Consider the following 121,896-nt stretch of genomic DNA (forward strand, 5'->3'; position numbering starts at 1 on the left):
CTAGGAATTATTAGGTTGATAAAATAATTATAAAGACACATCAATCATATTCCATTAGGTTCCTGGACAAAAGACTTTCATAAACAGGCAGAGTATAAGCAGAGTTAGGAAGGTTTCAAGGACCTCGGGCTTGCCCCAGGGAGTGCCCCAGAACAGGACCAGGCACTAGGGAGCTCCCACCAGAGACTCACCACACCCTGTCCCTACCCTGCCACAGGGAAAGTCAAAGGATGCAGGAGACCCAGGCAGCTCAAAGCCTTCCAAGGGCACTGGTTCAACACAAGAATCAATAGCACAGAATATGGGCTCCACAAATAATAGATACGTATGCATAAATGTGCCAGTCAGGTTCCCTGGCTCCAATCACAGAACTTATTTTACATATTACACAATCACACTGGGTTCCTGAGGTCTCTTGGAAAAACCCCCCTTAGGTTTCTAAGGGAGTCCCTGGTATATCCCCAGACTGTGACTCCTGACATAGATGGGCCCTGTACCACTGAATCCCAGGAGCGTGGCCAAGTGGGTAGGACCACCATCAAGAATTTTAAGGGCTCAATTCATTCCCTCTCTCCACTGCCACATGAATGGTCTTCCACACTATTCCCTTTGCTAGGTTTTTTCAATCAGTGATTGAAGATGATGAGAAAGGAACTGAGGCGGTGGCAGGAACCCTGACAGAAATCACTGTATTCCCTGCCTCCCGTCACCAAGGTGCCCCGGCCATTCCATTTGAGGGTCTACAAGGAAACCTCGAGGGTGCTCCTATTTCTGCAGGGTGGTGAATCCAATTTCCTGTGACCCACCACCGGCATGAGCTCTCAGTGTGACAGCAGGTGCTCAATCAGGCATCTGAACCCACATGGGACATCAGCACTGGATGGCACAGTGTGTGTTCCCTCTGTCCTCAGCTTTTTCAGGCTGTTCTCAGATGAACACAAGGATTAAATTGATAACATTTTAAGATGTTGCTGCAATTTTTCCAGTGTTTTCAACCTGTGCTGGGTTGGAGAGCCGGGGCTATCTACCTTTCTCTGTTGCTCACACACTGAACTTTAAGAACAGTCGTTACAGTCACAACACTATTTTGAGATTAAAGCCTTAGGGGAAACACATGTACATAATCTCCTTGAGCCCTGTTTCTCTCTGGACTTCTTTCTGGTACAAATAAGTCAGCACAACACCTTCATTTCACAAAGAAACAGGTATCCACAAACACGGTCACATTGTCACTTTCATGGGCACCAGGCATTTTTGCCTTCATGGGCCCCTTGATAAGAAAGGGGGAAAAATAAGAATGTGTGTGTGTGTGTGTGTGTGTGTGTGTGTGTGTACATATATCTCCCCACACGTATTCATACATACATATTAAAATTATACTTTATAACTGCATTTGTATGAAGATGAACATATTCTGGATTATATTTACCATTTATCAAAGCATATATCTTGCTTATTGCTAGAAGTAAAGCATCTTTGTGGGCCCTTTCAGCATGGGGGCCTTTGGCCCAGTGCCTCTGCACCTAGTGAATAAGCCATACCTGTATCTCAGGAAGGGAAAGATCTGTCCCAGGCCACTGTGCAGCAACCGGCGAGCCAGAAGCCTCCTCTCCTGCATCCCGTCACAAGCCTTTCTACTCCTCCTTCCCTCTACCTAAAGCATCTGATGGGATCCTGCTAAATAGTCAGGGCGTGCTCAAATCAAAGTATTCCTCTAAATAAAAAAGAAAACAGAAAATATCCCTGTAGCTTCCTCCAGCAGTCATCTTCTGACATAGAAACAAGGAACTAGGAATGACCGCAGAGCTAACTAATTTTGGAATGTCAACTGTGTTGACAAATGCCTAATTAATTTCTATCTGTTGCTACATAATGTTGAAACATACCTAAAATTACTGGTTAGTTCTTTCAATTATTAATATAAATCAGAGTAAAGCTGAATAGGTGATAATATTAAGAGGCATTTTAAGGACTGACTTCATCATTCTCAAATATGAACATTAATTAATTCCTGGAGTCCAAGTCCTGACATTCCTTTAGGACCAGGAAATTCCAGGGCCTAGGAAGAAAGACAAAGAAAGATGGCTAACTAACTCCAAGAGCCACTCCTAAGCGACTTGTTTATGTTCAGTTAGGTTTATTTGTGTCAAAATATGATCTGTAAAAATAGCAGAGATTTCAGGAAAATTTCTCACTTTTAAGAGATGAAAATGAGAAAAGGTCTTTGAGAGCATAATGCTCTGAAATAAACAGGGCTGAGCCAGTACAGGAAGGGTCACTGTCAAGGGCCACAGGAGGAGAGAGTGCTTTCTTTACACCTGGTGATGGGATCTACCTAGTAAGTTGTTAAACATAACTTTTATAAGAATATTGGTCTTGTTTCTGGTGTCAGTGGAGATCTGTGTGGATATTCATAACTATCGACATTTTTTATTGTGTCTACAATCTGTGCTTTTAAGTATTAATGTGACAAAATTTCAAAAACTTTAGAAGTTATCATGTTAATGAAAAAAATTTTTTCCAAAAGTAATTGTGATTGACTGACTGTTTTTATTTATTTGGTACCAGGGATTGAACCCAGGGGCTCTTAACAATTGAGACACATCCCCAGCCCCATCCCAACTTTTTTTTTAAATTTTGAGACAGTGTCTTGCTAAGTTGCTTAGGGCCTCCCTAAGTTGTTGAAGCTGAATTTGAACTCACAATCCTCCTGCCTCAGCTTCCCAAGCCACTGGGATTACAGGTCTGTGCCACCACACCCTGCATGATTGACTGTTATAACTCAGAATTTAATGCCTAGGAGTAAGACTGCAATTAATTTCTCTACATTCTTAAACTTTACAAGTAGTGATGATTTTTCTCTTCACTTTCCCCTTTTCCCACATCCATGATGGGGAAAAAAAGCTAATAACTCACCTAAATTATTTTTTAACAAGTAAATTGAAATTATCCATTTTATTTAATGTAACCGAGTCAAGGTGACTGAATTGAAGTACTGGAAAAAGCAATGCAGCCTTGATATGTACCATTATGACCACAAAGTCTCTAGATCATAAATGTTCAATCCACATTATTGATGATAGTAGGAGACATAATTAAAATAGTTAAATGAAATCCACAAAAACCATACTGAATTCCTTTAATTAGTATTGTCAAATTTCTCACACTTACTGGAACTATGCTGATAAAATGAACAGTTAAACAGTTCTGTTTTATCCTCTGATGCAGGTCATAACACATCACTAAACATGGACAAAAAGAGGCTTTGTGGAAGGAAAGGAAACAAATGGCACGAAAAAGACTCACACTGAATGACTGTCCCCTGAGTAATTTACAGTTGACATGGATGTGCTTCTACTATTCATTACTTGAAAATGAACTGTCTTGCTCTTTAATGATAGAATAAAAATTGCAGGAAAGTATTCAAAACTTTTTTCACAAACACAGGTACCTCATTAACCTATGTTTTATTTTGAGTCAATTCATTATCCATTTCACATTATAAAAAGTAACCACACACGCATATGCATTCACAAATTAGATCATCTTTATCATACATCAATATATTTTAAAAAACAAATATTTTCTAATATAATATAGTTATATGCTGATTGCATTTGAAATAGAGAAGCTGACAATAGCTTCATACAGTATATCTCAAGAACTGACGTTTTAAACTTAAGAACGGTACACGTTCCACAGGCAACTCTGATGGAAATAATAGGACAAATAAATGCTGTTGACAAAGCTTAAGCATGATAGCTTGGAATAACAGCTGATTCAAACCAGATTCATCATTTTAAATTAAGTAAGGACTAATACAATCTAAAAAGTAAACAAAGTATGTATAAAAGAAATTCTAGGAAATAAAGGAAATCATCAATCTATTATTTTAAAGGTATCTGTAACTCAAAGTTATCAGAAGTCTTTATAGAATTTTCAATGCCAAATTGAAATTTGGGGATGTCCTGGAATCATGGAACTGATAAAACTATGGACAGCTGTTCAGTTTGTCCTTTCATCTTGGCTTGGAGAGCCGTAAGAGGGTGCAGTAACTTCCTTAATTCCCAAGCTCCTGTCCCTGTGATGACCCAGCAAGGGCAAGGTCCGATGACTTGCACTGTCTTATCCTATCTGAACACTATCCTCTAGGGCAATGGGAGAGCTGGGTTCCTGCACAAAGAAAGGCAGGCTTGTCTCACCGCAGCAGTCACTAACGCACACGCCTAGTTATGTTTCAATACATTGCACTATTACATTGGAATTCTATAACCACATTATTATTATTATTTAAGAAATATCTATTAATTATACCTCCTAGGGATCTAATTCCAAATATGGTAAGTTTAACATCAGCTGCCATTCTGTGTCTTTTCCCATTCATTAAAAACAGAAACAAACAAACAAAAAAAAAACACCTTAAAGAGGTCCCAGCCACTGCTTCCGCTTTTGCCCACTGATCATGTCACCTCTAGCGGGCTCTGTCTGCCTCCTTCATTATGCAGTTGATTTAAGGGTTGGATTTTCTAGATTTCCTGAAGGAAAGAAGGAGGGAAGGAGGGAAGGAAGGAATGGAGACAGGGAGAGGAGAAAAGAAAACACGAAAAATTTTATCCATATAATGCTTACTAAGTAAATAAAGAAAAGCTACTTTGGATAAACCTAATATATGAGAACCTGATTAAGGGAAAAGATAAAACACACCTTAAAAATTACTCAGAACTACCTTTAATGACCAAAAAACCAAGTATGCACTTAACATAGCATTCAATTTAGTTCATACAAGTTTTGCTTCTTTTTAAATTTCATATAACCACAGTGGAAATTACACAGAACTAAATATATAAACTGACCTTAAAAGACACAATGCACACCTTTACTTCAAGTCACCACTATTTCTGAATACCAGATATGTCATTTTATAAAGTGAGGGAATGTTCTGCACAGAATTTTCTTGAGAAATAAGAATTCAAATAATACTTTCTGAAATCACTTCATAGACTTATTTTAAATAAAAAGGACATATTTTCATTTGGATACGACATGGTTCTGAATTGTGAATAATACTTCACAGAAGTGAGAGCAGGGGAGACATCAGCCACCTGACCCAGGTAAGTGGTAGTACACACTTCTGAGAGTCCACCCAAGACCCTCATTATAGGAAGTGTGGCCAGGCACTTGGACATCCAGGCGTGTGGTCAGGAAACAGCTGTGGAGACCAGCATTCCTTTCTTCAGAACATTCAGAAAAGAAGAAACAAGCCTGATGTGATTTTTTATCAGTCGTTGTTTTTGGACTCATTTTTGTAACACCAATTAATTATATAAAAAGGAAAAATGAGCTGGAAAATGAAAGATCAGATATAGAAATCTGAAGTAAAGGAGGGCTGGCATGAATATATTAGGTATTAATGGTCTTTACTTTTAAAAAATGCTGATGACATTTAGAAAAATAAGTGGAGAAGGGAATGTGCCATTACTAAATAGGTCCACATAGGAGAAGTCCAGGGCAACCCTGTGAGAAGAAGAGAGCCTAGGGGGAGAGAGAGGCAGGATGTCAGGATACAGAACAGAAAGGCCCTCTCAAGACCAGGCGTGAGTCAGCACAGACAACAGTGAGGCCTGAGAAGCACAGGGCTGAACTGAGCCCTGCTGCTTGCTTGACAGGAGCTCACCGCCCGGTTCCACCTCTGCTTGCATGGCTTCTAAATGGAACTCCCACAGGTTCATCACCAGGGCAGTAACATATGGGTGGAGTATTTTCATTAGTCAGAGTGTTCTCCACATTAATAATGCTAATCTGTAATATCAATATCACTTTTTCCTATCTCTATTACTTTTTGTAGTACAGAGTCCTAACCCTTCTGTGAGCTCCATTGAATAAACAGATTTCTAAATTCTGAATGAAGTTGGGTATAGACCCACTGGCCAAATAAAATTTAAAATGAATTATAATATAATTTAAGTCCTAAAAAAGAACTCTGGCATGGAGTTTTTATAAAAGGATTTACATGAAAAACTTACTTTGAGACTGTTCATGAATTTAAAAGAAAGTCTGAATCTTGTCTAAGTTCTGTTCTAATCAGAAGGATTGGGAGTTCTATTTAAAAGAGCAAATCTGCAGCCTGGCTGAATCATGTGTACCTTGCTATGGTCTCTTATGATTATTTTTATGAGACTACGCTCTTGAATGTTTAAGCTAAAAGAAACACAGTCTTCAGCAATTCAAACAAGGTGCAATCAGCATGTAAAACAGCATGGGGCAAGGAGAATAGAGAGAGGCCCTTTATAACTTCAAGGCCCAGGTATAGTCTGCAAATATCATTTTTCTAAACTTGCAACTCTGGTTTGTGCTAGAATAGTATTTCTTATGTGGCATTTGTTATACCCATCTTTCTGAGCAATGAGGGATTAGATCCCACAGCTGGCTGTTTAAAGGGATACAACTATACCACCTAACACCTTCTCAAAGAGAATTCCCCAGAAAGTAAAACTTTTATAGAAGAAAAGCAGATTTCAGATGCTATCGGAGATCATTTAAATGGTCTTTGTTGATTTCCTAAGGTTACAAGGTATTTTCCATATACTGCTTACTCACCTAACACCCAAGTCTCCCACGATTATAATCCCCTTTGGCTTGAAACAATTCCTCATTATGGACATTTCCTATGCTCTGGAAAGTATGTAAGTAAGAAGGAAAATGAACTGAGAAAAGGGTGGGACAATAAACTCAGCATGTATCACTGACGACTTACGACATGGCCTTCCGGGGTTGTGGATCTTTACTCCCACTGTTCTTCGAATCAGCTGTGCTACTCGTCCCACGGGAGGTACTTGGTAAGGCAGGATTGGGAGAATAGGAAGGTGGAACATTACTGGCACTACGAGCCCGGAATGAATCATCTGAAAGTAACAAACAGAGTTAGACAGTGAACACACTAGAAAAATGCTCATTCAGAATTTAAAAAGGGGCCTTTTTCTATTTTTTAAAGAATAGCTGACTTTTTCTCTTATTAAAGAAATTTAGTGAATTTACATACAATAAATTTCACAAAGTTAATATTTTAGCATATATATCTCCCCGGGAAGCCATCACTACAATTAAGATGTGGAACACCCGAATGTCCCTTCCCGCCTCACTGCAATCCCTCCTTCTCTTCCTGCATCCTTCCTCTCTAAACCATTGATCTGCCTCCTGTCATTACAAATAAGCTTGCATTTTCTAGAATGTTATGTAAATGGAATCCTGCAATATGTAATTATCCGTTTTACCTGGCTTCTTTCATTCAGAACAATTATTCTAAGATTCCCCCATGTTGTGTATATTGATACTTAATTTTTATTTCTGACTATGTATTGTATGGGTATGTAAAATTTGTTTAAATATAATGTGTGTTGATAACACCAGGATTTTTTCCAGTTTTTAACTATTTCAAACAAAGCTGCTTGGAACATTCATGTACAAGTTGGTGTGTGTGCGTTTTAGTACTCTCTGGTAAATACCTAGGAGTAGAATTGCTGGATCATATAGAGAGTATGTATTTATCGTCAAAAGAAACTGCCAAAGTGTTGTCCAGAGTTTATTCTCTGCGTCTGTCACTTCCAGCAGTGATGTCTGAGAGTTCTGGAGAGGTGTTCCACATCCTCACACTTTGAATATTGGCAACCTTTTAAATTTTTGACATTCTAGTGAGTGTCAAGTGTTATCTTCTTGTGTGCTTAATATCCTCATTTGCATTTCCCTAATGATTAGTGATTTTAAGTATCTTTTCATGCACCTCTATGTATATTTTCTTTTGTAAAGTTCAGGTTCAAATCTTTTGCCCATTTTAGTAGTAGTTGCCTTATTAAAGACTTTTTTTTTGTATGTTATAAATGCAAGTCTTCTGTCAAGTATATATGATGTGAATATTTTCTCCTAATCCATGCCCTTTTACTCTTTTTTTTTTTTCAAAATCCAAAGGTAGAAAATTTTGATCAAGTCTAATATGCTGACAGGAGAAATATGTCTCAAAATTATAAAGGCTTTTTTCTATTATCTTCTTCAGAAAATACAATGTTAGCTTTTATGCTTAGATATACATTTTTAATTAATTTTCTATAAAATGTGGGATAAAAGCTGAGATTCAGTTTTGTTTAGTGGTGGCAGGGTTTCTTTTGTTTGTTTGCTTTTTGGCTTTGATCTTTTTAATGTGGATACCCAATAGTTCTGGCACCATTTTAAAAAATAGATTTACTTTTTTTAAACAGAGAGTGAGAGAGGAGGGAGAGAGAGAGAGAGAGAGAGACAGAGAGAGAGAGAGAGAGACAGAGAGAGAGAGAGAATTTTTAATGTTTATTTTTTAGTTCTCGGCAGACACAACATCTTTTGTTGGTATGTGGTGCTGAGGATCGAACCCGGGCCGCACGCATGCCAGGCGAGCGCTCTACCGCTTGAGCCACATCCCCAGCCCTAGATTTACTTTTTAAGAGAAGTTTTAGGTTAACCACAAAAGTAAGAGGAAGGTACAGATTTCCCATAACCCTGTACCACTCATACACAGCTCTTCATTTTCTACATCTCCCACCAGAGTTGTGTGTTGGTTGTAACTGAGGAAGCTTCATTGACATCTTATCATCAGCTGCTATAAATTCTGTGTGCAGGTTTTTGTATAGACATAAGTTTTCAACTCCTGTAGGTAATACCAAGGAGGATGACTGCTGAGTCATCTGATGAGTACATCTAGTATTTTAACAAACAACCAAATTGATGAAAGGGTTCCCATAAGCAAAGAATCAGAATTCCTGCTGACCCACATCCTCAACATTTGGCGTTGTCAATGTTTTGGATTTTTTTTTTTTTTTTGGTGGAGGCAATGATGTTTTTATTTTTTTACTTGTTCTTTTTAGATATACATAGTAGTAGAGTGTATTTGACATATTATTTGGATCTTGATCATTCTAGTAGGTGGGCAGTGAAATCTTGTGGCTTTAATTTATAGTTATCCAGTGACATACTGTTAGGGTTCGAATATGAGGTGTCCCCTGAAAGCTCCTGTGTTGATGCAGGAATATTCAGAGGTAAATGATCACATTAGGAGAACTATAACCTAATCAGCCCATCCTACTTTAAATGGACTAACTGGGTGGAACACTAGGCAGGTGGAGTGTGGCTGGAGGAGGTGGGTCACAGCAGATATGCCCTGGAAGGGTTCATCTTCCCTGTAGTCTCCACCCCACCCCCTGCCCTGCTTCCTGGATGCTATACAGTGAAAGTTTTCCTCCACCACACCCTTCTACCATGATATTCTTGTCTCACCTCAGGCCCACAGCAATGAAACTGTCTGACCATGAACTGAACCTCTGAAATCATGAGCCCAAATAAACTCTTCCTCCTCTAAGTTGATCTTGTCTAGTATTTTGGTCACAACAACAAAAACCTGCCTAACAAAGAAATTGGTACCAGGAGTGGAGATATTTCTGTAAGTAACCTAACTATGCCTTTGAAGCAGGTTTGCAGGAGGCATATGGAAAAGTTTAGAGATGCATACTAGAGAAGATTAAAAATGTTGTAAGTGGAGCTTAATGGGTAATTCTGGTGGGAGCTCAGAAGATGAGAAACCTGACAGATATGCAGACAGTCAAGCCTGTGCTCATGAGGTTTCTGAGGAGAATGGGATTCTATTGGGAATTGGATTAGAGGCTACTCATGTTATATTCTGGCAAAGAACTTACCTACATTTTGTCCATGTTCTAAGACTTTGTCTGAGGCCAAATTTAAGGGTGGTTAATCTGACAGAGAAAACTATAAAACAGCACAGCATCTATGGCATGGGTACATGGTTTAGCCAGGTTTACAGTGAGAATTGGGAGCAGAAGAGAAGGAGGATTCTTAAAACTTGCAGTTTGGCCAGAAAAGTGCTATAAAATTGGAGCCAACATGTGATTGTTGAAGATATAACCACCACTAAAGAGAAGTTAATGCTTTGTACAGAGATAACAAGAAAGATGTCTTAAGGGCATCCAAGAATTAGCAAGCCCAACCCCACTGCAAGCTCTAGAGTATAAAACTAAAAATTCATTTGAGAAGAAACTCTAGGGGCACCCTGCTTACAAGCCATGCCTAGAAAGCTCTTTCCTCAGGATTCAGTTCACTGTACTCAGCCACCCAGGTACTCAGAAGCTGCTACAACCAAGGTTCAAGGGGAGCCACCAACTGCTCAAGACAGCATCAGACCTTGGTGGAATCCACTTGGTACTGGTTCTGCAATAATGCTGGACACTGGAGTTAAGGGGTCATGGAGGCTTCCATTGAGATTTCAAAGGAAGGCAATATGTAACCGAGTCAGTATTCCTGTCAGTTGCCTCTGAGAACGTGATGTGTGAAGGTGAAGCCAAAGCTGGAAGGGAGACCCCAGGGATTAAGAGATGCTAGGAATGTGGAACATCTGCAAGGAAACTTGCAGGCTACCGACAGCCAGGCTAACAGAGAGGCCATATGGGCTGTGACTGGCAAGGCCAAACTTGACAAGATATCACATCTCACTGCCATTTGCCCCAGACACCAGATATGGAGCTACAGGGCTTATTTGCCCAGCTGGGGTTTTTGTCTTGTTGAAGTCCTTTCCTTTCTATGCCCCATTCCTCATTTTTGGAATAGGAATGTTTATTGTACACCATTATATATTTGATATTTATAATTTGCTTTTGACTTTTTTAAAGGGGCTCACAGCCAAGAATTTGCCTTGACTATATAGAGGAGAATTTGGACTTGGACTTTGGGGCAATGCTGAAACTGTTAAGACTATGGGGGTGCTGGGGTTGTGGCTCAGTGGTAGAGCACTTGCCTCACATGTGTGAGACACTGGGTTCAATTCTCAGCACCGCATATAAATAAATGAATAAAATAAAGATCCATTAACAACTAAAAGTATTTTAAAAATACTATGGGGACTCTTGGAGATGGACTAAATGCATTTTGCACTGTTACAAGCAGGAGTTTTAGGGGCCAGAGGTTGAATGTTATAGTTTAGATATGAGGTGTTCCCCCAAAAGCTCCTGGGTTGATGCAGGGATATTCAGAGGTAAAATGATTAGATTATGAGCACTGTAACCTACTCAGTACTTTGAATTTGGACTAACTGGGTGTTAACTGTATGTAGATGGATGTGGCTGGAAGAGATACATCATTGGAGATGCATCCTGGTGGGGTTCATCTTCCTGTGGCCCCTTCCCTCCCTCTGCCTCCCCCCCTCTCTCTCCTTCCAGGCTGTTACCCAATGAATAGCTTTCCTTCACTATATCTTTCTGTCTCACTGCAGACCCACAGCCCTGGAGTCAGCCAGCCATGGACTGAACTTGTAAAACTGTGAGCCCAAATAAACTTTTCCTCCTCTAAGTTGTTCTTTTCTGGTTATTTTGGTCACTGTAACAAAAAGCTAACACACATGATATTGAACATCTTTTTATATCCTTGTCATCTACATATCGTCTCTGGAGAGGTATCTGTTCAAGTCTTTGTCAACTTTTAAATCAGGTTTTTAGTTTTCTTTTTGATAAGTTTTAAGAGTTGTTATTGTTATTGTTGTTAATTTTGGATAATAGAACTTTACCAGACATATCTTTGCAAAAATCTTCTCCCGTTCTGTCTCTAATCACCTCACTCTCCTACTAGTTTTCATTTTAAGGAAATCTAACTTATCAATTGTTTCTTTCACAGGTCATGCCTTTGATGTTATTGCCAAAAAAAAGCACTGCTATACCTAAGGTCATCTTGATTTTTCTCCTATATTATCTTCTAGGAACTTCATAACTTTGCATTTCATATTTAGATCTGTAATTAACTTAATTTTTGTGAAGGGTATTAATCTATACTTATTTTTGAATATTGGTTTCTAGTTATTCTAGCACCATTTGTTGAAAAGACCATCTTTCCTCCATTGCATTGGCTTTGCTCCCTTGTCAAAGATCACTTGACTATATTTATGTGGACCTATTTCTGGATCCCTATTTGATTCCATTAATATGTCTTCTTTTGCAAATACCACACTGTCTTGGTTGCTGTGGTTTTACAATAAGTCTTGAAGTCAGGTATGTCTTTATATTTTTGTCACATATATCATAAGTGTTTCATTTATTTTGGTGCTAATATAAATAGTATTGTACCAAATTCCTCTTATTCATTGCTGAAATATAAGTAATTGACTTTTTTCTATTAACCTTGTATCCTGAAATCTTGCTATAATTATAAGTTGGGGGTTTTGTCAGGTTTTTTTTTTTTAGATATTTTACACAGATACTCATGTCATCTGTGAACAAAGACAGTTTTATTTCTTTCCTCCAAATCAGTATACTTTTTATTTCCTCTTCTAGGACTTCCAGTATGACGTTGAAAGGGGAGGTTAGAGGAGAAATCCTTGTCTTATCCTGATCTTAGTGGAAGGCTTCTAGTTTTTTTTTTTTTTTTTTTTTTTGCCATTGAGTAGATGTTAACTGTTGGTTTTTCCTTATTACTGAGAATTTTTGCCACGAATAAGTGATGGACTTTGCCAAATGCCTTCAATGCATCTATTGATAAGAATGTGTGACTTCTCTTCTTCCCATTGTCTATGTGATGGACTTCTTTGGTTAACATTTAATATTGAGTCAATCTTGCACACCCAGTGTGACATCCACTTGGTTGTGGTATATAATTATCTTAATGAATTGTTAGGTCTGATTTGGTAATGTTTTGTTGAGGATCTTTGAAACTATGTAGTTTTCTTATTAACATCTTTGTCTGGTTTTGGTATTAGGGTATACATAAGATATATTCTCAATTGTTTTAATGAAATAGAGAATTGGTATAATTTCTTCCTTAAACGTTTGGTAGACTGTAAACCAGTTTGGGTCTGGTGCTTTCTGTTTTGTAATGTTATTATTTATTGATTCAATTTCCTTAGCAGATAAAGTGTGTTCATATTGGCTATTTCTTTTTGTGTGTATTTTGGAAGATTGTGTCCTTCAAAGAATTGGGCCATCCAGCACCATTTTTTGAAAGGTAATAACTTATCACTGCTGATTTATCTTAGAGCCATTGTTGAAAACCAACTGACCACATATGGCAGCATAGGCCACAGTGTATTGATTTCCCCTACCCGCCCCCCCCCCCATTTACCAGCTTCCACAAGGCAAATAGTTTTTGCTTTTTGCTCTGCCATACCTTTCCATCATTATGTACCACCTCACCACAGGCCCATAGTGATGGGGACAACCAAACACAAACTAAACTTCTGAAACTATGGGTTTAGGTAAATCTTTTCTCCTTTTCTTTCGGTTGAGGGAAAGTACTGGAGACTGAACCCAGAGGTTTGCTACTATTACCAAGCTATACCCCAAGTCCTTTTTTATTTTTGTTTTTGAGACAGGGTCTCTCTAAAGTTGCTAAGGCTGGCCTCAAACTTGTGATCTTCCTACATCATCCCCCAAGTTACTGAGATTACAGGCACACACCAATGTAACCAGCTTCTTTCCTCCTTTTAAGTTGTTTTCTCAGGTATTCTGTCAAAAAGTTAACACTGACCTTGTCAGTTTTGAGAAGTACTGTGATGCCCCTCTATTAGTATTTGCCTGATGTTTTTCTTAAGATTAAACTAGGGTTTATGGTTTTAGAGGAGAATGACAAGTGAAGTGTCATTTGTATTACATCTTATCAAAGACTCATATAATAACATATTGACCACATTTTTATGTGCTTTATTGCTTCATGACATCATTAGAAATGAGATTTTTTTAGTCAGATTATATTTTTAAAAACTAGGATTCTTAATAAATTTTGATTCTTGATAAATTTTATCAAAACTGCTTTTCAAAGGGGTTTTATTGATTTTGACACCCACTAACAGTAGATATTGCGATTTGTTTTCCTGAATCTTCACTAGCATTCTTTTTTTTTTCTCCCACAGTCTGCTGTGTCCACATAATCTTGGGCAGAATGTTGCAACTAATGAAAGGAAAAGTCACCACACAATTAATGGTGAGTTCACATTAAGTAAAAAGTATCCAAGCCAACCTTCCAAATTTTGATTTCAACTTTTCCTTTTAGTTCTATCTTATAACACTCCTTCAACACACACTCCACATTCTAGCCAAACTGGCTGGCTGCTGCTTCCTGAAGACGTCAACAACCCAAGGATGTGGGAGGAAAGGTTTACTCATATATTGCTGGTAGGACTGCAAATTGATGCAACCACTCTGGAAAGCAGTATGGAGATTCCTTAGAAAACTTGGAATGGAACCACAATTTGACTCAGCTATCCCACTCCTCGGTTTATACCCAAAGGACTTAAAATCAGCATACTACACTGACACAGCCAATGTTCACAGCAGTTCAATTCACAATAGCTAAACTATGGAACCAACCTAAATGCCCTTCAATAGATGAATGGATAAAGAAAAGGTGGTATATATACACAATGAAATATTACTCGGTCTTAAAGAAGAAGGAAATTATGGATGGAGTTGGAGAATATCATGCTAAGCAAAATAAGCCAATCCAAAAAAAGACAAAGGTCAAAAGTTTTCTCTGATATGTGGATGCTGATCCATAATGGGGGGTGGGGGGGCTAGGGAAGAATGGAGGAACTTTGGATTGGGCAGAGGGGAGTGAAGGGAGGGGAGGGGAGGGGAGGGGAAGAAGTATGGAGGGTGGGAAGGATGATGAAATGAGACAGACATTGTGTACATGTATTATTGCATGAGTGGTGTGACTCTGCATCATGTACAGCCAGAGAAATAAGAAGTTATGCTCCATTTGTGTACAATGAGTTGAGATGCATTATGCTGTCATGTATAACCAACTAGAACAACAAAAAAAAGATGCCAACGACCAGCCTTTGTGTATGTCTGGTATTATGCCTGGGTGTTATTCCATAACCGCCTCTGTTTTGAAAATCTTAGCACACTTTAAGGGTTATCTCAACTGACATACTCATCAGAAAGCCCACTCTGAGTCCTGCAACTAACTACAATCCTCTCTGTGAACATCTCATATACTTGTTAAAAGACACTTGCTTCCATTTTCTCTTTACTGCTAAGATGTGTGATTATACACTGACTTTTTCTTCAATATGTATTTCATTAAGTAATACATATTGATAGATAATAAGCTCATTAACCTTACGAGATATTTCACTCAACTTATAGGCTCCCTTAAAAATACGTGAGTCCCTATGGAGTATTACTCTGCATTAAAAAATGACAAAATCATAGAATTTGGAGGGAAATGGATGGCATTAGAGCAGATTATGCTAAGTGAAGCTAGTCAATCTTTAAAAAACAAATACCAAATGACTCCTTTGATATAAGGGGAGTAATCAAGGACAGGGTAGGGACGAAGAGCTTGAGAAGAAGATTTACATTAAACAGGGATGAGAGGTGGGAGGGAAAGGGAGTGAGAAGGGGAATCGCATGGAAATGGAAGGCGATCCTCAGGGTTATACAAAATGACATATAAAAGGAAAGGAGGGGTAAGACAAGATAATACAAATGGAAGAAAGGATTTACAGTAGAAGGGGTAGAGAGAGAAAATGGGAGGGGAGGGGAGGGGAGGGGGGATAGTAGAGAATAGGACAGACAGCAGAATACATCAGACACTAGAAAGGCAATAGGTCAATCAATGGAAGGGTAACTGATGTGATTCAGCAATCTGTATACGGGGTAAAAGTGGGAGTTCATAACCCACTTGAATCAAACCGTGTAATATGATGTATTAAGAACTATGTAATATTTTGAAAGACCAATAATAAAAAAAAATTTAAAAAAAAATACGTGAGTCCTTAAGATAGAATTTTTCAAATATTTATAAGAGATTTACCCTTATAAAGTACATGCTTTTATTTAAGACATTGAAGGTAAGTTTTAGGATCTATAAACCATATCCACTTTCTTGATTCTCAGTGTACTTCAGAACTAGTAGAGTAAAAACTAAAGAAATTAACACACATAATTTTAAAAATCAGTTCTACATCAATATTCTTGGTGATTTGGGTAGAGATATTTATTGGGGAATATTGCTACAATTTATGGATAAAGATGCCTATTTGCAGCAGAATGAAGGAATCTCCAAAATATCTATGTCTGAAGAACCCTTAAAGACACCTGTAATCATTTGTACCATTAACTCTAAGTTGAGCTAATTTAAACTGGCTTTCATTTGCATCTAAAATTTTTAAAGGCATTCTGTATTGTAAATAAATTCTTGAACACTAAATGTTCCTTAGTACTTCCTAAGGACACTGCTTTGCTGAAATAAAAGGAATCAACAGTTTTATTACTTACAAGCCTGAGTTCAAGATATGATGATAACTGATTTGACAACTGTCTACTTTCAAAGTATTTCAGGTTTCCTAAGATAGCCACAGTCCACCTTGTGAAACCAAACTATATACTATATGTGGATGGCAATGATTTAATTTTAGAATGATGTTCTGTTCTAAAAATGAAAAACTGTTTATAAAACAGCCAATGAGTATACATATTCTTCATTAGAATAAAAAAACACAGTGAGAGGAAGACAGAATATTCAAAATGGAAACTAAAACGGAAATATAACGAGGCCCATAAAAATTTCAGAGCTTTGAGCAGGATCGGCATTATTTACACTAAAAAAACTATCACCAATCAGTATCACAACTTTCACCCAATATCACCAAGACAGAAAGTTAAAAATACACACAGCTTCAGTAATGTTTAGCATAATACTCCAGCGTGTTCATCACGTAACTCTACCTTCCTAGTATATAAGCCAGAGGTCAGCAACCACAGCCTTCAGGTAAATCTTCCCTGCTGCCTGTTTTTATAAGTTAAGTTTTACTGGAACACAGCCACACTAAATCATTAGGTGTCAACTGTGATTATTTTTATACTACAACATCAGAGTTGAGTAACTGTGACAGAGACCAATCTGAAATATTTGTGATCTGCCCTTTACAGAAGCCTGTCAACACTGGGAATAAACAGCTGCACATGAGTGACAGTGAATCCCTACTGCCTTCAACTCCCTTCAAATTATTGGAAAGCCTCTGGTCTGAGCCTCGGTAGGCCCTGAGACCACAGTGCAGCCATCCTATCCCATCGTACCTTTTTCAAGTATTAAACTCTGAGTCTTGACACGATAAAAACAAGAGATTACAGTCAAGTATTTTTCTTAATTGCTAGGGATTTTTTCTTGATTCTTTTTCAAGTACTTTTCTTAATTTCTCAGGGATTTAATAAATAAATAAATTTAGGGAAAACTATCTAGAAATAAAGCGCTAAGTCATTGAAAGAAAATAATATTTTATTAAGTTTAGGAAATTTTTTGAAGAGCTTAGATGGCTACTTACCACTTAGTGAAAGCACTGCAGTCTTTGCTAATCCTGAGACAGAGGGTGCATATGCTGCTGTGGAGCTCTTACTGGAAAAGAACACGATTCCGTTAAAATACAGGAATATGCTTCTCAGCCTTGGATCCCTACACTTCAGCTATTAATCTTGTTTTGTAAATTCTTTCCTCTACTACTTATAAAATATGCTTTCTTCTTTTATTTCTCATTTGTTTCAAATTCCATGCCTTAGGACACTTAGTCTATAAATTAAAGGCTTTTCCTTAAACTTTCATTTCATCAGAACCAGTTTTTCTTTTGATGTTCAGGAAACCCAGGTAAGATGGGTAAAATTTTCATAAAAATTACTTTTCTTTAGTCATAATCTCTCCTCTCCATGCATCCTAACATTGCCCTATTGACTAGGAACTCTAGTTGGATCTACTTCCCCAAACTACAGTTGAAACTCTGGAATGTTATCTTTAATAAAAGAAAAATATGTTTTTTCTGTAACATGTTATTTATCTTGAGACATGAATGCTTTTAAAGACATTTATATTTTCTTAAGATTACTATACTTAAAGCATGGCAATTTAATTTGTGCTACTTCTCTCCTAATCTTAACTGTAATTTTGTCTCTTCAACTGAAAAAAATAAAACCAGACATTTACCTATTGTCAGAATTCTCTTGTGACCACCTTCCTATAGCAACATTCCAGTGGCTTCTTTATATGTAGGAAAATAGCATTAACAGCAAATGGGTGTCCACACCCACTTAGCACTGAGGCTAAGTGGGCCATCCAAAATGGCTCATGAGATAGTGCCACCCTCTCATAAATACATGGATTCCATGATGTTCTTACTCAGTGTCCTGCCAATATTCTTCCTCAAATGTCAAGATACCTATGTTTATGCAAATTGGGACACTTCCTTTTTTTTTTTTTTTTTTTTTGGCAGTTCTAAGGATTGAACTCAGGGCCCCTGAGCATGACAGCCAAGTGCTCTGCTACTACGCTATATCCACAGCCCCAATTTTAAGTGTAATAATCTTTATAAATGAGAATATTTGACAGTCTTTTTAAAAAAACACACAAGATTAATTCTGAGTTTTATAATAATGTTAATGTTTCACAAAATATATACATGTGACTATAAAATCAAAAGTTAAAAATGAATAGCTAACAGGTCATACCTAGCACTTTTCTCTAAGTTGCCATATTTTGCATGAAAAGCTTGATTATTAAAAGACTGGCTTCGAATCAATTTGGATTTCTTGATTTCTTTGCCTAGAGTAATAAGCAGAAAAAAGGAAAATGCAATTGTTCAGTCCAGCCTAGTTGCCCCTCCCCCATTTCCTCCCCAAGCCCACCATTTTCAGTAAAACACAAATGGACTGAGTGTTCTTCCTAGTTTGATCTGAATGGAGAAGAATCTCTTACCCACACTACCACTATGAACCACCAAATGATTAACAGTAAAAGGCAAAAGATGTTTCAGGATAACATAGCTCATTTAGCAGTAAATTTTTCAAAAAAGACATAAAAAAGTCACTTCTTACTTGTTGATGGGGTGCTAGAAGAAGGTCCAGGAACAGAGATAGGGATGTTCTTGGGCAGACTTTGCGTCAGTGTCTTAGTGTCTCTGCCTAAAACAAACTCTGTTTTAAACTTTATAATATCCTCTAGTCCTTATGAATCTCCACAAATGTAAAATACAGAAAATAGGAATCACTAACCCTAGTTAAGCAGCACTCTTTTCCAAATATTTTATATATATATCCATGTTTTCTTTGCTATTTAGTGACTAATTTCACAATCTCACAGCTTTTAACCCCACCCCAAACTTTCCTCTGGAAGGATCTGAATCTTACACTGGCTGCTGCCATTTATTCATGTATCCCCAGTCTCTGTGCTACACCAAGCAAACGATTTTCACAAACAACTTACGTTTCTTATCAAAGATCTTGTCACTCAGGGGCCTTCCATCATTCTGTTGCTTCTCCTTCTCTAATTGCTCCTGTTAGGAGAACAGAATCTCCATGTTAAAGGAAAAGCTGAAACAGAGTTAGGAAGTCATTCTGGTAAGAATTAAGCTTCTGAAATACAATTAGTTTGGAAAACTATCTTTAAAAAGTGGGGTTTTTCCATATTTGTGTCTAAAGAATTTGCTGTCCTTTCAAATTTGTGCTCTTTTACAAATCTACAGTTTTGGGTTTACCCAGATTAAAAAAAAAAAAAACACTGAGTTTTGCATCACTGTTATAATGAGCCTTTATTTTCTAGAAGGTATTTACTGATGCTCATAAGCAAAACATGTTACCATTGGCTATTTCAATTTCTTCCTTTTTTTCCAAAACAAAAAGAACAATCTCCATTTAGCTATTTCAATTTCTAATTGGTAAATGGCAAAATAATATTCTTCTTTTAAGGTTGAGAGGAAAGAAAATGGTCTCTACAGAATTTTTCAGAAAATAGGAGGCAGGAATACTACCCATCTTGTTTTATAAGGCCAGAATAATTCTAATACCAAATATAACCCAAAAAGTTATTTAAAAATAAAATTATAAACCTATTTCACTAGGAAATCCATTAATACAGATGTAAAATTCCTTAATAAAAACATTAGCCAAAATAGAGAAAGGAAAGGATAACATGTCATCACCAAGTAGGTTTTGCCTCCAACACAAAATTGGTTTGCTATTTGAAAAATCAGTGTAATTCAATATATTAACAGAATAAAAGAGGAAAAAACTGATAAATTGGACTTTATAAAAATTTAAAATTTATGTTCTTCAAAAGAACATACTGTTAAGTAAATGAAAAGATAAACCACAGACTCCAAGAAAATATTTATAATATATATAATATGTAACTAACGAATTGTATTTATAAAGCACAAAGAAATATGACATCTCAATAATAATAAGAAACCATCCACTTTAAATTTTGAAATCAAATTTCATCAAGAGGCCAATAAATAAAAAGGATAGATGCTCAAAATCTTTAGGCACCAGGTATATACAATTTAAAACCATAATGAGATACCATTACATACCCACTAGTACAGCTACAGAAGCTTTACTGTAATATCCCCAAACTAGAAGTAACCCAAATACCTGTTAAAATGTAAATACACAAGCATATGCATAATATAGAATACTACCCCAAAATAAAGGGGGATGACTTATTGATACATATAATATGGATGAATCTGAAAAACCATTACACTGATAGAAAGAAGAATGACAAATGATTCAATTTATATAACTTCTAGAAAATGCAACTATATAGTGACAGAAACTAGATCAGTGGATTCTAGAGACTAGAAGAGATGATTTGAATTACCAAGAGGCATCTGAAAACATGGGAGAATGAAAATGCTTGGTACTTTGATGGTGGTAATAGGGTCAAGGTTAGGTCCACATGTTAAAACTCATCAAACTATGTATTTTAAATATACACAGTTAATTTTATGTCAGTTTTACTGCTATAAAGTAGTCTTTTTTTTAAGGCTCTCAAATGTAGTTTTTTTTTTGTTTTTTTTTTTTTTTTGCCAGTTCATGAAAGAATAGATTTCAGAAAACCAAGACCCTTCTTAAGACACTAGGAAGAAAAGAAGTAATATGATAAAAGAAATTATTTTTAAGTTTAATAAGAAAGCACAGTTAACACTTCTCAAAAAAGAACACATGTGTATGTTTGTTAAAAACAATAAAGCATACCATTTCCAAAAGAAGTAGTTCTTCTCTTTCCTTCTCTTGATCCAACAAATCTTTTTCATAAAACTTTTTCTGAAACTGTAACAACATGGCCAACATTCATGGTGACTTTGCGCCTGTGTTTAAACCTTTCTTTCCATATAAGGTAAAGAGAGTTCACTTACAGCATCCATAGACATTTCCATTCTGTCCAACTCTAGTACAGTCTGGAAAGGAAGTTTTTAGAATTATTCAATAGTAACTAAACTCAAGCAATCAACCATTCCTCAGAGACTTCTTTCCCAGGAGGTTCAATGGGAAGACTACCACACTGCAGGAGAGCTGAAGAGAAAACTCTGTAGTTCTACCCAGTTCTACAGTTTCAATCAACCTCTGTGTATTAGCACCAGGATCCACTTTAACTTTCTGAAGTGTTTAACATTAAGAGGAACAAGTCTAGAGGCTTTAAACACTAAATTCAATTTAATTAATTCCTAACTCCCAGTGCCAATCTTTTCTGAACTTTAAGAAATAGAACACAGTTTTTGAAATATTAAAAAGTTTCTTAGCTAAATATACATGGAGCAAGCTCTCAGTTGGATTAAAATCCTTAGGTCCTTTCCAAAGAGATTGTTTATCATTTCAGTAGTCTGACCAATAGAAAAGGCTTTGCTCTGAAAGTTCTTTCTTAAATAGAGATATCTTTCAGAATATACCAGTCTGAAAACATAATTCTAATCAAATAATGGTCAATCTAATCCATGGTTCTATTTCTGACAGAGAACAATTCTCCTAAAATTTATTCTACAAAAGTAACCCTACCTAATGACCAAAGTAAATTTATACATTCATAAACTTAAAGCTATCTATTGTCAACATATAAGATTTATTTGATACTCTATTTGATCAAATTTATAAAAAATGTATGTTTCATGACATGAAATATCCCTTTTTAGACAAAATTACTTTCCATATTAAAAACCTAGTTACAGTAAGCTATTCCATTTTTATCCCCAAGCTTGGTGCAGCTCCCTCAGTTTCCCAAATTAATAATACCTCAGTTTGATCAGTGTTAACTACAGAATTTCATGAGACAGATTAACCTCATTATGAAAAATATGCTTAAAATAAAAGCTTCACTCCAGAATAATCCATTGTGGATTAACAATCCACTAATTTAATTACATTATTATTGTACCTACTTTTGGAGGTAGCTTATACCTCTCTCTTTTTTTCCAGGTTCAAAATATTTTGTACATATTGATAGGATTTGTTGTTACATATTCACTCATGCATACAATATAGCAATATAATATGGCCAATATCACTCCCCAGCATTTCCTCCCTCCCTTCCTCCCTCCCTCCCTGCTTCCTATCATAGTCTCTTTCCTCTGCTGATCTCCCTTTGATTTTTAGGAGATCCACCCCACCTTATAATATCTCTTGAATTAATAACTTCTTTTGGAAAAGTAACTCTCTCACGTTTATTATTTTGACAAGTTAAAATAATTATACTTCAATAGTAAAGACAGACGTGTCTGGCAGAACCAAATGTGCATGCATGTGTGTGTTTAAATCTAGCTGCATCTCTAACTTCAGGTGTTTCTGGTTATTTCTATTGAGGAAAGAGGAATTCACATTTCAGTAAATTATTCTACTAATTAATAACTGAGTTATCAAATCACTTTATTAAAAAGTTCCTTATGACACCTGGCAACAATCTTTAGAATAAAAGGGGAAAAAATCATAGGATTTTCTTTTTTCTTATCAATGATGCTAATCTATTTAAAACATTAACAAATTAATTTCTCACACAAAAAATAAATGCACAAAAACCGTTCTAAATGTCACATTCAGCTTCATAAAAGTAACTACTTTAATTCAGTTTGATCTTATAACAGATAAAAGTCATAACTCACATTTCATGAGTTTCCAGTTATATATTCAGCAAAAAGGTTTTGAAAACTACAAAGTATTTTAAGGTTTGAGCTTACTAACCCAAATACTAATTGTTTTAGTTTTCCAACATTCCCAAACAATCCATATAATAAGACCTCATACTGAAACAAAACAACACAAAACAAAAATAATAAATGTCACACTATTTTAAAAGAAATATGGTTGAGGGGTCAATACCAGCCCTTGGTTCAAGTCTTGGCTCTGCCACTTACTAACACCATCTGCAGCAGATGCAGAATTTCCAGATCAAGGACTTTTGAAAAGTCAAGCTATCCACTGAAGTAATCCAGAGGCCCTTCCAAGTCTGTTTCTATAAGATGTGACTTTCTTAATTTTACCAAATTTTACTGGAATATAATCACTTATAAGAAAAATCTATAAGCTCCTCTGGAGATTATACACTATATATAAAAGCACAATATCTCACAGCCCTTCAGAAGGAACTTTCATATCCAGTTGTGTAGCACACACCAACCAAATCATTTACTAATTACTACTTTAGCAAGGGTATAAATATCATAACATACTGCTCTCCTGTCAAGCTAAAGTAGTAAAACTATGCTTAATACTATGTGAATGCAAGAAACAAAGACTGTGGCAAAAGGAACACTCACTCTCTTCACAATAGCCAGGACATCTTTGTCTTTTTCCTGGCACAGCAGTTTTCGCACACACATTTCTAGCTGCTGAAGTAGATGCTTATCTGCAGGAATCTTCAGAGTTGACTTGACTTTGGGTAACAGATAGCAAAGTTTCATTCTGTAATAAATTAATATTTATAATGAATGGTTCAATGAAGAATAATAGTAACACAGAACAAAGAAAATCCGAGTTTGAGATAGCCTGAGAATCATTTATTCATGCAATAAATGTTTATGAAGTATGTTTTATGTGTCTGAAATTCATTACTCTGATACTGAGATATGAAAAGGAATAAAACCAATAATATTCTTTCCTCTTGGGGAATTCACATCCCAGTATGGGGATACGAAAGAGAGAATAAACAAATGTGCACAATTTTTTCTGATAGTTGTTTAAGTGCTACAGAGAAACAAATGAGGGAAACAAGAGGAGGAGGGTGGTTCAACTTTAAAGCAGGTGGTGAGAGAGGGGATCAATGAGGATTTCACTGCAGATATAGCATTTAACCAAAGACTTAAAAAGTAGCAGAATATGAGCCATGTAAGTATCTGCAGAAGAGCATTACAGGGACCTTGCCTCTGGTGTTGCCCCAAATTAGTAAGCGGTCCACCTGAGCAAACTGGCTTTGTGTACAAACAGTCAAAAAGAGATTAGCAGGAGACCTCACAGCAGTGACAAGAGGCCAGCTTGTGGCCCTTCAGGTCACTGTAGGCAGACTACCTTCTATTTTGAGTGCAGTAAGAAATGTCATATCATCTGGCTGCTGTTTTGAGGTTAGACTGTAGGTGGTAAAGGAGAAAAGAGAAACGAGAGGCCTTTGTAAGAGCTACTGGTCTAATGCACCAGACAGGCAGCAGCAGAGGGGTTAGAAGTAGCTGGATTCTATATATATTTTTCAAGCAGCGGGATATGCTGAGATACTTCATGTATGAAAAAAAAAAAAGGAGTTAAAATGTTGACCTGAGCAAGTAAAAAGATGAACCAATTATTTACTGAGATGAAAAAGACTGCAGAAGGAGCAAAGCAAGTAAGGAAGATCAGGACTGAATTCTGGACAGATTCAATCTGAGAAGCCTATTAGATAAGCAATGGAAATGCCACATGGACTGTTGTCCAGGTAGATGTCCTTGCAGGAGATAAAGTCATACATCCTCAGCAGGTGATGGTCACACCCTGAGATCTGAGAGATTACCAAGGTGGTAAGTGCTGTGAGAGAAAAGAGAGATGAAAGGAAGCACACCTAGTCTAGACTAGATTTACGAGAAAGACCCAGGAGGCTGAAGAATGCTGAGGGGGAGGAGGTAACGTGGGAAGAACGCCTTTCCAGGAGGAGATGGCTCAGAGGAACCCTCTGCTTTGCAGAACTCCATCTCCTCAGCCAGAGCCCTTCTGGGGCAGGGATGCTGGGCCACTGTCTCTCTCACAGCTGCTGGATTCACTCATTCATCTGTGAATGAATTTATTTCTACTGCAAGCTTTGAGACAGCTAAATCTCATTTTGAGAGTTTCTAGGATGCTTTCTCAGCAGAATCTTCAGTTGAGAAGTCTTCAGATATAACAAAATTTTCTGTTCATGACTCAAAAAAGGTAAAGTAGGTCTTTCTCTAGAATGTTCAGCATGGCAGCAATACTAATCTGTGACAAGTTTATTTAAACCCATAATTTGTTTAGCAAATCCAAGAGATAAAAGAAAAAAATCACATTATATTCCCCATATTTGCAGACTCTAAAATTATTGACACCTCACTCAGCACTCACCACGGATGCTGGTGACACAACCAAGGAGTCCCAGGGCCCCAGGAGAAGGCATTTCATTTCTGGCAGCTGGGGAGAGGCTTCTTTGAATACCAACAGGGTTTTCCTAGCCTTAATATTATCTAAACTCAGTTAATTTAGGTAAACATTTAAACATTAACTTATGGAAGGATAAAAACACTCAATAGTCTATGCATGCTTTATTGTTTTTTTTCCCCAAGGAATGTCTAGAAACATATTCAGCAGAAGCTACAAAAGGCTCAGTAATGGTTATCTCTGTAAGAATCCTGGGCCCATAAGTTTATCAAATTCTTGAGATTAAGAACCACACATTTCTGGTAAGCAAAGTTCTTTGTGTAAATTATTAAAATTCCTAATTCCTTCCTATGGATTAGGTACTCAGAAAATCAATGCACAAAGATGTCTTCTAACTTGCCCAAAGACACCCAGCCAGTATAGAGGGGCAATCTCAGCTCAGGCATGTGGCTCCAGAAACAATCCTCCTAACCTACACAATCCTACCACTCTGGGCTGTGATAGCCTTCACTCTATCTGCACATCTCTACAGCACTGGGTAAAGGCTTTGGTACCCAAAAGCCAGGTAACTGGACCCATCTTTGGCTGACAGCTGCCCAGGCAGAAGAGTGAGGACCAAGACAAATTCCTATGCAATGATCTCCTACTTCCCCAAATTGATGGAGTGATATTTGATTAAGCACTTGATTTCTGAACTGGCAGATGGCTCTTAAGAGTCTGCACTGCTGTTAGTCATACTGACCAAAGTACAGATGATTCATTTTCTTTTGAATTATTTTTGTCAACTGCTTTTATAAGTGATGATTTATCACATGCAAAATTTATCTGTTGTTCTAACTCAAAAAACAGATATGAAATATTTAGAAATTAATCTAACAAAAGAGGTGATAGATCTACAATGAAAATTATAGAACACTGAAAAAAAATTGAAGATGACTTCAGAAGATGGAAAGACCCCCTAACATTCTTGGACAGGCAGAATTAATATTGTCAAATGGCTATGTTACCAAAAGCAATATATGGATTCAATGCAATTTCCATCAAAATACCAATGATATTCTTCACAGAACTAAAAAAGAGTCCTAAAATTTATTTGGAAGAATAAAAGACTCAAAATAGCCAAAGCAAAAAGAGCAATACAGGAGGCATCAAAATATCTGATCTCAAATTATACTACATAGCCATAGTAACAAAACCAGCATGGCATTGGCATCAAAACAGACACAAAGACCACTGAAATAGTACAGAAAACACAAAGGCAAACCCACACACATAGAGCCATCTGATACTTGACTAAGGTGCCAAAAACTATATGTTGGAGAAAAGATACCTTTTTAACTAATGGTGCTGGGAAAACTATATCCATATGTAGAAGAAGAACTTTGATCCTTATCTCTCTCACCTTGCACAAAAATCAACAAAATGGATTAAAGACTCACAATTGTTAGAAGAAAACATAAGGTCAATACTCCATTGCTTTGGTACAAGCATCAACTTCTTTAATAAGACCCCTAAGCTTAAGAAATAAAACCAAGGGCTGGGGATGTGGCTCAAGCGGTAGTGCGCTCGCCTGGCATGCGAGTGGCCCGGGTTCGATCCTCAGCACTACATACAAAACAAAGATGTTGTGTCCGCCGATAACTATAAAATAAATATCAAAATTCTCTCTCTCTCTCTCTCTCTCTCTCTCTCCCCCTCTCTCACTTTCTTTAAAAAAAAAAAAGAAAGAAAACCAAACATCAATAAGTAGGAAGGCAGTATATAAGAACGTGAAGAGAAAGCCTACAGAAAGAGAATGGCAACATACCTTACATTTGCTACTGGATCATGTGTCAGTTCAATAGCAGGCAGAAAGAAATATTTACAGAAAAATGATTTGGAAAAGAGTTCTATGATAAATTCACAGGTGTCCAAAAATCGAAGCCTATTCCAGTAACTTTTTCCTTGACCAAGTTCTAAAACAACAAAAAAAGTAAGTTAATTTTTCCTACATGAAATTATGCATGACAATGTTAAACACACAAAATCTGTGTCAAGTTTATTTAAACCCATAATTTGTTTAGCAAATCCAAGAGATAAAAGAAAAAAAATCACATTATATTCTCCAGATTTGTAGATTCCAAAATTATTGACACCTCAAAAATCAGCAAAATGTTTTATTCATATTGTATTAAATGCCACAAATATTAATTATTAAAAGACCAGGTCTACTATTTTTTGATCATTCACTATATCCTAAGTACTTAACACAAGATATCTCATCTAACCCTGAAAAACAATCCAATGGGATGCACATACTTAGCCCTCCTAAAATATAAGAATGTTAGTGCTAGCTAACATTCAGAGAGGCTAAAATCTGCTAGAATTAAATATAGGATTATATAACTTCAAATCTTTTAATAATCCATAACATATTCTTATTTCCTTAAACATGCTTTGAGAAGATGAAGTTCTACTTTTTGCATAAATGTTCAGAAGAAAAGTTCTTAATATTAAAACCAAATAGAATCTTCTTGCAAACTAAAACATTCTGAATGAAAACTGAGTTACAACAGGCCTCAAGAAGAAAGATTAAAGAGTACTGAAAATAATTTTTCTCAAATGGAATTTTATAAAAGTACTCTATTTTTTTTGAAAAATAGCAATGCTTAAAATGGCAAGTTCCAACAACTAGAAAATCCCATTACTGTTCAATAAGTAAGTCAAATATTCAATGAATAGCAAATTCACTAAGCATTTGTAGGTATGTGCCATTATTTTTAGAATTAACACTTTAACTAAAGGTTTATGCCTTCACTTTAGCCCTTAACAAATTAAAATGAATTTGCATTTGTTATATGACTTAGTTTTTTAAGACAGTAAAACCATCTAAACTCACTAGACTCATATTTATTCAAGGGGAAAAATATTTTCTACTAATTCTACTAATATTGAAAACAAATTACAAAATAAGTGATTAGGTTAATAAATATTCTATTCATATTTTAGTACCAAATAATGTTTCATCAAGGAAGGAACTAGGATTTCAACATAAATTTACATATTTTGACTTCTTAAATGTTGAAATTCACAAGAAGGCTCCAAGTAATTACTATTTTCATTCATCGCAGATCTGATCCTGCCATAAAGATTTCCAAAATAAACACAAATTAATCGACAAAACTAAAATGAATGCACACACTAGACAATTACCAACATTTGCCTATTGGTGAAACAATACTTAACACAATTCATATTTAATTAAAGCCCATTGATTTGGTTACTTTCTGGTTTTTGTTTTCAAAATGAGTGACAATCATCACTTACGTTCAATTAATTTTTGAATGACCTCATGTCTCTGTTCTTGTTTACGGTTATATCGTAGAAAAACACATAGAGTTCGTGAAGCTGCCTTTTGGACAGGTAAGACATTCTTAAAGAAATAAATAAGAAATATAATTACACTAAAACCTAATACATTTTCTAAATAATTTGCCCCCACCAAATCAATTTTAAGTTAGTAGCTAAAAGAGGAGTCTTCACTCGCTTTTCAAATCACTGAATTTACATCCTTCTAGAAGAGTCTTCCTAATTTAATGTTAAAATCACTCAGGTAAATCAACTAATACAACACAGTGCAAAGTTAATGTAACACAGTCATGTTCAATCATCTAAGTTTGACTCTCATTTCCTTGTTACATCATCTTAGATGACATGTTCCTCAGATATGGCTCAGTTCCCCATTTCCTGGATTCTGTCACTCATTCATTCAACAAACATTTGCTAAAACATTTGTCAGATATATCACCCCAAATGTCCCACTCATTCTAAAATAAAAAGGTAGAGACCCAATGGTCAGGTCCACTCTTCCATCTTTCTGTGCTGAGGGCCATTGCCAAGTAGGAATGACGCATCGAAATTTCCTTGTCAGCGTACCCCATGTTAAATGGACTTGCCTTGGAAATCCGCTGTGACCTTGCATGTGTGTTTGAGAAAGGTGACCCTGCTCAAGGACGAGGGTGGATCCAGGTTTAAGGTGTATCCTGCAGGTTTGAGGAAGGATCCCCCTCCTTGGGTTTAGGGCGTTCCCTGTTTAAGACAAGTTTAAGGCCTTCCAGGTTTAAGACAATGTGGTTTTAGGGAAGTTCCAGGTTTAAGTTCATTGCTGCTGGGAATAGGGCGTTCCTGCTGCCTTGAGTTCTCGTGGAATTGAGAAGAATTGTGAGGGCAATTTTTGAGATTTCCCCTGAACGTGTTTGTACAGGGCCGGTGTAAGTTCGGGAATAAAGAATTGCTGTTTGAATCTACAAGGTGTGTGGTGGCTCGTGATCTTGTGCCCAGCCAAGACATTGGCATTTCTGGTTCTTCAACCTCAGCATCATTCACTACAATCTCCAGCCCATGGGACAAAGCTTAAGATCCAAAGGGCCCATGTCAATCACTCTTACCAGTATTCCAACACCTCTGTCCTTTGAATTCCTCCTCACATCACTGAAGAGAACCTTAACTCTAAATGAATTCAATCACTTATTTAGTGGGTTTTATTCAAACCATGTATTAGAGAAAAATCTCTCAACCAGATATAAATTCAAAATCACCATCCTGAATTATACATAAAATATCACAATATTCAATGATTGAATATTAAGACAATTACAGTGGGAATCCTTGAAATTCAAGCAGAATCAAGTGCCCCACTGCTGAGACACCAATGCCTGCCAGTCCAATCCCCTTCACACATGCCATTCCACCCTACTAGGTACCATTTCATGCTGAATGTAAAAAGAAGATACCTGCTATGACTTAGAACAGAAATCTTGAAAAAGATAAATAATCAGAAACATAAGTGGCTTAAAATGAATTTTACATAAATAGGGAACTAAATAAAAGCACATTATTCTTTTGGGTATAATGAAATAATTTCAAGTGCATATACACTAGTCACATGAAAATATATACACTTTACAACTCATACATAATATATACCTTATAATATAAGGTAAATATCCTTAGGGCTCAGAAATCAAACACAAACATAATATCATGTCAAAAGAACATAAAAGCCATCTTGAAGTTGTGACAATTTAAACATGAAGAATAATGACTGCAACAAAGATATCATTTAATGTTTAAAAAAGAGTCTGAAGAGAGAAACTCAGAGAGAGAAAACCAAAATCAAAATTGACTTATCACCTTTATAAGTGGTCACTGCACCAAGTCTTAGTTCTGAAATTTGAAAATTAGATGGGAAGAATTCAGATTCCATCCTGATTTTACCTGTTTTCTCAGGGTAACCAAAAACCCATATGGATGAGGGAAAGCACTTCTTCACAGAAGAATACCATTAATGAGGCCTAAGAAACGATGGAATTTTTTTAAAAATCACTCATTTGCAAGTTCTAATAAATTCAAGCAAGGGTCATCAATGGGTGCTAAAACTATTGAGTCAAGACTGATGAGAAACTGGGTATTCAGAGGGTTGAGGAATCAGTTGCAGACTGCAGTACAGACCACAGCGGTGGAAAAACCTAGCTTTGCATAACCACTCTTAGCTCACCAACAGTGGAACAATCACCCAGACGTAATCTAATGTAAAATATACAATAGCACCTCTAAAGTTTCCTTGCCAAAAATGCTTAACCTGAATCACAGCAAGCCCTCAGGTCTAACTTGTGGTTTACAAGGAACACAGATAAGCAGCAATCCAACAGATAATAAGCTAGAATATTCTACAGCTCAACCACCCAGTCCCTTCTACAATCTATGTCATGAGCAAGTGGAGAGGGACAGGGAGACTCTTCTAGATGAAATGATAATTCAGAGGGCTGAGAATGTAGCTCTGCGGGAGAGCACTTGCATAGAATGGATAAGGATGTGGGTTCTATCCCAAGCACCACCACCACCACCCCCCAAAAAAAAAAGAGAGAGAGAAGGAAAATTGAGAGATATAACAATCAAAGGCAAGGTACAGATCTTAACTGAATCCTATATGAAATAAAATAATCATAAAGTTCACTTGGGAGATATTTGCTAAGCTATTAATATGCTGAGAGCCATAGCCCAGTCATTTTTGCCAGTGGTTGAGAGGTGACCAGCAAGCCATTGAGATGATAATGGTTATGTTAAGCTGTGTATTCAATTGTATATTAGACCCCTGCTGTCCACCTGCTACTTTGGAGTTCTCTCGGGGATTCCCGGAGAGTTCCCATTGGTTGGGGAAGTATGGGAGGAGGGATTTCTGGTTGGTGTGTGGTGTGTCCCCAGGGAAGGCCGTGTGCATGGCGTTCACCGGAGTGCGGAGAATAAAGGAGTTCCTGTTTTGAACCTACAAGGTTGTGTGGCGGCTCGGTTATTTTGTGCCCAGCCAAACTGCGGCATTAATATACATTGGATATTAAGTAATATTAAAGAATAATTATGGATGTTGTCAGATATCCTCAGTAGAATGTAAATTGAATAAGAATAGGTCCTTTGCTTTTTTGTTCACTATTATATTCCTGGCACCTAGAATAATGCTTGTCACATAGTAAGGACAATATAAATTTTGTTGAATGAATGAATAGATGAATGAATATTATAAGTATGGTACTAAAAATATAAATGTCTTTATGTATCCTGTTTGAGCACAGAAAACATGCTAAAATAATTGTGTATTTGCTTTAGAGTGTGGAATTATCTCCTTGTAAAGGAGAGCAGTAAAACATATCTCTCAGCCAGGAATGGTAGTGCATACCTGTAATCCCACTGACTAGGGAGACTGAGGCAGGAGGACTGTGAATTCAAAGCCAGCCTCAGCAACTTAGTAAGACCCTAAGCAACTTAGCGAAACCCTAAATAAAATATAAAAATAAACCCTAAATAAAATATAAAAAAGGGCTGGGGATGTAGCTCATTGGTTAAGCCCCACTGGTTTCAATGCCTGATACCTAAAAAATATATACATTATATATATAATACATATATATAATATATAAATTAATTAATTATATATATCACCCTTAAAAGCACTCATTCACATTCTACATTGTAAGTCATTTCTCTTTCCTGAAGCTAACAATTCAGAATATTTATATATTCTTTTCACATCCTAAACACAAACATGCCAACTGTATAATTAGGTTGAAACCAACAATTAAAATCAAGCTTCATTTTACTTATACTCTCCTATTAATGTACTTATTTATATTTGATTACTTCTTCTACCATCCCTGTATTAGAGTTGCTTTATGACCTAAAATATTGTATATTTTGAGAAGAAAGTGTATTCACTGTTGTTGTATGAAATATTCTATAGAGGTCTATTATGTCCATTTGATTTCTGTTATTTTTCAGACCCAAAGAGTTTTTACTGAGTTTATATCTGGATGACCTACTTAATGTTGAGAGACATGTGTTGAAATCACCCCTCATTATTGTACTGGGGCCTATGTGAGGCTTCAAGTGGTGTCTATTTTATATAATCAGAGGTACCCATGTTTGAGGCATAAATATTTGTTATTGCTACATCTTCTTGGTGGATTGTTCCCTTTCCACTATGAAGTGATCTTCTTCATCTCTTCTCATTAATCTTGGTGTCAGATCTGCTTTCTCAGATGAGAGTAGCTATTCCTTTTTGTTTTCTATTTCCATTTGCATTGTATATCAATTCACTTTCAACCTGTGGCTGCCTTTGCCTATAAGGTGCATCTCTTGCAATCAACACAGTTGGTCTTGTTTTTTAATCCATTCTGCCAGCCTATGTCTTTTAACTGGAAAATTGAGACCATTTACTGTCAATGTTATTACAGAGAGATGCTTATTAATTCCTGCCATTTTGGTGTATTTGTAATGTTTAATTTGGTCCAGCTTCTCATTTGCTTAGCAACTCTTCAAATAATATTTGTTCCTTTGAGAACTCTGGGGTTCTTCTGTGTGGAATATTTGATCCTTTGAGAACTCTGGGGTTCTTCTATGTGGAGTATTTTGTTAAGTAAGTTCTCTAGTATCAGCTTACTTCTCATGAATTCTTTTCATTTATACTTATTTGGAAGGTTTTTTCCTTCTTCAGATCTGAAGGAGAGTCTTGCTTGACATAGCCACCTTGACTGACAGTTATTTTCGTTTAGGACTTGGAACACAACATTCCAAACCATTCTGGCTTTTAGGGTTTGTGCTGAGCAATCAGAAGTGATTCTGATAGGCTTGCCTATAAAAGTATCTGATATTTTTTCTTCTGAGGCTTTTAGAATTTTAGCCTTATTCTGCATGTTATGCATTTAATTATAATGTGTCAGAGAGAGGTTGTTTTTTGACCTTGTCTATCTGGGGTTCTGAATGCCTCCTGTATCTGGATGTCCATCTCATTCTCAAGGTTTATTTGGAATATGTTCTGTTATTATTTCCCTGAAGAGGTTATCAATTCCCTTAACTTGCACCTTGAAAACTGCTTTAATTCCAATGATTCTTAAATTTGTGCTCTAAGTGCCCCAGAGTTCCTGAATACCCAGATCATAGTTACTTATTTTCTTGTTTTTTAATGCATCTGAATGTTCAGGGTGGCCACATTATCTTCCACATGGTCTACTCTATTAGAGGCACTTACCACTGAACATTTTGATTTATTGTATTTTTCATTCCCAAAATTTCTGTTCAGTTCTTTTTTGAAAAATTTATTTTTTAAGATATATATGACGGTATATTTTGACATATTATACACATGATACATAACTTATTCTAATTAGAATCCCACTTTTATGGTTGTACATGATATGGAGTTTCACTGGTCATATATTCATATATGAACATAGGAAAGTTATGTCTGATTCATTCTACTGTCTTCCCTCTTCCCATCTCCCCTCCCTTTCTCCCCTTTATCAAATCCAATGAACTTCTATTCTTCCCTCTCTTACCCTTATTGTGAGTCAGCATCCACATACCAGATAAAATATTCAGCCTTTGGTTTTGGGGGGATTGGCTTATTTCACTTAGCATAATAGTCTCCAGTTTCATCCATTTACTAGCAAATGCCATAATTTCATTCTTCTTTATGGATGAATAATATTCCATTTTGTGTGTATCACACACACACACACACATACCCACACACACACAATTTTCTTTATCCATTCATCTGTTGAAGGGCACCTAAACTGGTTCCATAGCTTGGCTATTGTGAATTGAGCTGCTATAAACATTGATGTGGCTGTGTCACTGTAGTATGCTGATGCTAAGTCCTCTAGGTATATGCCGAAGAGTGAGATAACTGGGTCAAATGGTAGTTTCATTCCAAGTTTTTCTGAGGAATCTCTTATACTGCTTTCTGGAGTGGCAATTTTCAGGCCCACCAACAATGTATGAGTGAACCTTTTCCCCCACATCTCCACCAACATTTATTGTTACTTGTATTCCTGTAATTGCCATTCTGACAGGAGTAAGGTGGAATCTCAGTATAGTTTTATTTGCATTTCTCTGATTGCTGGATATGTTGAACATTTTTTCATATATTTGTTGGTCATCTGTATTTTTTCTTCTGTGTAGATCCTGTTCAGTTCTTTTGCCCATTTATTGATTGGATAACTATTTTTTGGGTTTTTTTGGGGGGGTTGGAGGTTTTTTTTGGGGGGGGGTTAAGTTTTTTTTATTATTATTATTCTTTGTATATCCTGGAGATTAATGCTTTATCTGAGGTACAGGCGGCAAAGATTTTGTCCCATTCTGTAGGCTCCGTCTTCGCATTCTTGTTTCATTTGCTGTAAGGAAGCTTTTTAGTTTGATACTATCCCATTTATTGATTCTTGATTTTACTTCTTGTGCTTTAGGATTTTTACTGAGGAAGCTGGTTACTAACCTGACATAATGGAGAATTGGGCCTACATTTTCTTCTAGTAGTGCAGGGTCTAATAGTGCAGGATGAGAGATAGGGATTAAATTTCATTCTATCATATATGGATTTATAGTTTTTCTAGCACCATTTGTTGAAGAGACTATCTTATCATCAATGTATTTTATGGCACTTCTGTCTAGGATGAGATAGCTGTATGTATGTGGGTTTGTCTCTGTCTTGTATTCTGTTCATTATTCTTCATATCTGTTTTTGTACTATCACCCTATAATATAAATTAAGGCCTGGTATTGTGATGCCTCCAGCTTCAATTTTCTCACTAAGGATTTCTTTGGCAATTCTGGGCCTCTATTTTTTCCAAATAAATTTCATGGCTGATTTTCTATTTATATGAGGAACATCATTGGAATTTTAATAGGAATTGCATTAAATCCATATAGTGCTTTTGGTAGTATGCTCATTTTGATTATATTAATTCTGCTTAACCAAGAACATGGGATATCTTTCCAAATTCTAAGGTCTTTTTCAATTTCTTTCTCTGGTTTTTTGCAGTTTTTACATTGTAGAGATCTTTCACGTCTGTTTTTTAGGTTGATTCCCATTTTTTTTTAAGGCTATTGTGAATGGGATAGAAATACAATTGATTTATGGGTGTTAATTTTGTATCCTGCTACTTGCAGAATTCATTTATGAGGTCTAGAAGCTTTCTGGTGAAGTTTCTTGAGTCTTCTAAATATAGAATCATGTCAGCAACTAGGGATAGTTTGAGCTCTTCTTTTCCTATTTGTATCCATTTAATTTCTGTCTTTTGCTTAATTTCTCTGGTTAGGGTTTCAAAAGCTATGTTGAATAGAAATGGTAAAAGGGGACATCCTTCTCTTACTATGGTTTTTAGAGGAAATGCTTTCAGTTTTTCTTCATTTAGAATGATGTTGGCTTTGGGTTTGTCATATATAGCTTTTACAATGCTGAAGTATGTTCCTATTATCCCTAATTTTTCTAGTGTTTTGACCATGGATGGATGCTGTATTTTGTCAAATACTTTTTCTGCATCTACTCAGATAATCATGTGAGTCTTGTCTTTAAGTCTGTTGATGTGATGAACTACATCTATTGATTTCCATATGGTGAAACAACCTTGCATCTCTGGGATGAACCCCATTTGATCATGGTACACTCTCTTTTTTAAAATGTGTTTTTTGTGTGCAGTTCACCAGAATTTTAATAAGAACTATTGCATCTATGTTCATTAGGAATATTGGTCTGAAGTTTTCTTTCCTTATGTGTCTTCATCTGGTTTTGGTATAGGATGATACTAGCTTCATAGAATGAGTTTGGAAGGGTTCTCTCTTTTTCTGTTTCACGGAATAATTTGAGGAGAACAGGTGTAAGTTGTTCTTTGAAGGTCTCATAGAACTCAGCTAAGAATCCATTCAGTCCTGGGCTTTTCTTTGTTGGTAGCTTTTGATGGCATCTTCAATTTCATTGCTTGAAATCGATCTGTTTAGATTTTCTACGATTCTGATTCAGTGTGATCATGATTCAATTTGTGTAAGTCATATGTCCCTAGAAATTTGTCAATGTCTTCATGATTTTCTACTTCATTGGGAATATAGATTTTCAAAATAGTTTCTGACTATTCTCTGTATTTCAGTAGTGTCTGTGGTGATATTTCCTTTTTCATAATAAATTTTAGAAATTTGAGTCTTATTTCATAAGCTTGGCTAAGGGCTTATCAATTTTAATTATCTTTCAAAGAAACAACTTTTTGTTTCATTGATTTTTTAAAATTTTGTTTGTTTCAATATCATTGATTTCAGCTCTGGTTTTAATAATTTCCTATCTTCTACTGTTTGGGGTGTTGATTTGTTCTTCTTTTTCTAGGGCTTTGAGGTGTAATGTTAATTATTTGATGACTCTCTATTCTTTTGAAGAATGCACTCAGTGCAATGAACTTTCCTCTTAGAACTACCTTTGCTAATGTACCAAAGATTTTGGTATATTGTGTAGCTAATCTCATTTACATGTATTTTTTTATTTCATCCCTGATTTCTTCTGCTATCCATCATTCATTCAATACTGTGTTATTTAGTCTCCAAAGTTAGAGTAACATTTTTTATTTTATTGTTGATTTCTAATTTCATTCCATTATGATCTTATAGGATACAAGGTATTATCTCTATTTTTTGTGTTTACTAAAAGTTGTTTTGTGGCCTAAGATATGCTCTATTTTAGAGAAGGATCCATGTGCTGCTGAGAAGAAAGTATATTCTGTCATCGATGGATAAAATATTCTGTATATCCTCTTAAGTCTAAACTATTAATTCTATTTTTTAGTTCTATAGCTTCTTTATTTAGTTTTTGTTTGGAAGATCTTTCCAGTGATGAGAGGCACGTAAAGTCACCCCATATTCTTGTGTTGTAATTCTTGAAATAGAGAAAGTTTGCTTGATGTATGCAGATGCTCCACTGTTTGGGGAATAAAGGTTTACAATTATTGTGTCTTAATGATATATAATTCACTTAAGAGTATGTTATGGCCTTTTTTTTTTTTTTGTCTCTCTGATTAATTTTGGCTTGAAGTCCACTTTATCTGATATTAGAATAGAAACCCCTGCTTGTTTATGAGACCCATATGAATGATATGATTTTCCCCTTCCTTTTACCTTCAGTCTGTGGATATATTTGCCTATGAGATGAGTCTCTTGGAGACAGCAAATTGTTGGGTCTTGTTTTTTATTCCAATCTACCAGTCTATGTATTTTGATTGATGAATTTAAGCTATTTATATTCATTGTTATTATTGAGATATGATTTTTATTCCTGTCATTTTGATTTATTTCTGGTTTTTATTTGAGCTAGATTCTCCTTTGATTGACTATTCTTCTAGAGTAGCTCCTCCCTTTGCTGGTTTTTCACTTTTATTCTTCATTTTTTTCTTCATGAAATATCTTATTATGTTTTTACTTCAGGCTTTCTAGTTATAAACTCTTGTTTAAACTTTTTTTTCTCATGTTTAAACTTTTGTTTCTTGTTTAAACTTTTGTTTCTCATGGAAGGTTTTTATCACATTGTCAATTCTGAAGCTTAATTTTACTGGTTATAGTATTCTTGGTTGGCATCCATTTTTCTCTCAGAGCTTGGTATATATTATTCCAAGACCTCCTAGCTTTGAGGGTCTGAGTTTAGAGACCAGCTGAGATCTGTATTGGTTTCCCTCTAAATGTTACCTGTTGTTTTTCTCCGATAGCCTTTTAAATTCTATCCTTATTCTGTATGTTAGGCTTTTTCATAATAATGTGTCTTGGGGTGGGTCTGTTATAATTTTGTATATTTGGGGTTCTCTATGCCTCCTGTATTTGATTTCCCATTTCACTGTTAAGATTTGGGAAATTTTCAGATATTATTGCATTGAAAACATTGTACATTCCTTTAGTTTGTTTCTACAAGGTTTTTTCATGTTATCCCATATTTCCTGGAAGTTCTGTTCATGGTCTCTTAACATCTTTTCTCCATGGCCAACTCTATTTTCAAGATTATATATTTGGTCTTCATTGTCTGGACCTCTTTCTTCCAAGTAGACCAGTCTGCTGGTGATGCTTTCCTTTCCAGTGAATTTTTAATTTGGTTTACAGATTTCTTCATTTTGAGTATTTATGCTTGATTTTTTTTTCAGAATTTCTATCTCTTTAATGAAGTGACCTTTCAGTTCCTTTATTTTCTCCCTGTAGTCACTTCTTAATTCATCTTCATCTCCTACCTCACAGATCCATTTAACTGTGAACATTCTAAACTCCTTCTCTGACACTTCTTCCACTGTGGTGTTCATGGATTCTGTTATTTAATTATTTTGGTTTATTTGAGGTGATTTGTTTCCTTGCTTTTTCACGTTGTTGGTGGGTCTACCCATTTAACAGTATGAATTGGAGGCAGCAGATTTTCTACCCTATGGACTTATAGTGTCCCTGAAGGTTTCTAGTACCTCACAGTTTAGGGGGATACAGATAACAACAACCAATGCAAACAACTACAGCATTAAACCAAAGAGTTCCTGCTTTGACATCTATAGTGTTATCACACTAAACAGAAATGACATGATCAGTTATTGCTTATGGTAAAAGCAGTAAGTTTACATAAAGGTTTACAATTTTAAGTGGTGAACAGGGATAGAAAAGAAGTGATGTAGGATGTAATGATTGTGAGGGAGGAGGAGAGAAAATAGAAGCAAAAAATAAAGGAAGAGTGAAAGAAACATCAAGAAAGATTGGTTGTTATCAGTGTAAAAGAAAGAGGCAATCAAGGGAAACAAATAATTGAGAGATAAATGTATAAAATAAAAATGTTAAAAATAATAAAAAATAAAAATATAAGAACAAAACTGATATAGTTAAATCAAACATCTTTATACTCAAAATACTGACCCCTGAAAAATAACCGCCTTCAAAAAATACTAGGAATGAGAAAAAAGAAACAGATATGTGTAAGTGTCCATGAACCATTCAGGTCACAATTAACAGAAGAAAAAAGACAGGAAAAGGATCTTGATGAAAAGTTAACAAATTATTTCTATTGGGGCTGAAAAGATTCTCAGCTTCCCTTCTCAGGTGTCTTAGGTGAGGTTGCTGAAGTATGAAAGTATACAGGCGGGACTCCTGAGGGTGGGGGTTAGGTGTAGGGAGCCTCTAGGTTCTTCCTCGAATGGCGATTTGTTTGAAGACTTTAAATCAGTGCACTTCCCAGGCTGAGCAGTTCCCAGACCACTCTGGGAGACTGGACCCCAGGAAAAACCTCCAGGTTTCACTCAGACAGTGGAGGGGCCAATGCTTGCTCGCCTCAGTCACTTGTGAACTTCATGTTTTCTGGACTCTTGGGTTCCAACTTGAAACTCATTCTATTCCTACCCAGCCCTTTCAAATTCTGGCTAGGTGCATCTCTCCCAGCAGATCTTTCAAGCAACCAGGCTGGAGGGGTTGGGGGAAGCCGGCTATGTTTCCCTGACTAGTACTTCCTTGTTTGATATTCTCCTGGTTACTTAGACATACTCTATGCCATCCCACATGGGTTTCCAGACTTGTACTTTGGTCCCAGCACAGGTGCAAGGATTCAGTTCCCCCAGCTACCATTCCCCAGCACTGGAGCTGCAAAATGGTTCCCTTCTCTGTTCTTCTTGGTAGCTGGGAGAGATGTAGCTTCTTTCCTGCACAAGGATATTGTGCAGGATACCTTTCAGGTGACTTGGGCAGTGTCTTTGATCTCTGATTTCTATGCACCCAGATACCCCAAACCTCCTAAGAATGTGGGTTCCTTTAATTGATGTATGCCTCTACTATTTTAGTGCAAGGGAAATCACACTGGCAGGTGCCACCAGCAGCAGCAGCAGTGCTAGGGATTTCTTATTTATTTTGTCATATCCAACCTCCTGAGTCCTTTTTGCTTTTAATGTCAAAAGTTAATTCCCAGTAATGTGCCCCCTTCTCACCTTGCTGAGAAGCTACTTGTCTGATTTCTCAGTTTCACACCACAGGCAACCAAGTAGGTGACCTTCTCTAATCCATCATTTTGAATCCTCCAGTTTGGTTTTTTATCAATATTTCTATCTCCTTATTAAATTTCTCATTTATATCCTATACTGACTTCCTTAATTCATTCAGTTGTTCTTCTGTGTTCTGTTGGAATTCATGTTTCAGGTCACAAAACAACTCTTGGCAAATACAAAAAATTGGAATAATTCCCTGCATCTTATCAGATCATAATGGTATGAAATTAAAAAACAACACAACAAATCCTACAGAAACCACATAAATATATGGAGATTAAATAAGACAGTTTTGAATGATGCATGGGTGATAGAAGAAATCAAGGGAGATAATTTAAAAATTCTTAGACTCAAATGAGAATACTGACACAATCTATCAGAACCTCTGCAACACTATGAAGGCAATTCTGAGAGGAAAGTTTATAGCTATGAGTGCCTACACAAGAAAATTAAAAAGGTTCCAATAAACAACCTAATGATGCATCTCAAGGCCCTTGAAAAAGAACAAACCAATTCCAAAAATTACTTAAGATCAAAACTAAAATTAATGAAATAGAGAACTTTAAAAAAATACAAAGGATCAATGAAACAAAGAGGTGGTTCTTTGAAAAGACAAACAAGATTGATAAGGCCTTAGCCAAACTAACCAAAAGAAAAAGAAAGAAAACCCAAGTTAATAAAATTAGAGATTAAAAAAGAGAAATCACCATAGACATCATAGAAATCCAGTGGATCATTAGGGACTATTTTAAAAATTTATACTTCAATAAATTGGAAAACCTAGAAGAAATGGATACAGTTCTAGACAAATATAATCTGCCAAACTGAATCAAGAAGACACAGGAAACCTAAACAGATCAATGACTAGCCATGAAACAGAAGCAGTAACCAAAAGCCTTCCAACAGAGAAAAGTCCAGGACCAGGAGGATTCTCAGCTGAATTCCTGTTTAATATAGCGCTAGAAATTCTAGCCAGAGCAATTATTCAAGAAAAAAAATTAAATGGATAAAATAGAAAAGGAAGAAGGTTATCACTGTTTGCAGATGATATGTTCCTATGCCTAGAAGATTTAAAGAACTCCACCAAAAGACTATTAATGCTAATAAACAAATTTGGCAAAGCAGCAGTTTACAAGAATCAACAGCTTTCCTATAAACCAACAACCAATCTTCTGAGAAAGAAGTCGGAAAAACAACTCCATTCAGAATAGCTTCACAAGGGAAAAAAAAAAAACAACTTAAAACATAACCAAGAAGGTGAAAGACAACTACAATGAACACTATAAAACATTGAAAAAAGAAGACCTCAGAAGATGAAAATACTAACCAAGTTCATGGATAGGAGAATTAATACTGTTAAAATGGCCATACTACCAAAAGCAATATGCAGATTCAACACAATCCCCACCAAAATACCAATGACATTCTTCACAGAACTAGAAAACACAGTCTAAAATTCATTTGGAAGCAGCCAAAGCAATTCTAAGCCAAAAAATATCACTGAAGGCATCACAATACCTGACTTCAAATTATACTTCAAAGCTATAATAACAAAAAGTGCATGTTACTGATATAAAAACAGACACACAGACCAAAGGAACACAAATAGAAGACAGCGACAAATCCATACATCAAGACTCATCCGATCTTTCACAAAGGTGTCAAAAACATACATAGAGAAAAGACAAAAGATAGTCTTTTCTACAAATGGGGCTGGGAAAATTGGTTATCCACATGTACAAGAATGAAACTAGATCCTTATCTCTTACCCTGTACAAAAAATCAACTCAGAATGGATCAAAGACCTAGGGATTAGAACAGAAACTATGCAATTCCTAGAAGAAAACAGGGTCAACACTCCAGCATATAGGTGCAGGCAAAAACTTTCTCAAAAGGACCTCTTAAGCTCAGGAAATAATGCCACGAATTTATAAATGGGACAGCATCAAAGTAAGAAGCTTCTGAACAGCAAAGAAAACAATTAGGAATGTGAAGCAAGAACCTACAGAGTAGGAGAAAATCTCTGATATCTACTCTTCTACAGAGGATTAATATCTAGAATATATAAAGAACACAAAAATCTTTATACCAAAAAAATCAAATAACCTAATTAATAAATGGGAACACTACAGACACTTCTTCTCAAAAGAAGAAATACAAACAGCCAACAAATATATATATATATATATAAATGTTCAACATCATTAGAAGTCAGGGAAATGCAAGATTTAACTGAGATTTCAGTCGGAATGGTAGTCATCAAGAATACAAATAATAATAAATGCTGGAGAAGATATGGAGAAAAAGAAACACTTTTATAACATTGGTGAGACTATAAATTAGTATAACCACTATGCAAATAGTATGGAGACTCCTTAAAAGACTAGGAAAGGAACCACAATATGACCCAGTGTCACCACTCCTCAGTACTTAACTTGAAGAATTAAAATCATCTTACTGGAATGATACATGTACAACCATGTTTATAGCAGCATAATTCACAATAAACAAACTATGAAATTGTCCTAGGTGTCCATCAATGGATGAGAATGAATAAAGGAAAATGTGGTGTATAAACACATGGAGTTTTATTCAGCCATAAAGAAAAAAGAAAGTATGTCATCTGGGGGGAAATGGATGAAACTAGAGACCACTTTGTTAAGCAAAATAAGTCAAACTCAGAAGGTTAAAGGTTATATACTCTCTTATGTGGAAGCTAGAGAGGAAAAAGGAAAAGAAAGGTGCTGGGGTAGGAAAACTCATGAAAATCAGAGAGAGAACAATAAAGGAAAGGATCCAAGGAGTGGGAGATGGGGAGGGAGATGCAGGAAGAGCTAGAGAGTGATATTGGCCAAATTATGTTGTTTTATTGTATATTGTATATGTGTATGAATATGTAATAACAAATCCCCTTAGTATGTATAACTATAACACACCAATAAAAAAAAAGTGGGGAAAAAATAGAGTACAAGCTCCATTAGAACAGGAGTCTGTTTGTCTATGTTGTCATTGGTATAACTTCAGCTCTTAGACAAGTAAGGCATATATAGAACACACTTAAATAAATTACTGCTGAATAAAATTAACTTAATAAATTCTGCTCATTTTATGAGAAATGACCAATGTGGTACATTAATGCTATTAAATGTGAAACTTATAAGGATGTATCATTGTCAAAATCACTCTTTAAGATTGTTATACCGCAATACAAATTTTAATTTCTCAGCTAGGCTTTGATGTGTGAAATAAGCTTGTAGGGTGGTAGTTAATACAATGTGTGCCAAGTACTTTTTATGTTTTCCTAAGCTGCAAATAATGCTAACATATTTTTTCTCATTTTTAAATCTTTGAAGCTAAAGTTGATTCTCGATTTTTGAGCTGACTGTTAACTTTCAGCATCTCCCTTTCATTGAAAATAAATAATACAAATTGAAAATACTTTTTTTCAAAAAATTTCCAAAACATAACATTATCTGGAGCTTTTAAAACTTTCACAAAATGGAATTGGAATATCATATTAAATATACAGTAATCTGAGGATTAAAACAATCCTCTCTGAAAATTTTTTATGAAAAAAGCAAACAACTAACTTCATAAGGAGGTTTAAGTATAACCCTATTTCAAGAGTCAGGTGTTTGTTCCTTAACTCTAAAAGGTCATCTGCAGTAAGACATACAGTTTTCAGTATAAACTTTATCGGTCACATAGCCACCCCATTAGACACTATAACCCAAACTAATATTAAGGAGCTTAAGGGAAGCCTTGGGAAAATGGCCTCCTAGGGTGAGACAGTGAGGTTGTGGGTACATCAGAGGGGCACATGAGAGCAGAAGGACCTTTGTGGTCAAGTTGCTGAGTACTGTCAACTTTCTTCACAAGAACTGTATCAAATGTAAAGTGAGTTGGGCACAGTGACTCCTGCAGTGTATAAACAAAGGGTAAGTGCAAGTCCTACCTGCTCCTGCCCCCTGCAACTAGGTGGAAGGTGATCAAACACAGAGAAGTAAAGGGAAACCAAGCTGCCTCCTCAGGGACCTGGGAGGATGACACCCTCCCAGACCCTCCCAGCAGAATGGAAGGAATTGAGTTTATTGCACTATTTTGATAATGTGAAGAATTTGGAAATGCCAAAATCAACCATGAGTTCAAAATAATAAAAATGCTGGGCTCACATTTGTCATCATGATGGTGAACATTCTTTGCAAGAAACGGTAATAAATCTGATCACTTGATATGATCTGAGGCAGACAGGCATATTTCTGTAGCAGCTTCTCATGGGTTCTCCATTTCAGAGAGGCTGCAGCTCGCTGCTCAGCGGCTGTGAGTGCTGGAATCAAGTCAGGCAGAGAGGACAACTGAAAAGGAATGCAGAGACAGAATCCATGGTACCTTAGTTGTCACAGGGAACATTATCTGGTGAAATCAAATACTTAAAAAAAAATCCCTAAGTAAAATTCAGTTACTGAAAATCAAATTTTGAAATAGACATTGGACTCCTTATTTTCCCAGGCGGGTGGATTACCATAGCGATTCTACATTTTGCTTTATATTACTATGGGCCAGTTTCACCTTCTAAGTTCCTACCACTTTGTCCCATTGGTTATTCTTGGAATAATCAGTTATGCTGAAAATATAAACACAAATGCCAAAGATAATAAATAAGAATCACAGTAGTATTAAAATTGCTAATGTAAGAATTACAGAGGAAATTTAATCAATTACCAACAGACCTTTGCAAGCATGTACTGTGTGACAGGAACTATTTCATTTATGTATTCATTTATTTGTTATAGAAATAGTAAATTAACTGGTTAAAAAAGCTATACTTGAAAAGTACTTTATTTGAGATATTTTCAAAGAAACTGTATATTTCACCCACACAGCAGAGACACTGGAAATGAGAAAACGGAAGAGCACGTGGCTTTTTGTACTTAGCACTAGGACACAGCCTTGCAACCAGCCTGGCACTGTGGGCTCTGCAAGGCAGGGGAGCCACTGGCAGGAAGGCAGCACTTCCAGCATAACAGACCCCGGGGAGAGCTCCAAGTGGGTGCCTATGGCTTGGGCCATGTATTCCTCAGGGACAAGAAAGAAATTCAAGAAGGAAGCTTACCATGTCTCACATAATTGTCAATATTCAATGGTGACTCTCTCAAATAATGCTAAGAGACATGAGATTAATCTGTTGTTCTTTCTTCTTCTACACACAAAGGCCTCGTGTAATTTGTAAATTGATTAGGGATCCTCTACCCTGCCTCTCAGGGATCCTGCCAGCAAGCTGAGTGCTCTCCACTCTGGGGCGGGAGATAGGTGGGCAAGTGCTATTCCCAGGTCCTAATGTTTCCAAACATCCTTTCACTGAATGAAACAAATCTCATAACAACTATGCAGAGTAGAATAATACTTAGAAAGTTCAGAAATATTTTTTGGCCATTGGGGGTGGGGGTACCAGGGATTGAACTCAGGAGCACTAGACCACTAAGCCACATCCCCAGCCCTATTTCCCTATGTTTATTTTATTTAGAGTCAGGGTCTCACTGAGTTGCTGAATGCCTCACATTTGCTGAGGCTGGCTTTGAACTTGTGATACTCCTGCCTTAGCCTCCTGAGCCGCTGGGATGACAGGTATGCACCACTGCGCCAGCTCAGACACTTTTTTGACAGATGGGATTTACCTTATTTTCTTGAACACTGCTTTCTCCACCAGTAGACATAAGTTCCAAGATTTCTGGAAGATGTTCTACAAGAGCATCTAGTACCTTTTAATAGGAATATTTGTTATTCTTAGGGTGATTGCTATGTTTTTCTAGAATAGTTAACTTTACACATCAATTTCTACACAGAAATGATGTTATTTAACAAACATTTTGGGGGCTTCTATTTTCTTACTCTGCTATCTTCTTACTTCAAAGTCCTACAAAGATTTTTGTCTTGGTCAATCTCTTTCTTAAAAGAGATTAATATAGGCATCTCTCAATATTGTTCAAAAAGTCTGAACTGGAGTTGGTTACTTCTACACAGCTGACATGCTCAAAACTGCCTCCCAACTTTTCAAAGGGAGTCTAAATCAGAAACTAGCCTCAGTGATATCAAAATATTGATCAGTAGAGCTCTCCATGTTAGTACCACTTAGTGAATGGAATGTACTAAACAGAACATCAGAGTGAAATATTACAAAATCCTCATAGGTAAGTATAAGAAGGTTAAAAAAAAACTCCATCAACAATGCTAAAAGAAAACGTACACAAAATGTAACATGATAATAACTGTGTAAAATAAAAATCATAATATAGAAAATACAGTAATAATTATATAGAAAAAATAAAAATGCAAAAAAATATTGAGTTAGAATATATAATAAATAATTAAAATAAATAATTAATAAAAAGTATTAAGAGTTACGTTAGAATTAAAGGTACACTTTTTGTCTATTTTTGGCACTTCCTAAATTTTTCTACTTTAAAGGAACATTTTCATTTTAAAGCTAAATATATTTTAAATCCTAATATTTTTTAAAGATCTCCATTCTCAGTCTATGATATAGTTGTTATGTTGACATGAAGCTTTGGGGCTAGTGCAACTCTCAGAAAATGGGGAAAAAGGCACTGATATACTCAACTTTACATGAAAGAATATAAACCAAATAGTAAAGTATTACCTCCAGTGATTCATCTTGTAATAATGTTATCAGTTCTTTCTGTATTAAATATATACCAGAATTCAGAAGTTTAGACACCTAAAATATAGCAACAAAGTCTCTCAGATTTGATATAAAGATTAAAATAATATTTTTTAAAACTTACATTCTTGTTAGATGCTTCCTCTAAAATAAAAAGATTAAAATAAAAATATAAAATTAGACTTCTAGAAAACTCAGTTACATACATAACCAGCTTTTGCAGGGCTGGAGATGGAACTCGGGGGTGCTCTGCCACTGGGCTACATCTCTAGCCCTTCTTAGTTTTTGTTTTGAGACAGCATCTCACTAAGTTGCCAAGATTGACCTCTAACTTGGAATCCTCCTACCTCAGCCTCCTGAGAAGCAGGGAATACAGATGTGCACCACTGCACCCAGCTTCCATAATCAGCTTTTAAAATCTATTTCATAGAATGTTGGATTGTGTGGACAATAGAGAGGCAGGCATGCATACAGTGGGTGAGGAAATACAGTGGATGGGATTTCCGGAGCCATGACTTCCACATCAAAGCACTAACAAGCCACAGATCCCTCTAGCTGACAAACTGAAGTCTCAAAACAGCCAACAGTCTTAAAGGACATCCCAAGCACACAAGTGTTATAGCAGCTCTAAGTTTTCCAGAGAAAGTAGCTCCTGCTGAGGGCCTGTGGTGACATCAACTGGGTAGTACTAACAGAGAGAAACAACTTTCCTTTTTCTCATCAAAGACTTTAATCAGCATGAGCACAGTTGGGGGAGTCAGAATAGTTTAGTTCCTCTTGTAAACAGTGGGTTTATTTCTCCAAACAAACTCAAGAGCCTCTGATGGTAGATTTAACAGTTTCTATTTTACATTTTTTAAAAATTGTGCTTGAGAAAATTTTATTTGGGGAAAAAAAAATGATTCCTGGATAACCCAAAACTTTCCTTGTGCTGTTTTTAACTTGTTAAAATTATTATTGAAAAATAATATTTTTCTGAAAAATAAGAATATAATACAATAAACCAATTATCAAAATCTAGCAATAATACTGAATTACAAAATTTAAGTCCACCAGTGGATTTTTATTATTTAAAAGGACAAACCAAACTTAGTCCTTCATTTAAAGATGTGAACATCATTCTTAGCCTACTTTACATGATATGACTGTGAGAATATGGAACCTAGCCACCCAGATCATAAGTTGATCAACAATCTCTAAACTTTCTTTTACCAGTGAAATATTTTTATTATACTCATACATTTCAATGTGCCTAATTATATGGTGTAATATTATATTCACTATCAAATAGGATGAGACAAAAATCAACATGAGAAGAAAGTCTAATATTAGTAGCATAAACACTGCATTCTTGGACTCCAATCTTGTGCCAACTTCCCTGGAGACCACTGATCTAACAAATACACATGTACACAGTAACCAATCCTAAATAGCTGCTTATCCTGGAGGCTCAGCTGGAGTGCCCTCTGCCCTTTTCCATCCCCTAAAACAGATTTCTGTAGCTGCCAAAGATGATAGAATTGTGTAATGTTGGAATTATTTTAAATAACTATACCATTTAAGGGGAGAATTCCTAAATTTTGAACAGTGAATTCCTATTTCATCTATGCCAGAAAGTGTCACTTTAAGTAAGCAAAGGATACCACTCAATAGTTAAAAGAATTTTAAGTACCATTTATAAAGGCTATGAGCATCCTGCACACTTTGAGCTACTCTAACAGTGCAAGGACAATAAAATATTCTCAATGAGAATAAGAACTTATTATACTACTTACAAAGAAAGGAAATATTTTACTATGCCACATACAATGAGGTTTTTTCTAATGTGAGTTACAGCTCATGCATGTTTACTGCAATGATAGCATAGGTGTGTTTCTTGCCATCATCTAAGAAATAGGCCCCAAATTTTAACTTCAATGGTTAAAAAGCTAATTACACTCATTGTAAAAATTTACACTCACTTTTTCTTATACTTTATGGGAAGCTATAATAGCTGAATCTAAATCTATGCTCAGGAAGCGCCATTCATTCATTTTCAGTAAAAACAATAAATGAAAATAATTTGTCTATCAATTTTCCATTTGTACTAAAGAGATCTAAGTTTAGATACAAAGCAAAAACATTATAAAGCATATTAAAACTGATTTTACTTCCATATCTACTACAACTGCCTGGATTAACGTAATGTTCAGCAGTATAAATTTTTTAGACTTACTTCATAAAAGCAAATAGCAATAGTGTATCTGACTGGTACCTCAGGGTCATGACAAAGGCAGAAGAATGTAGAATAGAGTTCCATGTGAAAGTTCTTAGGATCAACAAAAACAATCATGGCCTGGTGGAGGTGGGAGGGGAAGATGAACAGGAAGGAGAAAAAAACATTCATTGGTACCTGGTATTATAATGAAATCACATTCTCTGAACCATAATTTAATTGGAAATCATATTTTGAAAGATCCAAACGCATGCACATAATTCTAATTTATACATAGAAATATAAATTCCACAAATATTTATTCAGTGCCTGCTATATATACCACACATAACGCTAAGCAGCAAGTGTCAAATATGGCAATATTTCTTAATGCAGACATCTGCTCACATATTTTAGAGCTATAATTAAAATGCTCAGTAAATATAAATATATTGTTATTACCGGAAAGTTATAGGCACAATTCTTTCGTACTGAAGTATATTTCTTCTCCTGCTCTAGGACTTGGGGTGGAATCTGGTTTTCCAGATTGTGTCCATTTTCTTGTTGCAAACCCAATGTACAAAGTTTCTTATAAAACTCCAAAAATCTCAAGTGTTGATCTGGAGTAAGAATTCCTAAAACAAATGTAAAATCTGTGTTCAGCATTTCAATTGAAACAAAAATTAAAAAGAAAAACTCAAAATACAATAAAATCAAATTTGGAACCTAATCTTTAAATATATGGTTATAGACAGTTCATGAATCAAAAGTAATGAGGAAAGATAAACTATTATGAAGAAACCTAGCAGGTCATATTATGTTCATTTTAATAATATTTTAACTTCAATTTCACAAGTGTGAACTATGTCATGCAGGAATTATTTCTATGTTAATTTCTTCAGCTTGTAGAAAACAAGTCAGTATAATAGGAATAATGTTACGACTATTTATACATATTGTTATTTTATTTATGGTAAATATTCTAAAATTTCCTCCAAAAACACAGGGGTGTTTTTGGAGCTTAAAGATTGAAACTAAAAAATAGAGAAGTGAATTCAAAATATTTTTGATATACGGAATGCTTCCACATTCAATCATTATTCACTATCAGGGAGCCAGGGATTCATTATGGATTGCAATGTATTTTTTCAATCATCTACTAAATGTCTGCAACTCACATAAAGAAAATGTGTTACTATGCCAAAAGATTTTAACTTAATTCTCATGATTATCATAAACTAAAAACTGAGCAATATGTTCAAAATACCAAGGTATTATTCTATGTTCTATGCAAAACTACTTACAAGATACATTTATTATTCAACAAAAGATGAGTATTCTTCCTACGAAGCAATAGTTCACATACCTGAGCTTCTGTTGTCACAAACCTAATACTATATAAGCATAAAACATTCCAAAGTCATTATTCTTTGAAATAGGTTCTACTAGTGAAAAGGTCTTTTCTAAATGTGCTTGAAATTAGTTTATCAAAATTCTAAGAGCTCATCAAATTTTACACACTTAAAGGATAGGTTTTACAACTGAAGAATTGCTCAAGTTCATTGGCTAAGGTAGAAGAAAACAGGAAAAAGTTATCTATACTTTTGAAATTCTTAGAATATACCATACCATATAGTCCATGGCATAGTTTTCCTAAATGAAAAGATAATGAAATAAGAATTGATTCATCTGCTTTGAAAGATTTTTCACAAAACGATTTCACTAAGGGAAGGATAGTTTGACTTCTGTCATCTGTAAAACAAAACAAAACAATGTATAATTTAGACCCAGTTGCCCACACTGTACATGTGGCAACTTATACACATACAAATTACAAGGGGTGGGGGGACTTTTGTTAGTCCCAGAATAATAGAAAAAATCTGAAAATGATGATGACAAGAGTGGGTGGTAATGGAACGAGACGACCTTAGTGAGACTGGAGTGTCAATATAGGAGAAATGGGAAATAAAGAATGGGCAGGGATAAAGCCAGACCTATGCTAATCCAGTGAAGGCAAGAGAACAAAAACAATACCAGGCTTTCTAGTTTGGAGCCTGGAGGATGACTCATTAATAGGAACAATGAAATTTGTTCAAATATCATATAATTTTTACTCTTTTGGTTTGTCCTGTTACCTAAATGATTATTCTGTAATTTTCACATAAATTATTGTCTACATTGCAATAATCCTAAAGAAACTCTCCTAGTTCAGATAAAAAGCTGGTAATCCCAGAGAATCTTAATCCTACAATTATACAATTAGGCTTCACACCTAAGTCTTGTCATTTACCCTTCCAAATTCCACCCTATCAAAATGGTTAATGTTTACTAATAAACTCATTGTCTAGAGTTAGAGATCTTAGTCATACTCTAGTAGAGCAACTAGTGATTTTTATTTCTTGATCTTCACAACACTAAGAAGTTCCTCCTTACTGATTCACACTCATATGCCCCATCCCATAATACTGCTCACACAGACACGATTTCTGGCATCAAAATATTTTTAAGAAGGGAAACTCACCTAGTAAGGATTTAAGTTTAAGAAGGGAAACTCATTGTTATAGTAAGGATCTGTCTTAATGTGAATTAGTGGAAAAAGTTAAGGTTACTTCCCAAGCCACAGTCTTGCTCTCTGCACAAGTCAGTTAAATTCTGAAGACAGAAATGACAGAGTGTGAAATATGCAGCAATACTGGATGCCATGAGGGTAACCATGGAAGTAGAGAAGACACCAAAAGAAAGAGTGGAGGAGAGGCTAAATATTTATCATAAAACTTAAAAATTCTGAATCTACATTTACACTTTATTTGTGACACAAAACATGAGACAGCACTGTTTTCAGAAGCAAAGATGTATCTGGGTGAAGATTTACCTGTATCGAATATGTCAAGTAAATTAACCAAAGTTTCAAAAGCTGCAAGTCGCACACTGCTGCCTTCATCCCTAGAGAGTTCTATTAATTCAGGGAGCACCACATTTTTTGTGAGTTCTGTCCTGCACAATAATCAATAGAAGAAAATAAATCAAATCAACAAACTTGCAGCAAGAATTTACTGAAAACAAGTAGATGGGGTAGGTGTACAGAAAATAAGAAAAACCATAAAGATGCTCCTGCTCTCTGAAGCTTGCGTCTGGCTAGAAGAGCAAAGGTGGACACAAGAAATCCCAACAGTGCTCTCATACTGATTAAGTCAGCTCCACTCCCCCCTGCGCAACACTGTTACCTGTAGAAATTGTAATGACTAGCAGTTTATATTAAACTTCATAAGTATATAATTTTCCATTCTAAGCAACTTCAGGAAGCAATCTAGACTAATAAGAAAAACTTATCAGTAGTAATTATAGAGACCAAGCAAAATCTTTTTAATCTATATTTCAGGTCATACATTATTTTTCCATTCACCTAAAACATGACGTTACAAAAACTAACTTCTATATAGAAGAATGGCACTAGATATTCTACCTAAAAGAATGAAACACAACGCAAAGGTTTTTAGAGAATGTATAATATTTATATATCAGATAGTTCTTTTTTATTTTTTGGGTACTAGGGATTGAACTCAGGGGCACTCAACCACTGAGCCATACCCCCAGCCCTATTTTGTATTTCATTTAGAGACAGGGTCTCATTGAGTTGCTTAGCACATTGCTTTTGCTGAGGCTAGCTTTGAACCCACGATCCTCCTGCCTCAGCCTCCCAAGCTGCTGGGATTATAGGCATGCACCACCACACCCGGCTGTCAGATAGTTCTTATTCAACATAACTTGTTTCCATTTATTCCTCATAAGATGCCATTACAATGCCACACACCTTGATAAAGTGAAGGTTTAAGTATAGACTGTTTTCTCGAGTGTAAGATAGAAAATGGGGTATGAATTATAATTGACAAAAATAATTTATAGTGCACAAGAGAGTCAGCAATGGATTATTCTTTCAATATTCAGACTCAGGCCTTGAAGGAACTTTTCTGTTGTCTATAATTTTTCATCTCTGTTGTATGCTGACTATCAGCTATTCTCAAGGTAGATCATTCTTCCCTTCATTGCACATCTAAGACTTGTCTCTGAAAACTTTTATACATGTATCTTTTTCTTCTGAATTGAAATAGCTAATTCATCTTCTAAGTACTGATTGACTAAAGTTTTTAACCAGTCCTGGACTATTTACTGTTCACATAAATTTTTCTATTCCATTTTTACTTTTTTTTTTAAAAAAAATTAACTAGATCTAAATTATTCTTCCCTGAAGCTTTTTCACCCCAGTAGTCACATCATCACATTCGCAGTCTCATTTTATATCAGGAAAATTTTAATGAATTTTTGAAAAATAAGCAGAAGGTTTATTAACTTTATTAGAGCAAATTTTTAGGGTTTTTTTTTAAATTTTCTTGACTGTTATTGGGAGATGATATAACCTGTAGAAGAGGAGGTCTTCTGGTCACTGGGGACCTTGACGCCTTGATGGGAATGTGGAATCTCACCCTTTCCTTTTTCTCATTTTCACTTTCTGGCCATGAGAGATGTGCTTTACCACATGCTTCACACCATGGTGTGTTGCCTTGACACAGGCCCAAAAGCAACAAGGTCAATTGATCATGGACCAGAATCTACAAAACTGTGAGCCGAAAGAAACCTTTTCTCCTTTTTGGGGGGCAGGGGGTAGGTACCAGGTATTGAACTCAGGGGTACTCAACCACTGAGCCACATCCCCAGCCCTGTTTTGTATTTTATTTAGAGACAGGATCTCACTGAGTTGCTTAGCACCTTGATTTTGCTGGGGCTCGCTTTGAACTCATGATCTTCTTGCCTCAGCCTCACGAGCAGCTGGAATTATAAGTGTGCATCTCCGTACCCAGAGAAACCTTTTCTGTTATTAGAGTGCTTACCTCAGGTATTTGTTGCAGAACAGAAAGCTAACTATCACAGTAGAAATCACATATTAGATAGTTTCTGCTATCATAACATGAAAATCCTATGATTATGTCATTAATACGTCAAATGAATTCACAATTAAATAAATACATATATGATTAAGCAAATTAGTTTCTTAAGGGGATTCTAACTTAATAAGCTAGGTAGATTATTTCTAGTTTTACTTTTATAAATTAATCCTTAAGCAATAATCTTAGATTAATTTAAAAACACTTGACCCTCCAATTTTTAACAAAATGTCAGATGAGAAAAAAATTGATAAATCATACTCTACATCTTCATAAAGTGATTAAGGTAACAGTTTGTTCTCCTCCCAGGTTGTGATCCTGACTGATATACATAGATTGGGTAAGACTGAATTCATTATGGTCTACAATGACCCAAAAAAGAGACACCTAGATTTAGAAGACCAATTAGAAAGAAGTTGGTTTTGGGATTAAAACAAGGGAATTGGTTACTCTAGTATAAACTGTCAAGCTTACTAAATCCAAGAGTAGACATAGAACAGTATAGTTCAACGCTCTGAGTTTGTGTGACACCATAAAGCTTTCCCAAGGCCTTAAATAAAATTAAAAATGATATAAAAGACCATAAATTGACTTTCCTTGTTGTGAATCAAAGAACCAGATAAAACCAGTGCAACTTCTAGAAAAATAAGAGACTCCAATATTTGGTAACAATTTAGATCCTTTAAAAAAAAATCTGTTAAAACAAAGTTGCCCAAGATGGTTTTAGATAAGATTGCCTTTAATATCATGCTTACAGCTTGGTAAGAGATTTGATTTAGAGGAGAAAAAAATAAACTAGCTGTCCTATGCCTTTCTTCCCTGAGCTTCATGCACCCAAAGGGCAAGGAAAGCAGAGCTGGGAGTGGACGTCTGGACTGTACAGGGACAGAGAGAGAGGCTGCCAGGACAGCATCTCGTTGGAAACAAGCCTCCATCAGCCAGAGAATAATCAGCCAAAAGAAATGCCCCTACTACATTCCAAGCATGGTTTATACTAGGACATTTCCCTTTCTTGGATCTAAGCCTTTGGAATAATAACTAAATAACTAAAGTAAGAAGAAAAGAAATTAACATTAATTGAATGCCTACACCTTGCTCAGCACATTCCCTTTAACCTCTTTTAATCCAGACACACCAAGAGGTGCTTGTCGTGATCACTTTGAAAGATCACATACAGTGAACCTTTTTAATAGCACACTTTCATTTGACAATCCAGAAATAAGACAACAGCAGCATAAGGAACTAAAAGTGCACTTACCCAATGCCCTGAGCTATATTTTCTAGTTGCCGACACATACAACATCGAACTTCATATTCTACATCTTGACAGAGTGATTTTACCAGGGGAAGTATTTCTCTTTTAATACTGAGGGAGGAGAGCAAAGAAACATGTAATGGGTGAATGTTTAAGAATAATTAAGATTTTCAAGCAATTACCATCAAACTCTTAAATCACCTTTAATAACTATTATATAAGTCTTTTGGTTTACAAATCATTTTTACATGTTATTAAATTTGGATGTTATCATCATCTACTTGTAAATTATGTATATGACAGTATCAGCTAAAAATAATGGTTAATTGTGGATTGGCAGATGACTGTCTGTAGCTTAGCAAAAGGCTATAGCAATGAAATAGCTCATTCTGTTATCTTTCAACTTCATGTTTTACTCTCATATCATAATTACATAGCATCCCATTACTTCCACTTGGTATTTGTCATCTTGACAGAGCAGCATATGAATTATGAACATATCTCATAAAACTTCAACATAAGATTTATTCAAAATAACAAATTCAGAACCAACACATAAGAAAGCAGGAAAACCACCTTTATGTCATGTTCACCAAATTTGGAAGTCCTAATATAATGCTATTTGATCCTCAAAAGTACACTAGGTGAGGGATATGAAGATCACATGGGAAGCAGAAAATAAGTTAATCTTACTGATCTTGAAATTGAAAAGCCATGAGATCAAGCAGAAACACTTCTTGATAAGAAAATTTCTGTCTGGGAATTCTATAAAGTTAAAATATCTAAATTTGCATGTAATGTGAAATAATATAAATTGAACATAATTATTAATCATACAATCATTATACATTTTAATTCAATTTGTTAAAAGAGATAAAAAATTATATGCAAATACTCACGTATGGGCATCAAATTTGTTGGCCAATTTTCCTAAAATTTTACAACTAACTAAACGAGACTGGACTGTTTGGGAAAGTTGTGCCTTGGAAACAAGTGGATTCAAAATCTAAAGAGAAAAGATTTAGAAAACAAATTCACAAAATTTTATACATTTTTGTCACTAATGTAAGATATTTTCTTCAAAGAGTATTTTAATATTTTAAATGTTTTTAAAGAACCTGATTTATATTTTGAGCTACCTGGCTCATTACCTGGATCACTTTGTCTGTCTTCTGAGTTAAAGTAAAATGATGAGAAATCATGCAATTAAAAACAATTAGAAGCAAAAAAACTGAAATAAATTTTATGGTAAATTCTGCAATGATCTAAATGCACTCAAATATAGAAATATATAAAATGCACACAAATATAGAAATATAGAATATATAGATTATCCCTCATATATATAAACTCTCTCTCTCTCTCTCTCTCTCTATATATATATATATATATATATATATGTATATATATGAGGAATATATAGATTAACGTGTGTGTGTGTGTTTGTCAGGGATAATCTTCAAAGAATGTAAAAATCATTTCATTAGAGGATAAGTTTTCTATTTTTGCTATTCTCTTAAATTTACTTAAAACTTTTCAAGAAAGATATACTAATATTTAAAAAAGACGAACCACAAATTCACAATATTTATAATAATATTTTCAAGTATAACAAAGAATTGACAACACAGATAGATGACATATATAAATAGTACTTGAAGATCAGACAATTCCAAAAGAATAAATAAAATTGATGTTAATATAACATATGGGAAAATAGAAGCATATTTTTAATTCTAATTAAGATTTAATTCTATATTTAACACATTAAATTTAATGAAAATAACACTGTTGATAAAAATCTAGAAAAACTAAATTTTTATATATTGTTAGTCAAGAGCTTAAGAATGTTAGTGCCCTCTGACCCAATAACTCCACTTTTCTGGAAGCTACAGATAAAGAAATTATCTGAAAAACAGGAAAAACTCTACAGAGATGTTCCTTAATGCCTTATTTTTATTGTAAAGCTTAAGCCTGAAAACAACCTTAAATGTTTAACGAGTAGTACAACTACTACCAAATAAATTTAAAATAATGTAGAACACTCATGCTAAGTGGAAAACAATCATACACAGGTTCAACATGATTACTAATATGGCAAAGACCAAGCATGTATAGGGAAATCTAAAGAGAAATATATCAGAATCTTACAAGTAGCCACATATCAGGACCATGAATTATTTTTCTTCCATTTATTTTGTCTTTACTCAAATTTTCTACAGTGATCATGTGTTGCTTTCCAAATGGGAAACAATTTTATTCCTTTGAAAAAAACATTTTTGACCAAAATTTAAAAACTTACTATGAGCCAAGGTTATAGCTCAGTGGTAGAACAGTTGCCTAGTACATATGAAGCACTGGGTTTGATTCTCAGCACAACATAAAATAAAAGTATTAAAAACAAACTTACTTATTACAAGCAACAACATCAACAAAAACCAGTGTTACCTCGTGCCTTAGAGTTTCCTTTGGCAATACTTCTATCACAGCCAGGAGAGTTTCCAGCCATGCGTTGCTGACACCTGATGGACACACATGTAACATGCTAAATTAAGCGTCTCACTTACCACTGCTATTTCAACCCAGCCATCAATAGTTACAATAACATTCAATGGAAAGTATCCTATTCAAAGAGATTTTTCTATTTTTTCCTCTTAGGCAATATTTAGAAAATATTTAATATTTAAAAATAATTTGGGAGATTATCTTAAACCCAAGATACGTTATTTTGCTATATAATAATACTGTAAACATATGTCAAATAATAAGGTCTAAAAGGAAAGTATAAATCACAAGATGAACTAATGGGTCTTCAGCTTTCAAGGATACTAAATTTTGTGGGTTTTGTATGGCGACAGCCACAGCTGTTTTAAGTCATACCATCACTCAACTATTAGCCTGGCCTTATTCTGTTATCCTCATCAGGCTCACAGAATTCAAATAACACCATGGCCATTTACAAGAAACAACAAGGAAACATCATTAAGCATGCTAGGCCCTGACCTGTGTCCCTTTGCTCCAGATGCAGGAGAATGACTTGGAGAAAGGAGTGGGCATACGTATGGACTGACACTGACTCTTCTTGCAGAATGGTCAGAAATGCTACCGCAGCCGTTAACTGCATTTCCACTCCTGCAACATGCAGGGCTTCCTGTGTAATCAGAGAGAGTTTGCTATTTACAGAGATGAGCGATCAGCAGTTACAATATTTAAAAACCCAAGATCACAGAAACCAAACACAGTCATATTCGACAAAATACTACATATGACATTGTAAGGATATGTACTTGGTATTATTACTTTATATGAGAACTAAATCTGTTCCTAATCATTTAATTCAGTGGGCTACAGAAACCATAACTGTCTTAGGACTTTTATAAAAATCAAAAACATTCCATTATTTTACTGAATAAAAATTATAAATAGTATAAAACCTTTAAACAAAAGAATAGGCATTTTTGATGGGTTTGAATTTCTATTTTGCTACTGCTATTGTACAGATGTCATTCTACCTAGAAAAATAACATCAATGCTTAATCACACGTTTTCATTACTTGTATTTCTATTTCAAAATAAAGATTATGCACTCTACTATGAAAAGGAATACACTTAAGAATGTACCAATGTATTCTCCCTTTAAAACACCTGGCAAGAACATAAATTACCATGAAGTAAACATTTTAAGAGAACTTCTTAAATATAAAAATGTTTTTAAAGAAATCACTTATATTGAAACCATCTCTATTTACCATTTCAATAATTTTAAAGTGCATATTCAAACCTAAAGCCTACATTAGAATATGAATTTTCAACACATAAAAGAGTTTTTTAAAAAATGTTTCATAAACTACATCAAACATATTACCTGTACTTCTCTAGAAGTTTGAGAGAGACACAGGTCAAAGGGAGTTGTGCGTGTGATGTAAAAGCAGTTGAAGGTGTTTTTGTTCAATCACATTTGGAAATTATATAACTATTTTCTTACTAATAAATTTACTAGAACATCATGGGACTCACAGTCATAAAATAAAATTTCATTTCTGTGATTTTAGGAATACTGATCTTTCTACATCAGTCCCTCATATATATATGTGAATTACAGCATAATCTTTATAGGCATTTAAATCATTTAAACAGCTTTTCTTTACAACTTACCAATTTATTTTTCAAAATGAGCATTTTAATAATGACCACTGTACATTCAACTAACTTTCTCCACACTCCCCTTGAGAATTTAAGTAGAAATCTCACCTGGTCCAAACCTTAACTGAGCTCTTATTCCTCTATCAATCTTCCTCTTCAACTTCTAGCTGCTCATCCCCACAACTCCAGGGTCATCCCCTCACTCATCCCAATCAAAGATCAATAAACCCTGAAGAATCTCCCTTCAAAACAGATCCAGAATCTGACTACTTCTCACTTCTACCACTACCACCCTAGACCAAGCCACCATAGTCTCCAGCCTGAATTAGTCTAATCACCCTTAATCAGTCCCTGATTCCACCATCGACCCTCTGCTATCTATTCTCTATAAAGCAGCCAGAGAGATGCTTTCAAGAAATATATCAGTTTACACCACTTTTCTGCTCAAAATTCTCCAACAGCTTTCCTCCTCAAAGTCAAAGTCCCTTTAGTGACTTCAGGATCTGTCAGTTCCGTTCTTTGCTCAGATTTCCACATGGTGCACCTCTGACCTCTTTCAAGCCTTGACACAACACCATCTTTTCAACAAGTCCTTCCCTGATGATCCTATTTTAAACTAAAAGCGTCCCCTTCCCAGCTTACACCACCAACAGCCCATGTGACATTGGTTCACGTTCTCTCTCCTCCAAATAGAACATAATCTACTTAACCGTAAGAATTTTTGTCCATTTGATTACTAATGCATCCCCAACTCCTAGCACACAGCAGGCACTCAGTAAGCAACTGCTGGATGACTAAATGTCTTTTGCTCTTTCACTTAAACTTTCTGCTCCCATTACTTTCTCCTTTCACACATAGTTTCCACATCTCCTAAAAGGTGGCTTCAAGAGATTCTGAGGTGAGTTCTAAAGACTAAGGATTTGGTAGAATTTGGCCAAAGGTAAAGCAAAAATGGATCACATAGATCCTCACTCCTTTTTCTATCATGTCCCATAAGGAGTGGTCCATGCCATCTTCTGCCCCAACAGCTCTGTGACGATGGTTTACATTCTATACCCAGATTCCTTGATTCAGCACAGTGGGACCACCACCAGTCACCATATGAGAGGTAACATACATGGTTTTACAGCAGAAAAAACATTCAGGGCAGAGAAGTATTTTGCTGAAGGCCAGTGAGCTAGTAACTGGCAACTCTATGACTTACCCCTTGCCTGCCAGAAGCCAAAGACCCCTAAGTACTGACTTCTTCCTCACTGATCCTGCACATCCATTTGTCATTGATTAAGGCAAGGCTTAAACCAACTCTAAGCCTTCATATGGCAGTGAGGGACATCTGGCAGTAGCATCTGCCACGGCAAATCCTTCTGTGCAATCTATCACACATTCAGGTGGCTGGGTTTGGTTTTATTTTGTTCTAAGCTTTTATATCACAAAAATGTTGTTTTACAAGTTTTTTCAACCAAAAATCCATCACACATCTATCTTAAGAGTTCTTGGCTGAGAGAAAAAGAGAAGGAATATTAAGGCATAAAGCAGAAGTGGTAATTGGTCTCTGAAACCAATCCTCCCATCTCCCTTGTTTTAACTGTTTCCAAAACAAACATTTGTTTCACACTAACAGTTTTGAATTTGGAAAACATTTTTGAAAGATCTGATGTGGCCAGTGTGCATCATCGTTACAGATTTCAGAAGGCATAGACTTTATTTAGAAACAGAAGGACTTTGCAAAGAAATATTTAAATAGTGAGGGCCACAATGCACATTCCAGTTCAGGTGAGTCTGCTGTTTTAAGTTCCAAGAGCTGAATTCTGCCCCCTAAAGTCATTAAGTCCAGGGTTTGCACATATGCAAACTGTGTGCAGACAAGAACGTGTGGAGCTCTCCGGCTTCATTCTTCTTACTGAGTGACTTAGTCTTGACTCCCGCAGCAACATTTGCCCCAACTATTTTGCATTTAATTTTCGAAAAATCCTCAAGTCTTATCAGGATTTGGTTTTTTCTCTTGTTGTGCTGACTTCAACATCTGGAACTGTCCACTGTTAAGAAACCAGCACAGACTAAGAGATTTTATCACTGCTAAAAAATCAAATGATTTCTAAACATATGTTTCTGATACATAGTACAATGAGAGCATGATACTTACCCCAAAGCGTTCTCCTCCACAGAGTCACACCCTCTGGACAAATATATGTGAGATCCATACTCTCTGGATATATAAGTGTGTATCCTCATGGACCTTGGAAGACACTGAAAAGTAAATTTCTCTATTGCTTAAGTGAATGCCTTAAGGCCAGTTACCATTCCTCTTATATATTATCGCATGGCTGCCAGCCCAATTTGAATTCCTCAAAAATGAAATGAGACAGTTGATAAATGAGAAAATGATACATTTCCAAATTTAAAAAACTATTCCCACTCAAGGAAGGAAATTCACCAGACACTTATATGTTTAAAATTTGTTCTTGAGTTAGCATGAAGGTGCAAGAAAGCGTTTTGTAAAACAATGTGATATCTTCCTTCCATGCAGAGAGGGAAATAGCCCTATCTCCAATGAACCTACATTATATCCATCAAAAGATATATCTCAGGCTGGGGTTGTGGCTCAATGGTAGAGTACTCACCTAGCATGTGCAAAGCACTAGATTCAATCCTCAGCACCACATAAAAACATAAAAATAAAGGTATTATGTCCACCTACAACTAAAAAAAAATTTTATAGATATATCTCTTTACAATACATATATAGGGAAACATTATATAAATCATTAGTCCAAAAGAACAAATATTTTAGATCTATATGTTTTGAAACTAATCTTATTTAATAAAACTGGAAAGCACATTTTCAGAGAATGGTGCTTGAATAAGGTAAAGGAACTGGAAAATTACAAAATGTCTTTGTGTATTTTTAGAGATAACATCCTGGATTTTTTTGAAAAATTAATACGGATCTAAACATGTGGGGTATTGAAGGTAATAAATGTGGGAATTTTCAATAATTAAAAATGACAGTGAATATCTCTTTTCATTATAAAATTGCAATATTTGTAACAGACTTTAAAACTGAGTTAAAATTTGAATAATTGGAACATGCTAACTCTAAAATACCTTTACAATTCACTATAATACCTCATTCTTTTCACTATCACTGATTTTCACATTCTGCACCAAAATAAAGGATGGAAAAAAGTGACTGAGAGCACAGAAAGTCAGTCTGAACTGGGAAATAAAGTGTAGACAGTAGACAGAATAACATTTCAGGGATTAAACACAAGGTTCATGAGGAGGTCCACATAAAAATTCCCTCAAAGGCCCTTTCTATAAAGGAAATACCAGTAACAACAGCAACTATCATGTGACTCCTATGATGTACAGTGACATGTTCTGCCATGCAAAATCTTAAGACCAACAAAATATATGTCAGGGCCATGGTTTCAAAATTTAACCTCCAGCTGAAATATTCTGCAAAGTCATTTTTACATATAATAAATTAGAATCATGGATAATTTTATGACTTAGGATAAAAATGTAAGGCAGCAATGTCAAACTTTGCCAACAAAAGTATGTGCTTATGAAGGTAATATCTACTTAATGAACGTGATCACTGTAAATAACCATTTTAAATAACTCATAGCAATATTTAATTAGTTAAATCTTTTTGAAAAAATTACAAACTGTTTTCTTGGTGAAAAAGTAGCAATTGCAAATTTGGTAATTTCTATAAGCAAATAGAAATGGGGCTTTTTTTCTAGTCAGTCACTAAAAATCTAATTCTGAAGAGAATGTAGTTTCAATTTCATCCACAGTATTTATTAAGTACCAGTATCATGCTAAGGTTCCAAGAACTTGGCAAAAAGTTCAAAGATAGGGTCCTCTGCCTTAGAGTGACTTCTGCTGGCTGTATACATTCACACTCAAAAAAAAAAAAAAAAAAAACTCATTTAGTTACATTCAAGGCATTCAGTAGGTGCTAGAGACCTAGCAATCGGTAAGCAGGGCTAGCAGTGCACCTTACATCCTGACAACACTGCTAATTTGTCATTAAATCTCTGAAAGGGCTAAGGATAAGAAGTACAATATGCCATAAGAAAGGTGACCTGTGAGGAGTCCGAGAGGGCTTTACTGAGAAGTGACAACTGACATATGTGAATAAAAATAAATACTAGACAAAAAAAGTGGGAAAGAGAGAGAGGAAACAGCAAGGGTGGGAAAGAAGGCACTCCCAGCACTGAGAAGTAAGGAGAAGCATGCAGATGAAAAGAACTGAAAGAAGACCCATCAGCGAGCCTGGTGCAGAGTGAGAGGGTTTGTCGAGGTGGTGAAATAGTGCCAATTATGCACAGCCTTAGAAGCATTAGGCAAGAGAATATGCAAATTATAGCTTTAAATGCTTTGAAATATCAAGCTGATTATAAAGTTGGAAATGAATCAAAAAGGAGAGAGGTGGGATGGAATGGGAGGGAGACAGAGGGTGAAGATCCCTTGCAAAGCTATGACACGAACTTGCAATGGCCCTCATAAGAGCCTGGCTAGGGTGGAGGCAGTGCAGTGGGAGAGAGTGAGCAGAGCCAAGAAATAGTAAGTCATGGAAGAAACAGGATTACTTAATTTGTCAGTAAAAGAACCAACCAATGGTACCAAGGATGAGTCCCAAAACTCTGGCTTATAAACCAGGAAGAGAGTATGAGGACATATTAGGATGGAGGACAGTGCAGGAAGCTTGGGTACTGGGGCAACTGCTAACTCTGAGATGCCTCTGAGACTTATAAAAAGAGATGACAAGCAGATAGTCATACAGACAGATCTGATACTCAGGAAAGGTCTGCTGATAAGGAAGTGGTCTGCATGGATGGTATTTAAAGGCATGGGGTCTCCTGTGGAGGGAACAGAGACAACAGTGGAGAGCTCCTGCTGTGAACGTGATATTCCACCTCAACAGAGGGAAGCTGAGAGCATGACATGTAAATGAGGAGGCTGCCACAGCGTTTGGGCAGAATATTTAATTTTATGTTCTAAAGTATTACTACCATATCCCTAGAAAATAACCAACTGACCAGAGTGGACGTAGGGGTGACGACAGGGCACAGTAGGGGGCATAGGTGTACAGAACCTGTGCAGGTTGCAAACAGAAACATTTGGGTTAATGTCATTCTGAAATTAAACCAAGAAGGAGTAATAAAGGAAAGGAATCTTCCTCTTCTAAACTTAAGTAATCCCAGTCAACTTTCTAATAATGATAATTTTTTAAAGCTGGACAAAACAGAAATCCTCTGCATAAGGGCACATGGAAACTAACAGGATAATGATCCAAGAAATGCCAGAAATCAAGAAAAGAGAACATGTAGGTCTAGGCCTGCTTCCTCCCCAAGATACCTGCTGATTATATATAGAAGAGTCTAAGAGACTGAAAGCCTCAGAGACTTCACTGGCTGCCTTGCAGAGGCCCTGGCAGCCCCTCCTGCCATAGGTGGCCTGGCAGGGAGAGAAGCCCCATACTAAAAGGGGACCGAGAGACTTTATGGCTAGTGCAGTGTTGGCCAGAAGAAGGATGAGATTCCCCTAGGTCCCAAACCATTTCCACAAATAATCTGTCACATACTAGGTCAAGCACACAATCAATACTACCCAGACACAGGAGAAGACGACATGAATGAGAACGACCAAACCACCAGAAAACAGAAACACTGGTGTTCCCTGTTACATACCTGGTGCAAGAAATAAAAGACACAACTAAGAATTTCAACAGGGGATTCTAATGTATATTTTAAAAACTTACAGCATATTTATTAAAAAGTTAAATAAAAATTCTATGCCAGAAAAAGTACAATAATCAAAATCAAAATCTGGTTAGACATAGAAGAATTAGTAAACTGGATGACAGGTCCGGAAAAAAAAAAAATCACAATGAGAAAAAAGGCTGGGAAATAAAAGAAGGTTAAAGATATAGGTGATATCATGAAAACATCAAGTATAAGTGAAATGGGAGTCCGAGAAAAAGAGAGAAGATTAGGTAGAACCACATTTGAAAAAAAAAAAGAACTTTTCCAAAACTGACAAAATAAGTCAGATTCAAGAAGCTGTACATAATCCCCCAAAGAAATTTACATATTGGCACTGTAAAATCCTAGGCTAATAAAAAATCTACTTAAAATGTGTGTAAAATGCATTTCAGATCAACAAACAGAGAATTTATACTAACGGGTGTTCTTCATGAAGGAAAAAAAAATGATACCAAATGGAAATACTATAGGCAATAAGAATTGATAAATATGTAGAAAATCTAAATAAATATTGATTACATAAAATAATAACTATAAAAATATCTGTGAGGTTTAAAGTACATAAATAATTAAAGTGCTTGAAAGCATTAATATATAAGTCAGAAGATGATTAAATGGAATTAAAGAGTTGTAAGGATCATGTATCAGACAGAAAGAGGGCAAAAATACTGAGGAACATTAAAATTTGCCTAGTCTTTGTTGCAGTGTCTAAGGTTAGTAACAAAAGCGAAGAAAAAAATGTATATAACTTCCCAGCCAACAGAAGGCAGAGAAAGTAGAATAAAACTGTATATTTTAAAAAAGGAAATAAATAAGGGAAAAAGGAACATAGAAAAGTGGGCAAAAAGAAAAAGCAAATGCAATGTAAGATGACATGTGATTACATTAAATGTAAATAGATTTAAATGGTATTTTTAATAGGATGATTTTTCTTTTTTTCTCATGTTTTGGATCAAATGTTTTAATTAAAATTGTGTCAGATTGAATTGAAAAATAAAACCCAATCCTGTTTGCAAAATAAACTTTAAGACATGTGGATAAATCACAGATTAGAAGATATTTAAACACATAACCAACAAAGAGCTTGGAACCGGAATATAGAAAAGGTATTATCCCATTAGAATGCTGCACCACACTTGTAGATGGATATTTGGGTAGTTTTCAGCTTTGGCTATTATAAACAAAGCTGCAGTGAACATTCTTGCCAATACTTGGTATGGTCAGAGCTTTTTAAATAGGTATATACTAGATCTACTTGCATTTCTGTAATGACTAATGATGTTCAATATCTTATGCTTATTGGTCATCCACAAATCTCCTTTGGTGAATGTCTTTCAAATTTTCAACTGAATTGTTTTCTTATTATTGAGTTTTGAGATTCATTTACATATTCTAAACATAAGTCATCTATAAGATACGTAATTTATAATATTTTACAATATTTTTCCCACTCTGACTTGTCTCATCAATTCTCTTAACATTAATTGTCTTCTGAAGAACATTCACATTTGTCAAATTCTTCTTCCATGGATCCAACTGTAATCATTATACTAAAAAATCTTTGCCTACCTCACCAAGGTCACAAAGATTTTTTCTTATGTTTTCTTCTAGATGTTTTATGATTTTAGTTTTTAACATGTAGGTATATGATCTGTCGTTGTTGTTGTTCTTCGGTTTGGTGCATCATGCAGACTTTCTTCAATTGTTCCAATGCCATTTGTTTAAAAGCCTGCCCTGTCGGTACTGAATTGCTGCTGTACCTATGTTAAAAATGAACTTACAATTTTAAGATTTTAAGGGTACGTGTGGGTTGGCTGGTCTGTTTGTTTAACTCTCTGTGCCATTTTTCTGCAGTTTCTGAACAATCCTCACCTTTTTTCTTTAGTATGTAACATTTCCTTTGATTCTGGCTGCTCCCAAGACTGACTTTTTTTTTTATGTTAGCAGTTTTATTTTGCTGTAGCTGGGGGCAGGGGTATGTATCCTGCTTGGTGCCTTCTGAGATTCATGGGTCATGCTTTGTTCTTTCATTAATTTCAGAAAAGTCTTAGTCATTATTTCTTCAAATGATTTTCTTCCCTATCCTCTTTTCTCATTCTGAGACTCTCTAGGCATTAGAGCACTTTACACTGTCTCAAAACCACTGGACGCTCTAGACTATCATTCTGCACTATTTTATCTTTGTGTTTTGGTTTGAACAATGTCTATCTTCATGTTCCCTGACTTTTCTCCAATTGTGTCCAAATTCCTGATAAGCCTACTGAAGAAATCTGATAGCATCTTTTTATTTCTAGCATTTGATATAGTATCATCACTGTTGAAACCCCCTATATGTCCATGTATTTTATTTTTCTACCAGATTTTTTAACATATTTAAAAAACATTATTTTAAATTTCCTAATACCTCTAATATTTGGGTCATTGCTAATACTAGACCTGTTGTTTGCTTTATGTCTTGGTCATTAATCCCCCTTATTTTGTGTACTTAGAAATTTTGGACTGAAAGGTGGATTTTCAGTGAAGATGGAGGTAACAGTATCTGTGCTCTGAAACGGACAAGCCTCCTCTGCTAGGCTCTCTATATGGGGGATGAATAAGTCTATCCAGTAGTTAAGCTGGGTTTGAGCTCTGCTGTTGCTAACTTTCACAACATCACAGTTTCAAACTCCCCCTGGCAGCAGATCACTGCTACCTTGGGTTCAATGGGCAGCCTGAAATATTTTCCTCAGTGTTCCTGCTCCACTCAGCAGGAGTCTCTCTCCATACTCTGGTCAGGGACCACTGTTGTTTATTACCATATGCTAAGCTAATGGTGAAGGTAAGAGATTCCTGACTATCATAATCCGACCTCATCTCAGATCCGGGCCTTTCAGCTTGAGCCTCGGCACTGGAGCTTTATCAGTGCTCCTATCCTATGACCTTGTATCTTGGGGAAGAAAGATCTTTGTCAGGGTTGTTTCCTGCCCATTCCACACTGGTAGCAGACCTCTGCTTTCTATAAGTTCAGGGTCTTAGGTCTAATATCTCCCACCCTTCTCCCAAGGGAAAGAGGCTCAGGTTTCCACCCTTTTTCCAGAAACATTATCCAAGAGACTTGGCTGAATTTGCTTCTACCACAGCCACAGAAGCAGGCCCTAAAAGCAGGAAAGTTCACTGCACCTTTTCCCAGGAGATCAGGCCTTTGCTTCACAAGAGAGAAGGTTCTGAGGCAATAGACAGAGTTTGTTTCTGACCCTCAGCAGCAGCTAATCACCATCACACCTGCCCTGCCTCCCAATTTCATGAGCCAACAGTGGAGACCTGGGGCTAGAGCTTGCAAGTGGGTGAGTGCAAGGCTTTCTTGGGTCTGGAGCTCCAAGTTATCTAAAATGTAATGGATTCTGCTGGGCTAGAGTCAGCCCATAAAAATCTGTTGAAAGTTTAAATGATTTTTTTGTGATCCCCTGTGTAATAGCCACCTTTTTCTCCTATATTCTGCCAAAGGTTGGTGCCTCTGCATCTCATTCTTCCTTAGAAGGTTTCTTTATCTTTAGAGGTAAGTTCACTTGGTTTCCTTGTGACCAGCTCTGATAAAGCTCAAGAAAAGTTATGATCCTGAGGGTTTTGTGGATAACCTACTAGTGTCAGAACAAGAGCGACGGCTTCTTGCTGCTTTCTATACCCTAAGTAGGAGTGGAACTGACTGCTTTGTTTTTGAGCCCTGGAACTTTTCCTTATTTTCTTATAAGCTTAGCTACACATTTAGAAAAATTTCAAAAATTTTAGTTCATTTTTATTGCAGACAGGTTAAAAAAAAATTACTGAATGACTAAGAAACACATGTGAAAACCCTGTTCTCCACTAGAATTTCTGAAAGGTAAATTTTAGATGTATCAGAAATGTTGGTTTACATAACTCTATATGTCCAGAAAAACTATATACTCAGTAAACATTTCCATCAAACTTTAATTATCATTGTAATTAGTAATGTCAATCAATTTTGTCCTTCAATACAAATAGAAAAAAAGAAAAAATTACAATGCGAATATTATCCTCCAAATACACTGTGGTGAAGTACTTTTATTTTTGAGCTATAAAGAAAGAAAGAGGAATTTGTGTCATCTGTTCATGCCAATCTCTTTGATTAATACTTTTCTCTTTTTACTCAGTAAACTATAAGAAAAAATTATATAATTTTATGCCTCTCTGACCATAAAACTGCCCCAGGGGGTCAATCCTCCCCCAATGATCACCTTCCCGCAAACTTACATTACAGAAGTAATATTTCACTATCTTCTAAACGTTCGGCCTGTCAAAAGAGTACTCCACTGTGGGTTTTTGATGGTCTGCAGGGGATCTGGAACAACATGTTCTGTTTATGATGTATAATTTTGGTTTTTTCACAAAATCCTTTTGCTTTCCTTAGAACTTAACTTTTGCTTTATTTCAAGAAAACATCATCTACAGTGAGAAAGACAGGCATATGTTTTGAGCTGCAAACCAAAGAAGAATGTGACTTGTATCATTTGTCAGTATTCGTCTATTCCTTAGTTCAGACTACTTCTTTTGGGGGAAGAAGTGTCAAACCAAATTATATTATGTCATGCTTCCTAGAAACAACCCCAAGATATTAATACTCAAACACTAAACTTTCAAGCCTATGTTTTCTCAACTGTAAATGAGTATAAATACATCATGTGCAGTTATGATAATGCTGAAGAGGGTGTTTCTAAGGCCCTAAGCACAGTGCCTGACCCACAGGAAGTGCTCAACACATTATTATCTTTTGTCCATGTAACTGTGCTCTGCTGCTTGAAACAACACTTTTTAAAAATAAGGAAAGCTTCTTATTCCAAATATTTCTATTAAAAAATCCAAGTAAGATCACTTTTAAAAATCTACCTATATTCGGTAGATAGAAAATATTGGGAGAAATTTGTGAAATTTTTCTCCTATTTCTACATATGAAAATAAAGTCATGCAAAATTAATAAAAGTATAACTAATTAATCTTTCAGAATATTGCCATATCACATCCACCAATTTTAAAGAATCAACTTTCATATAGATTTATTATATCTCTTTTTTCCTTAGTCTATTATATAACAGTATCATCTCCCTTTCCCATATACCACTAATACTCCATTTTTATTTCTCATCCAAGAATGCCATCAGCAAATTGGGCCAATGCATTGCTGGTTTTTCGGGGAAAGACTTTCATCTCAGAATACTAACCCATTAAGTCCCAAGTTTTCAATTCTGTGAATGTTTCAATGAAACTAACACAGGTACATAGGTTATAAATCATAATATTTATGTTTTAATGCTCTAATCATTAACCTATTACTTTTCTCAAAAGAACAGACCTCTAAAAATAGTAATTATTTCAAAGTTATCATAAGTGGTATATTTGTTGCTCAATTTAAGCTTTTTATGGGTGTTCCACATCTGGGATGAGACAAAATAGGTTAAGTTCAATCATCACTTTTTTAGAATTGTTTTTGAGTACTTACTATTTGCTAGGCATTATCCAGATTCTGGAGATATAGTGATAAACCAGACTGACAAAGATTCTGCTCTTATGAAACAAAGGGGAAAGACTGGCGGGTGTTGAGTCAGAAAAAACATGGAAAGAAGTTTTACTCCATCTGAAATGAGAAGCTACTTGTACTCATTTTCCTATGGCTGCTGTAACAAGTTAGGTTAAACTAAACGGCTTAAACAGTGGACATTGAATCTCTCCCAGTTCAGGAATGTGAGAAGTCCTAAATCAGCATCACTCTGTCAAAATCAAAGAGAGAGTTGGGAAGGGTGCCCTCCAGAGACAAGGTAAAATCTTCTTCCTTGGCTCTTCCAGTTTTCCAGTTTCTGGTGGTGGCTGGCATTCCTTGACTTGTAGTTGCATCACTCTAATCTGTCTTCAACTGACTTCTTCTCCATGTTTGTGTCAAATCTTCCTCTGCCTTCTCCTTTAAGTGCACATGTGATGGCATTTGGACCCTACTCAAATAATCCAGGATCACCAAAATCCTCAATTTAGCCATACCTAAAAAGACCCTTTTTCCAAATAAGGTAATATTCATAGTTTCCGGGGAGTATGGTCTCCTATCTTGGGGATGTAAGAGCATTATAACTACTTACCACACCCTGTTAGTAATTCATACAAGATGGTGATATGGTCGGATTGATTCCATAACAGATCTCTCTGGGGGAACAGGCTATAGGAGGTAAGGGGCACACTACTGCAGCAATCAGATGAGAGATGGCAAAGCTTTGAGAAGCGAAATCAAACACAGATCTGCCTCAGTCACAATCCACTAATGAGGAGGCTGAACACTAGTTGAGAGGAGGATTCAGGAGCCAGGCTTCCTGTTGTGCCACTTGCTAGCTTTTTGCTTTTGGCAAGTCATTTCTTCCTCTGTCAAGTACCTGCTCTAGATTCACTGCTAGGCATTTTGTCAGCTTTTTCACTGCTGTGACTAAAAGAACTGCCCAGAGCAATTTTAAAGGAGAAAAAGTTTATTTAAGGACTCACAGTTTCAGAGTCTTAGTTCACAGAAGGCTGGCTCCGTTCCTCCTGGCTTGAGGTGAGGCAGGACATTATGGCAAAACAGTGTTGCAGAGGGACACAGCTCACATGGTGGTCAGAAAGCAGAGACAGACTCTCCACTTTCCAGAATCAAAATATAGACCCCAAAGCCAAACCCCCAATTCCCACCTCCTCCAGCCACACCCCACCAATTCAGTTACCACTCAGTTAATCAGTGATTAATTCACTGATTAGGTTAAGGGTATGACTTAATCATTTCTCCAAACCTTCTTACATTGTCTCACATTTGAGCTTTTGGGGGATACCACTCTAAACCATAAAACTAGGATTCAGAGAAAATGTATAGCAAGTTTTACAGAGCCCAGTCAAAAGAAAACTCAATAACTATTTGCTATTGTTATTTTATTTATACCTGACATTGCACATTTCCATTGTATTGACTTATGACATATAGATTGGAAACTAAAACCCAAGTGGAAAATTAAATGAATTTAAAAACTCCAACAGGTAGAAACTTGCTTTCGTATGCATTATAAAGAAGTCACTTATACTATGTGGTATAAAGATTTTATAAAGGACTACAGTATTTTAGAAGTTTATCTTGACAATCAAATTCTTTAAACTTCCAGATGTCAGAAGTTCAAATCACATATTAAAATCTAACAACTAAAACTTTAATTTAATATGTTGTGGGGAAATAATTAAAACAATCAAAGACCACAGAAAAATTATCCTTTTTCAAAAGATACACTAGGATTAAATTATGTAACATGTATATAACAGCTATATTTTAAAGTGTTCCCAAATTTAAGAACTTAAATTAGAGGTAAAAATATTTCTCCTCTAGATTTTTACTTAAATTTAACCTCAAGATGAATGGCCTAACTGCAGTACCACTCATCATCCACTGTGGACACAATTTAGAAAGTAAACTTCAAAAATATAATGGAATTAGTTCAATTCCAATCCTAACTCTGTTTCTGCCATTTTATTTTTAATGTTAAATTACTGCATCTCTAAAACTGAAAACAACAGTTTATTTTTTAAAATCCATTTTCAGTTAAGACATTATTGTAAGGATGAAAGTCAAATTCAAGAAAACAAAAATACAAGTGGTGAAATTTTGTAACACAAAAAGCAAGCAAAATCTCCAGTGCTATTTTATCTGATATCTTTAAGTTAAAGACAAAATAAGGGTTAGTTCTAAAAAGTGCATATATTTATGTCACAAATGAACCTTGGAATGATTACTTCTTGCATAAAAAAATGTTTATCATTGATATTTTTATATTCTTTCAAAGTAAATCATTTATAGAAAAAACAGAGTTAGTAAATAGTTAGATTATTTTTCCTCATGGACTTAACAGATCATCAACTAAGATACTGAAAACTATCAGGATCATAGTATACTCAAGCCAGAAATCTGGAAGCCATCCCTCACTTCCTGAATCCAATCCATTATGAAGTTCTCGTCACTCAACCTCAAATAAATGTATCTCAGGTATTACCTCACACTCTACTGTCTGAACAAGTCATCTCAACCAAGCCACCATCAAATATCATAAGGACCAGTGATGAAGATTCCTACTTGTCCCATTCCAATCCACTCTCCATAAAGTAACCAAAATGATCACTGTAAACTATAAGTGGGATCAAATCACTGTCCTGCATGAAGCATTCAATGGCCTTACACCGCCTAAGAATAAAACTAACTATGAAATGCTCTGACCTCTTCTGCAGTCATAGCCCACCCCCACCCACTAGTTCCAGCCACACCTTCCTCTCTGTTTCACCAAGCTGTTGAACCTAGGTTACCTACTACTCTCCGGAGACTCTTAAATGGCTGTCCTCCACATCCCTTCAGTTTTCAGCTCATCAAAGAGGCTTTCCAAGACCTCCCAGCACAGCAGGTTGCCCTGCTACTTTATATCATTTTCTCCTGTTCTTTACACTCAAAGCCCTTAACAAAAATGACAGTTATACCTTTTGCCTATTTGTTGAAAGTCTCTTTCCCCTCTGTACTACAGCCTTCCTGGGGACAAGTTCCTCATCTGTGTTTTATTCCTCTCTATTTCCCCAGCACTTAGAACAACAGTGCCTGTCCCCTTGAATGAATGAATGAATGAATGAGAAAGAATGTCATTATTACAAAATGCTCACTTTGGGATACAAGATTGATTTTTTTTCCTAAAATTAACTAAGAAATTTTGGTCATGGCAAAATGAATAAAGTGGCTATAGGATTTCTGTCATGGCTTCACCATTGGAAAGCAAGCACTCACAGAAACAGGGCCCATCTGAAAAGGGTGCTAACCAGGAAAGCAATAAGTCTTCACAATCTCTCAATGCAATGATTTTAAAATGACTAGCACATAAGCAGAGGTTCCATCATTTGAAATGGGGCTGATTAAATGTCTGGCCACCTACATTACATATTAAACACTCAATAAAAGTATTTTTGGAGTTGCCCCTATAAAGCCTCTCTCATTTGTTTGATTCTTCTGCATTTTTCCATAAAGCCAGAATCACACAATGCTCTCTTCTATATCCTTATTCTTTTTCATAGTTTTTAGGACGTTCTGATCCAGAATATAATTTGAGACCTCTTTTAACTTTTTTTAAAAAAAAAAATCTCTTCAAACTTAGTTTAGGGAAAGTTAAAGGAAGATACTAACAAACTGTTGTTATGATTAACTAAAGAAACAAAGACAAACTTTTAGCAATAAAGATTTCTTAATACAAAAGTAGTGTAAATTTTATTTGCATGCATTTAATCAGTTAATCCTCTGTATTATGGATCACTTTTAATGATTTTAGGAGCTTAATAAAATAATATCTTTCATAACTCAAGCAGGCCTTACAGTTTCAGAAGATATAGCAGATACTTCCTATAAATATAACATAGTAAGTGTATATTCTTTTGTTTTACTTTTTGGTGCTGGGGGTTTAAACCAGGGCTCACATATTCAAGTGTATGTTCTTTATACATTCTCATAAAATTAATGCTTTCCTGAGAGTTCTTATGTACTTGCTTTATTGTGGGGCCATAAGCCAAAGAATTTTGGCAAAATAATTTAGAGACTGCTAACGGTCACTACTCTTTATCTTTAATCTTTTATTCCTGCTTTATACAGCACTGGAGTTTCAACATGCTCTCTTGGAACAGATTAGCCAGCTCAACACAGAGTATGCAGCTTACTTAATATTTCTGGCTTTAAATCTTATTTGCTTATTTATATTAACTCCATTATCAAGAGGATCTAAACATCTATTCCTCTTTACAATTGTTTAACTAGCATTTCCAAGTTCCCTGCTATCAGGCTTAGGTCAGTTAATATCATTGAAAATCAAATAGGAAAATGAACATGGTCTGAGTAGATGGCATTCTTCTGGGAAAGAAAAACAGATATGAAAAAAGCTTGATTCACATGTGAATTACATGCAATACCAAACTAAACATTATCTCAATTCACCACTCTAACCAGTAAAAACAAATCATATTGCATCTGTATACAGATGTAGGTAGCTTATAAAAACGGCACAGTCCATCCCTCATATAAACCCAGGAACCAAAACCATGCCAGATCTGCCTAAAAAGAAAACCTGGGGACACACACACAATAACAGTATTTTAAACATATATAAATCAATTTTTAAAACTAAGAAAAAATATAAAACCAAATAAAAAGCCAAAGCAAAGTGTACAAAACTTGCCATAAGCAAAGCATTATCTCCACTGCCATGTAACCTCCCTGATCCCATGAGCAGGTAAGCTTCTGAAGAACACAGACTGCTGTCTGCTTTATTCTTTCAAGTTCTTTAAAGAAGAGACCGCTCATAGGTGCCATTAAATCATAAGTGCTAAAAATTAAATATTTAACATAACAATCAATAAATATGTAATCAGAAGAAAAAAGTAGAGAAAACATTTTATGTTCATAGCAAGAAAGCAAATTCTGAAGGAATTTAGGAAGCAATAAAACAAAATAAAACCAAAATTTTGGTCTTGATGGCCATAATTCAACCTTCATTTGATGATTCTTCAGTTACCATAGGACGTTTATTAGGACAATCATTAAATTACAGTATCAATGCTGTATAAATATAGATTAACATGTTAATATAGGTTTAGTCAACAAAACAAAATATTTATGATTTAAGGAGAATTAGATTTTCGAGCAATTAAAAAGCTGACTCTAAAATGTTTCTAAAGAAAAAATGGCTTGTGAAGAAATCATTATAACAAATCTCCCTAAATGTTTTCCTGTAATTCAAAATGTATAAAGTAATCCTTCCTCTCCTCACTTACTAGATATGAAATATCAGCCACAAAGCACCAAAACTTTCTCCCAAGAATGACAACACACTACTGGGGAAAAAATGAGAAATTGAAAGCTTATTTCATACCAACTTACTCTGACTTTTGGCAAGACTCTCCGAAGCGTCTCAGTAGGATTCTGTCGCATCAAAAATGGAAGATTTGCAATCACACTTGTTCCTTGAATATCCTGACCAGCACTTACAAAGAAAACACCAATGTTAAATTTATAATTATAAGCTGACTTCTTGATTTAAATTATAAAAGAACAGATTCATTTGGAAACTGACACTATTAATGACTTCCTACAAAGTTTTAAACACATCATTGAAATTTTAAAATAACATCAGAAATAAAATTTCATTAAGTAAATATTATAACAAATACATGAAGATATTAATTATGTTTATACTAAGGTAATATTCTCTGTTTATAAACATGTTTTAAGTCTTAAAGTCTTGAGTCTACTATTAAAATTCACTTTAAAATTCTACCTCCTTTTACCCTACCAGTCGACTTACTTTATAAAAATACATATGCAAAAGACAAATTTTTATTTTGGTAAGATAATAATCATAGGAACAAGAGTGACAGGCAATTAAAATCAACTATAGCAAAGTACACAACTTTCTTTTAGCATAATGAAATTACTTGTTACACTAGACTGGCTCCATGAGTTTCTAGAAACTTCTTAAAAATACACTTAATATTCTTAATGGTCAGTAGGGTCTGATTATACAATACTTTTTTGACAAAACATTCATTAAGGTTTTACCAAAATAATCAAAATGAAACCCCAGTGGCCTAAATGCCTTCAAAAAATATTCAGATCTTCTGAAAAACCATTTCTATGAACTGCAAAAAAAAAATTGTTTTTAAGATACCACTAAGTGACAAATGTTCTGCAAGTTGTTTAAATGTTTATCAAACAGATGCTAGTAAATGGCCTCAGAGGGAAATTCTATCTATCCATAACTGATGCCAATTTAAATATTAATTATTAATGATACAACATTCGCTTATTTAAAATTTGTTGGTTTTTTTTTTTACTTCTCTTGAAATGGAATATTTATAGTTATGAGAGGTACATAAGACTTTAATACATGTTTTTAAAAATAGTTTCTTAAAGTAATGTTTCTGGCTCAAAGTTTTTAAGATCTGTTTATAAGAAATATGTTCTGATTCTAAGTGAAGCCACCCTGCTGTAAAAAAGTCTTTTTTCCTATTGCAATATGATGGGATATGAAATATAGGACATCATAATCTTTTCACTGTTCTCACCATTTTCTAAGAAAATATTTTAATGACAAAATTAAGAAGGAAAAATAGAAGGCATGAAATCAGGAACCATACCAAGATGGGGAGAGGATCAAAAAAGGGAACTTAAAGTGGCATGTAAACATGCTACTTGTAGTAGGTCAAACCATAGCCCTCTAAAAGATGTCTGCTCCTAATCTCGGAGCCTGTGAATGTTTTCTTAATTTTGGAAATGATCTTGAGATGAAGAGATCATCCTGGATTATCTGGGTCAGCCCTAAATTCAATAACACAAGTATCCTTAAAAGAGTCACTCAGATGGAACTGGGGATGTGGCTCAATGGTAGAGTACTTACCTAGTATACACAAGGCCCTGGGTTCAATCCCCAACACCACAAAATAAAGAGTCACTCAAAGAAGACAGAAGAGGGGAATGGAGTCTGATCACAGACCCAGAGATGGGAGGGATAGAGCCATATGTCAAGGGTTGCTGACACCCACCAGGAACCAGGGAGGCCAAGAACAGATTCTCCCCAAAGGCTCAGTTGATTTCTTATTTTCAGACTTCTTATCTACATAACTATGAGAAAATATATTTTGTTGTTTTAGGCTACCCAGTCTGTGGTAATTTGTTACAGTAATGACAAGAATTAAATACACTACTAAAGAACTAAAAGAGAAGTATCTGGGGAAAAAATTATCTCAATATAACAATGCCTGACCCAAGGTGCAGGTTTAATACATATCTCTTGAAAGAATGGGTAAATAGATGGCTAACTGGACAAACAGATATCAGAAATATTTAATATTGAATATTCAGTAAATTCTATTCACTAACTTCTTAAGTAGAAAAAAAAGGAATGTGATCTTTAATTCATCGTAAATGTGAAGATAAATCATTTCACAGGAAGAACAATAAGGAAAACCAAAAGAGGAAAAAGAAATCATAAACATAACAAAGTGAACAGAAACAAAAAATAAAATGGCAGATTCTAGCCATAAAATATCAACAATTACATTCAATATAAATGGGTGATACACATAAATTAAAAGTCAGGGTGTTGATTTTAAAACATAACAATATGCAGCCTATAAGAAGCTCATTTCAAATAATATCAGCAAGTAAAGAATGGAAAATTATACACTATGGAAATGTGAATCAAAAGAAAGGAGGCTATGTCAATAGCACATAAAGAAATCCTTTGAGACAAGAAAAGCACCAGGAACAGACAGGGCCATGACATAATAATAAAAAAGATGATCCACCAAGAGACACAGCAGTCTTAAATGTAGATACACCAAGGAGGGTGGCAAAATGTGTGAAGCAAAAAGTGATGGAACAGGAAGGAGGAACAGACAAATAAACAAGCATAGGTGGAGACTTTAACACCCATCTCTCTGGGTAGAAAAACTGCATAGAAATGAGAAGGACACCTGAGGACCCAATAATCCCACTAACCAACAAGATCTAACAGACATTAACAGAACACCTAACAACAGAAAACACATTCGATTTAAAACCCAAAGGAATCATATCAAGAAAAAACACATTTTAGACCATAAAACAAACTTCAACAGATTTTTAAAAATTAAAATCATGCAGTTTTCTCTTAGGATAATCAAATCAAACTAGAAATCAATAACAGATAACATAAAACTCTTGGAAATGAAACAACATACCTCTACATGCTCCAAGAGGGTTAAAGGAGTCTCAAGGGTAATTTTTAAAATGTTGACGTAAATGAAAATGAAAATAGAACATATTAAAATTTGTGGGATACAGCTACTGCAGTGCAGAGAAGGGATTTTATAGCACTAAGTACACACGTTACAAAACAGGAGAACTCTCATATCAATAATCTACCTTTCCACCTCAAAAACCTAAAAGAGTAAATAATCACAATTTTAAAAAGAAAGAAAATCAATGAAGAGCAGAAATTAATGAGGATAAGGACAGATAATAATAGAGAAAAGGAGTAAAACAAAGAAAGACCTGGTTGTTTTAAAATATCAAGAAAATTGACTGTCCTCTAGCAAGAATGACAAAACAAGAATGGCAGAAACAAGAGAAGACACAAATCACCAATATCAGGATTGAACCAGGAGACAACACCACAGATCCTGCAGACAACAAGGGGTAAGAAGTGAACACTACAAAATATTCTGCACATGAAAATTTGATGACAGAAAATGAACTAGTTTCTTAAAAAAAAAAAAAGACTTTCCACAATTCATCCAATATAAAAGAGATAATTGAATAGTCCTACAATTGTTCAGAAAACAGAATTCATATTTTCAAACTCCTAAAGAAAAAAAAAACCTTCAGGTCTAGATAATTTTACTGGAAATTTAACCAAATACTTATTGAAGAATTAACACCATTCTACATTCTTTTCCAGAAAACAGAAGAGGAGGGAACACTTTCTAAATCATTTAAAGAAGCTAGTATGACACCCAAACCAGGCAAAGCAACAACAAAATATAGAGCACTATCTCTCATTAATATAAAGGGAAAAAATCTTTAACAAAATATTACCACGTAAAGTACAGTAATATATAAAAGGAATAATTATACACCATGATAAAATAGGAGTTATTTGAGATTCAAAATCAATGTAGTCCATCATATTAATAGACTAAAGAAGAAAAAAACACATCATCATTTCAATGCAGAAAAATATTTGCCAAAATTCAATACATGTACACTGAAATTACAATTCATTATCATTTACAGTCACTCAAAAAAATACCAACAAACTGAGTACTTGTGTGCTGAAAATTACACAACACTGATGAAAGAAATCAATGGTTATTTTAAACAATGATAGACATGCTCTGTTAATAGATTAGGAAATTCAGCATAGTAAATATGTCAATGCTCCCTTAACTAGTATATTTTGGGGAGACATAGATAATATTTTTCTAAAATGTATACAGAAAGTCAAAGTAAGAATAGTTAAAACTATTTTGAAAAAGAAGAATGAAATGAGAGGAATCTGTCCTCCCAAGCTGTATTCTTTGTATACAAAGACAGTATTGCATTGGTGGGGGGACAGACTCTTAAGTCAATGGGAAGGTAAATCAATGGAGAAAAGACAATCTGTTCAATAATTGGGTATCTACACGCATAAAAATTAAAAAAATATATAGTCAAATTAATGCAAACAAAAAACTCTAAAATTAAAAAAAAAAAAAAACAGGAGAAAATCATCTAGATCTAGAACTAGGTGAAGAGTTCTTAAACTTCCATATGATCTATTGAAAGAAAAACTGTTAAGTTGAACTTTACCAAAATTTAAAATTTTTGCAGTGAAAGACCCTGTAAGAGAATGAAAAGACACACAACAGGTTGAGAGAAAATATTTGCAAATTGTATGTTTGACAAAGGACTATTATCTAACCTATAAATAAACCTCTCAAAAACCAACAGTAATAAAACACAATTCAATTAAGAAATGGACAAAAAACACAAAAGAGAGATTTCACTGAAGATAATATAAAGAGTACAAATAAACACAGTAAAGTATGTTAAATATAATTAACCATTAGGCATACACAAATAAAACCACAATGAAATATCACTACATACCTACTAGACTGACTAAAATAAAAAAGAATGATATTACCAAAAGCAAAGGAATCAGGATTACTAAATTCATTGCTAAAGAGAATGTAAACTGACACAGCCACTTTAGAAAACAGTTTGGCAGTTTCTTAAAAAAACTAAAAACATACAGCATATAACCAGCAATTTGTACTCTTAGGCATTTATCCCAAAGAAATGAAAACTTATGTTCCATAAAAATATGTGGATGAGTGCTTACAGTTCCTTTATTTTAATAACAATAAAAAATGAAAACAACCATATGTCCTTAAATGGGAGAAATGGCACATCCATACAAGGAATGCTACTCAGCATTAAAAAAGATCAAACTATTAATATATGCAATGATCTGGATGGATCTCTAAAGAATAATGCTCAGTGAAGAAAACAATAACAATCACAAAAGGTTACATATTGTATAATTCCATTCATAGAACATTCTTGAAATTACAAAATTATACAAATGGTTTCTAGGGGCTAATGAGGGGTACAAGGTCAAGAGGGAAATAGGTGTGACTATAAAAATGAAACATGAGAGGTCCTGTGGTCGTGGAAATCTTATATATAAGTATCCTGAATGTGATATTGTACTGCAGGTTTTTGAGATGTTACAAGAGGGGGAAACTTGCTAAGGGTACATGGACTTCTCTATATTACCTCTCACTACTGTATATAATTATCTCGAAGTCAAAAGTTTAAATTTTTAGAAAATCAACCAATGTTAATAAAAATTTTAAAAAGACATGTGACTATCTCAACAGATAAATTTGACAAATCCAACATTTATTCGTGATTTAAAACTATCAGCAAAACAGAAATAGATGAGAACTTCTTAAATCATATAAAAAAGCATCTATGAAAAACTTATTGCTAATATTATGCTTAATGGTAAAAGAATGAAATTATTTCCCCTATCAAGAACAAGGTTGTTCACCATTTATCTCTTCTATTCCACATTGTATTGGAGGTCTCAGTCAATGCAATAAAGCAAGGAAAAGAGATAAAATGCTTATCTTACTAGAAATGAAGAGTTAAATTGTCTGTAATCATAGGAAATATAGTTGTCTTTAACAAAAAGCCTAAGTAACTTACAAAACAGCTAGTAGAACTAAGAAGTAAATTGAGCAGTGCAGCAGAATACAACATCAATATGTAAAAGTTAACTGTAATTCTATATAATAGAAAAAAATCATAAATTATAATTTTAAAATAATCTAGTTTGTATTAACATACAAATATGAAACATTTGAAAATTAGGAGAAATATCTGCAATATCTATAGACCTAAAATTATGGAACATTAGACAGAAATAAAAAGACATAAATAAATAGAGATATCAAACACTCAGGATTAAAACCATAATACCATTATAATGTCAATCTCCCAAAGTGAAATAAAGATTAATGTGACCCCAATCTGAATCCCAGCAGACTTTTTATAGAAATGAATAAGCTTATTCTAAAATTTATATGTAAATGCAAAGGATAAATAATAAGCAAAACAAAATTAAAGAAGAATGAAGGGGGACTAAAAATATTTAATTTAAAGATCTATGACAGAGTTACAATAAACAAGAAGTTTGGCACTGGCATACAGATCAATGGAAAAGAACAGAGTCCAGAAATAGATCCTACTGTAAAGGGCATTCGCATTTTGACAATGATGAGGAGACAATTCAATAAGAAAGTGATCTTTTCAACAAGTGGTGGGGAACAACTGAATAGCCATATACAAATACAATGACTCTCTCCCTGACATGAAACAAAGAACCAATACTACAAAACTTCTAGAGGGGGCTGGGGTGGTGGCTCAGTGGTAGAGTGCTCACCTAGCATGCATGAGGCACTGAGTTCCATCCTGGGCATCACATAAAAACAAACTAATGTATCCACTTAAAACTAAAGACACAAAAATAAATAAATACTTTTTAAAAACTTCTAGAGGAAAACTTTTCAAAAATCCTAATGAGTTTGTGTTTGACAAAGATTTCTTAAAACAGATGTAAAAAGCATAAGTAAAAAAAAAAAATCAACCAAACTTTATGAGGATTTAAATTGTGTGCTGTTTTAAAGCACCATTACAAAAATGGAAAGGCAAGCCACAGACTGGTAGACTACATAAAGCATTCTTAGACTTAGTAAGGTGTTGAGAGCCACAGCCAAAGGGGCCCCAGCAAACTTCCAGCTGCCGGCTGATGATTGGCTCACAGTGGCCCCAGCAACATCTAGCTGATTGGCTCCTCTGCGGTGATGTTCATTGGGCTGTTTCCCTGCCCTTCAAACTGCCAGCTGATGATTGGCTCACAGCGGCCCCAGCAACATCTAGCTGATTGGCTCCTCTGCGGTGATGTTCATTGGGCTGTTTCCCTGCCCTTCAGACTATGGAACTGCTCATTGGGGGACTTCTTTGGCTCCGCCCACGCGACCCAGCCAATTGGCCTCAAGAGCAGGAGGATTGTGGGAGGTGGAGAGGTTGGTGTGAGAGAGAGGCTTGTGGAAGCCGGTGGTGGCAGTTGGGCTCTGAGGGTTTCTTTTCCTGAGGAGCTGTTTTGCTTGGCGTTTGTAGTTCTAAAAATAAAGTTAGTTTCTTTTGACAAGTGGCTCCTGAATTGTGCCCAGCCAGACTGCGGCAATAAGGAGATCCAATAAAAAATAGGACAAAAGATTTTATACTTCAATCAAAAAACACAAATGGTATCTGATATCACTATAATGTAAAAGTGGTCTACTTTATGCTTTGAATATAATAATCCTTGCTGCACTGCCAAAAAAAATACAAATGGTAAATAAACAAATAAAAAATGCTCAACAAAACTTATAAGGGGATTCAAATTACAACTAAAATAAGGTACCACAGCACATCCACTAGAATAAATAAAATCGTAAAAACTAAATACACCAATGCTGGCAGGAACAATGAGAAACTACTTCTCTCATATACTACTAATGAATAAAAAAGTGTGACGACTTCTTAAAAGGTTACATATACACCTTCCAAACACCCCAGACCTTCTGCTCTTGGACATTACCCAAAGGAAAGGAAAGTGTATACCCACGTGTACACCTGAACACAAAAGGCTCATAGCAGCTTTGCTTGTATTAGACAAAAACTGCAAACAACCCAAATGTTTATTAGCAAGTAGACAGTTGATCAGATTGTAATAACTCCTTGATGAGTGCTGACAGCAATAAAAACAAATTAAATATTTATACATGCAAAAACATGAATGACTTTCAAATAATTACAATAAATGTAAGATGCCGTACTAAAAAGATACATACAACTGTATGATTCATTTGTGTAAAATTTCAGAAATTGAAAACTGCTGGGGACCAAACATTGAGAGTTACCATGGATAGGGTTGCCAAAAAATAGAATAAAATAAAATTTAAAAAGAAGAGCCTGAGGAACCAGGCTACATGAATGAAGTGAACCGAGTGAACAGCAACAGTTTGCCCAAATGAAGTAGAAGGTCCATCTAGTACTGAACAGCAGGTGTTCACTGCTTCTGTCTGTCCTAGCAATAGGGCTCTTCTTCATAATAATGATGTCAAGTCATGGCAAAGGAAAGCAAAGAGCCAGGTGCAGTGTGCATGCCTGTAATCCCAGCAGCTTAGGAGGCTGAAGCAGGAGGATCTCACATTCAAAGCAAGCCTCAGCAACTAGCAAGGCCCTAAGCAACTCAGTAAGACCCTGTCTCTAAATAAATCATAAAAAGGGGCCAGGGATGTGGCTCAGTGGTAAAGCACACCTGGGTTCAATCCCTGGTATCCCCAAAAATTAAAACAAAACAAAAAAAAAAAAAAACCAGGAGAGGTGGAACAATCTATAGTCTACTTAAATGCACAATAGTGAAAAGTGTGAAGCAGTCTGGGAAAGAGCTATATATCATTCAAAAGAGACACTGAGAAGAGTAGACCTGGCTGTGCAAAGAAGCGGGTACTACACTTGAACACCTGGGGATTCCTTGAGGCTAGGAACAGCTGTTATCTCCTGCTGATTTTGATCATAGTCCACATAAAAAAAAAACCATGTATTTATGGTTAGTATGTGTCTATGCTACCATCATTGAATGGAAGGAGCCTAAAAAAAATCAAATAGAGGAGTCAAGCATAAAATATATTACTATTTGATTTGAAATGTGCAATTTTTAAATAAATGATTCATCAATGTTATACTCTTTTTTAAATACCAAGCTTCAAAGACTTCAAAACCTACAACTTCCAACTGGAAGGCAGGCTCCAGGAAAAAGCATCACGATTGCACCTTGAGCTGCTCCTGTGTGCCCCAAGCGCTGCTCTTTGGGGCAAGCTCCTTTTCTAGGATACTCACTCAGAAACAAAAGGACACAAGCCACTCAGCAAACAAACCTTCTACAACCAAAAAGAACTGGGTTAATCATCATCTGAACACTGGCTAAAAAGGGAAGAGAGAAAAAATAAGACTAGTTAAATAAATGAATTTAGGACAGCTATCTTTTAAGTTCTAAATTAGTGTTACTAATTATTTAATTCCCAGGGGGAGATGCACCTATTTTAAAGATCCGTTTTTAGTAATATATTAAACCAATGAAAAATAAGTCAGTGCACTCAAGCATTCTTGATATAATAATAAAAAAGTTTAGCAGTCTTTATTGTCATAGCTTCTGCCACTGTCATGGTAAACATCTTTCAGACCAATGCTAATTTCATACCTCCTGTAATCCAAGGATGTTTGCCCAAATTATGCCTTCCCCCTTGCCTAGCAAAGTAGCACATAATAAGGGCTTCATAAATTGTTTCTGATTTAAACAATCTCCACCCCACGTCAGCAGCCCACTCCTCCTGTCAGAGGCATGATCCTACAACCTGGAAATGTTCCATCTCTGAAGTCTGATCTTGCTTGTTGGCCATGTCTTTCCATTTTAGGATGCTAAACCAAATTTTCTTCTCATCACATTTCTATTCCCTGAATTCCTCCCTATGCTCCAGGTTCTAACTTCCTCCTGGTTTCACTTTCTTCTTAGCCAACCTTAATCTCACCACTACTTAGGGCTGACTCTTACAACCTTACTTCTTCAATTCTTTTCCTCATAATAATAAGAAAAACAGAGCATCCAATAGACTGTCAGGCACTGTATTGATAAACACCTTACTTGCATTCATCTTAATTCTTACAAAAATCTTATAAAATGAGTAGCTACTACTGCCGCAGTCTGCTGGGCACAATTCAGGGGCCACTTGTCAAAAGAAACTAACTTTATTTTTGGAACCACACACGCCAAACAAAACAGCTCCTCAGGAAAAACCTTCAGAGCCCAACTGCAACCACCGGCTTCCCACAAGCCTCTCAACCTCCCACTCCTCCTGCTCTTGAGGCCGATTGGCTGGGTCGCGTGGGCGGAGACAAAAAAGTCCCCCAATGAGCAGCTCCATGGTCTGAAAGGACGGGGAAACAGCCCAATGAGCATCACCGCAGAGGAGCCAATCAGTTGGCAGCTAGAAGTTGCTGGGGCCGCTGTGAGCCAATCATCAGCTGGCAGCTGGAAGTTTGCTGGCAGCTGGAAGTTTGCTGGGGCCCCTTCTGGCTGTGGCTCTCAACATCTCCCCCTCTCTGTTTAAACAACAAGCATGTGGCTTAGGGACCATGCCTGCCTTAGGTTGTTCAATAGTACATATGGTCCTTACCCGTTATCGAATGAGCTGACCTCAAGGCGTCAGCCTCCTGTCTTAGGTTGGTACCATTGCAATTGGATCTTACCCATCACTGACTACCAGTCCAGTATACAGCCACACCTGTGGATAGGTCTTTGTACCAGCGGGGGGGGGGGGGTGAGGTTCTTTGCCTCACCTCTGTTGGCCCCCAAATTTTAGCTGAACAACCATGACAAGCAGAAAGGAGGAAGATACACCAAGCCAACTGACAGCTCCTTTTGGAAAAATTGTACCACCGATGACACCATCAGCAAAAATACCCCAACACTACCACAAGTCGCTGCACCAACAGATAGTTCACAATGCATACAAGTGAGTTCACAATGCATACAAGTGATACATAGTCCAGGCAAGTTCTGCAAGCAGTTCAGTGATGGCTATTGCAGAAGCTGTAGATTGGTTTTATCTTTGTCTTCACCGGCACTGGGATGAAGATAGGAAGTCTGGCAATAATGGCTAAAGAAAAAATTATTTAACATTCTAGAAGGCACGAAAAGAAAACAATTTTCTTAACAATTTACATTATCTTGCACAGAATTATTAAATATAATGAAAAGAAAAGGTGAAAGTAAACAAACAGATCTGTTAAACTCCTTTTTTGTTCATATATTAAAACAATCCTCAACAGCTGTTTATCCAATTTAAATTAAACCATTTAAATCACATGAATAAAAAAAAATTTGGATCCATTTTTTCATGAGCACTCATCATATATGATATATGGACATACGTACATTCAAACATATAACAGAAAACACAAGTGTGCACACATAATATAATACATACAACACATAACATAATAGTAAAGGCCTTATAACTTTTAACAGATGAAATCTCCACTGCAATGTTTAAAAACTCTATAGTCAAAAAATAGAACTGATCAGCAAAACATTAATCTAGGTCTGTATGAGCTCAAAAAACAAAATAGAACTTCATGATGTGGGAAAGGGTAATAATAAAATAGATATTGAAAAATAAGCATCCTGGTTCTGTCGCAGATGTAAGAATAGCCAAACTGGAGTTTTGGATATCAGTTGTTATGGATTTGAGCCAAATCATCTTCTTTTGGTCTGTAGAAATCATTTTAGTTAATCTTTCTGGAATCCAAATCAGCTGCTGTTCTCCCTGTGGAAACACACAAACAGACCCCCGACTCCAGACAATTACTGGGTCAGGACCTTTCCATTGGCCTGTTAGAATATCTTTCCAAAGTACCTTGAGATTATGCACATTTTTTGGACACATATGCCTTTCCCCAGCACTAAGTCCTGATGAATCCAAATTTAAAAAGTTTAGAGTAAAAAGGGTTATTTTAAGTTTATCTTTGGGGAATATATACCCCTTCCCAATTCCCTCTTTTTGCTTTAATAAGTACATTTTAATAGTTTGATGAGCTCTTTCAACTATGCCTTGTCCCTGTGGATTGTATGGGAATCCTGTTATATGAGTAATGCCAAATGATGAGCAAAATTGTTTAAAAGAGGTAGAAGTATAACCAGGGGCATTATCTGTTTTTAACTGTTTTGGAACACCCACAGTAGCAAAATTTTGTAAGCAATGAGCTATAATATCTTTAGTTTTTCTCTGGCATGAAGGAAGCCCATCAAAAATCCAGAAGAAGTATCAACTGTAACATGCAAATACTTTAATTTTCCCAATTCTGGCAAGTGTGTGATGTCCATCTGCCAAATATGGTTAGGTATCAGTCCTCTAGGATTGACTCCAAGATTAACTTGTGGTAAAAAGGTCACACAATTTTGACATTGTTTTATTATTTGTCTAGCTTGTTCCTTGGTTATTTTAAAACGCTTTTTGTAAAGTATTAGCATTGACATGGAACTTTTTATGAAAATTTGTAGCTTCTTCTAGTGTAAAGAAAATATGTATGTCATGTGTAGTTTTATCTGCTAAATCATTGCCCAAACTAAGGGCTCCAGGTAATCCTGTATGTGCCCTGATATGTCCTATAAAGAACGGATCTTTTCTGTCCCAGATTAGACTTTGTATAGTGGAAAGCAAAGAGAAAACAGTAGAGAAAGGGGAAATCCTACCAGCATCTTCAAGGGATACAATAGCATTAACTATATACTGACTATCCGAAAATAAATTAAATACAGAATCTTTAAACATCATAAAAGCTTGTAATACTGCATTAAACTCTACCTTTTGAGCTGATTGTTTGGGTACTAAAAATGTAAAAGTTTGATCAGGTGTAACTATTGCTGCTATACCATTATTTGACCCATCAGTGAATATATTTGGAGCATTCATGATAGGGGTTTTTCTTATCATTTTTGGAAAAATTACAGGATGAGATGACCAAAAAGACAATAAAGGATTAGATGGTAAGTGGTTATCAAATGAAACATTAGATTTGCACATCATTATTGCCCAAGTATTTAACTCATTAGCTAACTCATCAATTTTGATTCATAGTATATGGAGTAATAATTTTATTGGGAGAAATTCCAAACAATCCCTTTGCTGCTTTTATTCCTTTGAGTATTAATTGTCCTACAGCCTCAGGATACCTAGTAAGAAGAGTATTAGGAGAATAAGATAAATGTATCCAAATAATGGACCTTCCTGCCAAAATACTCCTGTAGGGATATTTTTTGTTGGTAGTACAATAAATAATAAAGGCAAACTTATATCAATTCTATCCAAATGCATATTTTCCATATATGTTTCAATGATGTTTAATGCCTTTCTTGTTTCAGGCGTTAACATTCGGGGTGAATTTGGATCTGATGGACCTTTTAGGATATCAAATAAAGGTCCCAACTCTCCTGTTGGTATACCTAGATAAGGCCTTGTCCAATTTATGTTTCCTAATAACTTTTGAAAGTCATTAAGTGATTTGAGTTGATCTACTCGTATTTGAATCTTTGGTAGACGGACCATGGTTGAGGATAATAGAACTCCTAAATAATTAATTGGAATATTTAATTATACTTTATCTATTGCTATCTCTATATTATAATTTTTTAATAAGTTTGTAAGTGTAGCATAACATTCTAGCAATGTGTTTTCAGCTTTGTGTGCTAATAATACATCATCCATATAGTGAAACATTTGTAGTTCAGGATTTTGATTTCTAAGTGGCTGGATTACTTTGTTAACATAAATTTGACACATAGTTGGGCTGTTAGCCATCCCTTGAGGGAGTACTTTCCATTCATATCTCTGATCAGGACCTTCATGATTCAGTGCAGGGATAGTAAATGCAAAACGTGGACTATCCTCAGGATGAATTGAAATTGAAAAAAAACTATCTTTAGTATCTATAACTAAAACATACCATGTTTTTGGCAAAGCAGACAATTGAGGAATCCCCGATTGAGCAGGTCCCATAATAACCGTCTCATTAATAATGGCTCTTAAATCTTGCAATAATCTCCATTTATCAGATTTCTTTTTGATGACAAAAATGGGAGTATTATGGGGAGATACAGAAGGTTGTATATGTCCTTCCGCTAATTGTTGTTTGACCAGGTCATGGGGTGCTTCTATCTTTTCTTTAGTCAGGGGCCACTGAGGAACCCATACTGGTCTTTCTGATTTCCAAGTAATTTTTATTGTCTCAGTGGCCATTTCTGAAAATCCAACCCATGTATGTCTGTTCCTTGATCTATTTGTATTGGTTTTGCTATACCTTGTTCTTGTTTTTCTAATCTTTTTCCTTTCCTAAAACCTTGTCTGGCCATAATAGTGGGTGCATTTTGATTGATGTTATTTGTTAATGTCAACCCTAATTGACCTAGGACATCTCATCTCCATAAATTTACGGGAAGATGATCCAATACATATGGCTGTATAGTTCCTTCACATCCTTCAGGATCCTTCCAATCTAATACCATTGCACTTCTATGGGGATTAGTCACCACTCCTAGGCCTCGAAGCGTTTGAGTGGCTTGTTGTAATGGCCAATGTTTTGGCCATTCTTGATGAGAGATGATGCTAAGGTCTGCACCTGTATCCAGTAGCCCATTAAATTCATGTCCTTGAATATTTAGTTTTAGCATGGGGCGAGAATCTAAATTTAAATAAAGCATCGCCCAATCTACACTTGTGGAGCCTAATCCCTTGGAACCTCTTTCTACAGTATGACTGGAAAATTTATCATGTAGGCTGGGTATTATTAGTAACTGTGCTATTCTATCTCCTGGTGAAATTACCGATATACCCTTTGGAGAAGTGGCTATAATTTTTATTTCACCTTCATAATCGGGATCAATTACCCCAGGATTGATCATAAGTCCTTTTAGAGTAGAAGAGCTGCGTCCCAATAATAAATAATAAATTTCCCAAATTTCCTTTGGGAAGAGGTCCTTTTACCCCTGTGGGAATGATTTGAACTCCCATCTCTGGAGTTAGTACTGCTCTGGCGGAGGCGCAGATGTCCAACCCTGTGCTCCCTCTGATTTGTCTGATGAGGGATCTGATGGACAATGTGTCCTGGGCACTACCCTGATGGGGTTGCTGGGTTCCTCCAGTGCTCCATATATTTGTGGTTTTGGGCCCTGGAGCATTGGACCCCCTGTCCATTTTTTGGCAACGGAGCCCGATGCCTTTCTCCATGATATAATGGATAAACACCTGGTCCTTGTTGGTTTTTTGATAATGGAGTACCCTCTATGGTGGTTTGAGAATGGCATTCATTATCCCAATGTCTCCCTCTATGGCATCGTGGGCAAATACCCGGTATTCTACTACTTTGATACCTAGTTTTGTTAAACCCTCCTCCTATGGGGCAATTCCTTTTAAAATGTCCTGTTTGTTCACAATTGTAGCATGTTCTTGGCCTGGCATCTAAAGCCTGTTTTACTGCAGTTGCCACGACTTGCCCTTGTTCTAAAGCCTGTTTTACTGCAGCTGCCACGACTTGCTCTTGTTCATTAATGTCTCTACATAATTTAATATATGTGTTTAAATCTTCATGTTTCCATGGTCTAATGACTTCTCTGCACCAACGATTCGCTTGCTCATAAGCCAGTTGTTTTAGTAATGGCATTGCTTGTTCTGTATTCCCAAAAACTCTGGTAGCTGTTTGAATAAGCCCATCTACAAATTCAGCATAAGGTTCATTAGCTCCTTGTATTACCTTAGATAATTGACCTTGTAAACCTCCATGTCCTTAAAACTCTTCCATGCCTTAACTGCATCTACAGCAATTTGTGCGTATACACCAGGATCATATGCAATTTGTTGCTGCTGATCCTCATAAGGTCCCTTTCCTAACAACATATCTAGATTTCTCTGAGGATAACCAGCTGCTGCATTTCGCCTAGCCATCTCCTTGCAAAATTCCTCATTGGCAACCTTCCATAACAGGTATTGTCCTCCATTTAGCACAGCTTTACACATATTAGCCCAATCTGCTGGCGTCATGTTCAAGTTGTTAATGGATTCGACCATGCTTACAGTGAAGGGTGCTTGAGGACCATAGGTTGTTACAGCCTCTTTTAACTGCTTCACTGTTTTGAAATTTAAAGCATGGTGAATTCGCTGCCCTCCTGCCTCTAATACAGCGCATGTTAATATTTGAGATCCTGTCTCAGGATCCCAACTATCAACTGCAAGGGTTGGGAGCATCCCAGCATATGGAGGTGGTGCTGTTGGTTGGACACTTATGCCCTCTGGTGATAGAAAGGTGTTAGTAGCAGTCTCCTATTGTAACTTTTCCCCTGATGGCTTTTTCCTGCTCTAAGCTTTCGTCCTCTATCTGACTAGCTCGAAAGACCTTCTCTTTTACTTGAATCTTTTCCTCTTTCTGACTAACTTGAGAGACCTTTTCTTTTACTTTAATCAATATGTCTTCTCCTTCCTCTACCTTTGTCTGAACTGAAGGCTTTGGACTAAGCAAACAAGATACCAAAGTCCACAATGGCAACGTGCCAACTGGCAGAGTCCCTGGGCTTTTCTTTTCTATTCTTTTTAAATCTTCACCATGATGGTTCCATTGTGATATATTTAACAACTCCTCCTTAAAAAGCCATGGGCTACATTTTTGTATTGTATCAATGTATGCCCTAACTGCTCTTGATTTTACTGAGATGCCTCCTTCCTCTAACAATTTACTTAACACTCTTTCAGTTTGTTTTTTACTAATTTCTGATCCCATATTTCTACTATAATACAACCCAACAAGATAACGCCGAACAATACTGAAACAGAGTGAAACAAAATTGGAACAATACAAAATCATTATAATAGCCTCCTGAAATGTCCATCCATCCTTTCTCCCTATCTGTTCCTCAGATGTGAGCGGTTTTCCTTCCGTCTCACTCATCTCCAGGGACAGGCAACTTAAAACAAAAGTGAAGCAAAACAAAAGAAGAATCTTAAAATGGCTACCCATCCTTTTGCCCTGCCCTCAGGGGCGAGCAGTTTACCTTATCACTTACACTCAGTCGTTACCCGTGCGGCCCACCAAATGCCACAGACTGGCTGGGCACAATTCAGGAGTCACTTGTCAAAAGAAACTAACTTTATTTTTAGAACCACACACGCCAAACAAAACAGCTCCTCAGGAAAAACCTTCAGAGCCCAACTGCCACCACCGGCTTCCCACAAGCCTCTCAACCTCCCCCACTCCTCCTGCTCTTGAGGCCGATTGGCTGGGTCACGTGGGCAGAGACAAAAAAGTCCCCCAATGAGCAGCTCCATGGTCTGAAAGGGTGGGGAAACAGCCCAATGAGCATCACCGCAGAGGAGCCAATCAGTTGGCAGCTAGAAGTTGCTGGGGCCGCTGTGAGCCAATCATCAGCTGGCAGCTGGAAGTTTGCTGGCAGCTGGAAGTTTGCTGGCAGCTAGGAGTTTGCTGGCAGCTGGAAGTTTGCTTGGGCCCCTTCTGGCTGTGGTTCTCAACATACTACTGTTGGCTTCACTTTATTTTACTTTTAGAAAGATAAAGGCACTTGCCCAAGTTATCCAGCCTGTACAATTCCAAAACCCATGCTATCAACATTACTGCCTTCCTTCCAAACTGTGCATCCAGCCAACATCAAAACATCCACCTGCTCCTGCTCCTCCTGAGTTATGTAGCATTATTACAGAAAACTGTACAATTGTGCTGCTTAATACTTTTAAAAACAAGGTTACAATAAAAGAAAGAAAAGGAAAAAAAGCCAGTCTCTGAAGTCAGAAAGAAATACAAAATAACCAATTTGCAGCAACAAAGAAAAGGACCAGAAATCCTTAATATATGATATTGCCTAAAACACTTTCAGAAACATTATCTTGGGTCTCTTAAAACAAGACTATATGTGCTATTTTCTAAATCCCATGCCTTCCCCAAAAAAAGCAGCCACAAGCTAGAATAGATAGAGACAGGGCTGGGGATGTGGCTCAGTGATCCAGCACTTGCCTAACATGTATGAGGTTCTGTGTTCCATCCCCAGCACCACCAAAAAATAAAAGAATGACTCTAGATCTTAACAATATTATCTTTCTCTATCCTAGTACAGTACTCCTATCATCTAGGAACTCAAAATCTAATGAGGAAGATAAATTGACACACTAAGAATTTTGAGTATATAGCAAAAAGTCCCATCCCTTCCTAGCCTGAACAAAGGGCCTGCTTTATTTAGTCCTAACCCAATTGAGAAAGGGAGAGGAGAAGGAGATCCCTCCCCAAAAAGATGACATGACATTGTCAGTCACAATCATATCTGAGAACCCCAGCCTTGCTACTGTCTGACTATGTGCAGGACATTATACAATCTGTATTCCCAGAGGCAGTGATCCTAATCCTAGCAGCTTTCATTTAGATCCAAAATACAACACAAAGCCACCAATACTGTGCTCAACTTTCTAACAATGAAGTGAATAACATGCAAGCCTTGCTCCAAGCTCACAATGAAAACTAAACTTTACATAGTTGGTATTTAGTCATTTCTTTACTCACATTAATTAAGCAGTTAGTTTTAATGTTTTAATGAATATATCAAAATAAACTAAGTAATTACCTTTGGAGAATTAACTTCCAAAAAAGACAAAACCCACTGCTAAGGCAAAGATAAAGAATCTAAAGCAGAAGACACTGAATACTATAATCCATAACATCAATAATTGTCAAATATGGCATATTTCCACATGAGAGTACTAAACTAAGATTAAATCTTCAAAACATTGTTTATAAAGTCAGAGAAGCATCACAGAGAAACAAATTACTTATTTTTCCATATTAGGGCCAAAGGAAGAGTAAAAGGAAAATTAACATTTAAGGGCCTACTATGTGCCAGGCAAGACACTATACATACATTTTTCCCATTAATCTTTACAATATAAAACCAATGTGGTTTTATCCTTACTTTACATCTGAAGAAACTCATGCCCAGAAAAATGATGCAATTCAGCCCAGGTCACTCAACTAGTAAAGACAGAGCTAGGATTCTAACCTGTGAGTCTTTAAATCCATAACTGACATGATATCGCTTCTGATCACAGTTCCATCAAAAGAAGTAGCTTAACTGTCAGCCTGTTGACAAGGTTCTCTAAATTGACAATTCTGCAAGAGTTACCACATGATTCATTTGATAACATTTGTGCTACAGTAAATATCTTTACTGGTAATTTCTGCTACTTATCCACTGCTATTACAATGCCATGTTAACCCTGTATGCAGAAGTTTCAAGCAAAGTCCAGCTATACAGAAAGCACTGGCTGCCAAGCTTACAACAGTATACAGGTGAGCACAATTGTCACCTGTCCTGGAATGGAATTAACTTATTAAGGTTCAAGCATACCAGAGGCATTAATAAATCTTTTCTTATTTTTTATGTTGCTTATTTTGGATTTTTTCCATATTATAGTTGAACATTAACAAGATTATATTTGCTGTTAACTTATGTTTACACTTTATTAGACACAGAATGATAATTATTCTTAAATTCTAGTTTCAGTAATATGCAGAGAAACATGCACGTGATCTGCTGGTTCACAATTTAAAATGTATTCCTTACTATGGGTCATAGTTAAAAAAAAAAAAAAGTTGAACAAGCACTGTTCTGTAGTACTTTATAGAAGAGGGAAAAATATCAAGGTCTGTCCTAAATACATGAGCTATAGCAGGAGTATTATAAAATATGAGTTTAGGAATAACTACATAAGCTTGGGAGATTTCTGGAAACACTAGAGGCTCCTCCCTGCTATTTTTTTTAACCAGTGTTTCTATTTCCCCATTAACAAACAATGGTAAAAAAAATCTCCTTAAAAAACACTTTTTTAAAATATATAAATATGTTATGACATAGTAGGGGAAAAAGGCTAGCTAAGAGGTACTACCAACCCAGGAAGAGAGAAACTCAGGAGGGAAGATACAGTAGCTGCCAACAGTTATAAGAAGAGATAAAAGCAGGCTCAAATTTCCAGCACTTCCAGAAAGAAGGGATGATAAATAGCTATCACATTAAGGGGAAGAGACTCTATAGAAGACAGGGGACACTGATATAGGTTCAACCATTCAACTGTTCAGAAAGTACTTAAATGTTTAGGATTATCCAACACAATCTAATAATGCTTTATGGTTGCACAGAATTTGTTGACAATAAATATTGACTGAATGGTTAAGAGTATTGAGAAGAAAAGAAAGAATACAAAATTACTCCCAGGTTTCCCTCCAGAATGAATTAAAAGATGGTCAAGTCTCAATCAAGCAGAGGCATATTTAGACAAAAAAGTGATGAATTCAGTTTCAGGCACACTGAATTTGAAAAACCAGCAGGACATTCTGGTGGAGACACCTTGGTGGAAAAATTGGTCAGGTTGCCAGCAAGTCCAAAGTCCAGGAGAAACAGTCAAGGCCACAGTCACAGATTCAGAAGTCCTGGCATGGAGACAATACTGGAATTTTTTTTTTCCCCTATGTGGACACCATGACCCAGAAAGAGTCCCAAATAACACATAATGATTCCCGTCTGCTCCTCTAACTGATATTAGTGTAAATGAAGCACTGAAACACAAGAATTGTAATACAAACAAATCAATTATAATATTTAAAAGCTCATCAGTCAACCAAAAATCAATCTGTAAAAGCTGTGTGAAATAATGATCCCTTTTCTCTACTGCTAAGGACAAAATAAAATAGTATATAATATGATACTGGAGTTAAAGAAGACTTCAGAAATCCAACCCCCATCTTCCCATCTTCACACTGTGAAAGTGGAGACTCCTAGGCCAACAGAGTTGATGGGACTTGTGCAAGGTCCACCAGTTCGTCTCTGTCAGGGTCAAAATACCACTCCACAAAGCAAGAATCTGCTGTTTTAAAAACTATCTGTCCTTTAACATCTTTCATGGTTCCTAAATAACTATTCATTTAAATTAATTTCACACATGTATATTTTCTTCTTTAAAAGAAAGACAATTTTCTCCCTGTTGTCCCTTATAAATAAGAACTATTTTAGACAGCCAAATATTTCTTTTAGCAATATATGAATTACCAGTTCTATAATTATCCTAAATGAAAAAAAATTTTTTTCAGCTATACTGAGGTATAGTTGACAAATAAAAATTGTGTGCATTCAGGGTGTACAACGTGATGAGGTTTTTTTTACCCTTTTATTATAAATTGATAAATTGTAATTGTATATATTTATATGGTACAAAGTGATCATGATAATTTGACAAATGTTTACATTGTGAAGTGTAACCACTATCACCAGAAGCAAGCTAATTAGTATATCCACCACCTCACATATTTATCTTTTTGGTGGTGAAAATACAGTAGCACACTGCATAAAGACATTTCAGTCGATAATGGACCAGATATATGATGGAGGTCCCATGTACACTGCCTATCACAGTAGGCATTTTAGTTTGTGTAGGTACATATACTCCATGAGGTTCATACAAAGATGGAATCCCCTAATGATGAAGTCTCAGAATGTGTCCCTGACATTAAGCAATATGTGTCTAGTTAAGATCTACTCTTGTGGAAAACTTCAAATATACAAATTTCAAAAATATAATTGTTATTAATATCACGTGCAATTTGATGTATGAATAATTCAGATAAGTTTTCTATACAGTTATCTATATATATACATATACAAATATATATACATGTACATATATTTTTAAAGTAGAATATGTGTTTTAGTCAACTTTTTTGCTGCTGTGACCAAAAGACCTGACAAGAACAATTAGAGGAGGAAAAGTTTATTTGGGGGGCTCAAGGTTTCAGAGTCTTAGTCCATAGAGGGCTGGCTCCATTCTTCGGGGTCAGAGGTAAGATAGAGAACATCATGGCAAAAGTGTGTGGTGGAGGAAAGCAGCTGGGGACCTGGCACCAGGAAACAAAGAGAGACTAAGCTCAGCCCACAAAATATAGACTCGAAAGGCACACCCCCAGGGACTCACCTCCTCCAGCCACACCCTACAAGCCTCAGTCACCACGTAGTTACTCCCTATCAGGGGATTAATGCACCAATTAGGTTAAGGCCCTTTCACCGCCACACTTCCTAGCATTGTTTTACACAGGAGCTTTCAGGGGAACCTAATCTCTATAAATTATAACAATATGTATATCCTAAATATCAGTATTTTTATATGTGATCCAAATGCTATGTATGTGAGAATCATGAAGAAACTAAAGGATATAACAGGAGTTTTAAATTCAAAATAGATATTGATACAAAATATAATTTCACAAAGCAATAAGTTATTTCATTCTTATACACAGTCTACCTGAACAAAATGAAGAATTAAAACAACACATGTTAATTTTAAAAAATACTAGTCAAAAGTATCAGAACTGACTAGCATACCTTGAGCTCTATTTTTTTTTTCTTAACTAGATAGTTGATATTTTTGAAGGAGTGGAGAAATACATGGACTTACCATTCGAGATAAGTTCATAACTGAATAAGTAGTAAGTTTCATTTACAAAGTCACAGCACAATGAAGAATCTTAACAGCTTGACTAATAAATCTCCCTCACTTCAATGACAGAACACAGAGAAGCTAGATTATATCCTCAAGGTCATACAGCTGGTCAGTGGCTGCACTCCATGTTTCTTAGCAACAAAGATTAAAAGAAAAACACAAGTTATACATCTATGGCTGCTTAAAAAAAGAAACAAAAATTAGCCTAAAGACCTATTGTGAGTTTTTTCTTGGATAATTAGAGACTAGAGGTAAACTAAAAAATGTGTGATATTTTGAAACATTAAGAAATATTTTCCTGAAAAAAAAAGCCACATTTATTTGTCTACTTGTATGCCAAAAGATGAAATATATGTTTTCCAAAATAAAAACACTGGGCTGGGATGCAGCTGAGTGGTAGAGCACTTGCCAAACATGTGCAACGCCCTGCAGTGGAATGGAGATTTTTGAAGACCACCACACCCAAGCAGGTACTATCTTAACTAAATAAAAGTTTATTTTTAGTGTATGCACTAGAAATCTTGTGAGCATTCTTAATTTTTAAAAGAAAGATTTAATCTGCTTAAGTATCAGAGACGAGAACAGGAAAAAGATCAGATACTCCCAGGTTTTTCCGCCTCTGACATTACATAAGATAGTGCCATTATCTGAGATAAGAAAGCAACCCATGTTTGAGTAAAGAACTGAAGGAAATGGAGCTAGCAATGCAGAAAAAGCACTAACAGCAGAGGGAACACTAAAAGCACGTGTGTCCTTGCTGTCTTTGGGGAACAGCAAGGATTCTGGAGAGGGAGGAAGGAACAGTAGGAAATGAAATAAGAGCAATAATGAGGAGATCAAAGAAATCAGACAGAGCCGTTCTCAGATCTTTATGCAACTAGATACAGAAATCTATAACCAAGAAAAAAAAACCTCACAGGAAATAAAATACCCAAACTACCAAATACCAAACTACCCAAATTCAGGTAAAAAGGAAGGAAACAGCCCAAATAGCCCTGCATCTATTAAAGAAGCTGAATTTTGTACTAAAAACCTCTGAACAAAGAAAATTCCAGATCCAGATACCTTCATTAGTGAAATTTACCTAACATTTAAGGTAGAAATTAATACCAATTCTACACAACCTTCCCCACAAAATAGGAGAGTTTTCAAGTCATCTTATGAGCATTTTTTACTAAAACAAAAACTAAGCAAAAACAGCACAAGAAAAAGAAACAAAACCAATAGACCAATACTTCTCATTAACATAGATTAAAAGTCTTTTTCCATTCTTAATGTACATGTACACACGTGCTTCAGGCCTTCTGCACCTCCTGTTCCCTCTGCTTTTAGTGCTTTTTCTCAGATACCTGCATTGCTAGCTTCATTTCCTTCAGCTCTTATTTTCATGTGAGTAGCTTCCTTATCTCAAATAATGGCACCATCTAAGTAATGTCAGAGGCTAAAAACTGGGAGTATCTGATATTTACATCATGATTAAGTAGAACCTTCCATCCATAGGTATAAATCATTTCCTTCCCCTAATCAGAGCCAGAGGAGAGGTGTTCTCTCCCCAGCAGGCTGTCCTTCTGTGAAGCCTTCCCTCTTCAAGATCATCCTCTTTTCAAACAAATAGAGTTCACAGCTGTATTTTTAAGCAAATTTTGTTTACAAACCCTACCAAAAAAAAAACTTATAACCTTATTGTCAAGTAAATTCAGCTTATAAACACTACCAAAAGAACCTACCAAATGAGAATTCTCAGTCTCATTTTTCATAATTAAATATATAAGCATTTTTATGCTAAACATGGAACTTATTCTGCCAAAAACATTTTCAAGCAAAATCTACAATGTACAGAACTCTTTAAAGAAAAGAAATATTAACTACAATTTTTTTCAGTTCTGCAAAATGAAAGGTTTGGGTTTGATTATAACATTATTGCAAATAATATTATACATTATAATGTTGTTTATTTAGTCCTTAATAAAACACAGGCAATTTCTGAATTATAAATACTTTATTTAGGACCCTTCTTAAAAAGGCTCTGAAACTATGCAAGCAGTTTCTGCCCTGCAGGCATCTCCATCAGCACTGAAATATTAAATTCTATCTGGCTGAGCCCATCATTTTGCCCACCAATGGGAGAAACTGGAAAATGGTAGTGTTAAGTAGCAGACTGGACAGGGGAAGGGATGACCCCTTAGGGCTGTCAGCCCCCACCCAACACTCGACCTGAAGCCCCTTCCTCTGAGGGGATACTGGGTCATTCTGTGGTTAAAGGGAAAAAGCTAGACTATCACAGGGAAATTCAAGCCCCTAAAAGTAAAGTCCCCAATCTAGGGCATACTCAATAGCCTGAGGGACTGACCTAAAGTTAACTTGTTGCTAGTTAACATATCTTTAGCACTTCAGTTTGCTCCTCCTCTGCACATTTTCCAGGGGGGAAGAAAAGCAAGGGTAGTAAAGAAGAAATTATATCAAATATATCAAATTCAACTGTCAATCAAGTTGTCAATCAATCCCAAATCCACCCAGGGTGAAGGGGAAGAACTAGCACAGCCCAATAAAAGTGAGCTCTTCTGTATAAACAGGCCCTTGAGTTCCTAGCACTTGGACCTACTCTAAGCTCCCAAGAGTTTACTGTCACTTTCAATGTACCTCTGCTTTGCCTGCCAATCTCTGGCATCTAGTTCAATTCTTTGCCTGAGATGCTAAGAACCTGAACCACCTGGGACCCCTAGGAGATCCTTGTCTGTGCACCAGTAACAGTACCGAAGGAAATCAGTGACTAGAATGTTACCACAGATACAGAAGTCATATACACTAATTTTTTTTTTTTTTTTTTTTTTGTGTGTGTGTGTGGTGCTGGAGATTGAACCCAGAGCCTTGTGCATGTGAGGCAAGCCTCTACCAACTGAACTATATCCCCAGCCCTACACTGATTTTTACAATAACAATCTGGCCCTTGTTATTACACACTAAAGTCAGGTGGGGTTGGAGGACTTCAACCCCTACTTATAGCATATGCAAAATTTAACTGGAACTGGATCATAGATCTAAGTAAAATCTAAAATGTTCAAATTTCTAAAATAAAACAGGAAAAAAATCTTGGTGACCTAGGGTTTGGCCAAGATTTATTAAATACAATACAGAAAGTACTATAAAGGAAAACAATCAATAAATTAGACTTTGTCAAAATTAAAGATCTTAGCCTGGTGTGATGTCACATGCCTATAATCCCAGCAGCTTGGGAGGCTAAGGCAGGAAGATCACACATTCAAAGCCAACCCTGGCAACTTAGCAAGGTGCTAAGCAAATTAGTGAGACCCTGTCTCTAAATAGAAATTTACAAAAGCAAATTGAAAAAAAATTAAAGACCTTTAAAATTCAAAAGTCACACTTCAGAAAATGAAAAGGCAAGCTACCAACCAGAAGAAAATTTTTGCAAAGTATATCCAAAGGTGCACAAAAGATTTGAACAGATACATCACCAAACAAGATATATGTCTGCCTCATAAACATACATAAACATGCATAAGCTCCCCTGACTGGTAGGGAAACCCAAATTATAAACACTACACACCCACTAAAGTAGCTTAACTAAAATACCATGTGCTAATGAGTAGACAGAGCAACCTGAACACTACTGGCAGAAATGTAACAATGTATAATCACTCTGGAAACAGTTTAGCTATTTCAATTTTTATTTTATTTTTAATTTTTTTTTTCAGGACTGCGGATTGAACCCAAAGCTTGGCACATACTAGGAAAGCACTGAGATACACTACCAGCCCTTTTTTTGACACAGAGTCTCACTAAGTTGCCCAGGCTGGCCTTGATCTTCAGATCCTCCAACCTTGACCTCCCCACCCACTTAGCTACTTCTTAAAAGTATTAACCATATACCATATTTCACCATATAATCACAGCCACCACACAATCACTGTACCCTGTTTTTCGGTCCAAAAATTCACATGTTCATGAGTATTTCATCATTCTTATCTTGTACCAAAGAGAATTTAATAATAAATAATATTTTTTTATACCAGGGAATGTGCCCAGGGGAATTTATACACTACGCAACATCCCCCAGCCCATTTATTTATTTGTTTGTTTAATTTTGAGACTGTCTCACTAAGTTGCTTAGGACCTTGCTAAGTTGCTAAGGCTGTCTTTGAACTCCCGATCCTCCTGCCTCAGCTTCCCCAGCCACTGAGATTACAGGCATGTGCCACTGCTCCCAGCTATGAGTTTTAGGTAATATCAGCACAATTAAAAAAAAAAAAAAGCTTCACATGATGGTCACATCCATTTAAAAAAAAACTGACATAAATGTCCATCAACCAATGAATGAAAAAAATGTTACACCCATAAAATAGAATAATTATCAATAATAAAAAGGAGTAAACTACTGACATGCAACATTATGGATTAACTTCAAAATATAATCATTATGTGGAGTGAAAGAAGCTAGACAAAAAATACCTACTATAAAAGTCTAGAAACTATAAACTAATTTATAGAGCAGTCATTGTCTACAATGGGGAAAAGAGTAAAAGAATGACAAAGTGATGCAAAGTAACTTTCCTGGCTGATGGAAATGTTCCTTATCTGATCATAATGTTTCCACAGGTTTATACATATGGAAATCTACTTAATCATGTATAAATAATTAGATGTCAAGTATACCTCAACAAAACCATTTTAAAAAGAAAAAACTGCATTTCATTCTAAGGTACTTATCCAAGAGATATAAAAACAGTCTAGAACAGGCAAAATTGATCAACAGGAACAAAAAGCAAATCAGTAGTTGCCTAGGAACAGGGTAGGGGGCTATCTACAAAAGGACACCAGTGGGGTTTTAGGGGCAAAGAAAATGCTCTATATTTTCACTGGAATGCTGGTCATGTAAGCCATATCCATTTGTCAAAACTCAACAAACTATGCACTTATTTTATTTCAATTATACCTCAGTAGAAGTTATTTTCAAAATATTAGAGGTGGGATTAGATTTCCCAATTTATCATATGGTGAGAAAACTATAACTACATGAAGTTTCTGCACAGGGAATTTCCTTTATATCCAAAGTGAAATACATTCTGAACTGCAAACGATGATTTAAAATAACAGTAACAACTCTCCTCCACCAACACTTAACTCTGGACCACACCTTCTGCCCGCTGCTTACACTTCTTCCAATCTTCTCAGAAATTCTACAATGTAGGTATTAGTACTGCAACTTTAGAAAGGACACTTGGGCTCAGAGAAGATGAGCAATTTACCCAAGGTCTGTCAAAGAAATGAGTGAGTCTCAGTCCTCAAGAATACATCTGGGTCCATCTTCATATAAAGTATTTCCAACACAACACATTATTGCTTCTCAATGCCCAAAAGACTTGCTAATTGGGGATGACCCTATGCCACAGAAATTTGAGGAAAATGCATTTGCTTCTTTAAACAAGCACTTCCTTGAATACAGCATCTATTAGTACAGTGCCACTCATTCCCTAGAGGTGTCTACACATCAGTATTCAATAAGCACTGCAAAGAACTATTATTTGCATTATGAGTCTTTTCCATTATTAAATCTCTGATTGGAGGGAAAATTACATTATAGGGCACATCATACACAAAGGTATAATAGATTTCACAATTATTTCTGACCTGATTATTATATACAAGCGAGGACAGTGGTGACTGAAGAACTCTGAACACTTTCCCCATGCTTCCTGTGTCCAAGCCAGTCCACCAATGTAACAACCAAAATATCCAAGTTGAAAGATACATAGATTTAAAAGGTCAGTAGATCTTATTTGATGGTTTAATTTCTTTCATGTAACCCTGATAAAAGGAGAGCTGTGATATTTACCATTTGGTACTGTTAACACTTTAATTTCTAAGAAATTCAACCTAAAGCTGTGAGCCAACCAAAGTAAGTCCAGCTTTTTACTGGCAACAAATTAGCTATGATTTAAAATAAAGTTCAGTCTTCCTGTGTCTCACTTAGCTACTTCCCAAGAGTTTTGGTATGAATTAGTTACTCATCAAAATAAATATACACACACACATATATGCATACACTGAAACACATATATGATACAGCTCTATTGTAGCTAAATAATAACACATACTTTATTCAAATATGTATAATCACTCATTTTAATGGTTTTATTGTAGAAATATATGTATATTAAATAAGTAATCAAACAGCTCTATTTACAAAATGAAAATTCTGCTCAGCTCTCTCATAATCATATCATGTTATTAAACTCTAGGCCTCTGCAGTGGCATTATATGGGTCACTTTTACATTGATGAAAATAGTGCACTTTTTATTTTTAAGCTTTTCCTGCAGTTCCCATGAGAGCATTCTGCTTTCTACTGATGCACAAAGAGGGCCTTCTGAAGCTTCAGCCAGTACGAAAAAGGAACAGATGCCTCCCATGGTTGTTCTCAGAACAAAAGACATAGAAAAGGAGGCAGAAAACGATCCCCAAACCCCCTATATTCAGATATAGTATTTTACCAAAACTGGGGATTCGGAGTTTGCCAAGAACTGAAAATAACTCAGCCTTAACAATAATGAAAGATATACCACAGAAATCCATTACATCCGCCTCTCAGCATGTGAAACAGTGGTCCCTCTGTCCAAGCAAAATGAAAATGAAGATACCTGCAATTTCTAGGTAGAAAGGCAAGTATTTCCTTCACAGAGGATGACAATTTGGGCAGTTAAAAAAAAAAAAAAAACTCTTGAAATCATTAAAGTACAGGAACTGGAGGTGGTACTTCTGGAAATGGGTAAAGGACTCCAACATCCACTTTGTTGAGGTTTCTTATCCTAAAAGACAACCTTATAACCTAGAATCCTCTAGCCAATGGTCTAGCAGTATAAATAGTAATTATAAAAGCTTATAGAAACTCCATTTCTTTTAGAAAAGGGAAAAAAAGTGACAATGTAAGAAAATTATGCCCCAAAAACAAAAACTCTCAAAGGCTATTTAGTAGGAAGTTCATTACTGTACACCAGAAAGCATGTCACTTTAGTTTCCTAGAAAATATCTGCAGGGACCACTCATATGCTACTGGCTGACATAGAAATTGGTAAAAGCATTTTGGAAAACTGCTTGGCAGTATTTTTTTAAACTAGGCATATAAATATGCTATCACCAATAATTCTACCTCTAGGAAAATAATGAAAATAAACCTTTATATGTATTTGATAAGAGACTTATGCAAAAAAGTTTATAACACTGTTCAGAAAAGCCCAAAACTGGAAAAAAGCTAAATACCCATCAACAGTAGAAGAACAAAGAAATTATGGCATATTTATAAAACAGAATACAATATAGCAATGAAAATAATCTATTATTTCATGCAACAATAAGAATAAATCTCTTTTTTTACATATTGAGCAAAAGAAGCTAGGCAAAAGAGAGTACAGACTATGGTTCCTACTAGATAAAGCTCAAAGTCAATCTATAGTGTCAGATGTCAGGAGAGTCGTCACCCTGTACAAGGAGTTGGAAGGACTCAAACAGGAGTACAAGGGAGGTTACTAGGTGAACACAGTAGGTAATGTCTATTTCATAATCTGGATGCTAGTTACATAGATGTGTTCACTTTTGAAAATTCAACAAGCGGTATATTTATGATTTGTGCACATTTCTGCATATGCTCAAAGCTTGCTTTTTATAAACAGAAAATAACATGCTCATGAAAGTACCTCTTTAACTGAAATTCCAAACTTCTCTTTTAAGTTTATGGGGGTGGGGAGGGGACAGACTAGATGTTAGGACCAATTTCACTGGAGAGTAAGGAAGGAATATCAAGGATGAAGCAAGGGCATCACAGAGCATGTTCTGAGGAAAAGGGGCAACAAGGTATTGAAAGACTCATCCCATTAGCAGCTCTCTCCAACCCCTTGCTAGTGGCAGCTGCCACTGCCCTGCTGGCGGCTAAGAGGCTGCACACTTTCTAGAATGTCCACAGACTTCTGCTCTCACTAGTTAAGTTTAAATGATAGTTGTGTTTGTTCCTCAACTAGTTCTTCTCAATTTCACTCGAATTTTCAGATATAATTAAATACTACCTATATATATATGAATACTTAGTTTTCTATGAAAACTAAGTTGAAAATTTTTTTAAAACTCAGTAAGTTATCAGAGAAATCCACTAATAAGAAAGAAGTTGTCTTAACTTGTAAGACAAGCAAAAAAAATTATAAAAAAGTACAGTACTTTCAGATTTTTTCATAAGCATCTTTAAATTCTCACTCAACTTTACAGAAACCTGAACCTGGCATTGTAAATGCCATCTAGGGGTGATTTATGCAAGAAAGATGACTCTGAACTGTAATCTCCAGAGCCACACTCAAAAGGAAAGGTCAAGGCTCTACATCAAAAAGACGAGCAAAAAAGTTAAGAATTTATGTTTTACATTAAAATGAAATGTTGAAGATATGTGTCATTTATATTATTCCCCACTTTAAAAAATTTTTTTTTGGATTAACTAACCAACTATCCATCTCAATTGTGAAGTATTCAAATGGGGTTTCTCTCATACATCACTAAAGAGAACTAAGCAGGCAATGGTGACACTTAAGACCACACACACTCTCTCTCTCACACTTTCAGACCACATACATACACACTCACACCCCATACCTCACTGAAACATTACAAAAAGGCAGAAGGAATGAAAACAGAAATCAAGATCATAATGAAAATAAAAGAAACGTGAGAAAAGAGACAATTTCAAAACGATGCACATACAAAAAGAGTTCTTTCTACAAATGTTTACTTTGGGATAGAAAGAGGGATAGGCATTTTTAAAGATAAAGCAATCAAAAGCTAAACAAGTAGAAAGTTGCCCACTGGCATTCCCTGGATGCCTCACTGATGGCTCAGTGAGGCAACTTCAGTTAAAATACTTTACTTGCCTTTTTGAAACAATCATGCTGGCCTCAGATACACCCCAAAGGGACAGCAGATGTAATGAGGCCTAACTCCAGTTTACACACTGCATTTATGTCCACTGATCTGGTGGCAGAAAGCTTACTCTGCCATATCACTAGGGGGAGCACTTATGCCTTTAAAAAAAAAAAAAAAAGAAAGAAAGAAAGATAAAAATAGGAAAAAAAAAGTTCTCAATTATAAACGTTACTACACCTGACTGACCATGGGAGACAAAGGAAAAATGTTTGGAAAATTCACAGGATGAAGTGAAAAACAGTTTAAAACTCAAACATGGGTTAGATAAGGTATGTTAATCAATCAACATTTAATGTATAATATAAATGGCAAATATTGCTTAAGATAGGGTCTTTTATAAGAATATATAAATTGTAAAACAGGCTGACCTTACTATCACTCTGTTAAAAATGCTCCATTATAACTTGTGAAGATTCTAGTTTCTGATAAATACTATTAGCAAAGGAAGTTAATGGATATACATGACAAACTTCAGTTAAAATACTTTACTTGCCTATTATTTTATTAAATTGTTGAGGGAAATATTAGTGCCATCATCCTATTTAAGAGTTTGAAACATACTTTGAACACATAAGTACCAAAAAAAAAAAAGGCAGGGAAAGGAGACAGAAGGGAATTAACTTTAATTGGGTATGCACTGTATGCCAGATGATCTACAATTAATACAACCACTCATGGAGGATTATTATTTCTATTTTATAGATGACAAAACCAGGCTCACAAAGATAATGAATAATAGAGTAGGTAAGACTTTAATCTGTCTGATTCTACTGCCCACAATTTTTAAAAAATCAGAAATTGTTTAATTCAAGTTGGTTAACTTAAATACATTTCATTTTGTTAAGAGTTACCTTTACATCACAGCAAGAAAAAAAAGAAATAACAACATACAAAAATATGGATTATATCCCAAGAGTTTGCAATCTATTAAAGCAAATGGACATACACACATGAGTTAAGGAATGTGAAGCAATGATTAATTGCTGGCTGAGGGATGCAGTCACTAAAGTGATATGGCAGCTGAAAGAAGCTTGGCATCCATGTGGCTTCCTTATGGCAGTACAGGATTGTGGCTGCATCCCAAGGATGGTAAACATTGGCAGGTATAATGAAACAGTACTCCAGGATGCAGAAGGCAGAGTTGAGGATGACCACAGTGTATCTGAGGCCAGCATGACTGTTTCAAAAAGAGCTGGTCTGAGTAGAAACAAGCCACATGTCCACCACTGAAGAATGCTTAAGCAAAATGTCCCTTCTTACCCCAGGTTTTGCTTTCCAGGGCTTCAGTTACTTATGGACAACCATAATCTGAAAATATTAAATGGAAAATTCCAGCAATAAACAATCCATAAGATTTAAATAGTGTGCCACCTCAATGAAATCTTTCATCGTCCAGTGCTCTCTTGCAGTATAGCAATGCTTAATTTTGCTTAATAATGGACCCAAAGCACAAGAGTAATGACGTTGGCAATTCAGATATCCCAAGGAGAAGACAAAAAGTGCTTCCTTTAAGTGAAAAGGTGAAAGTTCTTGTTAATAAAAATAATCATGCACTAAAGTTAAGAAGGAATCTTCTACCCATGAAATTGTAAAGAAGGAAAAGGAAATTTGAGCTAGTTTTATGGTTGTACCTCAAATTGAGTCTTGTAAGTACTTAATTAAGACGAAGATCGCAAAAGTATGAAATTATAGAGCTCTGTACTACTTGCTATTTCAAGCATCCAAAGGTCTTGAAATATCCTTTGCAGATAAAGGGGATCTACCACATACCCATACAACAGAATACTATTTAGCAATAAAGAGGAATATAGTAGTGACACATACTATGACATGGATGAACCTTGAAAACAAAATGCTAAGAAAAAGAAGTCTGTCACCTATTATAATTCATTTACAGGAATGGCCAGAATAGGAAGATCTACAGAAACAGAAAGCAGATTAGTGGTTCCCAAAAGCTGGCAGTTGGGAAGTGAGGTTGGATTTCTTTCTGGGGTGACAAAAAGGTTCAAAAATTAATTGTGGTAATGCCTGTACAATTCTGTGAAATACACCAAAAACCACTAAACTGCACACTTCAAATGAGTGAACTATATGGAATGTGAATCACATTTCAATGTAATCATTTTAAAAAGTGAGGGACTAGTGGAACTTCACATTGCACATCTAAGATGGAATCATTTATGGAGTATTCTGAAAGCCAGGCTTAAGGGTCTGGAATTTATCTGATAGACAATTAAGAGATACATGAATAAAGACATACACTAATACAATTATTCGCATATTGTGAGTGCACTCCTAAAATATATGCTGAAATCACACAGAAGAGAGAGAACAGGAAAAAGATGCTGTAACACGATTTTGACTAAGACACAAGCTGTGACTATTAGGGAAGTTGTTTTGCTTCCGTGCTAAAAGCCACAGATGGGTATATCAGCACCATAATTATGCAAAACCACAAATTCATCTGTTTCAAATCTTCAAATACAGTAATGTTCTAAACTTCATTGTGAAAATGGCATTAATAACTGACCTATCATATTTTAGGGTAAGATAATGAACAGTGTCATTTGTTTTTCATTAGATGGCAGTACTCTGTACATAATTGTTTTTAGATATTGGACTCAGTTTAAGTGCTATCAGACTCTTGACTGTTATAAAGCATTTTTCCTGCTGATGTTTAAACATTTGACTCTAAGTTCTAATTTAACATAATATTCCTAAAGAGTTTTAATATGCAAAATAAGAGAACTAAAGAAACAATCTGACACAAAAGCAGAGAGAAAATATATACATATACAATGTTCACATATATATGAATATTAAATATCTAATACAAGGGAAAGGTAAAGCACTCAAAAATGAGTCTGAAAAAAGTAGGAGTCAGTTTTAGGTTCTATAGCATTGGAAAGAACAAACTATTTAAATGGAATAAATTACATTTAAAATAGAAAACTATCAATACAGAGTGGATGAGAAGGCTGTGACAGAGGCAGTTTGGAACACATCTGTTTGGAACCCCCTCCCCTGAATCCCAAGGAATAAAGAACCTTTCAGGCAGTCTGGCAGGAGAGTGAAATCCCACTTTCCCCAGGAGGTAATGAGATGCTGGAAATGCCAAAGAAGAACCCAGCAAGGGAACCCAGACAACCAATCTAGTGTTCCCCTACCCAGGCACCCTGAACCCTCCTTACAGGAAGGTGAGCCACAAGAAACTAAAGTAGACATTGGATCTCTTTTAAAATTCTCTTCTCTAAGAATCAGAGGACCCATCTGTCTCTATAAGGGCTTTGTAAGTTTCAGAACTAAGTGAAACTTATGTTCTATGTCTGAAAAATAAAACCTAGACAACCTAGTTCTCTAATCAACAAGAAAAGCAAAGAGAAAACAAGTAAGCTTTCCTAAAACAGAAAACTTATCACTGATATCTAGAATAAGGTATCTGCTATCACAAGTAAGGAGAGCAAGACACTCCATTTCCTAACAGCAAGCCAGTGTTTATACTAAAGAAAAGGATTCAGGAGGAGTAAGTAGAGGTTATTTCAAATCATTAACTGCTGTGTATTAAATTTATCCAAACTTTCACCAGTTGTACTTCAATTAAAAAAAGAAAACCTGTGAGAAAAGACAAATGTTGACATCTATCACTCACCATTTTAATCATGTTCATTATAAGGAATAAAGTACTTCAAATATGATACAATCAAATATCAAAATGATTAAAAGTTGCATTAGTCTCCAAGTTAATGCAAAAGCACAAACTGAGAATTCATAATATAGGCACAAGTTTTCTTTTAAATAAGTAGGAATGATGAGACCATGCTACCATAGATGACCAAAAGCAGGGAGTGAGGGGTAACAGTATCAAGATGAAGCTTGAGATCCAGAGGCACTGCTGAAGGCTGGAATGTCGGTGGGCACTGCCTACATGGTAAGCACACTGAGGCTCTGACTACAGTAAGAGCAGAAACTCAAGAAGCCTCCAGTAGGATAAAGAATAATTTAAAAAATGGAAGTCCTGGAAAGGGAATTTTTTTTATAGAGTTATCCAATGAATAACATGGGTTTGAAAACACAATCTAAAATAAAAACAAGACAAGAAACTGGCCAGCACCTGAAACTGGCAAAACAGATTGAAATTAAAAATGCAAGGATAACAAATATCCAAAGAGTAAATAACACCAGTTTTCAAAATCTGATTCTGAAAAAACGAAAGTAAAGATTAAATTGCCAAAAGAGAAAAAAGAATGTGCAAATTAAGGAAAATTTTTAAATAAGTATACACAAAATGCCTTAGGAAAATCTCCATTTCTGAAGAGTGTTCATCAATATGTTAATTAATGTTCACTATCAGTTTTTAAGAAACTAAATCTGTAACACAATTTTTTAAATAATTCAGAAAAATATTATGATTATTTGCAGTAACTATTTGCCTTAAAAAAATTCTGTAAAGCCTGTGAGATGGTTTGAAACTTAATGACAGTAGGCTCAATTAAATTTAAAAAAAAAAACTGACAAGATTATAACATTCACATAGCAAAAGTAATATAGACAGGATGTCCTAAGCAGAAAATCCATATTTGGAAATTGTTTTCTATATGGTAAATGGTACATAATATTTAACTTCTACAGTGAACTTAAAAATTAATCACTGTATATTCTTAAGTCTCATCTAAACTTATTGTATCTTATGTGAGCAAAACCAAAGCTGGAAAAGAAAGAAGAATGAGGTTCAAATCAACCCATTAGTCGTTCTCCTCCAAAGCAATATTGCATAAATTAGAAAACTTATTTGATTTCAGTTCTCAAATTCCTAAATCCATACCTAATACAATTCATAACATAATTGTTATGCATGTGAAAGTACTCTTCAAGTGAGTAAGTAAATCTGAACACAAGAGAAACATGACATTTCAGAAAGCATTCATCTATGCCACCACAAGGAAAGAACAGCAATTTCACTGAAAGACTAGGAAATACCTGAGCAGATAAACAGCCCTTTCAATGTCACTGAGGTCTTCATCAACTGTCAATCTTTCTATTTCTTCTGGTGTCTGTCAAGGGTAAAATACAAATTAGGCACATAAACACTGGTCAATCTTGCCCACCTCCAAGTGACCCTCTACAGACTACAGACTAATGAAAAAGTTTCCCAACTAAGCATTGAATACTAGATAAGGGTTTGATGATTCTTGGCAACATTAACCACAAAGAACTCTAATTGGGTGCTCTCATGGGGAGGGGGTATTTTGGTTTATTTTGCATTTACTCTTCTAGGTTCTAGACTGCAGCTTAATCACATCATAGCTTCAGAACCTTGCTGAAATCAATTTCATATACATATATGACATTTATGCATATATCACATGCATATTTATAAACACAGTTCATCTCTAATACCTCCAAGACTCTACCCCCCAGGAAAAGCTAAAGGGGGGAGGGGTGAATGAAGACTGCAGCCCCGTGGGAATATAAGGGACGAGATATTGGGGGTGGGAGGGAATACACTCTGGAGCTGGAAGAAAATCAAAGGTTCCAGACATTGCGGCAGGTGGGAGGGAGAAGCGCTAACCGAGCTATTAAGAGACTGGCCAGGAGGGAGGAGGGTCCCCGAACGAGGTTTCCAGCAGTGGGGGTTGGAACCTCGGGAGGCTGGGAGGAAGATGACTGTGCGGGGCGGGGGACCGCGTGGGGGTGGAGGGAGCAGGCGGAAGGTTGACTCCCTCCGGGGCCGGGGAGCGGGGTCCCAGCTGGAGTCCTGGAGAGGCTGGGAGGAGAGGATGAGCAGTGACTCAGGACGGGAGCGAAGGGTTGGGAGGACTCCGGGAACCGGTGCTGACTGGGACGTGAAGAGAGGAAGGGCTGCCCTGGGGACAGGGGACCCAGCTGGAGCTCGCCTGGAGTGAGGGTCCTGAGCGGATGGGCGTCGGGGGACAGGAGGAGTTGGGGCTCGGGGACCGGGGCCAGAACCTGGGCGGCACTGCCGGGACGCGGGGAGGAGGCTGCGGCCGCCAGGACCGCGCGGGCCGCGGGGCAGCCCCTGCAGGGCGGGGGCGGGGCGCCCCGAGGGCCGCGGCGGCCGCGGGGAACGCCGCGGGGGGAGGCCGGGGCCTGGGCTCCGTAGTTCGCGGGGAGGGCCAGGGCCCGTCCCCGGGCTGAGGGTCCGACTGAAGAGCCGGGCCGCGTCGAGGAAGGGGCTTAGGGTGACACGGCGACGGCGCTGAGGAGGACTGAGGGCGGCGGGCTGCTCGGGCCGGCTGGCCGGGCGCCTGGGGGCAGTTTCTCTCGGCGGGGCGCACCTTGAGGCTCCGGCGGACCGGCCTCTCGATGATGGTGAGCTCCTGCAGGTCCTCCATGTAGCCGAACAGGCTGTTCTGACCGAAATCCATCGCGACGCCGGCGGCGGGCGGCGGCGGATGCATGGACCGCCCGGACCCCTCGCCGCCCGGGCCGAAGTGGCCCCGGGATGCCGGACGCGCGCAGTCCCGCGCCGCCCACCAGCAGGACTTTCTCCCGCTCTCGACCGCGGGAACCGAGCGTGCGGCTGGCGGGCGGCGGGAGCCTGAGCGCGGCCCGCCGAGGGGGCGGGGCGGGACGGCCTAGGGGGCGGGGCGGTGTGGGAGGGGAGGGGCCAGGGGCGGCGAGTCTCCACAGAGCCCGCCTCGGGCCCGCCCCCTGCCGGGCTCCGGGCGATGCGCGCGCGCGCGGCCGGACGCAACTGCCGCTTAACGTCGCTCTCTGAGTCCGCACCTCTTGGCCCTCCCGGGCCGTCCCCCGCCCCCCACCGAGCGCCCCACCCCGCGGCGCGTGCGCGGAGCGCAGCTGGCGGAGGCGGGCTGGGGGCGGGAGCTGGGCGCGGGCGGCTGAGCCAATGAGAAGAGGACCGGGGAGAGGGGGCGGGCTGGGTTCTGGCTTCACCTGCGAGAATAACTTTCCAACTCTTGCTAGGGCTGCACCGCAGTTAACGGGCGGCTGACGGTGGGCCCACCCTAGCTCAGCTGCAATCCTGGTGGAGGGATGCGTACCCAAAATCAGCAGTTAGGACCCGGTGCGTGCCCAGGAAATGGGGGAGGTATGTGAGAGTACAGTCCTGGAGGGGCGACGTTTGGGGAAGGGCAGCGTCCGGAAAGGACCTCCTGGAAGGGACACCTAAGCTGATCAATAAGACTTCACCAAGAGAAATATGAGTCAGCCCCGGGGTGAAGCCTGGGCGTGTTTGGAAAGTGCGGTCGGTCTGAGCAGAGCCTGGGTGCTGGAAACTAGTGCTTGCCAGGTGGGGCGAAGAGAGGCGCCCAGGTCCCTTACGGAGATGGGCACTTCTCTCCGCAGACATTTTGAGTCACACTTGCTGCGATGAGAATAGGAGGCCATTAAAGGGAGGCTGGGGCAAGTTTTGGACCTTGGGACAAGAGTTATGTTGTTCATACTCCTCATCTCATTAGTCAACAAGAGCTCTCTCTTTTATTTTGTACTCTTTCCCTCTCCATTCCTCTACCCCCACAAGAACCCTCCCTTGCATAAGGTATGTCAAAAGAGTTATTTATCTGTTTTTAATGAAAATAAATGATATGTGCTAAGACATTCTGGTTTTTTCCCACAGCCCAATATCTTAGGAATTGTGTTAGCTTTCCATCACTGTGACAAAATACCTGAGGGAATCTACTTAAAGGAAGAATTTATTGTGACTCCTGGTTTCAGAGGTTTCAGTCCATCCTCACTGGGCCCAGTTGCTCTGGGCTGTACATTATGGTGGCAGAAGTATGTTCCAAAGCAAGACTTTTCACTTTATCAACACAGGGAAGCAAAGAGGGAGAGAGGAAAGGATAAGATCCCAATACCTTCTTCAAGGACTCACTTCAATAACCTAACTTCCTTCCACTAGACCCCACCCCCTAAAGGTTCTGCAATATCCTAGTAGCCTTCAGGTTGGCAACCCAGACTTTAACACATGGCCTTTGGGAACCCTGAAGCCATAAACTCCAACAGAGACTTAGCTAGCCAGTGGCTTTATACACCAAGAGTCCATCAATTTACTGATAGTGTTCCATTTATATACCTGACACATTTTACTTATCAGTTCCTCAAAAATGGCGGTTAGGTTGCCAGCCGTTCTCTGCTGTCACAGACAGTGCTAAAGGGGTTCTAGATATGTCTCTTATGGACCATAAGCAAGAAAAAGAATTGCTGGGTCATGAAGTCTACAGGGCTTAGGTTCACTGTCACCTTGCCCTCCAGGATGACTTTGCCAATTTACATTCCAACCAACAGCACATCCTGTAGCTAATAATGTGCTAGCATAGTAATCTAACATCAAAGCAGTATTACATAATTTTCATTTGTATTTTCTGATAATTAGTATGTTAACTATTTTTCCGTGTACTTAATCATTGAGATTTTTTTCCTTCTGTGAATCACCTATTTTATATCCTTTGCCTATTTTTCTTACTGGATTTCTATCATTTTTTCCGAATGGATGAATGGATGTTTTTATAGATTCTAAATACTAATCCCTTGTCAGCTTCCACACTACAAATATTTCCTACAGTTCCTTGTACTTCCTGTTAACTGGGTCTTTGCTCTCCCATAATGAATGAGAAATATTTAATTTTGATCTAGCCAGATACTTTGTAACTCTTCTGAAGTGTACCTTTCCAGTCTTATTTAGTAATTCACTCTCACTCAGTCATAAAATATCTATATTTCCTTTCCTGTTGCAGTGGGTCTGGAGTCTGGAGCTCGCCTTGGGTATATATTTTCTCCATGCTGTGAGCCAGTTTTCCAGCCGCACCACCTAGCTGCCCATCCCCCCATCCCATGTGCAGTGGCAGCTCTATCAAGCACCATGTTCCCACAGACACACCTCTCTGTTCCTGGGCTCTTGTTGCTGTTCTGTTGATCTGGGTCAGTTCTTGTGCCAGTGCTGTGCTGGTTGCCACTGTGGCTAAGTTGTATAGTAGTCCCCACTCCCATATCACTTTCTCGTGACATCTCTGGTGTCACTTTCTATGGTTTCAGTTACCTACAGTCAGTTGTAATGTGAAAAATGTTAATTGGAAAATTCCAAGTGCTCCATTCTGAGTAGTGATGACATCAGATGTCTTTCTGTTCCATCCCATCTGGGGCGGGACATGGATCATCCACTCACCCAGAATACACAGGCCAGATAAATGCTGCCTACCCACTGGTCACTTAGTAGCCATATTGGTCATCAGACCACCTGTCATAGCATCACGGTGCTTGTGTTCAGCTTACCTTATTTTACTTAATACAGTGATTGTTCTATTTTTATTATTAGTTGTTATTGTTCGTCTCTTACCCTAATTTATAAATTAAACTTTGTCATAAGCACATGTATGTGTGCTTATGTATGAAAAAACACATGGTATATAGAGAGTTGGATACTTTCCAAGGTTTCCAGCCTCCACTGAGGGTCTGGAAATGCATCCCCTATGGATAAGGGGAGACCAGTGTGTGTCCTGAGGTCTGCTGGAGTGAATCTCTCTGCTCTTTGCTCTTTTTTTGGTAGTGCCTTACAAGTTCAAAGTAAAAATGGTCAGTGGTGAGCCCCACAGCTAAAATTCAGGCTCTTAGATCCCTGCTGTACTAAAGAGTAGGGACACAGGAGGGGAGCAGAAATATGACAGGATAAGGATAGAGAAGAGGCGAGTCCCAGGGGGGTGGTTCTCCTGAGCACATGCCATGTGGGTTCCTTTTCTGTCAGTTTCTGGAAGTCTCCCTCCTTTTCTCCTTCACCTGAAATTGATACTAAATATTACTTGTAAACTTCACCCTGTGACAGCGGAGAACTATTCTCTCATCTCTGATTTTGTAGCAGGATCATCTGAGACTCAGTGGCACTCTTAGAACAGGGCTGGTTGAGCCCTCAGACGGAGCTTTGATGTTGACCGTCAGGCAGCAGGAGGTTGGTGAGGGGAAGGTGCCCACTTTGATGACTGGAATATGTAACTGCTCTAATTACTGCCCTAGGATGCAAGTAGCCTGCCCAGCCTGGCTGCCAGGAAACCTAACCCTCAGTCCTGTTTCTGCTGGTGTCGAGTGGTAAACTGACTCTCAGAGTCCTCTTTTTCTCATTTGCATTGCTTTCATACATGTCATCTCAGTGCTCCCTCACAACAGGCCTGTGAAGTGTGAAAAGATGCTTCACTAATCCAGTTTGGCAGGTAATGAATGGGGGCTCAGACATGTTATACAACACAGGCATGAATGAACACAGCAAAGGAAAGCTAGATTTACCTACCTCATTTATTCTTTCAACAACGTCATGGTGCTAAAGCACATGGAGTTCGGAGCCCAACTATCTAGGTTTGAATCCAGACTCTGCCACTTCTGACCTTCCTACTTAGCTACTCTGTTCCTCGATTTACTCTTCACGAAGTAATAGTGATAGTATTTAACACCAAGTGCTATTGGGAGAATTAAATGAGATAATATGCATACAATACTTAGAAAAATTCCTGGCACAAGTGTTTGCTATTACTATTATTATTGCCACCAGACCAGCGTCCTTCTGGACTCAGGTTCAGAAAAGATACCAAAAAATTGTACTGAGTTAATTGATTATTGTGGGATTCGAAATAATGCTTCCCCAAAGATGTCCCTGTCCCAATCCTCTAAACCTGTGGATATTATCTGACATTGTGAAAGGGACTTTGATGTAGCTAATTTAAGGTATAAGTTGATCTTGATATGCATAGATAATCCTGGATTATCCAAGTTGGCCCTAATCACAGGGAAATACATGAAAGAGGGAGGCAGATGTGTCATCGTCAAAGTGATTCGATGCAAGTAATTGACCGGGTGCTGTTGGCTTTCAAGACAGAAAAGGCCATGAGCCTGCAGCCTATAGAAGTTAAAGTTGGGGAGATTCTAAAATCTTGAAAATTTTCCCAGAGAATCTCCAGAAGAGAACATAGCATTACTGCCACCTTGAATTTAGCCCTATGACAATCATTTCAGACTCTGACTTCCAGAACTACAAAATAATGAGTTTGTGTTATTTTGCGCCAGTGGGTGGTAATTTGTTACAGCAGCATGGGAAACAATGCAATTATCTATATGAGAAAAAGTATTCACATTTAATCTCTTTCTTAGATCACACACGAAACACCAATTTCAGGTGAATAAAAAGCCAAAACACAAAGACAACTCTTTCAAACATATGAAGAAAACATCATATGTTAATGACACATGAGGACAAAAAAGTCTTAAGCAAAAGAAAAAGTGTACATATGAAATCAAAGACTGAGAAGTCTAGCTACTTTAAAATTAAGAACTTGTATTCATCAGGGGCAAATCATAGGCAGGGAAACAATATTTGCAACAAATTAATTATAGAAGGATTACTATCAAGAAATTTTAGAATCAAGAAATTTTTTAAAAAAATCTATAAAAAAGACAATTAACTGGAAATATGGGGAAAATACATCAACAACCTTTTTACAGAAGAATCATCAATAGACCTATGAAAAGGAGTTCAAGATCAATTCTTCATTAAGTGTAAGTAATAAAACCTTAATACTAATTAAGCTCAACCCTCATTGACAAAAAGGCATAAGCAAATGGAACGGCAAACTTTTAAAGGTCTGATCCCTTGAGTGTTTTACAGATGGCAAACAAGAACGCTTGACATTACTGTGGAAGTACAAATTGGTGCAACCTGCTTGGATAATAATTTGGCCTTAACTTTAAAATTAAATATACCTCCTCTTTGAGGTATATATTTTTTCAGAGCAAGATACCCTGGAGAAATTCTTGCTCCTTTGCGGGGGGGGGGGGTGTACAAGAAAGTTTATATAGAGTACAAATTATAATGGCAAAAACCTGGGGAAAATGTCCATCCACAGGAAAGGATCAGTTAATTACATTAATTAATTACAGTTACTTATCAGCATCATGATGCTATCTACATAATGTTCAAAAACAATAATACATGGAATATTCACATGGTTAAAAAGACTGAAAATATACATAAAGGAAGCAGGATGAAGGTGCAAGATCCAATGTGTTGTTTAACTTCTAGAATTGAGATGTGACAAGGGAGGGACCCTCTGAGGACATTGGTTGGTGTTGTTTTATTGAATAAGCTAGTGAGATATGAGTGTTTATTTTATCTTTATGCTTAAAACATACCTCTGTAGGGGCTGGGATTGTAGCTCAGTGTTAGATCACCTGTCTTGTCTAGCCTTTTCAAGGCCCTGGCTTCAATCCCCAGCATCCCCCACCCCCACCCCCATAACCAAAATGTACTCAGGTATCATACATGATTTTTATGCATGAAGTAATATTTTTGTATTTTTTCAGATTGGGGTTTGGCCCACCTCATTCATTTTTCCATCCATTCACTCACGTATTCCAAAATACTCCCAGAGTTCTCATGATATCGTAGACATTGTTCCAGGTCTAGAGATACATAGTAAGACAAACAGGTACGGGCCCTACCCCAAGGAGTACTTATTACAGTGGGAATAATGAAAATGAGTCCAATAGCTCTGCCGTTAAATATATCATCACAAACTGAAACAGCTGCTCTGGAAAAGCTGCAAGGGCTTCTGAGTCATTGAGAAGGGCCACCCCACCTACTCTGGCATGAATGAAAAGTGAACCTTCATTGTGTCGAGGTTCTGAGATTTCATGCTGGTTCTGCAGCCTTGGCCATGTATCCTAATGAAAGACCATAAGGCTGTGGAGTGACAACAGGGACCCGGTGGGAACGAACAGTATCTTGGGCTCTGAACAGATTCAGAAGAAGTCTGGGTGGAGTCGAGGTGGAGGAACCATTAGGGAGGCAGAGGCACTCAGGGTGACTCCGAGATTTTTGGCTTGTGCAACTGGAAGGATGGGGACATGACCACCCAGTGCTCATCCTGAGCTTCCCTCCGTGTCTGAGCAGATGGCACCTGCCGAAAACCGCCCCAGCGCCCCATCCACAGCCACAGGCCGACTTCATCTTGTCAGCAACTGTCCCCTACAGCTCCCCATTCTTCAGGTTGGACCTTGTGTGAACCAGGCCAGGTTCCCAGTGGGCCACAGCTGTTGGAACCTGCCCCACGTCCGACGTCATGGTAGCATGCTGGGGGGGCTCTGTTCATGTTTATTGAGAAGGGAGAGGAGAGAGAGGGAAGAAGTGGGGAGGAAACGCTGGCATATTAGGAGAACTTCTACCAACCTGGTCCAACCACCAAGATGTCTCACTGGATTAATGGCACCTCTGCTCTGCCGCTCTTCTCTAAAGTCATTTCCCATGTAGTCAGAGTGAACCTCCTGGGCACCAAGGACACGGGGCGGGGGGTGGCGGGAGCTGGTGATTGCCAGGAGAGGGAGGAAATGCTGCTCTGCACATCTCAGGATGCCCAGCGGCGTCCCAGACCTCTTCCCACTAGATGCCAGCACCGTAGCCCTCCTAAGGGTGCCCCACAGCTGTGACAATGAAAAAATGTCTTTAAACACCACCAAACACCCTCCTTCCCACCCCAAGCCCTGCAATAATGTTGTCTCCTGGGGAGAGACTTCCTCCACATGCCCTGGCCTCTCCCATCAGGTGCCCTCCTATCTGCTCCCTCCCCATGCTACTGCCTCCTTGCTGTCCCCCAGAAGGTCACTTAGGCTGTGGTGGCCCCATCTGAGCCTCTCGGTCTGCACTCCCTCTGCCGGGTATGCTCTTCTCTGAGATTTTCTTTCTCCTTCTTCCCCTTCCCCTTCCCCTTCCCCTTCCCCTTCCCCTCCTCCTCCTCCTCCTCCTCCTCCTCCTCCTCCTCCTCCTCCTTCTTCTTTTTAGTTTTTATATATTTTTTAATTGATTTTTTTCAAATACATGACAGCAGAATGCATAACAGTTCTTATTACACACATTGAGTACAATTTTTCATATCTCTGGTTGTTTATAAA

The 121,896-nt window shown here is 36.5% G+C and overlaps 2 protein-coding genes across 2 annotated transcripts in view; one reads left to right on the forward strand and one right to left on the reverse strand.

Moving 5' to 3' along the window:
- Serpina10 (serpin family A member 10) overlaps positions 1-801 on the forward strand; it is a 10,510-nt gene extending 9,709 nt beyond the window's left edge. The window contains 2 exon segments of the mRNA XM_026394256.2: positions 617-688; positions 690-801. Of these exon segments, the coding sequence (XP_026250041.2) occupies positions 617-688; positions 690-801 (184 nt within the window).
- A 61,126-nt stretch (positions 802-61,927) lies between these two features.
- Ppp4r4 (protein phosphatase 4 regulatory subunit 4) lies at positions 61,928-114,413 on the reverse strand. The gene is made up of 5 exons (XM_026394265.2): positions 114,291-114,413; positions 112,972-113,045; positions 76,675-76,777; positions 62,099-62,202; positions 61,928-61,991 (listed from the first exon to the last, which is right to left on the reverse strand). The coding sequence occupies exons 1-5, from the start codon at positions 114,411-114,413 to the stop codon at positions 61,928-61,930; spliced, it is 468 nt and encodes a 155-aa protein (XP_026250050.1).
- Between the last annotated feature and the right edge of the window lie 7,483 nt (positions 114,414-121,896).

The sequence above is a fragment of the Urocitellus parryii genome, chromosome 6, assembly GCF_045843805.1.
Source record: "Urocitellus parryii isolate mUroPar1 chromosome 6, mUroPar1.hap1, whole genome shotgun sequence".
NCBI lineage: Eukaryota > Metazoa > Chordata > Mammalia > Rodentia > Sciuridae > Urocitellus > Urocitellus parryii.

Bases quoted from the DNA above. Each gene is read 5' to 3' on its own strand.
- Ppp4r4 (XM_026394265.2), bottom strand. From the start codon at position 114,413: ATGCATCCGCCGCCGCCCGCCGCCGGCGTCGCGATGGATTTCGGTCAG. The intron at 62,203-76,674 runs GTAAGTTGGTAT...TTTACTTTTCAG, and splicing joins GAGTCTTGCCAAAAGTCAGA to TGTCTTCCAAGGTCCATGAG. The intron at 61,992-62,098 runs GTAAGTATCATG...GTTTCTTAACAG, and splicing joins GTGGAGGAGAACGCTTTGGG to TGGACAGTTCCAGATGTTGA.